At 36.4% G+C, this 144,179-nt stretch overlaps 1 protein-coding gene across 5 annotated transcripts; it reads left to right on the top strand.

Annotated features, from left to right (window-relative positions):
- The first annotated feature begins 78,373 nt into the window (after window positions 1-78,373).
- Window positions 78,374-118,302, top strand: LOC110634683 (pre-mRNA-splicing factor ATP-dependent RNA helicase DEAH1). 5 transcript variants are annotated; one of them, XM_058140983.1, is made up of 28 exons: window positions 78,375-78,584; window positions 79,576-79,677; window positions 79,856-79,986; window positions 80,098-80,325; window positions 80,449-80,520; window positions 80,795-80,881; window positions 81,274-81,307; window positions 81,438-81,492; window positions 81,603-81,662; window positions 82,733-82,804; window positions 88,352-88,415; window positions 90,091-90,170; window positions 90,337-90,404; window positions 90,498-90,555; window positions 90,785-90,842; window positions 90,938-91,006; window positions 99,159-99,227; window positions 99,669-99,758; window positions 100,498-100,584; window positions 101,840-101,955; window positions 102,037-102,103; window positions 103,637-104,677; window positions 104,769-104,831; window positions 116,271-116,394; window positions 116,489-116,589; window positions 117,142-117,204; window positions 117,308-117,380; window positions 118,031-118,302. In XM_058140983.1, the coding sequence occupies exons 2-28, from the start codon at window positions 79,581-79,583 to the stop codon at window positions 118,072-118,074; spliced, it is 3,171 nt and encodes a 1,056-aa protein (XP_057996966.1). In that variant the 5' UTR covers window positions 78,375-78,584; window positions 79,576-79,580; the 3' UTR covers window positions 118,075-118,302. The 5 variants fall into 5 exon arrangements, with proteins under 5 accessions (XP_057996967.1, XP_057996966.1, XP_057996963.1 ...); XM_058140980.1 differs by having other exon boundaries at window positions 78,376-78,584; window positions 81,435-81,492; XM_058140981.1 differs by having other exon boundaries at window positions 78,376-78,588; window positions 81,435-81,492.
- The last annotated feature ends 25,877 nt before the right edge of the window (window positions 118,303-144,179 follow it).

The following is a 144,179-nucleotide window of genomic DNA, read 5'->3' as shown; positions in this document are numbered from 1 at the left end:
AAGGATTGTTGAGTTGATAAAGTGCATTTAACCTCATCAAATGGTATGATTAATAAGTATGGATTTATTGACCTATATTTATGTCATGATGTGTTATAATTATTTTAAAATTTTTAAATACTCTTGTATGAATATTGTCGACACCATATTTCGGCCGACCCCCAGAATCAATAAACTTCGAAACCGATCCCCAGCACCAAGTATCCCTTTGCCAGCTAATTACATTTCCGATCCCTCTTTGCCAGATAACCATATTTTCGATCTCTCCTCACAAGGAATTGAATCAATGCTAAGTCCTCATGTCAGTTAAAGCCTTACCGGTCTCTCAAATCACTCACCGACCTCTCAAACCAATTGTCAAATCTTCTGAACAGTCAATTATGTTTCCGATCTTTCTTCAACCAACATTAGGCCTTCATGCCACCAGTCCTATTGCCGATCTCCCTTTTAGAAGTTTAGGAATAATCAGGTTAAGGTTCCGATCCGGTTTAATGATGATCTCGATCTTAAGTGTTTAAGCCAAATTTCCAATTTTAATCAAGTCCCGTTTAGCGTTGGTTCCCTATCGATCTCATGCTTATTGTGTTTTCCGATCTCTCACACTTAGGCTAATAATCACTTTTAGTTGCTTCAATATGCTTAGACAACCAAGTGCTTAAATAATTTAGAGATTTTCCGATCACAACCATTCACTGAACAAAAAGGCATTTCATTTTATTTCATTTCAGAATTTATACAAGTCATTCGGCTGAAGGATCACCCCCAACCTGATCTACATTTTGCTCACTTCCTCTCTCACCCTCAGCCTCCTCCTCGCTATCCTCACCTTCGTCTTGGGGACCAGATCGGATAAACACATCAGAGATCGGAAAATAATCAATGCAATAATAACAAAATGACAGTTGTCAAAATAAATTTTATTTCCGAAAAGATCTGATTACATCCTTTGGGCGATCTCTAGAGATCGGATTATATTAAAGGTCTCATTACATTATTTGGGCGATCTCTAGAGATCGGATTACATTGAAAGCAAAATTACATCATTTGGGCGATCTCTAGAGACCGGTGGAACATCCCATCTAAAAGGCCTATGTCAAAGCTTAGTCTCGTGGCTGAGTCAAAAGATGTGTTTGACCAGGAGACCGGCTGTTGACATCGGATAGATGTATAGCTCAGATAGGGGGACTATGACTCTCATGAGAATGAGAGAGGTCGTTATCAAAGTTACCGCTTGAAACCGAGCCGCTGTCGGAACACCCAGTGTGGTAAGGAGCCAGATGAACGCCAAGGAGCAGTCACCGGTGTTAAGGGGAATATTAGCAGTCTTCCCGTTCGAAATCAGTTAGCCATTTGTATCGGTCGAATGATTCGAGATCAATGAGATCGAGGTCCTCGATCCAGGTCGGTAAGTTAGTTCGGTTCTCCCATTGTCATCGAATGAGGTTATCATAATTCTCCGATCACCGGGATCATAAATTTTCAATCGGGGAATAAAGAGGTCCATCGGAAAGGGATCAAAAGCCACAATCATGGCCGGAACTACTGCTGGAGTAGCTAGAACAGGAAAGTAAGAAGGAAGAGAGGAAAATTGAATGCGGAAAGTCCCTTCTGTCAGGGTTATATATAGGGGAAAACCGGGCATTTATTGCTAAGCAGAAAACGAAGCGGACGCTTCTGGAATCGAGGGGAATTAATGCTTTGATCGGACCGGGCCTGATTAAGGGAAGGATCGGAATGATAGAGATCGGAAGAGGGGAGACCGGTATGAAAGATCGAAAAAGGAGCGTGTTAAGAAGATCAGAAAAGAGGAGAGATCGGAAGGAAAAGCGAATAAGACAAATCCCAATAACCGTCGTCAGAATTAGAGCCGAGGTAGTTAAAGCGTTGCGGACGAAATCTCCACTGCACGCCTAAGAATCACCCACAAATGCTGACAGGTGCCAGAGTATGTCATGACAGTCCTGTACATCCCAATCTCCACCGTTAAGCCCACTTGTAAGGACGAGCCAGGAGCCCTTGGATCAAAGAGGAAGACGACAAGGCCGGCGCCTTTCATTCCCAGTCCTTGGATCGCCCAGGTCAGCAAAGTTTGGGACCGTCAGATTAGAAGGAGAAAAGGACAAGTATTCTGAGAATGATCTCAGCCGTTCATTTTAATTCTCTTTAATTCTCAAGCATCCGATCATGTCCTTCAAAATCCAGACCCTCCATCTCCCTCAAGGAAAATCCTGACCCTTCATAGGAAGCCCCCGGTTCCTATAAATACCTGCATGAAAAAACTGTTGAGGGGACGGACAAAAAAAAGGTGGTAGTTACTATAGCGGAAGAACTCTGAAATTTAATTTAGTTCGTTACTCTGCTATTTCTTTAAGCTTTCATAAGAAGAACTTTGAAACCAGTTTTCTGAAGTATTTTCTTAAAAAGGATTTTGAACCCTGAAACTCTCCATTTTCAGCTCGTTCATTATCTCGTAGCGCTCACATTTTCAGTTCCTTGTTATCTTTATTTCCACTTCCATCGTCCACGCTCAATCTCATTTAGACTCGGGTATAATTCTGACTCAATTGCATTTTAGTGAAGCACTCTTTGTTTCGAGGCAAACCTTAGTCTTCCGGTTATCAACCTGCAATTTTATTACGTTTTGTGATTCTGTAGTTAGTTCAATAGATTCGACTCCCTACAGGTCAGTGTTCATATTGCCATTTTATTAAGTTTAGTTCTTGTTTTACGTATTTCCTTTGTTCTTTTTATGCATGTTATTTTCTCTAAGTTCATATCACGCTAAAAAAAATACAAAGAAAGTTTATTCTCCAGTTTATTTCCTTGTCGGCCAATCCATACTTTTGTTAATCTTTATTATTTCTGAACGCCAGTCATCTAGTCCCGAGTAATGTATAAGTGGTTGGATAAAATGTAGGTAACGGCGACTTAAGAGTCCCTTTGAAATAATGAAAGGTCTAAATAATAAGCCAGGAAAATGGTGAAGCCGAATCACTAGAATAACTCGATAGATTATTAGGCAAGACGTCATAAGACAGAGTAAAACCAAACCTTGGATAAATAAATGGAATAGATCGGGTATCGAAAAGTGTTGGTGAGGCGACCACATAGGAAGGTCAGAGAATTCGGTTTGGTATCCCCTGCCCAGTCCTAAGGTACCAATAAGTTAAAGAAGTCTTATTCAGACCCTCCGACACCTTTGAATGTCAGAACCCTTAGCCTTAGGTTCTCTCGATAGGTAAGATTTAGAGAGATCAGAAAAGTCCTTATCCGACTACCATTTAGATAAAAGAAAGCGGAAGATAGTCCTTATCCGATCCTCAACCAGAATTTCAGCAAATAATTTAAAGGAGATCAGAGGAGAGTTCTTATCCGATTCTCAAGCTTAAAAATTTTAAAATAATTTAAAAAGAGATCGGAGGAGAGTTCTTATCCGATTCTCAAGCTTAAAAATTTTAAAATAATTTAAAAAGAGATCGGAGGAGAGTTCTTATCCGATTCTCAAGCTTAAAATTTTAAAATAATTTAAAAAGAGGTCAGAGGAGAGTTCTTATCCGATCCTCAAGATAAAAATTTTAATAAATATTAAAAAAGAACGGAGGAGAGTTCTTATCCGGTTCTCAACCAAAATTTTAACAAATATTCAAAAGAGACCGTAGGAGAGTTTTTATCCGGTTCTCAACCAAAATTTTAATAAATACTCAAGAGAGATCGGAGGAGAGTTCTTATCTGGTTCTCAACCAAAATTTTAACAAATATTGAAAAGAGACCGGAGGAGAGTTCTTATCTGGTTCTCGATCTAAAATTAAAAATGTCTAAACGAGACCGGAGGAGAGTTCTTATCTGGTTCTCGATCTAAAATTAAAAAAAAAATGTGTCTAAAAGAGATCGGAGGAGAGTTCTTATCCGGTTCTCAATCTAAAACTCTAATAAATATTTAAAAGAGTTCGGAGGAAAGTCCACATCCAATCCCCAAAATTTAATTTTAACCAAATAGCCCTTCAAACAAAACTAACATACAACAGTAACTCACTAAGGTTGTCTCATTTACTTATGTATCTGGGTAATCCGAATTTAGTGAAAAATCAAATATTCCTTTTGTCAAAAGGATTAACATTTCCATTCAAGCCCTCCTAACTAATTTATAAAGAATGCAAAGTTAAATCTACTTACCCTTATTAAGGGACGAGGTGGGGTGCCTAACACCTTCCCCACCCGTTTACGGACCCCGAACCTAGATTCTCTGTTTTGAAGTGGTTTCATTTCAATTTATCTTCACAAATGGTTTTCTTTAGTTTCCCTCAAAATTAAAGTGGCGACTCCTCATTCTTTCCCACTTCGGTGAGGGTTCGTTCAGGCGACCGCAAAACACCTTGCGACAGCTTGGCGACTCCACTGGGGATAGTCTTAACCCTGGTCTAGAGGTCCAAAGGTAGATTTAATTTTGCAATCAAATCATAGTTAGGTGGGCTCACTCCTCAAAAATTTTTTTAATTAATTATTGTTATTCATGCTAACTGTTTCGCTTATTTTGCTTGTTTTACTTCCCACAGCACTCTTCATTTAAAAGAAAAAAAGGAAAAATAAAAATCCCCCTGAATGGGGAAGAGGTAAAGGTGTCCCTTCACACACTGAACACTCACACGAAGTCCTCACACACTTCAGCCCTATACTCGGGCTTTCTTACCCTTTTAGGAAAGTAGGAGGGAGTCATGTAGCGGTACCCGTGGGTTTTACCCCGTTAGTATCCGTGAAGGCTTCTGCTCAAATTGAAACTCGTTCTATTCACTGTGATACCCATGGAATTTTCCCGACAGTATCATGGGCATAGAATGGGGCTCTACTATTTATAGTAGGGGCAATTTGGGAACCTGTGGCTTTTTAGAAAATTAGACCTTGAGCTAAACTGTCACGATAGCTGAAAGCCGTAGTAAGCTACCTTATAAGATAAAACTATCCAATTAGGTAGCACCCATCCGGTATCAGGAGTCTCCCTATTCTAGGACAAAAGGGGCATGCTTACTCTTACCCTATTCTGCTTCAGTTTTCTTTTGTTCATTTTTTTTTGGGGGTAATCTTGAATTCTACTGAAACACCTACACATTTTCCTACTTTGATAAATGTGTAGGTGTCACCCTGTCAACAGTATAATTCAAAATTACCTGAATTTATCCTGCTAACGAGTTTTTCCCGCAGGCATCACCAAACCAAAGTCTGTAAAAGGATAAGCATCATTTTTAACATGGCATCCTCGAGTCAGTAGGCAGAAGAAGTTCTTAGACCAGAACAGAATGCTAAACCATTGTTGAACCTATGAGGCGGTTTGGGCCATGGTTTAGCAAAATGGTGAATGAATAGTATGACTCCCGTAGGTATCCCCTCGTTAGAGTTATGCGAAAAGTTGAAAGCGCCATATGGATAAATACCATAGAGGCGTGTTCAATCCAGTCATTCACAGCCAGACTATTGAACGATGCCATGATAAAAGTGATGCAATTATCCTTCTGCAGATTTCATTTCTGGCTCTCAGATGCCACCGTATCCTTTGTCCACATTAGGACCCTATTTAATTTTGATCAAGATTCGCTAAAAATTTCCTTTTTATTATCCCTACAGAAAATCAACATTGCTTCAAACAAAGCAAGTCTGACCGGGCACACAGTTCAACTCAAACGAGTGTACTTAACAAGATCTCGAACAAAGAAGATAATGGAAGATCAGGAGCAAGTACAGAACCTACAAGGGCAAGTGTCCGAGCTGAAAGATCAAGTCTTAGAACTTATGAGACTAATGAGGGAGATGTCCCAGAATAAACCTGCTTCAGAACCTAACTTACCACTACCTCCTCCACCTCCTACAACAAATGATCCACACCAAGCTTCAACTTCTTTTACCTTTTCAGTCACCTATTCCGGACCCGACAATCACTGTCAATCCGGCTACCATGAATAATGACCTACCTTACTCTCATTACCCAACCATTTCAAACACCAACCCATACCCTTCAATTCTAATCCCTCCAGTTCACTCCACCCCTCATCTCCCAACTGGGGGAGCATTTCATTCAGTGGGAGGAGAAAATAAGACGAGAGAAAACGAGAAACTATCTGCTCTAGAAGAGAGATTGAGAGCGATCGAAGGACTGAATATGTATGATTCAGTCGATGTGGCATCGCTTAGACTCGTGCCTGATGTAGTGGTGTCGCCTAAGTTTAAAGTCCCGGATTTCGACAAGTATACCGGGAACTCAGATCCCCGCATTCACCTGGCAACCTACATTGCCAAAATGTCTACCCTAACAGAAGATGACAGGCTTCTCATTCACTTCTTTCACGAGAGCCTCTCGGGCGGCTACGAGATGGTGTATCTGATTGGGCGAGAGCAAACTGCGCTCCTGGAAAGATTTGGCAGATGCTTTCCTGAAGTAGTATAAGTTTAACTGCGATGTGGCCCCCACAAGGAGAGACCTCCAAAACCTAGTACAGAGAGACAGGGAGAGCTTCAAGGAATATGCCCAGAGATGGAGAGAGAGGGCGGCAGAAGTATATCCTCCGGTAACTGACAATGAACTATGCTCCCTGTTCATCGAGACATTGAAGGCTCCTTACTTCAATTTGATGATCGGAAATACTTCCAATAGCTTCTCGGATATTATCCAAGCTGGTGAGAGAAGAGAGGCTAATTTAAGGTTGGGACGGCTGCAGCAGTTGACTAAGAATCCTGCGAAGAAAACTGCCAATTTTGGCAAAAAGAAAGAGGGTGATGTGCATTCTCTCACCCGGCAGAATAACTACTCCCCACTACATCAAAATAACTACCGGCCATATCCTCCCCCTCATGGCCAAACAATCGCAAACATTCCACCTCCTTTCCCAAATTATCCACACCCGCGCCCACAATACCCACCACCTACAAATTACCAACCCAGACCACCTCCTGCACCTACCAAAACCAGGCCACCTCAAAATAACCCCAGACCACCAAGGAACCCCGATCCTCCTCTTCCCCTCCCGCTCAGTGAAATATACCGATACCTTGTCGGTATAAACCAGATAGTACCAGTTCCCCTAGACCCAATTCAGCCACCGTACCCTAGGTGGTATGATGCCACTGCCCGTTGTGAATATCATGGAGGGGCACAAGGGCATTCAACTGACAACTGTGGGGCACTCAGAGGGAGAGTGCACGCTTTAATCCGGAACGGGTGGTTGAAGATTGAAGGGAATGGTTCCCTCCCCAATGTCACGTCAAACCCATTGCCCACTCATGGTACAGGCAATGGCGTGAATATGATAGAACCTAAGGATGAAAGCAAAGAATCTCCTCTAGAACCATCCATCGATGTCATCCACTTGGATTCCTTGTATGAGGCTCTGGTCTCGCCAATAGCTGAGGGGCAAGAACTGGGCAACTGGACAGCAGAGGACATCCCTGTACTTAATTTCGAGTAAAGTACTTTTAGTTATCTACACTTGATCATTTTGTCCATGATGGCAAGTGTAATGCTGTAAATGGACCATTTTCTTATGTCAAAAATGTTAATTAATTAATAGCGCATTTTATATCCAACTCTCTTTTTCTTTCCTTTTGAATTCCATCCTTATAATATATTCCATTTTCGTTTATTCAGGACCGTTCATCAATTAACACCTAATAAATCAATAGACTCTGAAATTCCTCTGGTTAATTTTGAAATCCCTATAACTGCCATTACTTCAAGTGATTCTGAGGTAGAGCTCACAGAAAAAAGGGATGAAAGGGATGAACCTTCCCTAGTGCCTTGTGGAGACGAAACGTGCACCATAAACTTAGGCACCGAAGAAGTAAAAAGGGAACTTAAGGTAGTGGAAAGTGAAGAATTGGGAGATATGATCAGTTTGCTTAAACAATTCCTGGACGTATTTTCCTGGAGTTATGACAACATGATTGGTTTGGACCCCCAGATAGTGACACACAAAATTCCCCTAATTCCAGGGACAACCCCGATAAAGCAGAAGCTAAGAAGAATGAATCCTGACACACTGCTCAAAGTTAGGGATGAGGTCAAGAAACAGTATGATGCTGGGTTCTTGGAGGTAGTCAAATACCCCCAATGGACAGCTAACGTGGTCCTCGTAATGAAGAAGGACGGGAGAGTCAGGGTGTGTGTTGACTACAGGGATCTTAATAAAGCAAGCTTAAAAGATGATTTCCCTCTCCCTCACATTGATGTGTTAGTAGACAATGCTACGGGATTGGACAGATGCTCGTGTATCGATGGGGCATCAGGGTATAATCAAATCCCAATGGATGAGGGAGACAAGGAGAAAACTGCTTTTATCACTCAATGGGGGGTGTTTTGTTATCGGGTCATGCCTTTCGGCTTAAAGAATGCTGGAGCCACTTACCAACATGCTATGGTCACATTATTCCACGATATGATGCATAAAGAAGTGGAGGTGTACGTGGATGATATGATCATCAAATGCCGGGGAGAGGAGAGCCATGTGCAGGTGATGAGGAAAGTATTCGAGAGACTCAGGAAATATTAGCTGAAACTGAACCCTGCCAAATGCATATTCGGAGCTAGATCTGGGAAATTGTTGGGATTCATAGTGAGCGAGAAGGGAATAGAAGTTGATCCGGACAAAGTCCGAGCCATTCAAGAGATGCCATCCCCAAAAACAGAAAGGGAGGTGCGCAGTTTCTTGGGGAAGTTGAACTACATATCAAGGTTTATTTCCAATCTCACTGCGAAAGCTGAGCCAATTTTTAGATTGCTCCGAAAGAACAACACCACTCAATGGGATTCAGTCTGTCAAGAGGCTTTCGAGAAAATCAAGCGATGCTGTCTAACCCACGATATTGGTTCCATGGTGGCGGTGGCGGCGATTCTGTATATGGCAGTCCAACAAAGCTCAATGGGATGTGTTTTGGGGCAACACGATGATACCGGCCGAAAAGAGAGGGCTATCTATTACCTAAGCAAGAAATTCAACGATTGTGAGTCAAGGTACTCGTTCCTAGAAAAAACTTGCTGCGCACTAGCCTGGACAGCAAATCGCCTCAAGCACTATATGTTAAATCACAAGACATGGCTCATTTCCAGAATGGATCCTATCAAATATGTATTCGAAAGCCCATTCGTGCCAGGAAGGATAGCCAAGTGGCAGGTCATACTATCCCAGTATGACATTGTCTATATGACCCGGAAAGCGGTGAAAGGTAGCGTGATCGCCGATCTCCTAGCAGAAAACCCTATCCAAGATTATGAAGCTCTGGATTTTGAGTTCCTCGATGAGCATATTAATGAAGTAGACTGCGGAGAAGAAAAGCCAGCGGATGTATGGGAAATGTATTTCGACGGAGCTGTCAATTTGTCTGGTAATGGAGTCGGAGCTGTATTGGTATCCCCGAATGGGAAGCACTTTCCGATAGCTATCAAGTTGAGGTTTGATTGCACCAATAATGTCGCAGAATATGAAGCTTGTGTAATGGGCCTACAAGCTGCTATCGAAATGAGAATCAGGAAGTTGGAGGTATATGGAGATTCAGCCCTGATCATTTATCAAGTCAAAGGAGAATGGCAAACTAAAGATTCGAAGCTAATCCCATATCAGAAGTACTTATTGGAGTTGATTAAGAAATTTGAAGAAATCTCTTTCACTCACCTTAGTCGAGACAAGAATCAATTCGCAGATGCCTTAGCCACCCTGGCTGTTATGGCTCAAATGGAAGAAGGGCAGACAACTCAAGTATTGAGGATTAAGGCAAGAAGTGAACCAGCATACTGCTTCATGATCGAGGAAGAACCCGACGGTAAACCTTGGTACCATGACATCCTGGTCTACATTAGAACCGGAGAATTTCCCTCGGGGGCAAGCAGAAACGAAAGAAGAATGATCCGAAGATTAGCATTGGGATACTTCCCCAGTGGAGAAACCCTATACAAAAGAAGCTCCAACGGCGAATTGTTGAGATGTGTGGATGCAAAAGAGGCGAAGAGAATCCTTTTCGAAACCCATGAGGGAAACTGTGCAACCCATGCCAACGGGCATATGATGGCTAAGCAAATCATGCGACGGGGATATTTTTGGACTACAATGGAAAAGGATTGCATTGAGTATTTTTGAAAGTGCCATAAGTGTCAGATCTATGCAGATCCGATAAATGTGCCGCCTCACAAATTGTTCAACCTCGTCTCACCATGGCCTTTCGCGATGTGGGGCATCGATGTGATTGGTCCCATCAACCTAAAGGCATCCAATGGGCACAGATTTATCCTAGTAGCCATCGACTATTTCTCCAAATGGGTCGAAGCAACGTCATATGCTCACATCACGCAGAACACATTTCTCAAATTCCTCAGAAATAATATCATCTGCCGGCATGGCCTCCCCAATGAAATCGTCACTGATAATGCCAAAAATTTGAATGGTCCGAAGATTCAGAAATTATGTGATCAGTACAAAATTCGACATCTCAATTCTTCCCCATACTGTCCCCAGATGAATGGAGCGGTGGAAGCTGCAAACAAAAATCTCAAGAGGATAATCCGGAAAATGACGGTCACATATAAGGATTGGCATGATATGCTTCCCTACGCTCTTCACGCATACCGGACTTCTGTAAGGACCTCAACTGGTGCAACTCCTTACTCGCTGGTTTATGGGATGGAGGCTGTATTACCTATTGAGGTTGAAATTCCTTCTCTGAGGATTCTGAAGGAATCGGGGATTAATGAGTCAGAATGGATCCAGTTGAGGTTGGATCAGTTAAACTTGCTGGACGAGAAAAGGTTAGCAGCAGCATGTCATGGCCAGTTATACTAGAGGAGAATGGCTAAGGCATTTAACAAAAGCATTCGCCCATGCGAATTCCAACTCGGGGACCTAGTTCTGAAGAAAGTGTTACCAAATCAAAACGATCCCAGGGGCAAATGGTTGCCAACCTACGAGGGACCCTATGTGGTTAAAAAGGCATTTTTCAGAGGAGCCTTGATCTTGACCCACATGGACGGTGAAGAATTTCCAAGACCTGTGAATGCTGACACCTTCAAGAGATATTATGCCTAAAAAAAAAAAAAACAAAAAAAAAACAAAATAGAGGAGTAGGGGTGAAAACCCGAAAGGGCGCCCCTAGCAAAATGTGTGAAAGAAGGTGAAAACCCCGAAGGGGCGCTTTCTGTAAAATGAGTGAGGAATGAAAACCCGAAAGGGCGTCCTGAAAAGCGAGCGAAAAAAAAAAAAAAAATCCTAAGGGTGAAAACCCAAAAAGGGCGCCCCTGGAACCAGAAAATGGAGAAATAAGGAAGAAGCATAAAACCGAGAAAGGAAATAAATCGTCACAACATGAGACTTCAGAGTACTAGAAATAATGGCAGTTAAGGGACTTCAAAGCCAACTACAAGGAATACGTGAGATTTATCCTTGTACTCTCCTTCCTTGAAACTTTGTTTTTGTTTCTTAAAACCGTAATAAAGCCATACTTTATTCATTTTTGCTTTTATCTTTCCCGTCTACTCACTCTTTAATACTATCCTTCTTCAATCTCTTTATCTAATGCGCTATTAATCAGTTAAAATTTTTGCCATAAGATTAGAATTTGAAAATTGATAACCTCACGTACTTTACTATGAGATTTGCAGGGAATGGCCTAAAAAAAAAAAAAAAAAAAAGAAACTAGAGGTGAAAACCTGGAAAGGCGCTTCTAGTCAAATGGACGAGAGGAAGGTGAAAACCCGTGATGGCGCTTTTCGTAAAGATAAGAAGGAAGTCATAAACAGAAAAGGGGGTTATCCAAAGAAAAGGCGGGCAGTAGGTCAAGTCTTGTAACTCGTCCTCCATTACTCATTGGCCTTCGAGATCCTGTTAAGTACACCTCATCGAGGAAGAACTTATCGTGTTGGGATTAGATTTGCTTTGTAAGTTGATTAAATTTCCTGTTATCAACCTCTGGTTCCTTGATCTAAGTTGATTTAAATTTCCCGCAATTTAAATTTCTTGTTATCAACCTCTGGTTCCTTGATTTAAGTTGATTTTAATTTCCTGCAATTTCAATTTCCTGTTATCAACCTCTGGTTCCTTGATCTAAGTTGATTTTAATTTCCCGCAATTTAAATTTCTTGTTATCAACCTCTGGTTTCTTGATCTAAGTTGATTTTAATTTCCTGCAATTTAAATTTCCTGTTATCAACCTCTGGTTCCTTGATCTAAGTTGATTTTAATTTCCCGCAATTTAAATTTCCTGTTATCAACCTCTAGTTCCTTGATCTAAGTTGATTTTAATTTTCAGCAATTTAAATTTCCTGTTATCAACCTCTGGTTCCTTGATCTAAGTTGATTTTAATTTCCCGCAATTTAAATTTCCTGTTATCAACCTCTGGTTCCTTGATCTAAGTTGATTTTAATTTCCCGCAATTTAAATTTCTTATTATCAACCTCTGGTTCCTTGATCTAAGTTGATTTTAATTTCCCGCAATTCAAATTTCCTGTTATCAACCTCTGGTTCCTTGATCTAAGTTGATTTTAATTTCCCGCAATTTAAATTTCCTGTTATCAACCTCTGGTTCCTTGATCTAAGTTGATTTTAATTTCCCGCAATTTAAATTTCCTGTTATCAACCTCTGGTTCCTTGATCTAAGTTGATTTTAATTTTCTAGCATCTCTAGGTCTCTGACTTAAGTAGGCTCTAATCGCCCAAAATATGGGTCTGAATCTTTACATAATTCCTACACAGAAAAATTTTTTTCCTTTAATAGAAATTATGTAAAGAGGGGCAGCTGTCGACACCATATTTCGGCCGACCCCCAGAATCAATAAACTTCTAAACCGATCCCCAGCACCAAGTATCCCTTTGCCAGCTAATTACATTTCCGATCTCTCTTTGTCAGATAACCATATTTCCGATCTCTTCTCACAAGGAATTGAATCAACGCTAAGTCCTCATGTCAGTTAAAGCCTTACCGGTCTCTCAAATCACTCACCGACCTCTCAAACCAATTGTCAAATCTTCTGACCAGTCAATTATGTTTCCGATCTTTCTTCAACCAACATTAGGCCTTCGTGCCACCAATCCTATTGCCGATCTCCCTTTTAGAAGTTTAGGAATAATCAGGTTAAGGTTCCGGTCCGGTTTAATGATGATCCCGATCTTAAGTGTTTAAGCCAATTTTCCAATTTTAATCAAGTCCCGTTTAGCGTTGGTTCCCTATCGATCTCATGCTTATTGTGTTTTCCGATCTCTCACACTTAGGTTAATAATCACTTTTAGTTGTTTCGATATGCTTAGACAACCAAGTGCTTAAATAATTTAGAGATTTTCCGATCACAACCATTCACTGAACAAAAAGGCATTTCATTTCATTTCATTTCAGAATTTATACAAGTCATTTGGCTGAAGGATCACCCCCAACCTGATCTACATTTTGCTCACTTCCTCTCTCACCCTAAGCCTCCTCCTCGCTATCCTCACCTTCGTCTTGGGGAGCCAGATCGGATAAACACATCAGAGATCGGAAAATAATCAATGCAATAATAATAAAATGACAGTTGTCAAAATAAATTTTATTTCCGAAAAGATCTGATTACATCCTTTGGGCGATCTCTAGAGATCGGATTACATCATTAAAGGTCTCATTACATCATTTGGGCGATCTCTAGAGATCGGATTACACTGAAAGCAAAATTACATCATTTGGGCGATCTCTAGAGACCGGTGGATCATCCCATCTAAAAGGCCTATGTCAAAGCCTAGTCTCGTGGCTGAGTCAAAAGATGTGTTTGACCAGGAGACCGGCTGTTGACATTGGATAGATGTACAGCTCAGATAGGGGGACTATGACTCTCATGAGAATGAGATAGGTCGTTATCAAAGTTACCGCTCGAAACCGAGCCGCTGTCGGAACACCCAGTGTGGTAAGGAGCCAGATGAACTCCAAGGAGCAGTCACCGGTGTTAAGGGGAATATTAGCAGTCTTCCCTCTCGAAATCAGTTCGCCATTTGTATCGGTCGAATGATTCAAGATCAATGAGATCGAGGTCCTCGATCCAGGTCGGTAAGTTAGTCCGGTTCTCCCATTGTCATCGAATGAGGTTATCATAATTCTCAGATCACCGGGATCGTAAATTTTCAGTCAGGGAATAAAGAGGTCCATCGGAAAGGGATCAAAAGCCACAATCATGGCCAGAACTACTGCTGGAGCAGCTAGAACAGGAAAGTAAGAAGGAAGAGAGGAAAATCGAATGAGGAAAGTCCCTTTTGTCAGGGGTATATATAGGGGAAAATCGGGCATTTATTGCTAAGCAGAAAACAAAGCGGACGCTTCGGGAATCGAGGGGAATTAATGCTTTGACCGGACCGGGCCTGATTAAGGGAAGGATCGGAATGATAGAGATCGGAAGAGGGGAGACCAGTATGAAAGATCGAAAAAGGAGCGTGTTAAGAAGATCAGAAAAGAGGAGAGATCGGAAGGCAAAGAGAATAAGACAAATCCCAATAACCGTCGTCAGAATCAGAGCCGAAGTAGTTAAAGCGTTGCAGACGAAATCTCCACTGCACGCCTAAGAATCGCCCACAAATGCTGACAGGTGCCAGAGTATGTCATGACAATCCTGTACATCCCAATCTCCACCGTTGAGCCCACTTGTAAGGACGAGCCAGGAGCCCTTGGATCAAAGAGGAAGACGACAAGGCCAGCGCCTTTCATTCCCAGTCCTTGGATCGCCCAGGTCAGCAAAGTTTGGGACCGTCAGATTAGAAGGAGAAAAGGACAAGTATTCTGAGAATGATCTCAGTCGTTCATTTTAATTCTCTTTAATTCTCAAGCATCCGATCATGTCCTTCAAAATCCAGACCCTCCATCTCCCTCAAGGAAAATCCTGACCCTTCATGGGAAGACCCCGGTTCCTATAAATACCTGCATGAAAAAACTGTTGAGGGTACGGACAAAAAAAAGGTGGTAGTTACTATAGCGGAAGAACTCTGAAATTTAATTCAGTTCGTTACTCTGCTATTTTTTTAAGCTTTCATAAGAAGAACTTTGAAACCAGTTTTCTGAAGTGTTTTCTTAAAAAGGATTTTGAACCCTGAAACTCTCCATTTTCAGCTCGTTCATTATCCCGTAGCGCTCACATTTTCAGTTCCTTGTTATCTTTATTTCCACTTCCATCGTCCACGCTCAATCTCATTTAGACTCGGGTATAATTCTGACTCGATTGCATTTTAGTGAAGCACTCTTTGTTTCGAGGAAAACCTTAGTCTTCTGGCTATCAACCTACAATCTTATTACGTTTTGTGATTCTGTAGTTAGTTCAATAGATTCGACTCCCTACAGGTCAGTGTTCATATTGCCATTTTATTAAGTTTAGTTCTTGTTTTACGTATTTCCTTTGTTCTTTTTATGCATGTTATTTTCTCTAAGTTCATATCACGCTAAAAAAAATACAAAGAAAGGTTATTCTCTAGTTTATTTCCTTATCAGCCAATCCATACTTTTGTTAATCTTTATTATTTCTGAACGCCAGTCTTCTAGTCCCGAGTAATGTATAAGTGGTTGGATAAAATGTAGGTAACGGCGACTTAAGAGTCCCTTTGAAATAATGAAAGGTCTAAATAATAAGCCAGGAAAATGGTGAAGCCGAATCACTAGAATAACTCGATAGATTATTAGGCAAGACGTCATAAGACAGAGTAAAACCAAACCTTGGATAAATAAATAGAATAGATCGGGTATCGAAAAGTGTTGGTGAGGCGACCGCATAGGAAGGTCGGAGAATTCAGTTTGGTATCCCCTGCCCAGTCCTAAGGTACCAATAAGTTAAAGAAGTCGACACCTTTGAATGTCAGAACCCTTAGCCTTAGGTTCTCTCGATAGGTAAGATTTAGAGAGATCGGAAAAGTCCTTATCCAACTACCATTTAGATAAAAGAGAGCGGAAGATAGTCCTTATTCGATCCTCAACCAGAATTTCAGCAAATAATTTAAAGGAGATCGGAGGAGAGTTCTTATCCGATTCTCAAGCTTAAAAATTTTAAAATAATTTAAAAAGAGATCGGTGGAGAGTTCTTATCCGATTCTCAAGCTTAAAAATTTTAAAATAATTTAAAAAGAAATCGGAGGAGAGTTCTTATCCGATTCTCAAGCTTAAAATTTTAAAATAATTTAAAAAGAGATCGGAGGAGAGTTCTTATCCGATTCTCAAGCTTAAAAATTTTAAAATAATTTAAGAAGAGGTTGGAGGAGAGTTCTTATCCGATCCTCAAGATAAAAATTTTAATAAATATTAAAAAAGAATGGAGGAGAGTTCTTATCCGGTTCTCAACCAAAATTTTAACAAATATTCAAAAGAGACCGGAGGAGAGTTCTTATCTGGTTCTCGATCTAAAATTAAAAAATGTCTAAACGAGACCGGAGGAGAGTTCTTATCTGGTTCTCGATCTAAAATTAAAAAAAATGTGTCTAAAAGAGATCGGAGGAGAGTTCTTATCCGGTTCTCAATCTAAAACTCTAATAAATATTTAAAAGAGTTCGGAGGAAAGTCCACATCCAATCCCCAAAATTTAATTTTAACCAAATAGCCCTTCAAACAAAACTAACATACAACAGTAACTCACTAAGGTTGTCTCATTTACTTATGTATCTGGGTAACCCGAATTTAGTAAAAACTCAAATATTCCTTTTGTCAAAAGGATTAACATTTCCATTCAAGCCCTCCTAACTAATTTATAAAGAACGCAAAGTTAAATCAACTTACCCTTATTAAGGGACGAGGTGGGGTGCCTAACACCTTCCCTAAGCGTTTACGGACCCTGAACCTAGAATCTCTGTTTTGAAGTGGTTTCATTTCAATTTATCTTCACAAATGGTTTTCTTTAGTTTCCCTCAAAATTAAAGTGGCGACTCCTCATTCTTTCCCACTTCGGTGAGGGTTCGTTCAGGCGACCGCAAAACACCTTGCGACAAATATTATGAGCATATTATGTTTTAATGTGCATAAGGAAAATTATTTCATTTTAAATTAAGAGTGCACCGCTAAGCTATTTAACTTAGTGCAAAATTTATTTCCTCGCGCAGGTATAGTAGATAAAGTGTAGATTTTGACTGACAAGAGGTAGATTGGATCTGCAGAAAAGTCTAGAGTCACCTTGCCTCAGACTTTTGGGTAGATGCATCATCATCATCCTCGTTGTATAGTTTTACTCATATACATGTATACATTTATGTTGTAAAAAATATTATGTAAACTTTATTTTTGGAAATTGTAATCACAATTATATAATTTTAATTTAGCCACATAAGTTGGTTAATAAAATTGTAAATTAAAGATATTTATTGTGAATATGCAACTTGGGTGAAGAATTGATGTTGATGAGTGATCTGATGATTATTATATGATAGCAATGATATTGTAATTTAGGATTTCATAGGTTATGAATAATGTTATAATAGGTGAATTGTTGAAATTTAGGGAAAACTCTTGTAGTTTCTCCATTTAACAAAAACATATTAATTATAGTAAATCAATTTGGAAAAAATTAGGGGATAATAAATAATGACACAGAAATAGGTGCTCAGTGCACCGAATGTGACATCTCCTTACTCAGTTTTACTGTAGTCTGGATTAGGTGGTGTTACATTTAGTGGTATCAGAGCAAGGTTTAGGAGTTCTTAGACCTAAATAACTAGTTATAACATATGTGTGTGAACATGCATTGCATCTATTAAGAATTGAGGTGACTCCTATGTAGATCTACTCTCCTGTCTATTTTAAGTTGGTAGAATGGATTCTGATATTCCTCGGGCTATTGAAGAGAAAGCAGAGAGTCACACCCCAGAGAGTAGTAGTGTTAGAGGCGTGAGAGATTCTGCAACACCAGTAGCTACTAAGCAGCCTGCAGAACCTCAGTAGTAGTTCTTCCAGTAGATGGCTGATTTATTCAGGTAAGTGATGAGAGCTCAAACATAGCCCACATAGAAATTACCTTTAGAGAAGCTCCAAAAGTATGGGGCCGTGGATTTCAGAGGAACAAGTGAGGATGACCCAACTGCTGCAGAGTATTGGCTGGAGAGGAGTGAGAGAGCTCCCCAGTAGCTACACTACACACCAGATCAGAGCTTGGAGTGTGTAGTCTCACTACTGCAGGAGGCTGCTTACCAGCAGTGGGACACAGTGACCAGGGTAGTTCTGCTAGCTGTGGTGACTCGGGATTTCTTTCTTATGGAGTTTAGAAAGAAGTACATTAGCTGTATTCACTTGGAGGATAGGGTAAGAGAGTTTATTGCTCTGAGGCAGAGACAGCTAACAGTGGCTGAATATGAGAGGGAATTTATCTGGCTAAGTAGGTACGCCAGAGAAATCATTCCCACAGAGGCAGAGAGATATAGGAGGTTCGAGGAAGGCCTTAATGATAGTATCAGACTTCATATTATGGTATTACAGCATACAAATTTCACCCAACTTGTAGCGGTAGCTATGAATGTGGAGAGAGTTCGAGCTAGTGAGCAGAGTAGGAGGGGTGAATAGCAAAAGAGAGGCTTTAGCCAGTCTAACTCCACATTCATAGCGAGTAAGAGGCCTAGAGGGCAATCTAGTCAAGCACTGACTCAGAGGCCAGGACAGGGGTCCAAGTCCACATTTATGAGAGGCCAACTGACAGTATCAGTGGCTAGCACACTAGGACCAGCAATGAGAGGTCCCGCCCTAGTAACATGCACACACTGTGGGAAAAGGCATGGGGGAGAATGCTGGGGATTGACTAGAGCTTGTTATAGATGTGGGGCCACTAACCAACTCCAGAGGAACTATCCTAGGAGGACTATCCCCCCCAGCACAGACAGAAAGTTTGGCTCTTACTGCATAGAGGAGTAAGAAGTTCGGGAGATCTGAGGCAGCCAGTGGCACTGTAAGGCCTGCATCTGAGATAGTGGAGAGACTAGATACTAGAGTGCTAGCACGTGCATATGCATTCAAGCCAGAGAGGAGTGGGATGCACCTGATGTCATAGTTGGTACATTTTCTCTCATTGACTCCATGGTGCATGCATTAATAGACCTAGGTTCAACTCATTTTTACATATGCACTACTGTCCCAGTAGAGAGGGGCTTAAGGGTTGAAACCATTGGGCAGGATGTCCTAGTTACTAACCCTTTAGGCCATAGTGTGATGGTGAATAAGGTCTATAGGGGTTTTCCCTAGAGGATTCAGGAGTACGAGTGTTTGGAAAACCTTATTGAGCTAACTTTTCATGAGTTTGATGTGATTTTAGGAATGGATTGGCTGTCATGTCACCAAGCTATGGTGGATTGCCATTTAAAGAGAATCACATTGAGGACTCTTGATAATAAGGAGATCATTGTTGTGGGGGAAAGGACAGATTATCTGTCTAATATTATCTTAGCCACTACTGCAAGGAGGTTGATATGAAAGGGTTGTTAAGCTTACTTGGTACATATGGTTGATACTAGGAAGGCTAATCCTAACCTTCAAGACATACCAATTGTATGTGAATTTCTATATTTTCCTTGAGGAGTTGGCTGGTTTGCCACCAGAGAAGAAAGTGGAATTTGCTATAGAGGTTATGCCTGGTGTAGCACCAGTGTCCATTGCTCCTTATAAGATGGCACCCATAGAATTGAAGGAGTTAAAAATCTAGTTGCAGGAGTTGCTGGATAAAGGGTTTATACACCCTAGTGTGTCGCCCTAAGGAGCACCAGTATTATTTGTAAAGAAGAAGGATGGGACACTTAGACTATGTGTGGATTATAGACAGTTGAATAAGGTAACTGTGAAGAACAGATATCCTTTACCTAGGATTGATGACTTATTTGATCAGCTAAAAGGAGCAAGTGTTTTCTCCGAGATTGACCTTAAATCAAGGTATCATCAGCTGAGGGTAAAGGAGTCTGATGTGCCTAAAATGACATTCAGAATCCGGTATAGACATTATGAGTTTTTGGTTATGCCATTTGGGCTAACCAATGCACCAGCAACATTTATGGACCTGATGAACCATATCTTCCATCCTTATTTAGATCGGTTTATGGTGGTCTTTATTGACGATATACTGGTGCATTCTAGAGACTGGGAAGAGCATGAAGAGCATTTAAGGATTGTACTATAGACCTTGAGGGAGAAGCAGCTATATGCTAAGTTGTCTAAATGTGAGTTTTGGCTGTATTAGATTTCTTTTTTGGGCTACATTGTGTCAGTTGATGGGATTAGGGTGGATCCTAAAAAGATACAAGCTATTGTATATTAAAAACCACTGAAGAATATGACAAAAATTAGAAGTTTCTTGGGGTTAGCTGGCTATTACAGGAGATTTATGAAGGGATTCTCTCTCATAGCATTGCCATTGACTAAATTGTTACACAAGAATGTTAAGTTTGAGTGGGATGATAAATGTCAAGCAAGCTTTGAAAAGCTGAAAGCGATGCTTACAGAGGCACCTATCCTTACACAACCATTGTTGGGGAAAGACTTTGTGATTTATAGTGATGCCTCTTAGAATAGATTAGGGTATGTATTGATACAGGAAGGGAAGGTAGTTACTTATACTTCTAGACAACTTAAGCCACATGAGAAGAACAATCTCACACATGATTTGGAACTAGCAGCGATTGTGTTTGCATTAAAGATATAAAGGTATTACTTATACGGTGAGAAATGTTATATCAACACAGATCACAATAGTCTTAAATACTTACAAACTCAGAAGGAGCTTAATTTGAGACAGAAGAGGTGGATAGAGTTGTTAAAAGACTATGATTGTATTATTGATTACCACCCCGAGAAGGCGAATGTAGTAGCAGATGCTTTAAGGAGGAAATCCCTAATAGCTTTAAAATCTTTAAATGTCTGCTTGAATTTAGCACGAGATGGAGCTATTATAGCTGAGTTACAAGTGAAGCCTAGTTTGCTATAGCAAGTGTAAGAGGCCTAGAAATAGGATGAAAAGCTAGCAACTATCATAAGGCAAATTCAAGAGGGGAAGGAGAATGAATATGATATCAAGGGAGATAGTAATGCCCTCACTTTAAGTAGTCTGTACATTTTACTATTCCGATGACTACCATTTGTTCGGACAGTCAGAATGCCTAGAACTACAGTTAAACTAGGGTGAGGAGTCATAAAATGATGGAATAAAGGCTAAGAAAAATTAAAGAAAAATATAAGAAATGAAATGTTAATGAGTTAAAGGAGCTGGAGTTAATGAGTTAATGGGTGACCATACCGAGAAGTGACTGTGAAGACATTTGCTGACCCCAGACCCATGACGAGCCCCATGAAATAAATTTTTAGGACTAAATTAAAGGTTTACTGAGATATAAATAACATTAAAAATGTCAAAGAAAATTAAAAAAAAAAATTATTAATCGGTACAGACAAAATAACTCAACAAGCTTAACGAAGGGTATTTTGGTCATTTTAACCCCAGAGTTAGATTTTGACCTAAATGTCAAATAGAATGAGAGAGATTAGAACACATAAAATAAATTAAATTGTAAAATTATGTATGAAAATGAAAAAAGAAAAGAAAAGAAAAAGGAAATGAATTATGATGTAAGCATGATTTCATGCTCACCTCATGCTAACCTAAGCACGATGTACATATTACATTATAAAAATTTAATACATTAATCATAGGATATATATAACATAAGAAGACAAACTTCAATTAATTAAAAGAATTTTCTCCTTCATCTTCTTCCTCTTTGCCGTCCACCATAACCAAAGAACTCCCTTCCATTTTCAAGCTTTTGAGCTTGATTTCTTCCCCTTTCTCACCATATTTTTCATAAATCCCTTCATTAAAAATCAACCCTACACCTTGGAGAAGCTAGTAGTAGTAACAAGAAGGGAAGGAATTGAAGTTTAGTAACTTGAAGAAGTGTCCATTAAAGGTTAGTGCCTAATTCCTCTCCTTTCTTTTATTAAACATTGAATTGGTGTTGAGATGAGTAGAAATTGCAAGGAAACAAAAAAAATTGTAACACCCCCATTTGTATAGCCTGGTATATTTCACTATTTTGGTGACCGGAGTCGGTCCGGACAATTAAGGAGATTAGAACCAAACTTAAGACAACTAGAGAAGCCATAAACACAAATAATTAGTAATTGCCAATTAGTTAAGTATAAACAAGAAAAATGGAACCTAAGAAGTTAAACGAGCCGAGAGTCACAGCGATGGGTGACCTTCTCGGGAACGACTGCGAATTCGATTTAAACTAAAATTTCGAACCGTAAAATGTGACGCCGCGGTCCTTAGGACCATTATGAACACAGTGGAAAAGAGAAAATCACGAAAAAGAACTGTTAAGCCAGTCAAATAATTAGGTCAGGGAGCCGAAAGAAATACTGAATTATTTGTAAACCGGGATGAACCGGCGAGGGGCAATTTGGTCAATTGACCCCGAGAGCTGACTCCTGACCTAACTGTCAAATAAAATTGGAGAAAAGAAAATTTCGGAATCGAGAATTAAATTAAAGAATTAATAGAAAAATAAATAGAAAAAAAAAGAGAAAATGGAAAAGTCAAAAGGTGATGACATTATGCATGACATCATGCATGATGCCATAAAAATAATACTTAATATATTTATTTTATTGGAATTTATGGTCTTCCATAAGATAAAAAGAAAAGAAAAGAAAAAAAATCAACTAAAAGTCTTCTTCCTTTCTCCCATTGTCGCCTCACTCTTTCTCTCTCCCTCACCATAGTTAAACCTCCATTAAAGCTTGCTTCAAGCTTTGAAATCACCATTAAACCTCAAATCCTCCCATAATTGCTTCACAAAAACTTGTTCTAGTCACTTGAGAGGAAGATTGGTCATCAAAGAATTGAAGAAAATTGAGAGAAAGTAAAGATCAAAGACTTCACCTAAGGTTAGTAATGCAAACTTCAAATTTTTAGTTTAATTAGTGTGTGTATAGCATTAAGAACATAGAAATAAACTTAAAATGAAATGAAACAAATTATTGAGAGACTAAATTGAAATTTCGGCCAGCATGAGGGGGAGGGTGATTTGCATGATTTGAATGGTTTGAATGGGTTTAGGAACTTTAGTTAGTTGAATGGTTAGGATTAAAAGCTTTGAAGGTAGCTAAATGCATGAGGTTGGTGAATTAGGGTTTGGACATTAGGGTTTAGAGACCAAAAATGTGAAAAACTTGTAAATGGTTTCTTTGACCTAATATGAAGTGAGAAATGGGTATTTGTGACCTAAAGTGATGTGTTTGAAGTGTTTGAATCGAAGGCCAATTCGGATTGGATATGCAGCATGACCAAATCTCCTTTAAGGGATCAAAAATGAAATTTTACAAGTCTAATTGGTATGAGACCAATTGGGAATGAAAATAGGCACTAAATGACACAATTTTCATTTAGGAAGCATACCCAAAAAGTGACTAAAACCTAGTGAACAAATTGACCAAAGTTGGAAAATTGCAGGCTGCCCTGCACAAACTGATCAAATGAATATTGTTTGTTCATTTGGTCATAACTCAAGCTAGGAAGGTCAAAATGACCTGAAATTTTACCAGTGGTTAGGTGGGATATAGACCTAAAACTTTTATGAAGAACACCAACCCAAATTATGCCATTAAGCCAATCAAATTACTAAGCAAAGTTGAATCACTGAATCTGCAGAACTGCAGCTTTACCATATGAACAGTAAAGTTTCAATGGCTATAACTCTCTCTACAAAACTCCGATTTAGGTGATTCTTGAACCGATGGAAATCTAAAGCATAGTAGAACATTTCATATGAAGAAATTAAGACCAAATTATGGACTTAACTTAATCAAATTGCTGAACGAAGTTGGATCAATAATCTGCCAGAACTAAAATCTGCAGCATGAACAGTAACTGTAATTTGGATATAACTTGAGCTACAAAACTCCAATTAGAGTGATTAAAAAAGGAGAATAAACTTAAGACAATAGGAAACATTTTCTATGAAGGAAGTTTTGCCAAATTCCATCAGAAAAGTGACCAATGGAACAGTGCAACCTTAGACACCAAAACTGAAAATTTGGCAATTTTGCCTAAAAGACCTAAGTTTTGAGAAAATAACCAAAACCAACAAGTTTAGTGACCAAAATGTAGTATGTGGGTGAAGTTGGAGTTCCCATACCTATTAAGCCTTAGAAAGTCAACAAATTGACTTGAATAGTGTAGTAAATAGTAACCCAAACAAAAAAATTTCAAGAACATCGAGTTTAGCACATTAGAGCTAGATAAAAGTGAAGTTAAATTTATTTTTAGGTTTATACTAAGTTATGGTACTAAAACACTGTGAAACTGTGTGTTTCAGCTGAAAAAGACATGGAAGCTCTGAGAGACTGAGTTAAGGCCTAGAGGCGACTCACGTTAGATTTGTGCACAATAAACCTTATTTGAGCCTTTTGTCATTGAAAAATTGATTTAGTGTGATTTATGAAAATTTTAAGTTAATTATGAATTGTGTTGCCATCTTGTAAATGAAATTATGAATTTGGAAATTTATTGGATTTCTCACGAATCATTTGAATAAAATGTTTGAAATTGATTTTTTATTCACACTTAGCATGACAGTATCTTATTATTCCTCCTCCATTTATAGGGTGAGATCGGTTATCTTTCCTCCCTCTCTGGTTTACCAGTTAAGGTTGTAGATCGGATGAGTACTCATTAGCTAGCTAGCCACCTCCCTCATTGATTTCGATTACTAGGGTTGTAGATTGCTTTGTCGTGGTGTACAACGCAGCATTGATCGAAAATTTTTTGTCATGGCTTAAGTTGTGTATGAATTGGCAACACTGTGTTCTTAAATTATTTGACTAAATTGTGTTATTATGAGCTTTGATAATTTGTGAAATGTGATTGAGAAATATGTAAATTGTGTTTTGGCAATGAATGATTTATGTATTGTATTTCAAATTTTTATTGTGCACCACTGAGTATTTTTATACTCAGCGATAGCTTGTTTTGCTGTCGCAAATAAGAGCAAGGAGAAAGCAGCAGAGTGAGTTGCCATCGATATTGAAGATTTCATTGACTTTTTCTGTACAGGTATTGTTTTATATCCTTGTAGTTATTTTGATATAAATACTGTAATGTCATAAGTATCAATGTAAAATGAGCAGTTGTATAATAAGTTATAATAATATTATTTTTGGAACTTCTTTTTGTAAATTAATATTTGTAGTTTATGAATTTCATACTTTATGCACTGTGAATGAAGTTATTAAATATTTTGAGATGATAAACTTTGATTGGATTGTGGAATTATTTTTGAAGTGGATCAAATTGAGTTGACTTGAAATTATTTGGTGGTTAGGAGTTGTGAAAATTTTTTGGAAGTGTTTTTTTCAGGTATTTGAAGAACTGTTTTCTCCAAATACAAACGAAACTCTATCAAAATTTTTATAAAATTTGTGGTAAAATTAAAATGGACAAAATTTTTTACTAGTTTATAAGCTTTGAATAAATGAATTTAATTCCTACCAACATGCTCACCACTTTCAAAATGCAAGAAAATAGTTTTAAAATCCCTTGTAGTGTACTTAATGAATCATCGGTAGGTGAAGTTCGGTAGCTCATTAGGTATTCTACGGGATCATGTTATGCCTTACAGAGGGGTAAGGTGTGACATGTTTTAGTGCTATCAGAGCATGGTTGTGCAATGAATTTTGACTATTTAGGTGAACATTTCTTTGATAAGTACAACTACTCAAGTGTCTTTAATTGATACATATGACATATTTACATCATGAATATGCACTAACGGAGGTCAACCTCCTTGTGCTAATAAAACAGAGGAGCCATTGTCCAGGTTTCCAGTAAAGTAAATTGTGATATAAAAAAAAATTCCACACATGGATAACCTGAATAAATGAACTTTAAAATTTACAATGGACATGACAAGATAACATAGGGTGCTCCAGCACCGAATGTGGCACGTTTTTCTCAGCTATACTGTAGACGGACAAGGGGCGTCACATTTAGTGGTATCAGAGCAGAGGTTTAGGCAGTCTTAGACCTAGATAGATAGTGTGCATAACATGCATGAGCCTTTAATAAAGAGTCGAGGTGACACTAATACAGATCTATTCTTTGTCTATTTTATAGTATCGATGGCATCTGATCCTTCAGAGCACGAGTCCCCTAGACCGGTAGAGGAGGAGGTACCAGTAAAGGGGGAGGTAGAGTCTCATGCACCCACACCTACTCCTAGTGGAGAGCGAAGTAGTAGAGCGAAGTAGTAGAGCCGAGTCATCCCGTGGTGCTGTGGATATAGCACAGCAGGCCTTCCTGGAACAGATGACTCAGCTGCTTCGTCAGGTCACCGGAGCCATACCTCAGCCACAGCCACCTCCACCTCTACAGCCACAGCCACCGCCACCATCACCTGTACAGCCACAGCCACCAACACCACCACCTCCACAGCCACAGTCAGTGCAGAGGTCCCCATTAGAGAGACAGCAGAAATATGGGGCAGTTGATTTTAAGGGCAAGAAGGAGGATGATCCAGCTGCCACAGAGTTTTGGCTGGAGAGGACAGAGAGGGTATTGCAGCAGCTACAGTGCACCCCAGAGCAGCAGTTGGAGTGTGCTTTATCACTACTTCAGGAGGATGCATATCAGTGGTGAGTGACAGTGTCGAGAGAGGTACAGCATGCACAGATCACCTGGGATTTCTTTTTGATGGAGTTTAGGAAGAAATATATTAGCCATGTATACATAAAGGCCAGAAGGAGAGAATTCCTGGCACTGAGACAGAGGCAACTTACAGTCTCCGAATATGAGTAGGAATTCGTAAGACTTAGTGGATATGTATTAGAGATAATGCCCACAGAGGTTGATAAATGCCGAAGGTTTGAGGATGGACTGAATGACATCTCACCACTTCACCGACTTCTCTTTGTTAGTAGCATCAGCTCTTGATGTGGAGAGAGTCAAAGATGAGGAGCAGTCCAGGAGGGACAGACAGCTTGAGAGGGGTTCTGGATCTGGCCAGTCCGGTTTAGCAACCACTGGTAGTAAGAAGCCCAAGGAGTCTCAAGGTCAGATTAAGGGTCAAGGTAAGAGGCAGAGATCTCGGTTTCCTCCGAGGAGAGGAGGAAAGTCTGGTGCATCAGTGGGTAGTTCTTCAAGTGCAGCTGCACGGGGATCAGCCCCGATACCAACTTATACACACTATGGGATGAGCCACCAAAGAGAGTGTAGACTATTGACTAGGGGATGCTTTAGATGTGGGTCTACGGATCACTTCTTGAAGGATTGTCCACAGAGGAGTACTAGTGCTCCCACTGCTCCACCCCAAACAGAGAGGTCTACCACGGCAGCACAGAGTGGTAGAAGACCTGTGAGGTCTGATACAGCTGATCCATCATAGAGGCCTACTATAGAGACTACTGAGAGGCAGGAGGTCAGGGTAACACCTCGTGCTTATGCTATGAGAGCTCGAGAGGAGCCAGAGCCAGCTGATGTCATAAGCGATACCTTCTTACTTTATGATTTATCTGTGTGTGCTTTAATTGATCTTGGTTCCGCGCACTCTTATATGTGTATAACTCCACCAGTTAGTAGAAATGTACAGATAGAGGAGTTAAAGGAGGACATATTGGTTACTAACCCTTTAGGCCATAGTGTCATAGTGAAGAAGTTCTAAAAGTGTTGTCCTCTGAGGATACAGGGTCATGAGTTTCTAGCTGATTTGATTGAGCTACCATTCCATGAGTTTGTTGTGATACTGGGAATGGATTGGTTATCACGTCATCAAGCGATGGTAGATTTTCGGCTGAAAAGGATTTCATTACAGACAAGAGATGGGGATGAAATTACAGTTGTGGGTGAAGGAACGGGTTGTCTATCTACTATCATATCAGCCACAACAGCCAGAAGATTGATGAGGAAGGGCTGTGAGGCTTTCTTAGCACATGTGGTTAATAATAGGAATACTAGACCGAGCTTACCAGATATCCCCACTGTATGTGATTTTCTAGATGTATTTTCGAAAGAGTTGCAGGGTTTGCCACCAGAGAGAGAGGTGGAGTTTGCTATAGAGGTTATATCGGGTACTACACTAATTTCCATTGCTCCATATAGGATGGCACCCACTGAACTGAGGGAGTTAAAAGTTCAGTTACAGGAGCTACTGGATAAGGGTTTCATACCCCGTAGTGTGTCACCATGGAGAGCACCGGTGCTGTTTGTGAAGAAGAAAGACGGTACACTATGGCTTTGTATAGACTACCGGCAGCTGAATAAGGTGACTATGAAAAACAAATATCCTTTACCACGGATAGATGAACTATTTGATCAACTAATGGGAGTCGGTGTATTCTCCAAGATAGATCTTAGATTAGGCTATCACCAGCTGAGAGTAAAGGAGATAGATGTGCCTAAAACTGCTTTCAAGACCCGGTATAAACATTATGAGTTTCTAGTGATGCCATTTGGGCTGGCGAATGCACCAGTGGCGTTTATGGACCTAATAAATCGTATCTTTCATCCCTACTTGGATCAGTTCATAGTGGTCTTCATAGATGATATTCTGGTGTATTCTAAGAATCAGGAGGAGCATGATGAGCACCTGAGAGTAATATTACTGATACTGTGGGAAAAGCAGTTATATGCCAAGCTGTCCAAGTGTGACTTCTGGTTAGATGAGATATCTTTCCTTGGGCACATTGTATTAGCAGATGGGATCAGAGTAGATCCAAAGAAGATTGAAGCAATAATTGAATGGAAGCCTTTAAAAATTGCAACAAAGGTCAGAAGCTTTTTGGGTTAGCTGGTTACTACAAAAGATTTGTGAAGGAATTCTCTCTTATAGCTGCTCCAATGACCAAGTTACTGCACAAAAATGGTAAGTTTAACTGGAATGACAAATGTCAATCTAATTTTAAGAAGCTAAACGCTATGCTTATAGAGGCTCCAGTGTTGACACAGCCAGAGTCAGGAAAAGACTATGTGATCTACAGTGATGCCTCTCATAATGGGCTTGGGTGTGTTCTGATGCAAGAAGGTAAAGTGGTTGCTTATGCTCCTAGACAACTAAGGCCACATGAAAAGAACTACCCAACTTATGATCAGGAATTCACGGCAATAATATTTGCATTGAAGATATAGAGGCATTACCTATATGGTGAGAAGTGCTACATATATACGGATCACAAGAGTTTGAAATATTTACCAACCAAGAAGGAACTCAATCTGAGACAGAATAGAAGGATTAAATTTCTTAAAAATTATGATTATGTAATTGACTATCATCCTTGGAAGGCAAATGTAATGGCTGATGCACTGAGCGGGAAGTCTATAATGGTTTTGAGAGCATTGAATGCTCACTTGTCCTTTGCTCCAGATGGGACTATTTTGGCTGAGTTGCGTGTAAAGCCAAGCTTACTACAGCAAATACAGGAAACACAGATAAGAGGTGAAAAGTTGATGATAATTATGGGTAGAGTTAAAGAGGGGAAAGAGACTGATTATGAGCTGAAAGGAGATGGGTGCCTACATTACAAAGGCAGAATTTGTGTACCAGGAGATGAACAACTAAAGAAGAATATCCTGACAGAGGCACATAGTAGCTTCCATGCAATGCACACAGGAAGTACCAAGATGTATCATGACCTGAAGACACATTATTGGTGGCCTGGAATGAAGAAAGAGATTAGTGATTTTGTAACCAGATGTTTGACATGCCAGCAGGTTAAAGCTGAGCATTAGGTTCCATCAGGGTTGTTGCAACCCATATCTATACCGGAATGGAAATGGGACCGCATCACCATGGATTTTGTCATTGGGCTACCATTGACACAAAAAAAAACATGATACTATATGGGTGATTGTGGATAGATTGATCAAGTCATCTCACTTCCTACCATTTAGAGCCGACTACTCACTGGAGAGGCTAGCAGAAATCTACATGGCTGAGATAGTCCAGCTACATAGAGTGCCGACATCGATCATATTTGACCGAGACCCGAGATTTACTTTGAGGTTTTGGAAGAAGCTACAGGAGTCGTTGTGCTCTCAACTACATTTCAGTACGGCTTTTTATCCTCAGATGGATGGACAGTCTGAAAGGGTGATTCAGGTAACCCTTAGAACTTAGTAAATTGCTATAATTGTTAAAGGAATGATAATAATGACATGACATGAATGATATGATAGGTGTTAGAGGATATGCTTTAGAGCTGCATTATGGATTTTGAAGGAAGTTGGGAAAAGTACCTTCCTTTGGTAGAGTTTGCATATAATAATAGCTACCAAGCCAGCATAAAAATGGCTCCATACGAAGCATTGTATGAGAGGAAATGTAGGACTCCCTTATGTTGGACAGAATTGGGTGAGGAGAAAGTAGTGGGCCCAGACTTAGTGAGACAGACTGAGGAAAAAGTGAAGCTCATCAGAGACAACCTGAAAGCTGCCTCAGATAGACAAAAGTCATATGTTGATCTGAAGAGGAAAGGCATAGAGTATGAGATTGGCGATAAGGTGTTTCTCAAGGAGTCGCCTTAGAAAAAAGTGCCAAGGTTCAGCAAGAAGGATAAGTTAAGCCCTAGGTTTATTGGTCCATATGAGATCATTGAACGTGTGGGTCTAGTAGCCTACAGGCTAGCCTTACCACCTCAGCTGGACAAGATTTATAATGTGTTTCATGTGTCGATGCTCAAGAGATATAGGTCAGATCCTTCACATGTCATTTTAACAGAAGAGATAATTTTGAAACCTGATTTGACATATGAAGAAGAGCCAATTAGAATCTTGGCACGGGAAGTAAAAGAGCTCAGAAATAAGAGAATTTCATAATTACTCAGTTCTTCACATCAGGTAAATTTTGAGGACAAAATTTTATTTAGAGGGAAAAAATTATAACACCCTCACTTTAGGTAGTCCATATATTCTATTGTTTCGATGACTAACGTCTGTTCAGACAGCCAGAATGTCTGAAACTAAAGTTAAACCATAGTGAGGAGACATAAAATGATAGAATAAAGGCTAAGAAAAATTAAAGAAAAATGTAAGAAATGAAATGTTAATGAGTTAAAGGAGCCGGAGTCACGACGATGGGTGACCGTATCGGGAAGCGACCGTGAAGACAGTTGACGACCCCAGACCCGCAAGGAATCTTATGAAATAAATTTTTAGGACTAAATTAAAGGTTTACTAAGGTCTAAATGACATTAAAAATTTCAAAGAAAATTCAAAAAAAAATTTATTAATCAATACAGATAAAATAACCCGACAAGCTTAACGAATGGTATTTTGGTCATTTCAACCCCAGAGTTGGATTTTGACCTAAATGTCAAATAGAATGAGAGAGATTAAAATGCATAAAATAAATTAGATTATGAAATTATGTATAGAAATGGGAAAAGAAAAGAAAAGAAAAAGGAAATGAATTATGATGTAAGCATGATTTCATGCTCACCTCATGCTAACCTAAGCATGATGTAAATATTACATCATAAAAATTTAATACATTAATCATAGGATATATATAACATAAGATGAAAAACTTTAATTAATTAAAAGCATTTTCTCCTTCATATTCTTCCTCCTTACCGTCCACCATAACTAAAGAACTCCCTTCCATTTTCAAACTTTTGAGCTTGATTTCTTCCCCTTTCTCACCATATTTTCCATAAATCCCTTCATTAAAAATCATCCCCACACATTGGAGAAGCTAGTAGTAGTAGTAACAAGAAGGGAAGGAATTGAAGTTTTGGTAACTTGAAGAAGTGTCCATTAAAGGTTAGTGCCTAATTCCTCTCCTTTCTTTTATTAAACATTGAATTGGTGTTGAGATGAGTGGAAATTGCAAGGAAACAAAAGAAATTGTAACACCCCCATTTGTATAGCTTGGTATATTTCACTGTTTCGGTGACCGGAGTCGGTCCGAACAATTAAGGAGATTAGAACCACGCTTAAGACAAGTAGAGAAGTCATAAACACAAATAATTAGTAATTGCCGATTAGTTAAGCATAAACAAGAAAAATGGAACCTAAGAAGTTAAACGAGCCGAGAGTCACAGCGATGGGTGACCTTCTCGGGAACGACTTCGAATTCGATTTAAACTCAAATTTCGAATCGTAAAATGTGACGCCGTGGTCCTTAGAACCATTACGAACACAGTGAAAAAGAGAAAATAACGAAAAATAACTGTTAAGCCAGTCAAATAATTAGGTCAGGGAGCCGAAAGAAATACTGAATTATTTGTAAACCGGGATGAACCGGCGAGGGGCAATTTGGTCAATTGACCCCGAGAGCTGACTCCTGACCTATCTGTCAAATAAAATTGGAGAAAAGAAAATTTCGGAATCGAGGATTAAATTAAAGAATTAATCGAAAAATAAATAGAAAAAAAAGAGAAAATGGAAAAGTCAAAAGGTGATGACATCATGCATGACATCATGCATGATGCCATAAAAATAATACTTAATATATTTATTTAATTGGAATTTATGGTCTTCCATAAGATAAAAAGAAAAGAAAAGAAAAGAAAAAAAAATCAACTAAAAGTCTTCTTCCTTTCTCCCATTGTCGCCTCACTCTTTCTCTCTCCCTCACCATAGTTAAACCTCCATTAAAGCTTGCTTCAAGCTTTGAAATCACCATTAAACCTCAAATCCTCCCATAATTGCTTCACAAAAACTTGTTCTAGTCACTTGAGAGGAAGATTGGTCATCAAAGAATTGAAGAAAATTGAGAGAAAGTAAAGATCAAAGACTTCACCTAAGGTTAGTAATGCAAACTTCAAATTTTTAGTTTAATTAGTGTGTGTATAGCATTAAGAACATAGAAATAAACTTAAAATGAAATGAAACAAATTGTTGAGGGACTAAATTAAAATTTTGGCCAGCATGAGGGGGAGGGTGATTTGCATGATTTGAATGGTTTGAATGGGTTTAGGAACTTTAGTTAGTTGAATGGTTAGGATTAAAAGCTTTGAAGGTAGCTAAATGCATGAGGTTGGTGAATTAGGTTTTGGACATTAGGGTTTAGAGACCAAAAATGTGAAAAACTTGTAAATGGTGTCTTTGACCTAATGTAATGTGAGAAATGGTCATTTGTGACCTAAAGTGATGTGTTTGAAGTGTTTGAATCAAAGGCCAATTCGGATTGGATATGGTCATGCTGCTAGTAGCATGACCAAATCTCCTTTGAGGGATCAAAAATGAAATTTTACAAGTCTAATTGGTATGAGACCAATTGGGAATGAAAATAGGCACTAAATGACACAATTTTCATTTAAGAAGCATGCCCAAAAAGTGACTAAAACCTAGTGAACAAATTGACCAAAGTTGGAAAATTGCAGGCTACCCTGCACAAACTGACCAAATGAATAGTGTTTATTCATTTGATCATAACTCGAGCTAGGTAGGTCAAAATGACCTGAAATTTTACCAGTGGTTAGATGGGATATAGACCTAAAACTTTTATGAAGAACACCAACCCAAATTATGCCATTAAGCTAATCAAATTACTGAGCAAATTTGAATCACTGAATCTGCAGAACTGCAGATTTACCATATGAACAGTAAAGTTTCAATGGCCATAACTCTCTCTAGAAAACTCCGATTTAGGTGATTCTTGAATCGATGGTAACCTAAAGCATAGTAGAACATTTCATATGAAGAAAATTAGACCAAATTATGGACTTAACTTGATTAAATTGCTGAACGAAATTGGATCAATAATCTGCCAGAACTAAAATCTGTAGCATGAACAGTAACCGTAATTTGGATATAACTTGAGCTAAAAAACTCTAATTGGAGTGATTCAAAAAGGAGAATAAACTTAAGACAATAGGGAACATTTTCTATGAAGGAAGTTTTGCCAAATTCCAACACAAAAGTGACCATTGGAACAGTGCAACCTTAGACACCAAAACTGAAAATTTGGCAATTTTGCCTAAAAGACCTAAGTTTTGAGAAAATGACCAAAACCAACAAGTTTAGTGACCAAAATGTGGTATGTGGGTGAAGTTGGAGTTCCCATACCTATTAAGCCTTAGAAAGTCAACAAATTGACTTGAATAGTGTAGTGAATAGTAACCCGAAACATAAAAATTTCAAGAACATCGAGTTTAGCACATTAGAGCTAGATAAAAGTGAAGTTAAATTTATTTTTAGGTTTATGCTAAGTTATGATACTGAAACACTGTGAAACTGTGTGTTTCAGCTGAAAAAGACATGGAAGCTCTAAGAGACTGAGTTAAGGCCTAGAGGCGACTCACGTTAGATTTGTACACAATAAACCTTATTTGAGCCTTTTGTCATTGAAAAATTGATTTAGTGTGATTTATGAAAATTTTAAGTTAATTATGAATTGTGTTGCCATCTTGTGAATGAAATTATGACTTTGGAAATTTATTGGATTTCTCACGAATCATTTGAATAAAATGTTTGAAATTGATTTTTTACACTTAGCATGACAGTATCTTATTATTCCTCCTCCATTTATGGGGTGAGATCGGTTATCTTTCCTCCCTCTCTGGTTTACCAGTTGAGGTTGTAGATCGGATGAGTACTCATTAGCTAGATAGCCACCTCCTTCATTGATTTCGATTAGTGGGGTTGTAGATTGCTTTGTCGTGGTGTACAATGCGGCATTGATCGGAAATTTTGTGTCATGGCTTAAGTTGCGTATGAATTGGCAACACTGTGTTCTTAAATTATTTGACTAAATTGTGTTATTATGAGCTTTGATAATTTGTGAAATGTGATTGAGAAATATTTAAATAGTGTTTTGGCAATGAATGATTTATGTATTGTATTTCAAATTTTTATTGTGCACCACTGAGTATTTTTATACTCAGCGATAGCTTGTTTTGCTGTCGCAGATAAGAGCAAGGAGAAAGCAGCAGAGTGAGCTGCTATCGATATTGAAGATTTCATTGACTTTTTCTGTACGGGTATTATTTTATATCCTTGTAGTTATTTTGATGTAAATACTATAATGTCATAAGTATCAATGTAAAATGAGCAGTTGTATAATAAGTTATCATAATATTATTTTTGAAACTTCTTTTTGTAAATTAATATTTGTAGTTTGTGAATTTCATACTTTATGCACTGTGAATGAAGTTATTAAATATTTTGAGATGATAAACTTTGATTGGATTGTGGAATTATTTTTGAAGTGGATTAAATTGAGTTGACTTGAAATTATTTGGTGGTTAGGAGTTGTGAAAAAATTTTGGAAGTATTTTTTTCAGGTATTTGAAGAACTACTTTCTCCAAATACAAACGAAACTCTGTCAAAATTTTTATAAAATTTGTGGTAAAATTAAAATGGACAAAAATTTTTACTAGTTTATAAGCTTTGAATAAATGATTTTAATTCCTACCAAAATGCTCACCACTTTCAAAATGCAAGAAAATAGTTTTAAAATCCCTTGTAGTGTATTTAATGAATTATCGGTAGGTGAAGTTCGGTAGTTCATTAAGTATTCTACGGGATCATGTTATGCCTTACAGAGGGGTAAGGTATGACATGTTTTAGTGGTATAAGAGCATGGTTTTGCAATGAATTTTGACTATTTAGGTGAACATTTCTTTGATAAGTACAACTGCTCAAGTGTCTTTAATTGATACATATGACATATTTACATCATGAATATGCACTAACGGAGGTCAACCTCCTTGTGTTTGATCTCAGGAAGTAGAAAATTTGGGAAAACGGAATGGAAGAATGAGATCATTCCGTAGAACAATCTGCTGAGGCTGAGGTTCAAGGGGAAGCCCTAGCACTCCAGAACGTGAGTGGGTCAGCTACTCCAGCTCCTACTCCAAAGACCAGCCTCGGTTTATGCACAGATGGTCGTGTTTTTCCAGCAAATGGCGGGAAATGTGCCACCCCAAGCTCAGATGTAAGTACCTATAGCACAACCACAGGCCTCAGCTCGGCATATGAAAAATTGATGAAATTTGGGGCCACCGAGTTTAAAGGCACTGTGGATCCACTAGAGGCAAAACAGTGGTTGGAAAGAATGGAATGGGTTTTCAGGAAGCTGTAGTGTACTGAAGAATTAAAATTTGAATATTCAGTATCTCTTCTCCAAGGGGATGCATATGAATGGTGGAAGACCATCCCCCACAGCCTAGTAGAACCTCCAGTCCTTACTTGGTCAGACTTTTTGAGGGAGTTTCGACAAAAGTGGATCCCCGATGCATATGTGGATATGAAGTTACAAGAATTCCTGAGTTTGAAATAAGGGGACAGAACCATAGCAGAATATGAGAGGGACTTCTCTCAACTGAGCCACTACGCTGGAAGCTTAGTCTCCACCCCCAGAGATAGATGTAAGAGGTTTGAGTCCGGGTTAAGGGCGAATCTAAGAATGCAAGTTGTGGGTTTTCGACATCAGAATTTCACTGAGTTGATCTCACAGGCCCTGGAACTGGAAAGGATAGAATCAGAAGGGGCGGTGAAGAAGGGTACACAAGAGAAAGAGAAGACTGAAAAGACTACTGGACAAGCACCTGAGAGTGGTTCTGGGAAGAGGAAACAGTTTGGGGGATCCAGCTCCCGTAGATCCGCAGAGGCGCATTCTCCGCCAAAGACCACCCCTGGTCGTCACAGACCAAAGAAGCACCCCGAGGAGCTCTATCAGTACGGCAGTGTGAAACTTGTGGTAGAACTCACGGTGGGGTTTGTTTCAAGGCTTGTTTTAATTGTGGAGAGAGCGGACATTTTGCTAAGGATTGTACTAGTCTGCGCCGGTCTGGACCTTCTGCTACATCTGAGGGATCAGCCCAAAACTCTGCACCTAGAGGATCACAGCCAGCTAGTAGAGGTAGAGGCAGAGGCAGGGGTCCTGGTAACACTCCTGGGAGTCAAAGCACTGTTAACCAGCCAGTATCCAGTGGCGCACCAGTCAGAGTGTATACCATGCGTCAGAGGGAGGAAGCTGAAACATCAGACGTAGTAGCTGGTATTTTCTCCATCCTTGACCAAGATGTACATGTGTTATTTGATCCTGGCTCCACACATTCGTATTTTAGTGCTAATGTGATGTGTTATACTGCTATTCAGTGTGTACCAATGGACTATGATGTGCTAGTAACAAGTCCATTAGGCCAGGAGGTCAGGGTAAATAGACTATATAAGGACTGTCCTTTGGTGATCCAAGGACACACTTTTCTGTCTGATTTGATTGAAATGCCCTTCAGAGATTATGATATTATCTTGGGCATGGATTGGTTAGCCAGGCATCATGTGATGATTAACTGTAGACTGAAGACAGTCACTTTTGGTCTCCCTCTGTACGGTGATGTGGTAATACATGGGGAGAGGCATTTATTGCCTTCAAACATCATTTTAGCTGCACTGGCCAGAAAAATGATTAGGAAAGGGTGTGAGGCATACTTGGCACATGTGATAGACACCCAAGTGGATAGTCCAGCACTGAGGGACATTCCTATTGTATGTGACTTTCCGGATGTATTTCCTGATGAATTTCCAGGATTACCTCCAGAAAGAGAGGTGCAATTTGAGATTGATGTTATGCCTGGTGTGGTCCCAATCTCCATAACGCCATACAGAATGGCACCTGCAGAATTGAAGGAGTTGAAAGTGCAGTTGCAAGAGCTGCGTGACAAGGGCTTTATCAGCCCTAGTGTGTCACCTTGGGGAGCGCCAGTGTTGTTTATAAAGAAGAAAGATGGCACTCTCCGGTTATGCATTGACTATCGGAAGTTGAATAAGGTGACAATAAATAACAGATACCCATTGCCCCGCATTGATGACTTATTTGATCAGTTGAAGGGTGCAGCTGTATTCTCCAAAATTGACCTGAGATCAGGTTATTATCAGCTGAAAGTACAAGAGCAGAGTATTTCTAAAACTACCTTCAGAACCAGCTATGGCCATTATGAGTTCTTGGTCATGCCATTCGGGTTAACTAATGCCGGCTGCTTTTATGGATCTGATGAACACCATCTTCAGACCATTCCTCGACCAGTTTGTTGTGGTATTTATTGATGATATATTGGTCTATTCGAGGAATGCAGAAGAGCATGATAGACATCTACAGATTGTACTACAGACTTTGAGGAAGAAACAATTATATGCCAAATTGTCGAAGTGTGAATTTTGGCTGAAAGAAATATCTTTCTTGGGGTATGTAGTATCTGAAAAGGGCATCAAGGTAGATCCTAGCAAGATAGAAGCTGTCCTTAATTGGAAGCCACCCAGAAATATCATAGAGATTCGCAGTTTTCTGGGGTTAGCTGAATACTACCGTCGATTTGTGAAGGGATTCTCCATGTTGGCATCTCCATTGACCAAGCTGCTTAGAAAGGATGTGAAATTTCAATGGACGAACAAATGCCAGAAGAGTTTTGATGAATTGAAGAGATGTTTGACTGAGGCTCCAGTCCTGACTTTACCTACGCCGAGTAAAGAATATACAGTTTACAGCGATGCTTCTCACAATGGGTTAGGTTGTGTGTTGATGCAAGATCGGAATGTCATTGCCTATGCATCACGCCAGCTAAAACCGCATGAGAGGAATTATCCGACACATGACTTGGAGCTTGCAACCATTGTGTTTGCTTTTAAGATCTAGAGGCAGCCTTTATAATCTGTTACAAGTTACTTGGGCACTGATATGAATTTAATTAGACAAAAATCTAGAGGAATAAATATAAAAAAAATCCTGACAAATTTAATTGTTTCCAAAGATCAATAAATATGTAAAAGTTTCAAATTTTATGAAATCATACATAGACTAAATATTTTAGAATATTTTGTTTTATTTTAGTTTAACCACCACTAAGCAATTCGATTAGCGCGTTGGTTTTCCATCACGTAGGTACTGGAGACCAGTCACAGCCGCAGCAGTAGTGCTCTGACAGCGTTTGACCAAACCTGCCATTATCTGCTAGTCACCTCAACAGTTTGTGTTTTGTTGGTAGGGCCCAAGTATTAGATTTTGTATTTTTGGATAATTGTACATAAATAGAATGTAATTATATTTTGGATTGTAAATAAAATTGTAAATTATTGTGTATGACTTTTTATATGAATGAAATATATATCATTTTCTTGAGATTATATGAATAATTGTGGATAACAAGATACATAAGAAAGTGAATGGAATATGAATTATGTTAACAGATGAATAGTGAAACCCGTAAGATGCTAATAAAACAGAGGAGCCATTGTCCAGGTTTCCAGTAAAGTAAATTGTGATATAAAAAAAAAATTCCACACATGGATAACCTAAATAAATGAACTTTAAAATTTACAATGGACATGACAAGATAACGTAGGGTGCTCCGGCACCGAATGTGGCACATTTTTCTCAGCTATACTGTAGACGAACAAGGGTCGTCACATTTAGTGGTGTCAGAGCAGAGGTTTAGGCAGTCTTAGACCTAGATAGATAGTGTGCATAACATGCATGAGCCTTTAATAAAGAGTCGAGGTGACACTAATACAGATCTATTCTTTATCTGTTTTATAGTATCGATGGCATTTGATCCTTCAGAGCACGAGTCCCCTAGACTGGTAGGGGAGGAGGTACCAGTAGAGGGGGAGGTAGAGTCTCATGCACCCACAACTACTCCTAGTCGAAAGCGAAGTAGTAGAGCAGAGTCATCCCATGGTGCTGTGGATATAGCACAGCAGGCCTTCCTGGAACAGATGACTCAGCTGCTCCGTCAGGTCACCGAAGCCATACCTCAGCCACAGCCACCTCCACCTCTATAGCCACAGCCACCGCCACCATCACCTATACAGCCACAGCCACCACCACCACCTCCACAGCCATAGTTAGTGCAGAGGTCCCCATTAGAGAGACTGCAGAAATATGGGGCAGTTGATTTTAAGGGCAAGAAGGAGGATGATCCAACTGCCGCAGAGTTTTGGCTGCAAAGGACAGAGAGGGTATTGCAACAGCTATAGTGCACCCCAGAGCAGCAGTTGGAGTGTGCTTTGTCACTACATCAGGAGGATGCATATCGGTGGTGGCTGACAGTGTCGAGAGTGGTACAGCATGCACAGATCACCTGGGATTTCTTTTTGATGGAGTTTAGGAAGAAATATATTAGCCATGTATACATAGAGGCCAGAAGGAGAGAATTCCTGGCACTGAGACAGAGGCAACTTACAGTCTCCGAATATGAGCAAAAATTCGTAAGACTTAGTGGATATGTATTAGAGATAATGCCCACAGAGGTTGATAAATGCGGAAGGTTTGAGGACGGACTGAATGATAGCATCAGACCGATAGTTACATCTCACCACTTCACTGACTTCTCTTTGTTAGTAGCATCAGCTCTTGATGTGGAGAGAGTCAGAGATGAGGAGCAGTCCAGGAGGGACAGACAGCGTGAGAGGGGTTCTGGATCTGGCCAGTCCGGTTCAGTAGCCACTGGTAGTAAGAAGCTCAAGAAGTCTCAATGTCAGATTAAGGGTCGAGGTAAGAGGTAGAGATCTCGGTTTACTCCGAGGAGAGGAGGAAAGTCTGGTGCATCAGTGGGTTGTTCTTCAAGTGTAGCTGCACGGGGATCAGCCCTGATACCAACTTTTACACACTGCGGGATGAGCCACCGAAGAGAGTGTAGACTATTGACTAGGGGATGCTTCAGATGTGGGTCTACGGATCACTTCTTGAAGGATTGTCCACAGAGGAGTACTAGTGCTCCCACTGCTCCACCCCAAACAGAGAGGTCTACCACGGCAGCACAGAGTGGTAGAAGACCTACGAGGTCTGATATAGCTGATCCATCATAGAGGCCTACTATAGAGACTACTAAGAGGTAGGAGGTCAGGGTAATACCTCATGCTTATGCTATGAGAGCTCGAGAGGAGCCAGAGCCAGCTGATGTCATAAGGGGTACCTTCTTACTTTATGATTTATCTGTGTGTGCTTTAATTGATCTTGGTTCCACGCACTCTTATATGTGTATAACACCACCGGTTAGTAGAAATGTATAGATAGAGGAGTTAAATGAGGACATATTGGTTACTAACCCTTTAGGCCATAGTGTCATAGTGAAGAAGTTCTAGAAGGGTTGTCCTCTGAGGATATAGGGTCATGAGTTTCTAGCTGATTTAATTGAGCTACCATTCCATGAGTTTGTTGTGATACTGGGAATGGATTGGTTATCACGTCATCAGGCGATGGTAGATTTTCGGCTGAAGAGGATTTCATTATAGACAAGAGATGGGGATGAAATTACAGTTGTGGGTGAAGGAACGGGTTGTCTTTCTACTATCATATCAGCCACAACAGCCAGAAGATTGATGAGGAAGGGCTGTGAGGCTTTCTTAGCACATGTGGTTAATAATAGGAATACTAGCCCGAGCTTACCAGACATCCCCACTGTATGTGATTTTCAAGATGTATTTTCAAAAGAGTTGCAGGGTTTGCCACCAGAGAGAGAGGTGGAGTTTGCTATAGAGGTTATATCGGGTACTACACTAATTTCCATTGCTCCATATAGGATGGCACCCACTGAACTGAGGGAGTTAAAAGTTCAGTTACAGGAGCTACTGGATAAGGGTTTCATACCCCCTAGTGTGTCACCATGGAGAGCATCGGTGCTGTTTGTGAAGAAGAAAGACGGTACACTATGGCTTTGTATAGACTACCGGCAGCTGAATAAGGTGACTATGAAAAATAAATATCCTTTACCACGGATAGATGATCTGTTTGATCAACTAATGGGAGCCGGTGTATTCTCCAAGATAGATCTTAGATTAGGCTATCACTAGCTGAGACTAAAGGAGATAGATGTGCCTCAAACTGCTTTCAGGACCCGGTATAGACATTATGAGTTTCTAGTGATGCCATTTGGGCTGACGAATGCACCAGTGGCGTTTATGGACCTACTTGGATCAGTTCATAGTGGTCTTCATAGATGATATTCTGGTGTATTCTAAGAACTAGGAGGAGCATGATGAACAACTGAGAGTAATATTACTAATACTGCGGCAAAAGCAGTTATATGCCAAGCTGTCCAAGTGTGACTTCTGGTTAGATGAGATATCTTTCCTTGGGCGCATTGTATTAGCAGATGAGATCAAAGTAGATCCAAAGAAGATTGAAGCAATAGTTGAATGGAAGCCTCTAAAAATTGCAACAAAGGTCAGAAGCTTTTTGGGTTAGCTGGTTATTACAGAAGATTTGTGAAGGAATTCTCTCTTATAGCTACTCCACTGACCAAGTTACTGCACAAAACTGCTAAGTTTAACTGGAATGACAAATGTCAAGCCAATTTTAAGAAGCTAAAGGCTATGCTTATAGAGGCTCCAGTGTTGACACAGCCAGAGTCAGGAAAAGACTATGTGATCTACAGTGATGCCTCTCACAATGGGCTTGGGTGTGTTCTGATGCATGAAGGTAAAGTGGTTGCTTATGCTTCTAGACAACTAAGGCCACATGAAAAGAACTACCCAACTTATGATATGGAATTGACGGCAATAATATTTGCATTGAAGATATAGAGGCATTACCTATATGGTGAGAAGTGCTACATATATACGGATCACAAGAGTTTGAAATATTTGCCAACCAAGAAGGAACTCAATCTGAGACAGAACAGATGGATTAAATTTCTTAAAAATTATGATTATGTAATCGACTATCATCCTTGGAAGGCAAATGTAGTGGCTGATGCACTGAGCAGGAAGTCTATAATGGTTTTGAGAGCATTGAATGCTCACTTGTCCTTAGCTCTAGATGGGACTATTTTGGCTGAGTTGCGTGTAAAGCCAAGCTTGCTACAGCAAATACAGGAAACACAGATAAGGGGTGAAAAGTTGATGATAATTATGGGTAGAGTTAAAGAGGGGAAAGAGACTGATTATGAGCTGAAAAGAGATGGGTGCCTACATTACAAAGGCAAAATTTGTGTACCAGGAGATGAACAACTGAAGAAGAATATCCTGACAGAGGCACATAGTAGCTTCCATGCAATGCACCCAGGAAGTACCAAGATGTATCATTACCTGAAGACACATTATTGGTGGCCTGGAATGAAGAAAGAGATTAGTGATTTTGTAACCAGATGTTTGACATGCCAGCAGGTTAAGGCTGAGCATTAGGTTCCATCAGGGTTATTGCAACCTATATCCATACCAGAATGGAAATGGGACCGCATCACCATGGATTTTTTCATTGGGCTACCATTGACACAAAAAAAACATGATACTATATGGGTGATTGTGGATAGATTGATCAAGTCATCTCACTTCCTACCATTTAGAGTGTAACACCCCTCACCCGCCTACAGTATAACCAAGCAAGGCGTGCTACAATCGGTGCCGGAGCACCCTAACTTATCTTAATTTTTTTTTTAATAATTTTGAATTCATTTAATTTAATATCAATTATTTTTCGACGGAGAAACCAGCGGAGTTTCTCCTATTTTATTATCGTTTGGTGTATTTCAATATTTACCTGTTTGAAATTCAACAATATCTTCAAAATAAAATCTTATCCATGCTAATCATAATTATCTCATCTCATTCTCATAATTTTCTTATATTTAAAATCTCATCTTTACATTTCAATTTCATAATCATTTCCATACATTCCCATTCATACTAAATTCATATGTAAACATTCTCAAATTACATAAGCAACATTTTCAAATTTCCTTAATTTACATAGTTTACAAAATAATTACAAAATTTCATAATTTACATAATATATAAATTAATTACTTATGAAAAAGCTAATTAATTAATTTACATCGCATTCCTATTAATTACCTGTTCATAATCTACATTATAATACAATATCTATCATTTTATACAAAATACAAAATATGATCTATATGGGCCCTATCTACATGCATTGCTGAGGAGGTGACAAACTTTGACACTCTGCAGATCAAAACTCCCAAAATTCCCAGTCAAACGTCCTTTGGGTTCTAGCTTCAGTACCTGCACGAAGGAAACAATTCCATCGCGCTAAGCATTGCTGCTTAGTGGTGCAATAATATAAAAAGAAAATAATATACAAATAAAGATAGAAATAAAACATAATTTAAATAATTAAGATTTATTTATACTTCACATGCGGTTTCTAAAATTTAATATGTTTTATCCTAATTTAATCTTCTTTGAAAGTGTTTATTTCGCCAATATACAGTAATAATGTACAAAGAAAAATGATCTAAAAATAATAAATTTATGCTTATATTATTATGTAAGTCACATTTGCAATATTTATGTATGTTATAAGTTTCTTTGCTAATCTTTTAGCAATTTATCAATACTTTCTAGGTTGTCTCAGATTATTTCATAATAAGTAAATTTTAATATCGGTCCAGTTCATTTCGATTCTTTCTAATAAATAACTATTCTAATTTATTTTAGGTCATCTTACTCATTTATTTAATTTCTAATATTTTTTTATCACTAATATTCTTAACTTATTTCAATAAATTTCACTGCCCAAGTAACCTATGGCAGGCTGACTAAACTGGATAACGGGTCGTTGGCACTGGACATCGCAGTGCCTCTGGCCGTCATACCATGGGACACAGAACGTCAACCACGTATGCAGTCAGTATGGCTAAAAAGCCATGATAACACATAATCGGGTATAAAAGCCATGAATGTTGGCATAAAGCCATGAATGCGGGCATAAAGCCATGAATACGGGCACAAAGCCATGAATACAGGCATAAAGCCTTTCATAGTACTGCTAAAACAATACCCTATTGGCATGCCAAACTATCCAATCTGACACAAATGTCTAGGCAATACAAGGGCACATAATATCATTAAATATTAATATATTGTGTTTTATGACTTTATTATTTCATGATAAATTTCATAATTTATACATTCATCATAATATTCATACATTCCTTACATCATTCATATTAATCACAATTCACAACAATGGTGTTCATATACTATTGTACTCAAAATATTTTTCCTTTCTCTTATAAAGAAAACTAATGTTCCATTCATATTTTCATGTGATTCATTTATTCATTACAATATTTATATGAATTCATAACTCATACAAGGTGTTATTATCTTATTTGTAATGGAAACATAAATCCTAATGTGAACCTCATCCCATTTATACTCAACAATCGATCTAGGTTAATGTCATTTCATATTCAAGTGGTATTACTTATGTTTTATTAGACCTACTAGTAATGGGAATAACTCTTAACTATATACTCACATAACTTAAATGTTCATTAAGTCATTTAGGTGAATTACTATTTCTATTTCAAGTAATCCATGAATGTTTCATGGATTCCAAATTTCATACCATAATTTCCTCTACCAATTTAGTTATTATACTTTATGTCTTTGTATTACTATTCACTCAAATTGTTGACTTTTTAATGCATAATAAATTTATTGAACCTAAGTTCTCAAAGATACCACATTTTGCATTCAAAATTTGTTGGTATTGGTTGCCAATACCATTTCCAAGCTTAATGTTAATTGGGCAGAATTTTCAGTTTTCATGCCTTGTGTTCACTGTTCTATTGGTCAATTTTGCAGTGGGAATTTGGCAAAATGATCAACATGAAAGTTGTTCCTTATTTTGTCTAGTTAAATTTCTTTTTTTGAATCACTCCATTTGGAGTTTTGTAGCTCAAGTTATGGTCATTTGACCATAACTGGCCGGATTGAAATTTTTCTGGACTGACCATATCTACAATGCAGTGAACAGTAACTTCAACTCACTTGTTGGATAGGTTCTGGTCATAATTTGGGTTAGGTTTCTTCATGAAAGTTGTTGATCTATATCTCAGTTTGTTGTGGGTAAAATTTCAGGTCAATTGGACCATTCTACACTGAGTTATGGCCAAATGACCAAACACTATTCATTTAGTCATTCTGCAGAAACAGACTGCAGGTCACCCGGATTGGGGCAAGCTTTTGGTCCACTTGGTTTGGTCTTATGGGCATGGTTTCTTCACCAAAGTTGTGCTATTATGTGTCTAGTTTCATTTCCAATTGGCCAAACACCAATTGAACCTCTACAATTCAAGTTATGGCTGCCCAAACCTGCTGGACTCATGTCCAATTCTGCAGGTCACCTAAGGTAGCCACACTAAACCTAAATCCCATCACTAAACACACTTCACTTCTTGTTTACCAATAACCAAATGGTCACTAATTGACCATTAAAACTCAATTTCATCATTACATGATCAAAGTCTCAATTTCATGCTCAAACCCTAACTCAAATTTCCAATTCATGGCATACACACACCAAACTCATACCAAATCACTTTATCCATCATCTATACTCATCAATAATATAATTAAGCCACTTAATTTCATCAAAAACCAACAATCCTTAAACTTTCTCATGGCTGCCAAATTTAGAGATTTCATTTACTCAAGTTTTCCTTTTAATTTCACACAATTTCTACTTGATTTAGCATGCTTACAAGATTAAAGAAAGAAAAGAAATTGTTTAGGGCACTAACCTCTTGTAGCTCAAATCCAAGCCAACCAAGACTTTAATTTTTCTTTACTTTCTTACTCTTTCTTGGCTGCCAAATACTTCTCCTTGGTGTGGGTATAATTTTTAGTGAAGGGAGGATAAGGTTTTAAGGTGAATTGAAGTGGGAAATGAAGCTTAAGGGAGCTTTAATGGTGGAACCTCTTCTCTCTCTCTCTCTCTCAACGTTTTTGGCTGCCCAAAGGTTGAAGATGCAGATTGGTTTTTCAATTTTTTTTTTGTCTCTTTTATCTCTTTTAATGAGTTTAACAAATTGTGATTGGTGGAGGAAATTTAAATGACATCATATGATGTCATAATTAGCATTTTCTTTCATTTTCTTTTCTTCTCTTCTCTACTCATTTTCAATATAATTTTTAGCAATATTTATTCATTTTTTAGATCATAATAATTATTTTCTTAACTGTACAAGTCGGCCAAAAATCATCTCTGAAGACGAAATGACCAAAATGCCCTCCGTTTGGCTTAACGGGCCAAAATTGTCTGTACCGATTGAAAATTTTTTCTAAACCTTTTCTTGGCATTCTAATGCCATAGAACCCTCAATGACTCTTCTCTGGAGTCTCAAAAATTATTTTATGAATTTTCTCCCGGGTCTAGGGCTCCTAGTTGCGAGAACTGCAACTTCCCACAGGGTTACCCATTGCTAGGGCACCGGCTTATTTAACTTGGTTGTATTTTATTTCTAAAATTTTTCCTAAATTTTTCTTATTAATATTTGAGTTATTTATGACCCCTCACTCTAGTCTAATTATTTTTCCAGACATTCTATCTGTCCGAACCGACACCGGTCATCGGAACAGTAGAATGTGCGGAATTATTACAGTGAGAGTGTTATATAGAGCCGACTACTCACTGGAGAGGTTAGCAGAAATCTACATAGCTGAGATAGTCTAGCTACCTAGAGTGCCGACATCGATCATATTTGACCGAGACCCGAGATTTACTTTGAGGTTTTGGAAGAAGCTACAGAAGTCGTTGGGCTCTCAACTGCACTTCAGTACGGCTTTTCATCCTCAGACGAATGGACAGTCTGAAAGGGTGATTCAGGTAACCCTTAGAACTTAGTAAATTGCTATAATTGTTAAAGGAATGATAATAATGACATGACATGAATGATATGATAGGTGTTAGAGGATATGCTTCAGAGCTGCATTATGGATTTTGAAGGAAGTTGGGAAAAGTACCTTCCTTTGGTAGAGTTTGCATATAATAATAGCTACCAAGCCAGCATAAAAATGGCTCCATACGAAGCATTGTATGAGAGGAAATGTAGGACTCCCTTATGTTGGACAGAATTGGGTGAGGAGAAAGTAGTGGGCCCAGACTTAGTGAGACAGACTGAGGAAAAAGTGAAGCTCATCAGAGACAACCTGAAAGCTGCCTCAGATAGACAAAAGTCATATGCTGATCTGAAGAGGAAAGACATAGAGTATGAGATTGGCGATAAGGTGTTTCTCAAGGAGTCGCCTTAGAAAAAAGTGCCAAGGTTCAGCAAGAAGTGTAAGTTAAGCCCTAGGTTTATTGGTCCATATGAGATCATTGAACGTGTGGGTCTAATAGCCTACAGGCTAGCCTTACCACCTCAGCTGGACAAGATTTATAATGTGTTTCATGTGTCGATGCTCAAGAGATATAGGTCAGATCCTTCACATGTCATTTTAACAGAAGAGATAATTTTGAAACCTGATTTGACATATGAAGAAGAGCCAATTAGAATCTTGGCACGGGAAGTAAATGAGCTCAGAAATAAGAGAATTTCATTGGTGAAAGTCTTATGGAGACACCACAACACGGAAGAGGTGACATGGGAGAGCGAGGAGACAATGAGGTAGCAGTTCCCTCAGTTCTTCACATCAGGTAAATTTTGAGGACAAAATTTTATTTAGAGGGAAAAAATTATAACGCCCTCACTTTAGGCAGTCCATATATTCTATTGTTTCGATGACTAACGTCTGTTCAGACAGCCAGAATGTCTGAAACTAAAGTTAAACCAGAGTGAGGAGACATAAAATGATGGAATAAAGGCTAAGAAAAATTAAAGAAAAATGTAAGAAATGAAATGTTAATGAGTTAAAGGAGCCGGAGTCACGACGATGGGTGACCGTATCAGGAAGCGACCGTGAAAACAGTTGACGACCCCAGACCCGTAAGGAATCTTATGGAAAAAATTTTTTGGACTAAATTAAAGGTTTACTAAGGTATAAATGACATTAAAAATTTCAAAGAAAATTCAAAAAAAAATTTATTAATCGGTACAGATAAAATAACCCGACAAGCTTAACGAATGGTATTTCGGTCATTTCAACCCCAGAGTTAGATTTTGACCTAAATGTCAAATAGAATGAGAGAGATTAAAATGCATAAAATAAATTAGATTATGAAATTATGTATAGAAATGGGAAAAGAAAAGAAAAGAAAAAGGAAATGAATTATGATGTAAGCATGATTTCATGCTCACCTCATGCTAACCTAAGCATGATGTAAATATTACATCATATTAATCATAGGATATATATAACATAAGATGAAAAACTTTAATTAATTAAAAGCATTTTCTCCTTCATATTCTTCCTCCTTACCATCCACCATAACTAAAGAACTCCTTTCCATTTTCAAGCTTTTGAGCTTGATTTCTTCCCCTTTCTCACCATATTTTCCATAAATCCCTTCATTAAAAATCATCCCCACACCTTGGAGAAGCTAGTAGTAGTAACAAGAAGGGAAGGAATTGAAGTTTTGGTAACTTGAAGATGTGTCCATTAAAGGTTAGTGCCTAATTCCTCTCCTTTCTTTTATTAAACATTGAATTGGTGTTGAGATGAGTAGAAATTGCAAGGAAACAAAAGAAATTGTAACACCCCCATTTGTATAGCTTGGTATATTTCACTATTTCGGTGACCGGAGTCAATCTGGACAATTAAGGAGATTAGAACCACACTTAAGACAACTAGAGAAGCCATAAACACAAATAATTAGTAATTGCCAATTAGTTAAGTATAAACAAGAAAAATGGAATCTAAGAAGTTAAACGAGCCGAGAGTCATAGTGATGGGTGACCTTCTCGGGAACGACTTCGAATTAGATTTAAACTCAAATTTCAAACCGTAAAATGTGACACCGCGGTCCTTAGGACCATTACAAACATAGTGAAAAAGAGAAAATCACGAAAAAGAACTGTTAAGCCAGTCAAATAATTAGGTCAATGAGCCGAAAGAAATACTAAATTATTTGTAAACCGAGATGAACCGACGAGGGGCAATTTGGTCAATTGACCCAGTGAGCTTACTCCTGACCTAACTGTCAAATAAAATTGGAGAAAAGAAAATTTCGGAATCGAGAATTAAATTAAAAAATTAATCGAAAAATAAATAGAAAAAAAAAAGAGAAAATGGAAAAGTCAAAAGGTGATAACATCATGCATGACATCATGCATGATGCCATAAAAATAATACTTAATATATTTATTTAATTGGAATTTATGGTCTTCCATAAGATAAAAAGAAAAGAAAAGAAAAGAAAAGAAAATCAACTAAAAGTCTTCTTCCTTTCTCCTATTGTCGCCTCACTCTTTCTCTCTCCCTCACCATAGTTAAACCTCCATTAAAGCTTGCTTCAAGCTTTGAAATCACCATTAAACCTCAAATCCTCCCATAATTGCTTCACAAAAACTTGTTCTAGTCACTTGAGAGGAAGATTGGTCATCAAAGAATTGAAGAAAATTGAGAGAAAGTAAAGATCAAAGACTTCACCTAAGGTTAGTAATGCAAACTTCAAATTTTTAGTTTAATTAGTGTGTGTATAGCATTAAGAACATAGAAATAAACTTAAAATGAAATGAAACAAATTGTTGAGGGACTGAATTGAAATTTTGGCCAGCATGAGGGGGAGGGTGATTTGCATGATTTCAATGGTTTGAATGGGTTTAGGAACTTTAGTTAGTTGAATGGTTATGATTAAAAGCTTTGAAGGTAGCTAAATGCATGAGGTTGGTGAATTAGGTTTTGGACATTAGGGTTTAGAGACCAAAAAGGTGAAAAACTTGTAAATGGCGTCTTTGACCTAATGTGAAGTGAGAAATGGTCATTTGTGACCTAAAGTGATGTGTTTGAAGTGTTTGAATCAAAGGCCAATTCGGATTGGATCCAGCAGCATGACCAAATCTCCTTTGAGGGATCAAAAATGAAATTTTACAAGTCTAATTGGTATGAGACCAATTGGGAATGAAAATAGGCACTAAATGACACAATTTTCATTTAAGAAGCATGCCCAAAAAGTGACTAAAACCTAGTGAACAAATTGACCAAAGATGGAAAATTGCAGGCTACTCTACACAAACTGACCAAATGAACAGTGTTTGTTCATTTGGTCATAACTCGTGCTAGGCAGGTCAAAATGACCTGAAATTTTACCAGTGGTTAGGTGGGATATAGACCTAAAACTTTTATGAAGAACAGCAACCCAAATTATGCCATTAAGCTAATCAAATTACTGAGCAAAGTTGAATCACTGAATCTGCAGAACTGCAGATTTACCATATGAACAGTAAAGTTTCAATGGCCATAACTCTCTCTAGAAAACTCCGATTTAGGTGATTCTTGAACCGATGGAAACCTAAAGCTTAGTAGAACATTTCATATGAAGAAAATTAGACCAAATTATGGACTTAACTTGATCAAATTGCTGAACGAAATTGGATCAATAATCTACCAGAACTAAAATCTGCAGCATGAACAGTAACTGTAATTTGAATATAACTTGAGCTACAAAACTCTAATTGGAGTGATTTAAAAAGAAGAATAAACTTAAGACAATAGGGAACATTTTCTATGAATGAACTTTTGCCAAATTCCAACAGAAAAGTGACCAATGCAACAGTGCAACCTTAGACACCAAAACTGAAAATTTGGCAATTTTGCCTAAAAGACCTAAGTTTTGAGAAAATGACCAAAACTAACAAGTTTGGTGACCAAAATGTGGTATGTGGGTGAAGTTGGAGTTCCTATACCTATTAAGCCTTAGAAAGTCAACAAATTGACTTGAATAGTGTAGTGAATAGTAACCCGAAACATAAAAATTTCAAGAACATCGAGTTTAGCACATTAGAGCTAGATAAATGTGAAGTTAAATTTATTTTTAGGTTTATGCTAAGTTATGGTACTGAAACACTGTGAAACTGTGTGTTTCAGCTGAAAAAGACATGGAAGCTCTGAGAGACTGAGTTAAGGCCTAGAGGCGACTCACGTCAGATTTGTGCACAATAAACCTTATTTGAGCCTTTTGTCATTGAAAATTTGATTTAGTGTGATTTATGAAAATTTTAAGTTAATTATGAATTGTGTTGCCATATTGTGAATGAAATTATGACTTTGGAAATTTATTGGATTTCTCACGAATTATTTGAATAAAATGTTTGAAATTGATTTTTGATTCACACTTAGCATGACATTATCTTATTATTCCTCCTCCATTTATGGGGTGAGATCGGTTATCTTTCCTCCCTCTCTGGTTTACCAGTTGAGGTTGTAGATCGGATGAGTACTCATTAGCTAACTAGCCACCTCCTTCATTGATTTCGATTAGTGGGGTTGTAGATTGCTTTGTCGTGGTGTACAACGCGGCATTGATCGAAAATTTTGTGTCATGGCTTAAGTTGTGTATGAATTGGCAACACTGTGTTCTTAAATTATTTGACTAAATTGTGTTATTATGAGCTTTGATAATTTGTGAAATGTGATTGAGAAATATTTAAATTGTGTTTTGGCAATGAATTATTTATGTATTGTATTTCAAATTTTTATTGTGCACCACTGAGTATTTTTATACTCAGCGATAGCTTGTTTTGCTATCGCAGATAAGAGCAAGGAGAAAGCAGCAGAGTGAGCTGCTATCGATATTGAAGATTTCATTGACCTTTTCTGTACGGGTATTGTTTTATACCCTTGTAGTTATTTTGATGTAAATATTGTAATGTCATAAGTATCAATGTAAAATGAGCAGTTGTATAATAAGTTGTAATAATATTATTTTTGGAACTTCTTTTTGTAAATTAATATTTGTAGTTTGTGAATTTCATACTTTATGCACTGTGAATGAAGTTATTAAATATTTTGAGATGATAAACTTTGATTGGATTGTGGAATTATTTTTGAAGTGGATTAAATTGAGTTGACTTGAAATTATTTAGTGGTTAGGAGTTGTGAAAAATTTTTGGAAGTGTTTTTTTCAGGTATTTGAAGAACTGTTTTCTCCAAATACAAAAGAAACTCTGTCAAAATTTTTATAAAATTTGTGGTAAAATTAAAATGGACAAAAATTTTTACTAGTTTATAAGCTTTGAATAAATGGTTTTAATTCCTACCAAAATGCTCACCACTTTCAACATGCAAGAAAATAGTTTTAAAATCCCTTGTAGTGTACTTAATGAATTATCGGTAGGTGAAGTTTGGTAGTTCATTAGGTATTCTACGGGATCATGTTATGCCTTACAGAGGGGTAAAGTGTGACATGTTTTAGTGGTATCAGAGCATGGTTTTGCAATGAATTTTGACTATTTAGGTGAACGTTTCTTTGATAAGTACAACTGCTCAAGTGTCTTTAATTGATACATATGACATATTTATATCATGAATATGCACTAACGGAGGTCAACCTCCTTGTGTTTGATCTCAGGAAGTAGAAAATTTGGGAAAACGGAATGGAAGAAGGAGATCATTCCGTAGAACAATCACGAGGTGAGGTTCAAGGAAGCCCGACACTCGAGCGTGAGTGGGTCAGCTACTCCAGCTCGTACTCCAGCACCGCAGTTCCCCGCTCAGTTTGTACAGCAGATGGCTGCGTTTTTCCAGCAAATGGCGGGAAATGTGTCACCCCAAGCTCAGATGTAAGTACCTATAGCACAACCACAGCCTTCAGCTCGGCAATATAAAAAATTGATGAAATTTGGGGCCACCGAGTTTAAAGGCACTGTGGATCCACTGGAGGCAAAACTGTGGTTGGAAAGAATGGAACAGGTTTTCAGGAAGCTGTAGTGTATTCAAGAATTAAAATTTGAATATTCAGTATCTCTTCTCCAAGGGGATGCATATGAATGGTGGAAGATCATCCCTCACAGCCTGGTAGAACCTCCAGTCCTTACTTAGTCAGACTTTTTGAGGGAGTTTCGACAGAAGTGGATCCCCGATGCATATGTGGATATGAAGTTACAAGAATTCCTGAGTTTGAAACAAGGGGACTGAACCATAGCAGAATATGAGAGGGACTTCTCTCGACTGAGCCACTATGCTGGAAGCTTTGTCTCCACCCCCAGAGATAGATGTAAGAGGTTTGAGTCCGGGTTAAGGCCGAATCTGAGAATGCAAGTTGTGGGTTTCCGACATCAGAATTTCGCTGAGTTGATCTCACAGGCCCTGGAACTGGAAAGGATAGAATCAGAAGGGGCGGTGAAGAAGGGTACACAAGAGAAAGAGAAGACTAAAAAGACTACTGGACAAGCACCTGAGAGTGGTTCTGGGAAGAGGAAACAGTTTGGGGGATCCAGCTCCCGTAGATCTGGCAGAGGCAGATTCTCTGGCCAAAGACCACCCCGGTTTGGTCAGCAGACCCAGCAAGCACCCCGAAGAGCTCTATCAGTAAGGCAGTGTGAAACTTATGGTAGAACTCACGGTGGGGTTTGTTTCAAGGCCACCGGTGCATGTTTTAATCATGGAGGGAGCGGACATTTCGCTAAGGATTGTACTAGTCCGCGCCGGTCTGGACCTTCTGCTACATCTGAGGGATCAGCCCAAAACTCTGCACCTAGAGGATCACAGCCAGCTGGTAGAGGTAGAGGCAGAGGTAAGGGTCCTGGTAACACTCCTGGGAGTCAAAGCACTGTTAACGGCCCGATTATCGATGGCGCACGATCGAGTGTATACCATGCGTCAGAGGGAGGAAGCTGAAACGTCAGACTAGTAGCTGGTATTTTCTCCATCCTTGACCAAGATGTACATGTGTTATTTGATCCTGGCTCTACACATTCGTATGTTAGTGCTAATATGATGTGTTCTACTGCTATTCGGTGTGTACCAATGGACTATGATGTGCTAGTAACAAGTCCATTAGGCCAGGAGGTCAGGGTAAATAGACTATATAAGGACTGTCCTTTGGTGATCCAAGGACACACTTTTCTATCTGATTTGATTGAAATGCCCTTCAGAGATTATGATATTATCTTGGGCATAGATTGGTTACCCAGGCATCATGTGATGATTGACTATAGACTGAAGACAGTTACTTTTGGTCTCCCTCTGTACGGTGATGTGGTAATACATGGGGAGAGGCATTTATTGCCTTCAAACATCATTTTAGCTGCACTGGCCAGAAAAATGATTAGGAAAGGGTGTGAGGCGTACTTGGCACATGTGATAGACACCCAAGTGGATAATCCAGCACTGAGGGACATTCCTACTGTATGTGACTTTCCGGATGTATTTTCTGATGAATTGCCAGGATTACCTCCAGAAAGAGAGGTGCAGTTTGAGATTGATGTTATGCTTGGTGTGGACCCAATCTCCATAACGCCATACAGAATGGCACCTGCAGAATTGAAGGAGTTGAAAGTGCAGTTGCAAGAGCTGCTTGACAAGGGCTTTATCAGCCCTAGTGTGTCACCTTAGGGAGCGCCAGTGTTGTTTATAAAGAAGAAAGATGGCACTCTCCGGTTATGCATTGACTATCGGAAGTTGAATAAGGTGACAATAAAGAACAGATACCCATTGCCCTGCATTGATGACTTGTTTGATCAGTTGAAGAGTGCAGCTGTGTTCTCCAAAATTAACCTAAGATCAGGTTATTATTAGCTAAAAGTACAAGAGCAGAGTATTTCTAAAACTGACTTCAGAACCTGCTATGGCCATTATGAGTTCTTGGTCATGCCATTCGGGTTAACTAATGCTCCGGTTGCTTTTATGGATCTGATGAACACTATCTTCAGACCATACCTTGACCAGTTTGTTGTGGTATTTATTGATGATATATTGGTCTATTCGAGGAATGCAGAAGAGCATGATAGACATCTACAGATTGTACTACAGACTTTAAGGGAGAAACAGGTATATGCCAAATTGTCGAAGTATGAATTTTAGCTGAAAGAAATATCTTTCTAGGGGTATGTAGTATCTAAAGAGGGCATCAAGGTAGATCCTAGCAAGATAGAAGCTGTCCTTAATTGGAAGCCACCCAGAAATATCAGAGAGATTCGCAGTTTTCTGGGGTTAGCTGGATACTACCGTCGATTTGTGAAGGGATTCTCCATGTTGGCATCTCCATTGATCAAGCTGCTTAGAAAGGATGTAAAATTTTAGTGGACGGACAAATGCTAGCAGAGTTTTGATGAATTGAAGAGATGTTTGACTGAGGCTCCAGTCCTGACTTTACCTACGCCGGGTAAAGAATATACAGTTTACAGCGATGCTTCTCACAATGGGTTAGGTTGTGTGTTGATGCAAGATCGGAATGTCATTGCCTATGCATCACGCCAGCTAAAACCGCATGAGAGGAATTATCCGACACATGACTTGGAGCTTGCAGCCATTGTGTTTGCTCTTAAGATCTAGAGGCAGCCTTTATAATCTGTTACAAGTTACTTGGGCACAGATATGAATTTAATTAGACAGAAATCTAGAGGAATAAATATAAAAAAAATCCTGACAAATTTAATTGTTTCCAAAGATCAATAAATATGTAAAAGACTCAAATTTTATGAAATCATACATAGACTAAATATTTTAGAATATTTTTTTTTATTTTAGTTTAACCACCACTAAGCAATTCACTTAGCGCGTTGGTTTTCCATCACGTAGGTACTGGAGACCAGTCACAACCGCAGCAGTAGTGCTCTGACAGTGTTTGACCAGACCTGCCATTATCTGCTAGTCACCTCAACAATTTGTGTTTTGTGGGTAGGGCCCAAGTATTAGCTTTTGTATTTTTGGATAATTGTACATAAATAGAATGTAATTATATTTTGGATTGTAAATAAAATTGTAAATTATTGTGTATGAATTTTTATATGATTGAAATATATATCATTTTCTTAAGATTATATGAATAATTGTGGATAACAAGATACATAAGAAAGTGAATGGAATATGAATTATGTTAACAGATGAATAGTGAAACCCGTAAGATGCTAATAAAACAGAGGAGCCATTGTCCAGGTTTCCAGTAAAGTAAATTGTGATATAAAAAAAAATTCCACACATGGATAACCTGAATAAATGAACTTTAAAATTTACAATAGACATGACAAGATAACATAGGGTGCTCCGGCACCGAATGTGGCACGTTTTTCTCAGCTATACTGTAGACGGACAAGGGGCATCACATTTAGTGGTATCAGAGCAGAGGTTTAGGCAGTCTTAGACCTAGATAGATGGTGTGCATAACATGCATGGGCCTTTAATAAAGAGTCGACATGACACTAATACAGATCTATTCTTTGTCTATTTTATAGTATCGATGGCATCTAATCCTTCAGAGCACGAGTCCCCTAGACCGGTAGAGGAGGAGGTACCAGTAGAGGGGGAGGTAGAGTCTCATGCACCCATACCTACTCCGAGTCGAGAGCGAAGTAGTAGAGTAAAGTCATCCCGTGGTGCTGTGGATATAGCACAGCAGGCCTTCCTGGAACAAATGACTCAGCTGCTTCGCCAGGTCACCGAAGCCATACCTCAGCCACAGCCACCTCCACCTCTATAGCCACAGCCACCGCCACCATCACCTGTACAGCCACAGCCACCACCACTACCTCCACAGCCATAGTCAGTGCAGAGGTCCCCATTAGAGAGACAGCAAAAATATGGGGCAGTTGATTTTAAGGGCAAGAAGGAGGATGATCCAGCTGCCGTAGAGTTTTGGCTGGAGAGGACAGAGAGGGTATTGCAGCAGCTACAGTGCACCCCAGAGCAGCAGTTGGAGTGTGCTTTATCACTACTTCAGGAGGATACATATCGGTGGCAGGTGAGAGTGTCAAGAGTGGTACAGCATGCACAATTTCTTTTTCAGGGAGTTTAGGAAGAAATATATTAGCCATGTATACATAGAGGCCAGAAGGAGAGAATTCCTAGCACTGAGACAGAGGCAACTTACAGTCTTCGAATATGAGCAGGAATTCGTAAGACTTAGTGGATATGTATTAGAGATAATGCCCACAGAGGTTGATAAATGTCGAAGGTTTGAGGACGGGCTGAATGACAGCATCAGACCGATAGTTACATCTCACCACTTCACCGATTTCTCTTTGTTAGTAGCATCAGCTCTTGATGTGGAGAGAGTCAGAGATGAGGAGCAGTCCATGAGGGACAGACAGCGTGAGAGGGGTTCTGGATCTGGCCAGTCCGGTTCAGCAGCCACTGGTAGTAAGAAGCCCAAGAAGTCTCAAGGTCAGATTAAGGGTCGAGGTAAGAGGCAGAGATCTCGGTTTACTCCGACGAGAGGAGGAAAGTCTGGTGCATCAGTGGGTAGTTCTTCAAGTGCAGCTGCACGGGGATCAGCCCCGATACCAACTTATACACACTGCGGGATGAGCCACCAAAGAGAGTGTAGACTATTGACTAGGGGATGCTTCAGATGTGGGTCTACGGATCACTTCTTGAAGGATTGTCCATAGAGGAGTACTAGTGCTCCCACTGCTCCACCCCAAACAGAGAGGTCTACCACGGCAGCACAGAGTGGTAGAAGACCTGCGAGGTCTGATACAGCTGATCCATCATAGAGGCCTACTATAGAGACTACTGAGAGGCTGGAGGTTAGGGTAACACCTCGTGCTTGTGCTATGAGAGCTCGAGAGGAGCCAGAGCCAGCTGATGTCATAAGGGGTACCTTCTTACTTTATGATTTATCTGTGTGTGCTTTAATAGATCCTGGTTCCACGCACTCTTATATGTGTATAACACCACCGGTTAGTAGAAATGTACAGATAGAGGAGTTAAAGGAGGACATATTGGTTACTAACCCTTTAGGCCATAGTGTCATAGTGAAGAAGTTCTAGAAGGGTTGTCCTCTGAGGATATAGGGTCATGAGTTTCTAGCTGATTTGATTGAGCTACCATTCCATGAGTTTGTTGTGATATTGGGAATGGATTGGTTATCACGCCATCAGGCGATGGTAGATTTTCGGCTGAAGAGGATTTCATTACAGACAAGAGATGGGGATGAAATTACAGTTGTGGGTGAAGGAACGAGTTGTCTTTTTACTATCATATCAGCCACAACAGCCAGAAGATTGATGAGGAAGGGCTGTGAGGCTTTCTTAGCACATGTGGTTAATAATAGGAATACTAGCCCGAGCTTACCAGACATCCCCACTGTATGTGATTTTCAAGATGTATTTTCGAAAGAGTTGCAGGGTTTGCCACCAGAGAGAGAGGTGGAGTTTGCTATAGAGGTTATATCGGGTACTACACTAATTTCCATTGCTCCATATAGGATGGCACCCACTGAACTGAGGGAGTTAAAAGTTCAGTTACAGGAGCTACTGGATAAGGGTTTCATACCCCCTAGTGTGTCACCATGGAGAGCACCGATGCTGTTTGTGAAGAAGAAAGACGGTACACTATGGCTTTGTATAGACTACCGGCAGCTGAATAAGGTGACTATGAAAAACAAATATCCTTTACCACGGATAGATGATCTGTTTGATCAACTAATGGGAGCCGGTGTATTCTCCAAGATAGATCTTAGATTAGGCTATCACCAGCTGAGAGTGAAGGAGATAGATGTGCCTAAAACTGCTTTCAGGACCCGGTATAGACATTATGAGTTTCTAGTGATGCCATTTGGGCTGACGAATGCACCAGTGGCGTTTATGGACCTAATAAATCGTATCTTTCATCCCTACTTGGATCAGTTCATAGTGGTCTTCACAGATGATATTCTGGTGTATTCTAAGAATCAGGAGGAGCATGATGAACACCTGAGAGTAATATTACAGATACTGCTGGAAAAGCAGTTATATGCCAAGCTGTCCAAGTGTGACTTCTGGTTAGATGAGATATCTTTCCTTGGGCACATTGTATTAGCAGATGGGATCAGAGTAGATCCAAAGAAGATTGAAGCAATAGTTGAATGGAAGCCTTTAAAAATTGCAACAAAGGTCAGAAGCTTTTTGGATTAGCTGGTTACTACAGAAGATTTGTGAAGGAATTCTCTCTTATAGCTGCTCCACTGACCAAGTTACTGCACAAAAATGCTAAGTTTAACTGGAATGACAAATGTCAAGCCAATTTTAAGAAGCTAAAGGCAATGCTTATAGAGGCGCCAGTGTTGACACAGCCAGAGTCAGGAAAAGACTATGTGATCTACAGTGATGCCTCTCACAATGGGCTTGGGTGTGTTCTGATGCAAGAAGGTAAAGTGGTTGCTTATGCTTCTAGACAACTAAGGCCACATGAAAAGAACTACCCAACTTATGATCTGGAATTGACGGCAATAATATTTGCATTGAAGATATAGAAGCATTACCTATATAGTGAGAAGTGCTACATATATACGGATCACAAGAGTTTGAAATATTTGCCAACCAAGAAGGAACTCAATCTGAGACAGAACAGATGGATTAAATTTCTTAAAGATTATGATTATGTAATCGACTATCATCCTTGGAAGGCAAATATAGTGGCTGATGCACTGAGCAGGAAGTCTATAATGGTTTTGAGAGCATTGAATGCTCACTTGTCCTTAGCTCCAGATGGGACTATTTTGGCGGAGTTGCGTGTAAAGCCAAGCTTGCTACAGCAAATACAGGAAACACAGATAAGGGATGAAAAGTTGATGATAATTATGGGTAGAGTTAAAGAGGGGAAAGAGACTGATTATGAGCAGAAAGGAGATGGGTGCCTACATTACAAAGGCAGAATTTGTGTACGAGGAGATGAACAACTGAAGAAGAATATCCTGACAGAGGCACATAGTAGCTTCCATGAAATGCACCTAGGAAGTACCAAGATGTATCATGACCTGAAGACACATTATTGGTGGCCTGGAATGAAGAAAGAGATTAGTGATTTTGTAACCAGATGTTTGACATGCCAGCAGGTTAAGGCTGAGCATTAGGTTCCATCAGGGTTGTTGCAACCCATATCTATACCAAAATGGAAATGGGACCGCATCACCATGGATTTTGTCATTGGGCTACCATTGACACAAAAAAAACATGATACTATATGGGTGATTGTGGATAGATTGATCAAGTTATCTCACTTCCTACCATTTAGAGCCGACTACTCACTGGAGAGGTTAGCAGAAATCTATATAGCTGAGATAGTCCAGCTACATAGAGTGCCGACATCGATCATATTTGACCGAGACCCGAGATTTACTTTGAGGTTTTGGAAGAAGCTACAGGAGTCGTTGGGCTCTCAACTGCACTTTAGTACGGCTTTTCATCCGCAGACGGATGGACAGTCTGAAAGGGTGATTCAGGTAACCCTTAGAACTTAGTAAATTGCTATAATTGTTAAAGGAATGATAATAATGACATGACATGAATGATATGATAGGTGCTAGAGGATATGCTTCAGAGCTGCATTATGGATTTTGAAGGAAGTTGGGAAAAGTACCTTCCTTTGGTAGAGTTTGCATATAATAATAGCTACCAAGCCAGCATAAAAATGGCTCCATACGAAGCATTGTATGAAAGGAAATGTAGGACTCCCTTATGTTGGACAGAATTGGGTGAGGAGAAAGTAGTGGGCCCAGACTTAGTGAGACAGACTGAGGAAAAAGTGAAGCTCATCAGAGACAACCTGAAAGCTGCCTCAGATAGACAAAAGTCATATGCTGATCTGAAGAGGAAAGACATAGAGTATGAGATTGGCGATAAGGTGTTTCTCAAGGAGTCGCCTTAGAAAAAAGTGCCAAGGTTCAGCAAGAAGGGTAAGTTAAGCCCTAGGTTTATTGGTCCATATGAGATCATTGAACGTGTGGGTCTAGTAGCCTACAGGCTAGCCTTACCACCTCAGCTGGACAAGATTTATAATGTGTTTCATGTGTCAATGCTCAAGAGATATAGGTCAGATCCTTCACATGTCATTTTAACAGAAGAGATAATTTTGAAACCTGATTTGACATATGAAGAAGAGCCAATTAGAATCTTGGCACGGGAAGTAAAAGAGCTCAGAAATAAGAGAATTTCATTGGTGAAAGTCTTATGGAGACACCACAACACGGAAGAGGTGACATGGGAGAGTGAGGAGAAAATGAGGTAGCAGTTCCCTCAGTTCTTCACATCAGGTAAATTTTGAGGACAAAATTTTATTTAGAGGGAAAAAATTATAACGCCCTCACTTTAGGTAGTCCATATATTCTACTGTTTCGATGACTAACGTCTGTTCAGACAGCCAGAATGTCTGAAACTAAAGTTAAACCAGAGTGAGGAGACATAAAATGATGGAATAAAGGCTAAGAAAAATTAAAGAAAAATGTAAGAAATGAAATGTTAATGAGTTAAAGGAGCCGGAGTCACGACGATGGGTGACCGTATCGGGAAGCGACCGTGAAGACAGTTGACGACCCCAGACCCACAAGGAATCTTATGAAATAAATTTTTAGGACTAAATTAAAGGTTTACTAAGGTATAAATGACATTAAAAATTTCAAAGAAAATTCAAAAAAAAATTATTAATCGGTACAGATAAAATAACCCGACAAGCTTAACGAATGGTATTTTGGTCATTTCAACCCCAGAGTTGGATTTTGACCTAAATGTCAAATAGAATGAGAGAGATTAAAATGCATAAAATAAATTAGATTATGAAATTATGTATAGAAATGGGAAAAGAAAAGAAAAGAAAAAGGAAATGAATTATGATGTAAGCATGATTTCATGCTCACCTCATGCTAACCTAAGCATGATGTAAATATTACATCATAAAAATTTAATACATTAATCATAGGATATATATAACATAAGATGAAAAACTTTAATTAATTAAAAGCATTTTCTCCTTCATATTCTTCCTCCTTACCGTCCACCATAACTAAAGAACTCCCTTCTATTTTCAAGCTTTTGAGCTTGATTTCTTCCCCTTTCTCACCATATTTTCCATAAATCCCTTCATTAAAAATCATCCCCACACCTTGGAGAAACTAGTAGTAGTAACAAGAAGGGAAGGAATTGTAGTTTTGGTAACTTGAAGAAGTGTCCATTAAAGGTTAGTGCCTAATTCCTCTCCTTTCTTTTATTAAACATTGAATTGGTATTGAGATGAGTGGAAATTGCAAGGAAACAAAAGAAATTAATAAGTTTATGAAGAAGTAAATTTTGGCAGCCTTAATGAGAATGGGGACTTTGATGACTTTAATTGATATAAATTGAGTTAGTGATGTTGAGTGATGAAGTTAAATGTATTAGAAATTGAAGTGCATTGAGTATGTTTGAGATTGAAACTTTGAGTTAGGTTTTTGACCTAATTATTGGGGCTTTTGTGATATTGCTTGAGATTGACCTTGTTGGGATTAATTGTTGCTTATTAGAAGTGCTATGAATGCTATGTGTAGTTTGGGAGATTGGAGGAAATTGAATTGGGAGTGTACTCTTCATGCAGGTTGTGGGACTTTTTGAGTCTAGTGTTGTTTTTGACTTATAACTTGATTTGTGTTGCTTCAATTGGAGATGAAACTAGGGCCAAAATGCTTTATTTTTTATGAAGAAACTATGCCCAAATTCTATTTATAAATTGACCTAATTACTACTTGAATCCGACTTACCAAATCCTGAACCAAAAAAAATGACTAAATGAACAGCAGCTGTTCATTGAGCCATAACTCTCTCTAGAAAGGTAAGATGACCTGATTTTTACACCATTGGAAATGTTAGACATAGGAGCACAATTTTCATGAAGAACACAGAACCCAGAATTGCCTCTAACCAAACCAATTTGCTAGCACAATTTAGGTCACAAAACTGTCCAGAACCAAATTGCCTAGAACTTTTTGGACATAGGCTTATCCGACCAGTTTTGGCTAAAAGGCCATAACTTAGTCTAAAAAAAATCCAAATGCAGTGAAAATAATGAAAAAATATTTATAAGACATAGATCTACAATATTGATGTTTTGACCAAAACCCAGAAACCAAGGAAACTAGGTTAATTGATTAGGTAAAATTAGCATGTAAATTCTGGAAATTGCCTAAGTGACCTCTTGACCTCAGAACAGTTTTTAGAGCATATCTCCCACTAGGAAACTTCAATTGGAATGAGCCAAATTATTCTAAAAACCTTAGAAATAGGGCTCCAACTTTGATTCATAAACTTTCTTAGATTATGAGTGTAAGGACCCTAAAATTAGAGTTAAAGCTACTGACTTGAACCTGAACCCTAATGGTATAGGGTACATGAGTCTAGGCCAGTAAATTGGCCATATCTCAGTCTATACAACTCGAAAAATTGTAATTAAAAAATTTGAGTAATCATAAGACATAGGGTAACAACTCTTATGAAGAACATTAGGCCTAAAAGTGGCTGTAACATGTCTAATTAATTAGACAAAAATGAACTCCAGAATCTGCCTGAATTTGGACCTAGAAAAAGACTATGAACTAGTTATGGTTATTTGATCATAACTTGAGTTCTAAAACTCCAAATGACATGATTCAAAAATGAAAAAAAAGACAATACATAGAGGGACAACTTCCATGAAGGAAGTGTGGTCAAATAGTGGCCACATCTTGACCAATTTGCTAGGTATAAATAATACACCAAATTTGGACCTAAAGAAAGGTTCAAGAAATTGTTTAATACCTAATATGTAAATTACCTACTTGAATTACTAAATGCTTAAATTACATGGAAATATATGTGGGACCTACTTGCCACTACAAATGGACATAAATTTTATGTAAAGTAATTAATAATATTAATTTGCCCAAAGTATACCTAGACTCGTATATATAGCTTGGATACCACTTAGGGACTACCGATTGCAATACTGCTCACATGAATGATCATTGATAGGCAACAAATGTCTGAGATGGTTGTTCTACTGGCTTTATGCCTACCTGCTGGCCTTGTGCAAAACATGACTTATGTATACTTGATAGATATATGGATGTTTAACTAGTATATTCCCTGGTATCCAGCCTTTATAATATGTTATAGGTTACTTGGGCACTGATATGAATTTAATTAGACAAAAATCAAAAGGAATAAATATAAAAAAATCCTGATAAATTTAAATGTTTCCAAAGATCAATAAATATGTAAAAGAATCAAATTTTATGAAATCATACATTGACTAAATATTTTAGAATATTTTGTTACTTTTATTTTAATTTATGCACCACTAAGCAATTCGCTTAGCGCGTTAGTTTTCCATCGCGTAGGTATTGGAGAATTTGACCAGACCTGCCATTGTCTGGTAGTCACCTCAGTAGTTTGTATTTTATTGGTAGGACCCATGTATTAGATTCTGTATTTTTGGATTATTGTACATAAACAGAATATAATTATATTTTAGATTGTAAATAAAATTGTAAATTATTGTGTATGACTTTTTATATGAATGAAACATATATCATTTTCTTGAGATTATATGTGTTAGACCTAGGTGTCTTAACCCATATTTTGATGATAATAAATAATTAGTGTGCTGCTAATATACTTTGGAAGTATTTGTGTTGAGCTTGTAGGCCATAGACTTAAAATTGCCAAATTGCTTCAAATCAAAGTTAAGGAAGTGCAACATAAGGAAGCAAACATTTATGGGAACCTACAATGTAACTTTTATTTATTTTATATCTTGTAAATCTCATTTTATTAATTATGTTGGCTCAATTCCAGGTGGTACTAAGAATATATTGTTCAACTTAGTTTTTACCTAATTTTTTATTAAGGGAAAATTAAATAAATTTTTCAAATATGCAAAATTAATTTTGAGAAGTATTTTAGTTGCAAAATACATTGAATTAGCTTTCCAATGGTTCAAACGGATCAAAAATCCAAGTTCGGATAAAAAAGTTACGAGTTTTTTAAACTGTTAATTTCCTAGTGTCTTTACTTGTAATTTTTTCTTGACCAAGGGGGACTAAAATAAAATCTTCACATTTGAAAAATGCAAATTTGCTTTTGAAAGTGTTTTCATTGAAAAGTTTCTCAAATTAGTTTTCCAACGGCTCAAACGGATCGAAAATCCGAGTTTCGGTCAAAAAGTTATGCATTTCCGAAGCCTAAGTACCCTTTTGACACTTTTTGTCTGAAGAGCACTTCAGCAGCCGAAGTTCACTCTTTAAATCATAGTTTTTAAGCGTTAAAAGTCATTTTATCCAGAGAACACTCCGACAGTCGAAAGTGAGAACTTCAGCAGCCGAAAGTGACTTTTCAAAAGCAATTTTTTGGCACTTCAACCTTCGACAGCCGAAGTAAATAACTATGGCAGCCGAAACTGGGTTTCTGCAACTCCAATGAGCTTTGGGTGGTTGAATGGCTAGTTTTGCATTTAATGCGGCCCCAATGACTTTTTTTTTTTTGCAAAAACTATAAATAGACACCATTTATAACTGGAAACAAGTTAAGACAACAACAATCTTTTGGAAATTTATTGGGTTCAAAAGATTTTGTTCATTCTCTCTCTCTAGAACTTGAGCTACCATAGTTAATGTTGAGAACTTGATATTTGAGTTGTAAATGAAGGAGCGGAAGCATGAAAAACACAAGTTTAGATCATTGAATTCAAAAATTTTTCATCTAGGGTCACATGCATCATGCAAGATTCATTTTTATCTATTTGATTTCAATGATAAACAGCATATTAAAACTCTTTTAATATATTTTTGGATCTACATTTGCTATTTAAGATTTTAGAATTAACATATTAATTCATTAGAACCCTAAATTAGATCAAGAATAGGTGCACTAATCTTTTGATGCACTGTAGTATGTTTTGCACCTTTGGGATGCGCCTAGGACACCAGATGTTGTCCCTCTAGCTTGTCCACACTAAGATCACCAATGGCAGTCCCTTAAACAGCTTCTAAAGCTTTTCTAATCAATTAAAAAATCAGGTTTTACCTTTTGAGAGATTACAGATGTAAACAGACCACTAGAAACATTTTCTAGTATTTTTAATTCAAGAGATTGTTGGTAAATCTCTTTGAATTAATGAGAGATGAAGAAGATGAGATGAAGAAGATGAGAAGAAGAACACTCCAAGGGTGGCGACACCAAGAGAATACAGCAGCTTGTGTTTTTAGATTTTCATAACAATACATTATATTGCTAGGTCACCACTTTAAACCCTTGCCACATGTCACCTTCTAATTGGCTCTAGGTTTAATTGACCTAATCACATTGTGCCAAGTGTCAAATCTATATTTAATCTTGACTTTAATCATCTTACATGATTAAATGACATGTGGTAAGCTTATTTGTAGTGCCATGTGTCACCATCTCATGGTGCCACATGTCACTCTGTAAAATGACCAAAATACTCATGTGTCTTAATTTTGAGTTCTCAACCCAAAATAATTATTTCTCTTCTTCTAATCAATTTATATCAAATATAAATTAATTAATTAATTAATCTCTATTAATTAATTTCTCATTAATTAAATTCATATTTAAACACTTTAAATATAAATTTAACTTATATTATAAATCCAATAACCTAGATTTGGTTTCAAGTCACGCTAGAGACTTTGCAATTTAATTGCAAACCAAACCTATTTAATTAATCAATTAAACTCTTTAATTAATTAATTAAATCATATTTAATTTGGTGATTACTTGTGTATGTGTGTGACTTATTAGGCTTATCACTAATTGGCAATGAGACATGATATCAACTCTTAATATCATCAGAACTCTTTCTTACCATAAATGATTTCTCTAAATCATTTTATGCACCTCATAGACTATGGTTAACACCTAGCATAGCATGCCATGGCCACCCAATCAGTAATAAGGTTTACCTTAAATGAACCTATAATCATATGTTACCATGCACTAGAATCTTTCTGTTACAAAATCCCAATTCGAGCTGGAGTCATGGTTTATGTCAAACCCCATTTGCTATGAATATTATGTTCTCTTTTAATTCCAGTTCTTGATTAAAAAGATTTTCTCATCAGAAACTCTTTTCTGAATAAATCTATTTGTCTTGACCAGGAACTTAAAATATCAAGAACAATTAAATGAACATAGGATTTTATCCCTATTTACTTAGGGTAACAGATTCCATCTTGATCAACACCTACCTCCATATATAACTAGTAAGAGCCAACACATGCCCATATACCCATACACAGTACAAGTATGAAAGCAGTATCAAACTCAAACCACCTATATACAAGATAACTGTGTTATCTCAGGTCTAAAGATTATATGCACTAATATGATTTATGACAATACATTGACAAGAGTAAACTTCATGTGCTTATCATAAATGTCACTGGTTCGGCCTACTTATCATGTATAAGTGCCTATCATGTTTGTTATATGGCATGAGACTCACCATTCCATCTTATTTACATCTCATATAAATAACTTGGGAACAAACATGATTACAATCTTTCTGGATAAGTCATGTCCTTATTATGAAGTATCATCGATTGTGAACCAATTTATGATACTTTGTGCTAGAAATACTGTCACTCATATTCTTAACAACTTAAGAATAGAATTTCTAACAAAATATCAAAGGACCTTTTCTATTACACATAAATTTATTATGTAAATGGAAAAGTGAAAATGCCTTTTATTAATAAAACATGTATAAGATACATACAAAATGATATGCTCTAGGGCATACTACTAATAATCTCCCACTAGCACTAGAGCCACTCATTACAATATCTTAGACCCATCTTCTCAAGATGTCAGTCTAGCTGAGTTTGTGACATAGGCTCAGTGATTGGATCAGCTGGATTTTCAGCTGATGCTATTTTCTACATGGCTACATCGCTTCGCCCAACTATTTCTCTGATAATGTGGTAGCGCCTTTCTATGTGTTTGGATTTCTGGTGAGATCGGGGTTCCTTAGCCTATATGACTGCTCCATTGTTGTCACAGTGAAGTGGAACTACTGACTCAATGGAAGGAACTACTGCAAGTTCTGTCACGAACTTCTTTATCTAAATAACTTCCTTTGCAGCATCTGATACAACAATATACTCAACCTCGGTGGTGGAATCTGCAGTCGTACTCTGTTTGGAACTCTTCCAACTGAATGCACCTCCATTACAAATGAACACATACCCAAAGGTAAACTTTCTATCATCAATATCTGATTGGAAATCAAAATCAGTATAACCATCCAATTGCAAGTCACCACCTCCATATATCAAGAATAAATCCTTAGTTCTTCTCAAGTACTTAAGGATATTCTTGACAGCTATCCAGTGTTTTAAACCTGGATTGGATTAATACCTGCTAGTCAAACTAACAGCATATGCGATATCTAGCCTAGTATACAACATTGCATACATCAAACTTTCAATAGCCAAAGCATATGGAATCCTGGCCATTTTATCTCTTTTTTCAGGTGTCTTTGGAGACATCTCTTTAGAAAGGTGCATATCATGTCTCATTGGTAACAATCCTCTCTTGGAATCAAGCATGTTAAACCTCTTTAACACCTTTTCCAAGTATAGACTTTGGGATAAACCAATTAATCTTTTTGCTTTATCTCTATAGATGCGAATCCTAAGAATATAGGTTGCCTCCCCTAAGTCTTTCATGGAGAATGTATTTGACAACCATACCTTTACAGTTGTCAACATACCTGTGTCATTACCCATCAACAGAATATCATCTACATATAAGACAAGGAAAGTGACAGCACTATCACTAACCTTCTTATATACACATGGCTCATCCTTATTTTTGATAAAACCAAATGATGTAATGGCTTCATCAAAACGGATGTTCCAACTCCTCGAAGCTTGTTTCAACCCATAAATGGATCGCTTTAGCTTGCATACTTTGGAACCATCTTGGGATTCAAAACCCCTAGGTTGTTCCATGAAAATATTTTCTTCAATGTATCCATTGAGAAAAGCTATTTTGACATCCATCTGCCAAATCTCATAATCATAGTATGCAGCTATTGCTAATAGAATCCTAATTGATTTAAGCATGGCAACAGGTGAAAAAGTCTCCTCATAGTCGAGTCCTTGCCTTTGGCGAAACCCTTCCGCTACCAGCCTTACTTTATAGGCCTCTACCTTTCTATCAGAACCAATTTTCTTATACATGGAATCAATCTTGGATTTCATAGTATCAATCCATTTTGAAGAGTCTATATCTGATATAGCTTCTTCATAGATAAGTGGATCATCTCCATGATCTACTTCTTCATGAGTGGACAACTCTTATTCTTCTTCATGAAGGAAACCATATCTCACTGGTAGGTGAGATACCCTGGTTGTTCTATGAGGAACAGCTGTAGATGTTTCATCAATAGGTGTAGGTTGACTAGATGGATCTATATCTATCTGATCTATTGGTTGGTCAGAATTCTCCAATTCCAACTCTATTTGCCTTCCTTTTCCTCCTTCTTGAACAAACTGTTGTTCAAAAAATGTGGCATCTCTACTTATCACAACCTTTTGTGATGTAGGCAAATAAAATAATATCCAAAACTATCTTTTGGATATCCAACAAATCGACCCTTTTCTAATCTGATTTTCAGTTTATCTGTGTTCAGCTTTTTGATATAAACTGGACAATCCCAAATCTTAACATACTTAAGACTTAGTTTTCTTCCATGCCATATCTCATAAGGTGTGGAAGATACTTATTTTGATGGAATCCTATTCAGAATATCCAAAGTTGATTCTAATCAAATCCCCAAAAGGAGATTGGCATATCAGTATAGCTCATCATAGTAAATACCATATCCAATAGGGTATGATTTCTCCTTTCAGATACACCATTCAGCTGTGGTGTTCCTAAAGGAGTCAGTTGGGAAACAATGCCATACTCTCTCAAGTATTCATCAAATTTAGTACTTAAGTATTCACCTCCACGATCTGATCAAAGAGCTTTAATACTTTTTCTTGTTTGATTTTCTAATTTAGATTTAAATTCTTTGAACTTTTCAAAGGATTCATGTTTGAATTTCATCAAATACAAATACCCAAACCTTAATTTATCATCAGTAAAGGTAATAAAATAATAAAAACCACCTCTAGCCATTTCTTTAAATGGACCACATGCATCACTATGTATTAGCTCCAAAATATTTTCAACTCTGAGCCCTTGTCCAACAAAGGGTGATCTAGTCATTTTACCCTGAAGGTAGGATTCACAGGTTGGAGTAGGTTAAGAACCCAATGAGGATAGATCCCCATTTTCTCCAGTTTTGTAATCTTATATTCTGCAACATGACCTAACCTTAAGTGCCAAATATATTTTGAACTTGAGTTGATTTTCACTATGGCATTGCATTAGTCATTTTGCCCTGAAGGCAGGATTCACAGGTTGAAGTAGGTTAAGAACCCAATGAGGATAGAATCCCCATTTTCTCCAGTTTTATAATCCTATCTTCTGCAACATGACCTAACCTTAAGTGCCAAATATATTTTGAACTTGAGTCGATTTTCACTATGGCATTGCATTCATTTAGATTACTTGCATTCAATTTGTGTTTTTCATTATTATCCAAATAATAAAGACCATCATTCATATAACCCGAACCAATATATTTATTTCCAAAATAAATATTGCAAACATCATCGGTGAACTGAAATTCATAGCCATTTCTAGTCAAACTAGATATAGAAATTATGTTCTTAAAAGCATCAGGTACTTATAAAATATTATCCAAACACAAAACATGTCCAGACATGTAAAAAGATTTAGATCCTATGGCTAAAGCTTTAACAGTTGAGCCATCGCCAATTCGCAGTCTAACATCTCGAGAATGCAAGCTGCTACTATTTGCTAGTTCCTGCATATCATAAGAAATGTGAGAACTGGCACCAGTATCTAAAACCCAAGCTGTAGATGAACTATGAGTATCATCAGAATCTAAATAACAAGATATGGACATACCTTCTGAAAGTGTATCCTTCTTATCCTTCAGAGAAGCAAGATACTCTGGGCAGTTCCTTTTCCAGTGCCCATCCTTCTGGCAGTGGAAACACTTTCCTTTGGCTCCATCAGCTTTAGTCTTCCCTTTCTGTTTAGCTATTTTCTTGAAAGGAGCAGGAATCTGAAGTTTCTTTTTCTTATTGCCCTTCTTCTTGTTGGACTTTCCAGCAGTAGAAGATGCAATCAAAGCTACCTCTTTTCCTTTATTGCCCGACATATTTTTTTGGGCAATAACCAGCATGTTGAGTAAACTAGCCAAGGTGCATTCCTGATTAGTCATATGAAAATGTGTCACAAAATTCCCCAATGACTCAGGAAGGGACTGAAAGATCAAATCCGTCTGCAGTTGGAAATCCATGTTAAAGTCAAGATGTTCCAGTTGCTCAATCAGCCAAATCATCTTGTGGATATAATCCCTAACATTTTGTCCCTCAGACATCCTCATGCGGAACAGCTGCCTAGATATCTCACACCTAGCATTCCTGTTGTGCTGACCATAAAACTCTTGTAGGTGAATGAGGATCTCACTCGCACTCTGCATGTTCTCATACTACTTCTGTAACTCATTACTCATAGAAGCAAGCATGTAACACTTGGCTTTCATATCATGCTCCTTCAACTTGTTCAAAGTTTCATGTTCCTCTTGAGTGGCCTCTGGAGGTAAGGGACCAGGAACATTTGAGTTTAGAACATATCCTATATATTCAAGGTTTAGGACAAGTTTAAAATTTCTTAGCCAATCAGATAGATTAGGTCCTGTCAACCTATTTCGATCAAGTATGCTTGCAAGGATATTGGATGGTGGTGGTTGTTATGTGCTCATTATTATCAGAAAATTAACTTCAGAAAATTAACTCCAAAAAAAACCAAATTAATTAGTAAATATATCATGTATTTAACCAAATGATTATGGTCTTTTAATCAAATTGGTCCTCCCACAAACTTAGCGAATCCTACACTTCCAAAGTAGAAAATGGAAATCCCAGTTAGATGGATTTCTAGTGGGTGATTGAGTGCTTATAATTCTATTGATCATCCTCAGGTACATCTATTATTGAAATTACAATAAACTATAAGTGAGCAACTTCTTGCCCATCAAATCTCATGTGAGGTGCAATCCTTTACCTAGCCCCTAATGCTCAAAATCTCAAGTACATCCATTATTGACTTATCTTGCATTAGTTAAGTTGATCCCATTGAGCCAATAATTATGCAAATAATTTTAATGTCCTCAGGTACATCCAAAAATTGGCCACCAAACCATTTACATATTTACAACATCTCATGCTTAATAATTATTCTTAAGAAAATCTCTTAAATTAATTGCATCATATGCAACTATTTAAAATTTCTTAAAATAATTATCCCAATAGAGGGCCCATGTTATAATTACTTTAATTATACCATTTCCAACTTAATCATTTGTTTGGAAGATTTTGTGGTCGTCCTAATTACTATTAAGGTATCACTTTGCACATTATTCAATTAGCATGCATATATCATATACTTGCATACATTCTCACACATCTCATGCATTCATGGATAATAAATATGGTATGATCATAAACTTTCTAAGGGATTCAATTCTGAGCCACCAAGAATTGAATCAGGGCATTCCTAGGTGCATTTCATTCATTCATATTACAAGAGTTGCTGAAGGAGTACATAATCAACACTTGATCTTGAATTCCTCACACTTGTCCCACCAATGCTCTTGACCTCCTTGATCTTCTTACAATCCAATTATATAGTAATCCTTGGCATACCAAGGCGAATTTATAAGAACTAAATAAATGAAATTACAACCAAAAAATATTACAACCTTTATAATACATGCCCAAAATAAATTAAAATAAATTAATTAATTTACAACCCAAAGAAACATAAAAGAAATAAATCCAATCACATTGGTCTTTTATAGTCTATGACCATCCATCATGCGTATCACTATTTAACATTAAATAAAACATACATACTTAAATTAAATTGAATATCCCATATTCAACTTAAAAATCCAGATTTGAATATGATTCAAAAACATTTAAAAATTTAGATTTGAATCACATTCAAACAACTTTAAAAATTCAGATTTGAATCACATTCAAATAACTTTCAAAATTCAGATTTGAATAACATTCAAACAACTTTAAAAATTCAGATTTGAATCACATTCAAACAACTTTTAAAATTCAGATTTGAATCAAAATTTAATTATGTGATTAAAACAACTAATTAAACATTTTAATTAGTCATAAGATGAACCTTAGAACATGTAATAATTGCAGATTCCAAGGCCAAACCATGCGCACCACTTTGGAGACTGTTGATGTGCACCATTGATGCTGATCAACCTCATGCCGCAACCTTTGCTTTTGCAACTAGCAATGAATAATCATCTCATGATCAAATCACACAATTAAATCATATATTAAACAATCTAAATGGCAAACATAGTGGCTCTGATACTAATTAAAGGAGCGGAAGCATGAAAAATACAAGTTTAGATCATTGAATTCAAAAATTTTTCATTTAGGGTCACATGCATCATGAAAGATTCATTTTTATCTATTTGATTTCAATGATAAACAGCATATTAAAACTCTTTTAATATATTTTTGGATCTACATTTGCCATTTAAGATTTTAGAATTGATAGATTAATTCATTAGAACCCTAGATTAGATCTTGACAGGTGCACTAACCTTTTGATGCACTGCAGTGTGTTTGGCACCTTTGGAATGCGCCTAGGACACCAGATGTTACTCCTCTAGCTTGTCCACACCAAGATCACTAATGGCAGCCCCTTGAATAGCTTCTAAAACTTTTACAATCAATTAGAAAATTAGATTTTTCCTTTTGAGAGATTACATATGTAAACAAGACACTAGAAACAATTTCTAGTATTTTTAATTCAAGAGATTGTTGGAAAATCTTTTTGAATTGATGAGAGATGAAGAAGATGAGAAGAAGAACACTCCAAGGGTGGCGGCACCAAGAGAATACAGCAGCTTGTGTTTTTAGTTTTTCATAACAACACATTATATAGCTAGGTCACCACTTAAAACTCTTGCCACATGTCACCTTCTGATTGGCTCTAGGTTTAATTGACCCAATCACATTGTGCCAAGTGTCAAACCTATATTTAATCTTGATTTTAATCATCTTACATGATTAAAAGACATATGGAAAGCTTGTGTGTAGTGTCATGTGTCACTATCTCATGGTGCCACATGTCACCCTGTGAAATGATCAAAATACCCCTGTATCTTAATTTTGAGTTTTCAATCCAAAATAATTATTTCTCTTCTTCTAATCAATTTATATCAAATATAAATTAATTAATTAATTAATCTCTATTAATTAATTTCTCATTAATTAAATTCATATTTAAACACTTTAAATATAAATTTAACTTATATTATAAATCCAATAACCTAGATTTGGTTTCAAGTCACGCTAGAGACTTTGCAATTTAATTGCAAACCAAACCTATTTAATTAATCAATTAAACTCTTTAATTAATTAATTAAATCATATTTAATTTGGTGATTACTTGTGTATGTGTGTGACTTATTAGGCTTATCACTAATTGGCAATGAGACATGATATCAACTCTTAATATCATCAGAACTCTTTCTTACCATAAATGATTTCTCTAAATTATTTTATGCACCTCATAGACCATGGTTAACACCTAGCATAGCATGCCATGGCCACCCAATCAGTAATAAGGTTTACCTTAAATGAACCTATAATCATATGTTACCATGCACTAGAATCTCTCTGTTACAAAATCCCAATTCGAGCTGGAGTCATGGTTTATGTCAAACTCCATTTGCTATGAATATTATATTCTCTTTTAATTTCAGTTCTTGATTAAAAAGATTTTCTTATCAGAAACTCTTTTCTGAATAAATCTATCTGTACTGGCCAGGAACTTGAAATATCAAGAACAATTAAATGAACATAGGATTTTATCCCTATTTACTTAGGGTAACAGATTCCATCTTGATCAACACCTACTTACATATATAACTAGTAGGAGCCAACACATGCCCATATACCCATACACAGTACAAGTATGAAAGCAGTATCAAACTCAAACCACCTATATACAAGATAACTATGTTATCTCAGATCTAAAGATTATATGCACTAATATGATTTATGACAATACATTGACAAGAGTAAACTCCATGTGCTTGTTATAAATGTCACTGGTTCGGCCTACTTATCATGTATAAGTGCCTATCATGTTTGTTATATGGCATGAGACTCACCATTCCATCTTATTTACATCTCATATAAATAACTTGGGAACAAATATGATTATAATCTTTCTAGATAAGTTATGTCCTTATTGTGAAGTATCCTCGATAAATTCATTGTTCTGAGAGTTCCTTCAAAGTTGTTGTGAGCACCGATTGTAATTTTGAGTGTAATAAAGCTTTAAATAGCTCTTGAGTGTAAAGGGATTTGTAAAAGAGTAAGGGTTTGCTCTTGTGGTGATTGTAAGGGGTTTATTCTTCACCCAAAGAAGAATTTTAGTGGTGTTAACTCTCAAGGAGGGCCTTGAGGAGAGGACGCAGGCTTGGGATAGCCGAACCTCTATAAATCACTTGTGTTATCATTCTTCCTTTTCTCTTCTTTGTGTTTAAATTTCTTTTAATCTTTACTTTTGCAATTAGAACCCAATTCACCCCCCCTCTTGGGTTGCTACAAGGGACAACAATATGAATAATTATGGATAGCATGATACATAAGAAAGTGAATGGAATATGAATTATGTTAATAGGTGAATAGTGAAACTCGCCAGATGCTAATAAAACAAAGGAGACACTGTCCGGATTTCCAGTAAAATAAATTGTGATATAAAAAAAAAATTTTCCACACATGGATAACCTGAATAAATGAACTTTAAAATTTATAATGGACATGACAAGATAAGATAAGTTGCTCCGGCATCGAATGTGGCACTTTTTACTCGGCTATACTATAGACGGGCAAAGAGCGTCACAGAGATAGTTATTTGTATTATAAAGGAAGAATATATGTACCTGATGATGAGGGAATTAAGAAGAGCATTCTCAAGGAAGCACATAGCAGTATTTTTGCCATGCATCTAGGGAGCACAAAGACGTATCAAGAATTGAAAACTCATTATTAGTGGCCTGGTATAAAGGGGATATTGTAGATTATGTGACTAAATGCCTGATATGTTAGCAAGTTAAGGCAGAGCATCAAGTTCCATCAGGATTGCTGCAACCAATATCGATACCAGAGTGGAATGAGATTGCATCACCATGGATTTTGTTATTGGTCTCCTTATGACCTTCTAACACAGAAGAAGCATGATACTGTATGGGTGATAGTTGACAAGTTAACCAAGTCTGCTCATTTTCCACCTGTTAAGACCAACTACTTATTGGAGAGATTAGCTGAGTTATACATTAATGAGATAGTCCGGTTACATGGAGTGCCTGCATCGATCATTTCTGACAGAGATCCGAGGTTTATATCACGATTATGGAAGAAGTTGTAAGAAGCTTTAGGCACTCAGTTGCATTTTAGTACTGTTTTCCACCCTCAAACTGATGGTCAGTCAGAAAGAGTGATCTAGATACTTGAAGATATGCTTAGAAGTTGCATTATTGATTTTGAAGGAAGTTCGGATAGATATCTTTCATTGATGAAATTTGCCTACAATAATAGTTATCAATTCAGCATAAAAATGGCACCATATGAGGCCTTGTAAGGAAGAAAATGCAGAACACCTCTGTAATCAAAATTCTTAAAATGTAAAATCGAATCAAACCAAACCAAACCAAACTAAATTATCTTAAAAATCAAACTAAATTACCAACTTAATGCAGTTCAGTTTATCAGTTCAAACTGAATAATACTCATCTTTAGTATTGCACGTTTTTCTAATGCAACTTATGTTTCGTTCTTACTATTAGTCAACTATAATTTCAATAAGACATTTTCCTTGCTTAATTAAAAGTAATATAAATTAAAGTATTATTAAAGTTCAAAGTAATTAAGGAAAATAAATAATTAAATAATTAATTTATTGACACAATAAAAGTTAAATACCTTATACAATAGTAAATTAGACTCTGTTTGGTTCAATTTTATGGTAAAATTTATTTCATTTGCAAATGAATTCTATGATAGAATCCATTTACAAATGAATTTCTTTATTTGGTATATTTTATATTAAATATAAAATTTATTTCAAATAAAATAAATTGTATTTAGAATAAATAAAATAAAATAATATAAAATAAGAAGATAATTTTATCACTTGAAATATATGATTTTAAATTTGAAATTCATTTGTAAATTTTGATATAATTTGACTTAGTTATAATAAATTTTATGGAATTAATTATTAAGAATTCTCAATTTTCATTTGAATCAAATGCTAAAATTTTAGATTTATAAATTAATTTATCAAAATTTTATGAAATTCATTTATATCAAACACTAATGTCAACATTCACTTCTTTACTTTTTCTTTTTTATTGTAATGCAATATTATTTTAATGTACATCCTTTCTACTTAATAAAAGTATTTAATTTATTATGAAATAAAAAAAATACAACAACTTTATTATGAGAATTTCTATTAAATAATTTATAAATTTATTTTTAATAAAAATTCATGCGTAGCATGAAAAATCGACTAGTATTTTTACGAAGCGAATTGCATGAGAGATTCAGGATTGAAAAACACTTTTTCCGTCTATGTCCACGAAATGAAAATTAAAATGGGCTAAAAATAGGTATCAGGTGCGGAGTGGGCCGGGTTCCGAACAATTGCCATTGCTGTTTAAAGTTTTAGCCCATGTTTAGAACCATCGTTAAGCTAAAAAATTCTCCCAGCAGCCGTACTTTTTGCGTCGCTTTCTGCGCTGTTATCGTTCTCCCTTACATCGCTGTCGTTCACCATTGCCGTTCTTACGTAACTCTCGTCGTCGCTGTTTTTCACAACTTCGACGCCATCGCGGAGCGGTTTAGTTGAAGTGAAGGAGGCCTGACTGCCTTGTCCACATCACGGTCGCTGTACAGTGTAGGTGAATTGGCTTCTGTTTTTAGTGTATCAATGGCTTCAGAATTTAGTAACCAATCGGCTGGACAATGAGTTTGGTGCTGCCGTTATTAATATTTTGATGGTTTTTAGTCTTATATTCCCCTTCTATCTAATTTAGATAATTTATATAAATCATTTTGACCGTTCAAAATTTTAGGGAAGGGAAATGAGAATTGGGAACTGTATAAAGATTGTTGCAATTGCAAGAATGTTAAGTTGCCAAATGCACTTTTTTTTATTGAAAAGAAAAGGGTTCCCATTTTTTTTTCTGTGTTTTTTTAGTTAAATGAACTAGTAACTAGTTTAAGCGAGGAGAAAATACTGAGTTTGAGTGAGAACAGGTGTGTCATATTATGATAAATTAGGGTTGTAGGCTAGTTCTCAATGCCATGCATGTCATTGAAATTTAATTATTTGTTTTAAGTGAAGGAACAAATGGAAGATCAGTGGAATTAAATTTTCTGTGAATGGTGCAGATATAAAAGTGCTCTGAATGATTTGAGCTCAAGTTTGGCTCATTTGCTATGCAGTGCCAGTCAGTCCATTTCAGCAACTTTGGTGAATCTATGATGATTTTGTTTGTAGCTTTAATGCATTTAGTAATAGCTAAAATGACATTCTTTCTTCTTCCGGTACCTTTTGAAGCTTAAGGCATAGAAGATTCACTCTGCTTTACTTGCTCAAAATGAACATGAAGTTGGGTGGTCCACTTTAATATTATACTTTATAGATATTGGATATGTTGATTCTGATAAACAAGGGTGGTGGTGCAAGACTAAGGTTGATTTATTCTGATGTGGAAATTGTGACTTCAAACTGTGGATTCTTGTGACACAATCTGGCTGCATTAGCCCTAGCATAAAGCCTGCAATGGATGAAGCCTTGTTTACTGGGATGCTGCATTTAATATTTTAATGAAGCTTTTAACTGATTGTTGATTTTGATTGGTCTGTTACATCATCTTATGCAGATAAAATGGGTGATAGTGATTTGAGGACATGGGTGTCTGATAAGCTAATGTCATTGCTAGGGTATTCACAGGCCACGGTTGTTCAGTACATAATTGGCCTATGTGAGTTACTTCTGCACTCTTTATTTTGCTTGTTATATACGTGAGTGTGTGTGAGAGTGCATGTGACATTTTTCGGGTTCATAACTTATCTGAGAACTGAAAATAATGAAAATAGTGGAAGTATAATTTTCATGTGTAATAGATATAATGTATTGAGTTAGAAGTCACTTCTATGCAGCTAAGCAAGCAAATTCCCCAGCTGATGTGCTGGCCAAGATGGCAGAATTTGGATTTTCATCATCAACTGAAACCCGTTCTTTTGCTGAAGAACTTTTTTCTAGAGTACCCCGCAAACAATCTGGTTTAAGTGTGAGTTCTTATTTGATGAAATGGAGTTGCAAATTTGGCTAGCGTCTTAGGCTTTGTTGCTATAACATTTCTCTTTCCCTTATTACACATATATTTACCTTGTTTTCCCAGCTTTATCAAAAACAAGAAAGGGAAGCAGCTATTTTAGCAAGAAAGCAGAAGACATATACAATTTTAGATGCAGATGATGACGATGATGACAATGGTGGTGGTGGTGGTGGTGGTACTGTTTTTGATGACAAGTCTTCAATTGCATCTGCCTCTGAGCCCAGAAGAGCTGATACACATAAGAAGCGATTTAGGAAGAAGATTGATAGTGAGGAGGATGATGACCATGAGGCAAATTATTTATATTCTTACTGATAGAATTTGCTTTTATTAACAAGCTGGCTTATGTCACTTCTAACAACATGCCTCTTTTTCTTTCTTTCTTTATCATTTTGGCCCAATGCAATGCTGCAGTTGCTCAGAGAAGTGGAAGAAGACAGGCAAGTTAGACAGCGGACTTCTCAATATGAAGAGGATGGTTCTGAGGTATCTCCAGTTCTTGAGATGCAGGCCCTTTTTTAAATGGTCATATTCCTTGTTCCATTCATTAAAATTTTTTATAAAGAAAGCTGTTGCATAATTTTTTTATAGTAAGATTCTCATAATGAGTTATGACGTTATTGATCACAAATACTTGAATGAGTTCACAAAGTTTATTTATTTATTTATTTATTTTTTTTGTGACTGATATATATTTAGATTTTTTATTTATTATTTCCTGTAAAATTTAAATATGGCATTTATGTCTTCTGGCTTGCAGTCTGAGGAGGAAAGACTGCGTGATCAAAGAGAAAGGGAGCAATTAGAACAAAATATCAGAGAACGTGATGCTGCTGGCACTAGGAAGGTACATATTTGCGCATAATGATCTAGATTGGTATTTTAGTTGCAATTTTGCTGTTATTACTGGGATCTGATTGGACTTTCTATGTTTTGCTAGTTTATTCTCTCTCTCTCTCTCTCTCTCTCTCTCTCTCTCTCTCTTTTATGTGAATTTGTTGAAAACGTTGCATCTTAAATGCAACCTTTGAATATTCTTCCTCATCTCACATCTATCTGCAAATCCATTTATAATTACTGGCTTCATAGCTGGCCCACTTGACATGGAAAAGACTTGGCTAGGATAACCTGGATTGTGGAATGTTTTCATGTCTTGCCAACAAATATTACTTGCTAACATGTTTAATGTTGTAGCTTGATGTCACTGATATTGCTTATTTATTTATTTATTTTTTACAGCTAACAGAGCCAAAGTTGACAAAAAAGGAGGCAGGTATAATATCTTAAACAGTTTTGTGCAAACAAACACACAATTAAGAAGGCCTTTTACACATTATAGTTCATTTGAATTGCGTTATCTCATCTTCCCTCCTTAAGCTTTTTTCCTTCTTCTGGTGCAGCAGAAGAGGCATTTCGAAGATCACTGGCTTTGGAGGAAGATGGCATTGACACTTTGAGGTTTGTCATTTGTGCTTTAGTATCTGTTGCATTTTTTTGAAGTTGTATATATATATATATAAAAAATATAATTGAGCTGTTCTAATCCTCTTTTCTTGGCTTTGATGCAGAAAAGTGTCAAGACAAGAGTACCTAAAGAAAAGGGAGCAAAAGAAATTGGAAGAACTCAGGTATCATAGAATACATATAGCAGTTAACCATATTGCATGTTGCTGTTGCCTTGGTTTAGTCTTTCTGGTTATAGACTAGACTACTTTAGCCAAAATGTGAAAAAAAGAAAAGAAAAGAGAACATATGGTTGATTAGTTGCAAAAATTTTAAACTTCTACCTGCAAATCATAGCCATCAAACGGGCATGAGGGGTGCTTGGGGGCCTTTTCACAATGTTTTGAGGGATATGAGGTACTCATTTATTAAAATATGTGGAAAACACTTGCACCATGTTTTGAAATTGCAAGTTGTAGTACTTGAATACAAAAAATCCAGACATTCATATTAAAGCATCACCAGTATTAACAAGAAGATGCACTAATAGAGATCATTTGTGCTTGATTGTCAGCATTAAGTATTGTGCACAGAACAATGCAGACAAAAATAAGTTACATTTTGTGTTCACATTATCAGTCATGAAAGAAATACAATGATAAAGATCATTTGTGCTGAGAGAGCATCAGAAATAAAAGAACTGAAAGATGAAAAAGAAAGATGACTGGGACATTAGAGCTCTGGTGCAGATAAGATATAAAAAATGGACGTGTAGTGACATAGAAAAAACAAAAAGAAAACTGAAGAAGAAGATAGAAGGATGGATTAGAAAAAGTGATGGTAGCATCCAATCATGCAGAGCAAAGGCATAAAGTAGTAGAAGCAGGAGCAGCAGGTGGGGGAGGAGGCCATGAATGTGGAACCAAATTGCAAAAGCATGAACTAATAAATTACTAAAACAAATAAAAAATAAAATAAAGAAATAACAATCCCTTAAGCCCCTTAGGCATGGCATTTCTAGGTTTGTTAACTATGCTGCAAATTTGGACTGGAAAATAAAATGAAATTTCTCTAGCCTTTCAGGCACCCGGCTGGACACCTAGACATGTGCCAGAGTGTTACTGGCACCTCTAGGCATTGGGTGCCTCAGTGTGCCTTATCAACTATGCTGCAAATTTCAGTTAACTGGTGCATATGATTTTGTATTTCTCTGTTTCTACGTCTTATCATTTTCATTTATGCATGTGTGTTTCAGGGATGACATAGAAGATGAACAATATCTATTTGATGGCGTGCAACTTACTGAGGCAGAATATCGTGAACTAAGGTAATATTTTTGATTTATTTCCCATGTTAATATTTACTTTTTCAATAGAACTTCCTTCTACATGTAAACAGTATACCGTCTCCCCTTTTTCTTTTCATTTACAAACTGAAACTAGATGGCTGCAAAATTAAAAAAAAAAAAATTATGAGTTGTTGATAGGTGTATGATAACAATCATCCTAGAGAGTTTGTGATGAAACTTGAAACTTTATTGGGTGATGTGATTTTAACTGGTGCATGCAAATGGGCAATGGCTTCACTCTTTCCTACTCTCCCTTTCTCCCCTCGCTTAAATCCATGTGATATCGAAACCTAGGTTCTCAATTTAAATATCATAATTCAACTTAGAACTCAATAACCTTTAGAGGCCTTCTAAATATTGTCTAGATCATAATGGAAAACAAGGGAACCAATTTGATATTCCCAGATTCGTTATTATTATTCTATAATTACTGCTGTAATTGCCGTAACTACCAATATGGACAATACAGTTTGATATAGACAATACAGTTTGATATTGTGGTTTGGATCTCCAGATTTTTTTTTTTGCTTCTCTCTTTCTCTCTCTCTCTCTCTCTCTCTCTCTCACACACACACACACACACACACTCACACTTTAAATCTTAAAAAGAAGAGGAAGTAGGAATGAAGGAGGGAGGGAGGCGTGCACTCTGGGCTGTGCTATAAGTAAAGAGAAATGTATTGTTTCACAATTTCTTTTCTTTGCCTTATTGTTCTTTTAAAGCCTTAAAATTCATAGAGCATAGTGCTTGTGCTTTTACTTTCATTCATCTTATATGTAACATAGGTTGAATCTTTGTTGTTATTAAACTAATATTAAAGAGAAAATAATATTGCAAGATATATTGTTAAGTATTTTTGAACAAAATTTATTATGTAAATGGCTAAAATGATTTTTTTGTGGAAAGTGATATTAGATGTTGAGTATACGTATATTTGATATTTGATCAGAAATTTGAGCCATTTTGCTATTATATAGGAAAAATACTATAGTGTTGTCAGTTGTTACTGTTACACCTTGATTGTGACATCCGGAAATGGACATGATGAAATTGTCGATGTGTTTGTGATTATGTCTGCAATTCCAAGCCTTGATATTAGGGGCTATAAACTTATTTAAAAAAAAAAAATTGTTGAGTGACTCTACTAAGGCATAAAATTATGATCAAGTTTCCTACTAATAGAATCACCAAGGAAGAATAATAGTTGGGAATAGGTTATTCTCTCAAGACAGGCTTGGATTACGATTAGAGCTTGGGGTACGTCCATGGGGAGAAATATGTACTCTGCAGTGCTGTTCTTCCCCTCCTTTGATGAAAGTTTGACCATTAACAATCAACATAGAGGATGGTAGAGATCAAATTCCGTTGCCTTTCTTATGTCATTATACTTTGAATGGTTAATAGAATAACAATTTCCTAATCATTACTATTACGTACTGTGTTAGTTTTCTGTTAGACCACATTAACATTTTATTCCTTAAGAACCTTTTCTTTGCTATTGTAATGCTCTAGGCCCTTGAACTTTTTATATTGGGAGTTTCCAGTTGATGCAAAAGTTTGTTGACATGCCATCTTCTTTTAATCTTCTATATACCTGTAGGGGTAATGATGAAAGCCTAGCCGAATTGCTAAGGAAGGGCATTTTAGGTTCAGCTAAGCATGAAGGATCTATTTTACCAACCAAGATTAACTCCAGCAACTCAAACACACTTAAACATTACCAAACACACTTAAACATTACCAAACAAACCACAACACTAATTTGGAGAAGAGAAGCCATGAATATATTAATTAACAAAAATAGATTACAAAGAGTCAAAACACTTGAAACAAAATGGCAACTTGTGCCAAGTAATTTCAAGTATATGCCTAAGACAATACAAGTGACAAACTTGTATTGAATCTAAGTTCTAGGTGGAACTTAGCAAAGAACATAACCTCACTTAAGAGTATTTGAGTTTAAGCTCTTGCAAACTCTCTCTAATGGAGTTCTAAAAACATAAAACCTTATCTGAAAATTGACAAAAGGAAGATGAAGGAGTTTATATGGTTGTTTGGCCAAGCATGGCAAATGCCTAATGGTCTATGATTGGCTGATTATTACACAATACCTTTCCTTAAATGTTTGAATAACTTAACTACAAAAGAAAGGCCTCCAAAGTCAGATTTCTTCCCCCAAAGTCTGCTATTGTCTTGTAACCAGATTTGAAACTTTAGCTTTTACTAAAAATGCAAAAAGGTTGGATAATGACATTTCTCACTCATCACTTATACAATGGATAATGATTGAACCAAAGTGGTAGGTGAGCATGCCAACACATCGTTCACATGTGCTGCCACCTAATCCAAGCTGCCATGTCACCATCCACATGGCATGCCAAGTCAGCAAGCCTCCAAATAGCTTCCTCCCAATTCGGACAAGCTAGGATCACCTTGAATATGTAGTTGCAATATTGTAAAGCACTCCAATTGACTCTCCTTAGTGTTGGCCGAATGTGTTAGGGTTCTTGCTCCATGATTGGTGCTTGCAAAGTTTTGGCTCTTGACCTTGTTATGGCTCCTTTGAATTGTGGTGCTTCAAGGTCCACCATGATGTCGTCATTAGTTGAGCAAAATTCGGTTTGAACCGAAATAACAGACCTAAGTAAACTGAACCGAAATTAAAATTTGGTTTGGTTTAATATGTAATTTAGTTTAGTTCGGTTTTATTGTAATCAATGGGTTTGTGGCTTTTCTTCTATCAATGCTCTGTTAATTCCTAATTTATTCTTGTTAGAGATCTGAGAAGCCTAAAACGCTTGGGGGAGAATCTTTCTTGATGGGCCTTGTAAAAGAACACACTTATGGACTTGACATCACATCTAACCTAAAACTTTAAGGCAATGGGTCTATGGGTCCTTCTCACTTATTTATCTCTTTCTCATTTTGTTCTGATGTGGGAATTCCACACTTGCATATTCTTAACAATCTTCTCCTTAAGTGTATCTTTTTTACATTGGGCTTACTAAGCCTGCTTCTCTTTGAACAGAATTGAACAGAAGCCTTTCTTAACACGAGTATTATGGTGTCACCAAGAGTCCAATTACTCCACCAAACCCATCCGAGCATGCACCTTTAAGAGCCATGCTGAAGTCATTATGTGTACTGAGAGTCTCCACTTCATCGGTCTACTCTTCTCCAAAAGAGTGTCTTCCTACTTCATTAGGTCTACTAGGAGTCTCTGACTCTTCCATTCACGTATCAAAGTACTATGGGAATCATTTACTATCGTCTCCATACTTGTTTCTGCCGAACTATCAGCTCTGATACCACTTATTAGAGATTCGGGGAGCCTAAAGTGCCTAGAGGAGAATCCTTATTGATGGGCCTTGTGAAAGAATACATTCATTGGCTTGACACTACATTTAGCTCAAAACCTTAAAACAATGAGTGTATGAGTTCTTTTCACTTATATGTCTCTTATTTATTCCATCTCTTTTCGATGTGGGAATTCCGCACATGCATATTCCCAATAATGGATTTGTGGCTTTTCTTCATATCTCATTTTATTTTTTAGTATTAGTTTTTTTTAAGGTCAAATTTTAATATAGTATTATTTTTGTTGATTGATTTGCAATTAATATTTGATTTCAATTTCTGAGAGATTAAGATTTGTGACTTGAGATTTGAGAGAAAAGGGAGAAACTTAGCAACCTGAAATCGATCTCTCTGCCCTCCTATTCTCAAAACTGAAGTTTTAAACCGAACCAAACTGAATTAATTTGGTTCGAATATTTAGTAAATCAGTTTTGGTTTGGTTTTATTTTTTAAGCGTTTCAGTCTATTCGATTACTTCGGTTTTAAATTGAACCGACATAATGCTCACCCCTATTAATACCTGTTTCTTTTTTCATCTTTTTGTGCATAAGCTGTAACATAATTACCAGAATCACTACAACCCGTTGAGTTTCGTGATCTGATTCGTGCGTCCCAAGTTGTCGGATGTTTGCGTTCCAATTTCGTTAGGGAACGCAATCTGAGTTGCTAAAATGAGCGAACCATAAATTAACAAGAATGAGCGAAACATAAATTAACAAGGAAAGATGGCGTGGATTTAAGGAGGATGAGAATAACAAGAAGAAGAAGGAGGTGGAGCCGAGAAGAAGATGAAGCAACAGCAAATCATGAAAAACTTACGGTTAAAAATGGCAACATCCAGGTAGGAGGAGAAGCCAGAAGAAGAACAGAGCAGCTGAAGAAGCATAAAGAGAGAAATGAACTGGCCTTTCAATTGCCTATTTTAATTATTAAACTACACCTGGCACATTCTATCAAAAAAGACTATAGCTGGCACATATAAAACAATAATTACAGTCATAATTAATTATAATGCCAATTTAATATTTATAATTAATAAGGATATATACTTCTACCAATTCTTTTATCACCGTTGAATGCTATTTTTTTTTAATTTTTATTTTCCTTTTTTAAAATTGATCTGTTTTTTCATTTTAATTCTTATAAGAATGAAATTATTATTAAATTTTTTTTTGTCTATTTTAATTATTAAACTAACCTATTTAGCTATTGAGCTTTTAAAATTATTAAAATTAAATAAAAATATACAAAATAAGATATTAGAAGTAATAAGAATTAAAAAGAAAATTAAAAAATTATTAATTTTCACTCAACAAACCCAAGATATTATTTAAACGTTTGGCATCTCCAAAGAGCGAACCGATTAAACCTACCCCCAAAGTACCCAATATATTGCTAAGAAGTGTATCGTGTTCCTGTCCCCGTGCCGCAACCTGCTGCGTACTAACTATGAGCTGTAACTTGATTCATGAAAGAGAACTCTTTATCATTTGGACATTGGTTATTGTGATGCTAATATTTTTATTTTTTCATGATTATTTATTCTTAAGTATTTTAGCAATTATTTTTTTTTTGAGTCTAAGAAGTCAAAGGTGCATGCTTGTACCTTGTCCTAGGCTCAAGGACACTTGTGTTTTACTGTGACTTGCACCTTTAGTAAGTATGCTCTATGCAATATCTGACTCAATTAGTTGCTTCTTAGTGCCAGTTTAGATTCTTTGTTTTTTATATGTTCATATATATCATATTTGTGGCTTGTGAGGCATTCCCAAACAATGACTTCATGTGATTGTAGCATTAATCACCTGAGCTAACATCTGTTTCTGGTTAATTATGTTTACTATATTGGGTTGTAAATTTGTAATGTGAATGCAATGCAACAGTGATGTCATACATCAACTTCAGAAAGTTCCTGGTTTTGATACAAGTATGTGACTCAATAAGAAACCATGAACTATCTTTTACCATTTATGCCTTGTTTTTGAGTTTCTATGACATATAATTTTTGATCATTGACCACTTTTATTTCTGAGCTACTGAGCAAGTGCATGGATTTAATTTCCACATGTCGTAAATAGTCCTAAACATTGTCATCATCTGTAATTCTGGTGAGTTCAGTTGCCATAACATACAGTGTAGTAAGCATAATCTATTTCTTCTTTTGGCAGATACAAGAAGGAAATATATGAGCTTGTGAAGAAGAGATCTGAAGAGGCTGATGACATAAATGACGTAATTAACTGCTTATTAATTTTACGGTGGTGGTTGTTCGGTATAATTTTTGTTACATTGTTCATTTATTTGTCACAGTAATACATGTTTTTTAGTGATTTAAATGACGATTCTTAGCAGAGTCCTATGCAATAATTTTTTGCATTAAACACGTCAAATGGGTATTAGAATAAGTATTTTTCTTGCAAAAGGTTGAGAGATGATCATTTTACAAAATTTGCTATCTAGTTCTGTAGATCATCACATCTGTACGATCCTAAGCATTTTCTTTTCTCACCTTTGTATAATTGTAGATTTATACAAGGTCTAATCACCCATAAACCCACTGCAATTTGTGTATACTTGTCATTATGTAGTTGTGGAAAGTCATCCTGAGTCACAAACAAGAAATTTTCATAGGAAAGCTATGAGGTTGAGTAAAATGTGAATTGATGTAGCTGTGGTTGAAAAAGTTGGAGAGTTTAAACTATTTAGGCCTTTTTTAGTTTTAGAGAATGTTTTCTGTTCCCATTTCCAGTCTTCTTTTTCCATTTCTCAGTTTTCCAATTTTCCAAGCTGAAAATTGAAGAATTAGAACATTTTTATTCGTCTAATTTTTCCTATGCTTCATTTTTTGTTTTCCATTATAAGATTTTATTTAGACTTTGTTAAACAAGTACTAATTCATTATAAATATTGATTATTTAGATGCAAATATATAAATAATTTTGTAATTTAATCACAATTATAAATTTTGTTAATTTGAAAATATAATTCGGGCCTAAAATTATCATGACAATTGAATTATTTTAAAAAATTCAAAATTAATATATATATATATATATATATATATATATATATATATATATATATATATATATATATATATAAATGAGCAAGTTCTCTGAAAGGCAAAGACAAAAAAACACTATAGAAGAGTAGTTTTTAATTAATTTTGATACTGCCTCTTCTTTATGGAAAAAACCCAGTGTAAAATTTTAATTTGAAAAATTGTTAATATGTATATATTCTTAATTTAAAAAAGAAAAGAAAAGGTGCTGCTGGGTTTCAAACCTTGCAGCAACGTACAAAAGCTAAAAATTTAAGCCAACTGATCATCAATCTAAATTTAGCTGACATTTATTTATATATTACACATAAATGAAAGGAAACTAGAAAAAAAGGAAAAAATGTTGCTTCTGGGATTTGAACTCAAAAAGGTGCCAAAGAATGGAAAATGCTTTGTTTTCCAATTTTGACAAGCAACTCTTTGGAAATGAGCAAAACAAACAGTTTAACTTAGTTTTCTTGTAGTCTAAATTTGTAAAACTTCAAAAATTGTATTATAAATTTTCATTTGTAAATTTTTTCACAGCTAAATACCAAATCCTGTTTTCCATAGACCATTTTCTAGTTCTCTTTGAATAATTTTTTGGAAAACAAGGGTTTTTTTCCCCACAAATACACTGTGTTGGAAGTAAGATGTAACTTCTCCCTATTCTTTTCCTGCTTCTTTGTTATAATCTTTCTTCCTTTCTCGTAACTTTTACATGGTTGGTGGAGTTGAAAAAAACCTTCATGGTTCTATATGATGCATTCACCTATTTTCCATTCATGTATTTTTTGTGTGGTCATTTTACATCAATGTTGTTAACTTATTGCATACTGCTGTTCCACATTCTTTCTGAAAGGGCAGTACAGAATGCCAGATGCATATGATCAGGAAGGAGATGTCAATCAGGAGAAGAGATTTGCTGTGGCTTTGCAGCGCTATAGGTCAGTTTAAAAAAAATACTGCTCTTGATCGAGACCACTGAAATAATTTGACACATTACATAAATTTTATTTTATTTTTATTTTTTAGTAAATTTCAGTGGTAGTGGCTAGTGCAATACTTTCAATATTTGACTGGTTGGTTTGTCTTTTTGGCTATCTTGTATAGGGACCCTAGTGCTGGCGAAAAAATGAATCCATTTGCAGAACAGGATGCTTGGGAAGATTATCAAATTGGTAAACTCGTGACGGTTTTATCATTTTTTTTAGCATTTCTTTCTACTGCTACACAGTTTTGGGACTAATTATGAACTCATCATTATCCTCCAGGGAAAGCAACATTGAAATTTGGTTCAAAGGATAAAAAGCAAAGATCTGATGATTATCAGTAAGTTTGGATATCCCTCGACTGTCACATCATTGATGAAAGTTTTGACTTAGCATTTCTTCTTATTTTGTGTTGTTTTACGTTCTTATTTCATTTTTCAATACCTTATTTTTCATCTTTGTTTTTCTCTTATTTTTCATTTTTGTTTTTCTCTTTCTGAATTTAAATGGTCTTACATGTTCTTTTTCTCTCATGTGAATAACATAATTAGCACTATGAATTTGTTTAGGTTTGTCTTTGAGGACCAGATTGAGTTTATCAAGGAATCCGTGATCGATGGTGACAAGGTAGATCCATTAATCTCTAAGTTACAGAGAGATGTGTGTCATTGTCAAGTTTTCCTTTGAAATTCACAAATAATTGCCTTAATTCTCGCATGCAGTTTGATAATGAAGTGCCTGGTGAGTCCTTGGATTCCTCTAGGGCAAAATCAGCTTTGGAGAAGCTTCAGGTGTGTTTTTTTTTACTACATATGTTTTGCCTTCTTTTCCTAATGGGATTTTCAACCTCTTTTAATTTCCCCTGTACCTTACTGGAAGTTAGTGCTGCCACTGGAAACAATCTGGCATGCATTAGTTTTAGCCAAATAAGGATGTTGAATACTTGAATTTTGGTCCTCAATTTTTGCTCAAATAAGGATTTTGAATTTTGATCTTCAATTTTTGCTTTCTCGCCTATGTAGGGCTTTCCTTTACACTCTGTTTGGGAAATTTTTTAGTGGGAAAGGAAAATAAAGAGTGGAAAATAAAGAATATTTTCCTTTTGTTATTTTCTTTGCTCTTGTTTGGATAGAAAGGGAGGAAAATAAAGAGAGGAAAGAAAAGTATGATAAATTTACAATTTTATCCTATGTATTTTTCAAAAAAAAAAAAACTTTAGAAAAGGGTAATTTTGTAATTTTAATGTATAAGTATACTTTTCTCCCATACTTTTATTATTTTCTCTCAAATTTGGAGAGAAAATAACTAGAGGAAAATAAGATTTATTTTCCTCTCCTCCCTAATTTTCCCCTATTTATTTTCCTTCCTCCCCCTTTTCTACCCATCCAAACATAGTGTTAGTTTTATATTTAATCTTATAGTTTTATATTTAATCTTATTTTCCTTGTGCCATTGGGAAAGGGCAGTGTTTTTTTAAAAAATTTTTTTTTTCTTTCTGAGAGAGGCAAGTTGTTCATGTTAGTTATCAGTGGAAAGGCAAGTTAATAACTAGCCAAGTTATCAACTCTTGATACAGAATTACCCTGAATCTGCACTGTTGTATCCTCCAGAGCTAGTTAATCCAGTTCCCATGTGGAATCGCCCACACCATAACCCCACCAGATCAAATTTTGAGGTTGATAAATTTTCCCTTTTTGTTTTTCTTCTATTTGGTTTGAACTCGATTTCTTTCTTATTAACTCTTAAACCATCTCTCCTAAGCAGCATTCTCCTTTCCCTTTCTGCATCTCCAATCCTTTTTTCTAAACTTCCTATCTATCTAAATGGCTAATGCCCTTTAATAAAGACAGTTGATTTTCACATCACTAAAACTCTTAATTCCTTCTTTTTTTCCCCTGTTTAGTTTTAATTAATTTTAGTTTTGCAGCAACAACAAAACTGGCAGAACCTTCAATGACGTGCTCATGCCACCACCCTCTAACTAGTGGACCCTTGTATATAGCTTGCACTTTAAGGAGAATAGATTAATGATCAGGCCTTGGGATGAGCTTTTGAAAGATATTTTTCTTCCTAATCTGCTGTTAACAATAAATGGTCAATGCGGGATTTGGAAGGATTCTCCCTAGAATTAAGAGTGTTAGATCAAATAAATCGTTACATTTATATATAGCATAGATTGCATAAGAGATGTCCTCTATTATCCTTACCATTGTCTTTTGTTGATGAGTTGTACCCCCATGGTGCTCTTTATTTATTTTTTAAATAGGAAACTCATAATAGTACTTGGTATTCTGTTGATTGATTAGACAAAACAAAATTGCATTTGATAGAGATTAGGAACAGAAAGTTAATAAAATAAATGGAAGAGGGCTACTTTTGTATTACTTAGCAAAATAACGTATTACAACTCAAAAACTCTTACAATCCACTCCAGAAATGGCTTAACAAAGCAACTCTAAGGAATTCCCTAAGAATTCTCTTAGCCAAGCAATAGCCAAAAAGTAAAATAACAGAATTATGCATGCCCCCATTACTTTCTTCCTTTTTCTTTAAATAGATCTCTCATGTACTGGATTGTTGTTATTCCTGCCTGCCACTTGGCCCCTATATTCTTGCCGCAGTAACCCTCATGTCCCTCCATAAGCAACCTTGAGGCTTCTAGAATCCCTTTGCTGTTGGTGCCTTTAAATTTCTTCCTTGAATATACCCTCAATTGCTTTGGCCCATCTAGTACTTGGCCCAATTGATGCGTCCCACATCGGTTCTGCAGGGAGGCCTTGGGTGTTATATATATGGGTTTGCAAACCTTCCTTTGTGAGCTAGCTTTGCAGGTGGAGTTAGGCAGATTCATATCATTTGATATTAGAGCCTTACTCTGTATGGGTTGACGTTCTTCGGGAGAGGTCGGGGTGAATGAGTCATGACTCTGGTTGTTTCACGAGGACGTTAAGTCTAAAGGGGTCGAGAATGATGCGTCCCTCATCGGTTTTGGATACAAGTCTTGGGTGTTATATATATGGGTTTGCAAACCTCCTATTGTGAGCTAACTTTTGAGGTGGAGTTAGACAGGTTCATATCATCAATTGATGATTATCCCTATCATTGCTGCCCTCATTAACAACAGCCTTGTCCTCAAGGCTGAAATTTGGAAACTCGTTTCTGAAATCTTCCAATGCAAATTAGGTAGCTTCTTCATTGGAAAGACCTTTCCAACGGATCAACACTTGCTGAGGGGGATTAGAGGCTCCTCCCACATTACGATAGTGTAAAACTTCTACAGGTTCAAAATGGATATCATCATGCATCATATCTTGAGGCGTTGAGCTGTAATTGAATGGTTTCCCACTACTTTCTTAAGCTGCGAAACATAGAACATAGGATGAACTCTGGCCTCCATTGGTAATTTTAGCTTATAGGCTACTTGCCCAATGTTAGCAACTACTTGGAAAGGCCCATAGTAATGAGCAACAAGCTTCGGAACTACTCTAGCATGCACAGAAGTTTGGCGATGAGGTCGATATTTAAGGAATACAAAGTCCCCAACATTAAATTGAACATCCCGACGATGAAGATTTGTAGCTTTAACCATCCTTTGTTGAGCTCTAGTAAGATTATATTGCAACTGTTGAAGTAGCTCATCCCTAGCACTTAACTCCTGCGCTACTGCTTCCACCTTAACCTCACTCGGTAAATACTTTACGAGAGAAGGGAGTGGACGACCATATACAACTTCAAAGGGAGTCAATCCAGTAGCCATATGAAAATTTGTATTAAACCAATATTTTGCCCAATGTAAATACTTACTCCAATGTCGTGGCTGTTCTGATGAAAAGCATCTTAAATAAGTCTCTAAGCAACGATTTAGTACTTCTGTTTGCCCATCAATTTCGAGGTGATAAGTACTCATTTTCAATTGAGTCCCTTGCAGCCTATAGAGTTCTTACCAAAAATTGCTAAGAAAAAGTGGATCACGGTCACTAACAATGGATTGGGGAATTCCATTAAGTTTCACAATTTCTTTATTAAATATTTCAGCGACCCCTTTTGCGGAGAAAGGATGCTTCAATCCAATGAAAGTGATAGTATTTTGAAAGTCTGTCAGTAACAACAAAAATATAATCTATTCCATGTGACTTAGGAAGCCCAGATATAAAATCCATTGATATGTCTTCCTATATTGTTGAAGGGATGGGAAGGGGCTGCAATTATCTAGCTGGATTAGTAGCTTCATACTTGTTCCTTTGACACACATCACATTCGTCAACAAATTGTTGAACCTCTTCAACATACCTTTCCAATACACATTCCCTGCCAACCTTCTATAAGTTTTGTATGCCCCTGAATGTCCTCCCATCACTGTAGAATGAAATTCTTTCAATAGAATAGGAATTAAGAAAGAATTAGCAGGTCGTACCAATCTACCATGATAAAACAGCCTTTGTTGAATCAACTGGTAATAAGGATGAGAAGTTGGCTCTTTAATAAGTTCAAAAATTATTTTTTGTAGATCTGAATCTTGTTTGACTTTAGAATCCAACTTATCCAAATCCAACCACACCGGCATAGAAATAACTCGACACTGCATGTCTTCCGCACAGCGTGATACGGCATCTATTGCCTTGTTAATTACTCCTGGCTCATAGACAATTACAAATTCATGCCCCAAAAGCTTTGCCAACCAATTTTGCTGCGCTGGAGTGGTAATTGGTTGTTCCAATAGATGGCGAAGACTGTGGATCCGTATGAGTTGTGAATTTCCGGCCCACAAGGTAAGGATGCCAGTGGCTTATAGCTAAAACAAGAGCCATCATCTCCTTCTCATACATAGATTTAGTTAAGGATTGTTCCGAAAGGGCTTTGCTACAATAAGCAATTGGTCTTTTGTCTTGCATTAACATAGCATCGAGCCCCCTACTAGAAGCATCACACTCCACTACAAAGGGTTTCTTGAAATTTGGCAGGGGCAACACAGGAGAAGTGATAATGGCAGTTTTCAATTCCTCAAACGCTTTTTGAGCTTGCGGAGGCCAAGAAAACTGAGTCATAGGTTGTTTCTTGAGTAACTGAGTTAAGGGTTGAGCCATTTTCCCATGGTCCCTTATAAATCTTCTATAATAGTCTATTAGGTCCAAGAATCCCCTTACACCCTTAATGGATTTTGGATTAGGCCATTGCAACACACTAGCTTTCTTTACCGGATCCATTGCCACACCCTTAGATGATATTATATGTCCTAGATATTCTACCTGGAGCCGTCCCAAAAATGACTTCATGTTAGCAACAAACTGAATCCTTTCAAGAATTTGCAACACTTGCCGTAGGTGCTGTAAATGCTCTGGCTAGCTTCTGCTATACATCATCAAAAAATACTGGCACAAAATGGCGAAGGCACAGTCTAAAGTTGTCGTTCATAGTAGATTGAAAGGTGGCTGGTGCAACCCAAATGGCATTACCAAAAATTCGTAATGGCCAGTATGGGTGCGAAAAGCAATTTTAGGCACATCAGCTTCCTTAACTCTGATCTGATGATATCTCGAACGCAAATCAATTTTGGAGAAAAATTTAGCTCCATGTAACTCATCCAACATCTTCTGAATCACAGGAATAGGGTGTTTATCTGGCACTGTCACCCGATTGAGGGCTCTGTAATCCACACAAAATCTCCAACTTCCATTCTTCTTTTTCACTAACAGGACTGGACTGGAGAAGGGACTTGAACTGGGATGAATTATTCCTGCAGCCAACATTTATGCCACCATTCTTTCAATTTCATTCTTTTGCCAATGACTATAATGGTAAGGTTGTACGCTAACTGTTGCTGTAACTGGCTGCAACGGTATAGCATGATCAGTTTGTCTTTCTGGTGGAAGACCTGAAGGTTCATTGAATACTCCGTCAAACTGCTCAATCAAAGACTGCATTTATTCTCTCTGATCTAAACTTAACTCAGTATCCATGCCATGAATTGGTTCAAGCCCATTCGTTTCCCAAAGGACAGCATAATAATCCACATCCACCATTTTTTCTAGAGCCGAAACTGATACCATTGTTCTTGTGAAGGATGGCTCTCCTTGCAACATGACTTTAGCTCCACAATGAAGGAATTCCATCATCATTTTAGCCCAATTAACCTGCACATCGCCAAGTTTCTCTAGCTAAGCAATGCCCAATATCACATCTATTCCAGCCAAAGGAAAAAATAACAATTAGTTTGAATGACCATTGCATCCAAAGAAATCATTAAATTAGGACATAGACCTGATGACTCTGTTTGGTGACCATCGCCCAATCTGACTCCGAAAGAAGTTGGAACCACATGAAGATTCAACTATGATACGACACGATCGGCCACAAAATTATGGCTAGTGTAATCATGATAATAATTGAGTGTCCTTGTAATTTCCCATGGATCTTTATGGTGCGAGGACTGGAAATTCCCTCGACAGGATAAAATGGAAGCTCGAGTTGAGCAAGTTGGCTTTCCTTCATCCGTGCTTTCTCTGATTTCTTTTCTTTTTCTCCCTCACTTGGCTTCTCTTCATCTTCTCCAACAATCAGCGCCCTCAGCGTCTTATTTGGACACTCGCGCATAGTGTGGTAAGGCTGCTTACATCGGTAGCACAACCCTTTAGCTCTTAAGTCTAGGAATTGCTGGTGGGAATAATGCCTAGTTCCCTTGTTTCGAATTACCCCCACTGTTGTGCTCTTATCCTGGTTTGGTGGAGCTGGTAATCTTAATGGGCCTGTATTGTTTTTATCTGGAGATCTAGAGTCTTTTTGATATCCCAAGATTGATGGGTCTTAGTTGAAGTGATTTCCGGAGGTCTGGATGGTGTAAATCTAATTGAATGACCCAACCCATGAGTCCTTCCTCCTCTTCCCTTGTATTCTCCCTGATTACCCTTATCTCCTTTCCTCCAGAAAAACGAATAAGTACCCTCTCGATCTCCCTGGCTATCTTCATGGTGCGAAATAAATCTGTGGTTTCATAAGAATGAATTTGGACACGAATATCCGATTTCAATCCATTCAAGAAATACACCAAATAGTGCTGGTCCATTATACCTGAAACTTGAGAAGCACACTCAATGAATTCCTCAATATAAGCTTCCACTGATCCCTCTTGTTGTACTGCAGCCAATCTTTCAAATGGGCTAGCATATTCATCACCTCCATACCGTTGTAAAAGTTCCAATGACAACCTTTCCCACGACATGGCTGGAGTACGTTGCTTAACCCATCTCATCCAGTGAAGTGCTGGAACATCCATGCAAACCGGAGCCAGAGTGACTTTTTTCCTCGTCAGGAATATTGTGAACAGAAAAATATTGATCAGCCCTTGTGAGCCAACCAACAGGATCGGTTCCATCAAAGTTTGGAAGTTCTACCTTCTTAGCTATAAGCTGGGATTCATCTATTGGCATCTGGGCTATTGGAATCACATTTGACGATGACGCCCCTTGAGTGGTAAGACCTCCCAGAGATCCTAGGTTATTAGGACTATGCCCATTTGTTTCTTTCCCTTTGATTAAGGTAGCTAAATTAGCTAACATTGTTTCAATCCCATCCAACTTGTCCAACTTTTGTCTATGTTGTAATAATTCATCCCTCATTCCATTAAACTTCTTGTCTTGTTGTTCTCTTTCTAAACTAAACCTTCGAAAATTTTCTTCCAATGCTGTTACGTTCCTCTCTATTGCTACAACTCGTGAATCCATTCGTGTGTTTGGCATTCGGCAGGTTGGACCAATTTGATGGAGATTAGGAACAGAAAAGAAATAAAATAAATAGAAGAAGAGGGCTACTTTTGTATTACTTAGCAAATGGCGTATTACAACTCAAAAACTCTTACAATCCAGAAATGGCTTAACAAAACAACTCTAAGGAATTCCCCAGGAATTCTCTTAGCCCAAGCAATAGCCGAAAAGTAAAATAACAGAACTACGCATGCCCCCATTACTTTCTTCCTTTTTCTTTAAATAGATCTCTCATGTACTGGATTGTTGTTATTCCTGCCTGCCGCCTGGCCCCAAAATTCCTACAGCAGTAACGTCCTCATGTCCTTCCATCAGCAACCTTCAAGCTTCTAGAATCCCTTTGCTCTTGGTGCCCTTAAATTTCTTCCTTGAATATAGCCTCAACTGCTTTGGCCTATCTGGTACTTGGCCCAATTGATGATTATCCCTATCAGCATTTGAGTATATGGAAGTTGAGTATTACATTTTCTTGTAATGGAATTTGAAAAATATAGAAAGAAAATTGTCTTAACATATTTAGGAATTTTGTTATAAGGCATTTCAAATTATCACGTTAATAAAAGTAAGAAATGTAGCATTTTCTTAAAGAAATGTAGCATTTTCTTAGTGACGGTCAGGTATTTAAGAGTCATGTATTTAAGTGATCCCTTTCAATAGATTATATTAAAAGGTCTTGGTGCTTGATATTTACTTGTCTTAACGTTATAGCCTTTTGGGGTCAATGGTTATTGACATGGCATTAGAACCTGGTTTCTGGTTTTGATTTGGATTTGTGAGTTTAGCTGTTGTTTAAGGTTCATCTGCTAGTGGACCTAGGTTGTGATTTGATGTCATTTGATTTTTGAGTCATAAATGTAAATATAGCAAAATATACCTGATTGACATTTGCGAAATGTGGGGATAAGCATGTTTATGTATCATCTAGAGACTGAAAGCTTCAGTATTGATGGCTAGGTAGCAACGATCATTTGCACAGTATTAAGTATCAGTTCTTGACGTGGTAATTGGAAGCTTGTTATTTTCTTATTAGAACATGTATGGTAATTCGAGATCTTATTTGTAACAATGAATGCCCAGTGGGAGTGATGGGTGCAATACTATGTCTTGTAGTGTGCCAGTTGCCATATCATATCATCTGATTGAGAATGTTATTAGAATTTCTGAGATTTAACTGTTATTAATGCAGGAGGAGAGAAAAACTTTACCTATATATGAATATCGAGAACAACTTCTTGAGGCTATTGAGAGGTTTCAGGTTTTCTACTCTCCTGGTTACATTTTGACTTTTTTTTCACCAAAATCCAATGTCTTCACACACAGCATACACATCAACCGCTTGTTTTGGAGTCTATGCAGCATGCTATTTAACACAAAAAAGAGTACCATGTGGTTTCTCACTTCATCACTCAAGGGAGAAAGCTTGTTTTTCATCAAATAGGTACCCTTTGGTTTATCGCTGTTACTTTGTCCCTCGTCCTGTTAATGATGTGCTGATTTGCATCCACTATTAGATGGGGCAAGGACAAAGTAACGTCATGAAACCATCGGGTACTGTTGATGAAAAACAAACTTTTGCCCCTTAAATTGATAAATTGTAAAACCAAATGGTGCACTATCCCTAATAATTATGTACTATGCATGCATGTGTGGATGTCTTTATTCAAGTTGTAGTTATTTTGATTAAGTTCTGGTGCAGGTTCTTGTTATTGTCGGAGAAACTGGTTCTGGAAAGACCACTCAAATTCCGCAGTACCTTCATGAAGCTGGATACACCAAGCGCGGAAAGGTCTGTTCTTTACTGTGTGTTTGATGGTAGATTTTACTGGAAATTCTTTCTTGTTATGATTCTGTTGAACTTTCAGTCACTTCTGAAAGCGTATCAATAGCCATTTAATGGTCACAATTCTTTCACGCATACTGATGCAGGATAGATTTGGGTATCTTCCTGCTGGTGTTTAAATGATGGGCAGTTTCAGTAATTGGTGGATTTTAGAGATCAGATATAAAGAAGGGGAATGCTAAACTAAATGAAACCTACCACATGAGAGAGTGCATGAATTTTTTATGCACCCTCCATGTGAAGTGTTTCATGCTGAATAGTATGATCCTATAGAAAACTAGTTGAAAATTCGAACTTCAGAATTTTTTTTTTGTTCTTTTTAAGTGAACAACTGCTACAGTTTTATTTATTTTTTTATAATTTATTTGTTTATCCTTAAACTATTTTTTATGAATTATATTATAAAGCATTACATTATTTTAACAATACATTTAAATAGAAAAATTGAGTGCGGGAGTTATAAAAATTAATATAGTAATACATTTGTAACAAACCATTATTTAGGTAATGGATGTATTAAAATTATTAAGGATAGTAAATTTAGAAAAATTTTGATATAAATGTGTGCTTTCAATTATTTTAGGAGCATTTTTGTAATTTTATAATTCACATTGATTCATGTTTGGCAATTTTGAAAAAAATTTGAAGACCATGGTGGGCCTATAAATCTGTTTGTGTCTCACAGGTTGGTTGTACACAGCCAAGGCGGGTTGCTGCTATGAGTGTAGCTGCTAGGGTTTCTCAAGAAATGGGCGTCAAGCTTGGTCATGAGGTATGCAGCCTGCTTTCAAGTCTTGTGCTTTTGTTGGTCATGAGTTTATGCCTGTTTCATCTCATGCACCAAATTGTGCTATATGCATTATCTGATCTAGACTTGTCAATTTCATTCTAGTACCATACCTAGAACTCCTTGCTTTAAAATGTTACAATGTCAATTGTACCATTAGTTTGGATTTTAACACGCATCTTCTCCTGTTATTATTGTTTTTTTCTGAAATTTCTCGTAACCCTTTTTCTGTCCATTGAATAAACTTTAAGAGATGATTTATTCAAAATTGTTAAAATATTGTGTGAAAAGATCTTGGAGAAGTTTTAGATATAAGGTCGAGCCTTTTAAACTATAATTGATAGATTAAGCTCACAATTTTTTCACTTGACAAGGGTTGTCTTTGAAGCCGCATATTCATAATTTCTTAGAAGAAATTTGAGAAGAAATTTAGTGAGGTCTTCAATTTCAGTGACTTATAAAGTTTGGGATTGACATTGTGATGTTTCAATGTATGAAATTCAATTTGTAGTAATCCCCAAAGTTATGGCGATGCAGCAGCTCCATCATGTCTCTAGAAATTTTTTGCTCTTTAAAAACCTAAGGAAAATAATTTGGTCTTAGAATGAGTATCTTTTAACTAAGCCTATTTGGTGGGGACTATATGATTCCTGTTCAGTATATGTTACTCTATATGTAGTATTGTTTTATGAGTTTTCCAAGTTTGGGATTTCTACTCCTAGTAGGATTAGTTATCAAGTCTATAGATACCTATAACCTATGTAACCAGTTATTTTTTAGGTCTTTTGGAATTATAATGCTTGATTTGAAAGTCTTGCTGCCCCTCTCTTTGTTCTTTCTTTTCTCATCTCCTTTTTCTTCTTAATTATTCTGCTACAGTATGATGGGCACAGCTACCTTTCAACTCACCTTATTTTTTTTTCCTAGACCTAATTTCAACTCCAAAGCAGTATTTGATTCTGCATCCTTACAACTCTAAATTCACAAATCCTTCTCCATCCTAAGATAATTCAATTGCTTGAATTTGCCGACCATAAACCATTAGTAGGCTGGTTGTCAACCTGTCTTAGCTTGGTGTTATTATCCCAATAATATGTTTCTATACCCTGGTGGTTTCATTGGTGTGAAAAAAATTGAGAGAACATGTTTATGGCTGGGGGTTTATTGCATTTGGGTAGTTGTATAAATTAATTTTTTGCTGATGAATGGGCAACAGTAATCTTTCCCATGTTATCTTTAGGTTGGCTACTCCATTCGTTTTGAAGACTGCACATCTGAGAAGACCCTTCTGAAATATATGACAGATGGAATGCTCCTACGTGAATTCCTTGGTGAGCCAGATTTGGCAAGCTACAGGTGGTTGTGCTTCACTGGCTCCTTAATGGTTTCATTCTTTGGGTTTTGCTGGTTTACTTACATTGTCTAGTAATTTATTAGTGTCGTGATGGTGGATGAGGCACATGAAAGAACTTTGTCGACTGATATACTATTCGGCCTAGTAAAGGCAAGTACATTGCTCCAATGTTATGATCATATCACAACCACAAAAAAGACATTTGTACATTTGTTTTTGGCCTTCTGCATTAGTTTTTAAGAGTCTATTGCACCCCTGATGTTTTATTTTGATCTATTATTCCTTGACCTTTTATTTTTTACCTATTGCACCATTAATTTTTATTCTTATAATCAATAAGCACAAGTTGCTCTACTTGTTTATGAATAATTGAATAAATCATCAATTTCATGTTTATGATGGCTGGACAATTATCAATATCATATTTAATCCATTATTCACCAATTAATTGGGAAAATTATGTCTATTGGTTAAAGAAAAATTGATGGTGTAATAGGTCAGAGGGTGTGAAACACTTTCTTAATTAGTTTAGGGGTAAGTTTATTTATTAAGCCTTCTAGGCTGCATTTGGTTGCAAGGACTGGACTGGACAGGACAAATCCTCTGGACCGGACTGGTTGCGTTTTGTTGTGCACTGAGACAGGACAAGATTGTCCCAATAGTGATTTTGAGTTCTCCTAGAAATAGATGGACAAACTTGTCCTTGTTTTGGGACAAGCGTATTCATGAAAAATGCCCTTATGTATAAAAATGTAGTTTAATTAGTATATATTTTATTAAAATTTTCTAAATAATTTATTAAATTAAAACAATAATATTAAATTCAAATAAAATTATTAAAATATAATAAAATTTTAAAATTAAATATAAAAATATTATTTTAGAAAAAATTAAAATAAGATGAAAATTAATGTTTTATTTTATTTATAGACGTAAAATTTTGAAATAAACTAATAATTTATAAATATTATTTGTTTGTTGTTATTTAATATTATTTTATCAGAGTTTGTCAAAAATTTATAGAATGTGAGTTTATATGAGTTTGATAGTTGAACCAAGTGTTTGTGTCACACGTAGAAGGACTAGGTTGGGAAATAAGTGAGAATAGGTCAAACGAATATGGGTCAAGAGTCATGGAAGTCAACTAAGAAAATTGGAGGGAAAAGTTCTTAGAAATAGAAGTTAGTTGTAGAAAACAGTTACTGAGAATTGCGTCTGGAGTATTGGCGAGAATCAGTGTATAAAAGAGCTGAGAAAACTATCTATTTTGAATTCTATCAATAAAATTACTGTTCTCTGTCTAATTCTCTGTTTCCACTATAATTTCTCTTTTGTTCTATCCTTTTCTTCCATTCTTTCTCCTTGATTCTTCTCTAGTTCCTGCTGTAACTGAATAGTTAGTGTTTCAATCCAAACAGTTAGACAATCAAATAATTTGACAGAATTAGAGGAATTAATGTCATTTTGGACAGTGTAAACTGTCCTGTCTCAAACGCAAGACAATACAAATATTTTTCTTTTCTTGTACTGTCCAGTCCCACATTGTCCTGTCTAGCCAACCAAATGCAGCCCTAGGGTAGTCAGATATACGGAAAGCTCATTATCACCTTGGCGTTCTGGAAGCATAGAGTTTTTATTATCTTTTCCATTTAATATCTGAAATCTGATGCTTGTGCATGACAGGATATAACCCGTTTCCGACCTGACTTGAAGTTGCTTATTTCAAGTGCAACACTTGATGCTGCAAAATTTAGTGATTACTTTGATTCAGCTCCAATTTTTAAAATTCCTGGAAGGAGGTTTCCTGTTGAGATACACTATACAAAAGCACCAGAAGCTGATTACCTTGATGCTGCAATTGTAACTGTTCTTCAAATCCATGTGACACAACCCCCAGGAGATATTTTAGTCTTCTTCACAGGCCAGGAGGAAATAGAGACGGCAGAGGAAATTTTGAAGCATAGGACCAGAGGTTTAGGGACAAAAATTGCAGAGCTTATTATCTGCCCTATATATGCAAATTTGCCAACCGAGCTTCAAGCCAAAATATTTGAACCTACTCCGGAAGGGGCCCGGAAGGTCGTCCTTGCAACAAATATTGCTGAAACATCTTTAACAATTGATGGGATCAAGTATGTCATTGATCCTGGCTTTTGCAAGATGAAATCATATAACCCTAGGACAGGGATGGAGTCATTGCTTGTAACACCTATTTCAAAAGCTTCAGCCATGCAGCGTGCTGGTCGTTCTGGACGAACAGGTCCAGGAAAGTGTTTCCGGTTGTACACGGCCTATAACTACAATCATGACTTGGATGATAATACTGTACCAGAAATACAAAGGACAAATCTTGCTAATGTTGTGCTCTCTTTGAAGAGTCTTGGAATTCATGACTTACTAAATTTTGATTTTATGGACCCTCCACCTTCTGAGGCATTACTAAAAGCCCTGGAACTCCTGTTTGCACTGAGTGCACTAAATAAACATGGTGAGCTGACTAAAGTTGGTCGAAGGATGGCTGAGTTCCCACTTGATCCTATGCTATCCAAAATGATCGTTGCTTCTGATAAGTATAAGTGTTCAGACGAGATAATCTCTATTGCTGCTATGCTTTCTGTTGGAAATTCAATATTCTATCGTCCAAAGGACAAACAAGTTCATGCGGACAATGCCAGAATGAATTTCCACACAGGAAATGTGGGAGACCATATATCTCTTCTCAAGGTTTGTACATATGTGGTAGATAATTTTAATTTTAAGAGCATTGGTGGTATTATCTTATGGTTTATGTCCTTTGTATTGTTGTCGTTTTTAGGTGTATAATTCTTGGAAGGAAACTAATTATTCTACACAATGGTGTTATGAAAATTATATTCAGGTATGGCCTAATATTTTCAGATTCATTATGATAGTTACTGTTATCTCATCCACTTACATTTTGTACTTATAGAAAGAGATGATTCTCCTTAATTTCAATTAATCTGTACATGGGTATATATATACAATTGATTCCTATAATTGTGTTCTACTAATTAGGAAGAAATCCTAAATAGGAATACAGAATACAGAATATACAGAGAAATAATGTAATGATTGACTTTCCATAATACTCCCCCTCAAGTTGGAGCATAGATGTTAATCATGCCCAACTTGTTACAAATGTAGTCAATTCTAGCTCCATTCAGAGCTTTTGTGAAAATATCTCTTAACTGCTATCCAGTTTTGATGTGTCATGTTGAGATGATCTGTTGTTGAATCTTTTCACGAACAAAGTGACAATCAATCTCAACATGTTTGGTCCGCTCATGAAACACTGGATTAGAAGTAATATGGAGAGCAGCTTGATTATTACACCACAATTTTGCAGGCAGAGAGGTCTTAAAACTTGTCTCATCTAGTAAATGAAGTATCTACATTACCTCATGTAGAAAGAGATAATTCTCATTGATTTCAATTAATCTGTACATGGGTATATATATACAATTGATTCCTATAATTGTGTTCTACTAATTAGGAAGAAATCCTAAATAAGAAATCCTAAATAGGAATACAGAATACAGAATATACAGAGAAATAATATAGTGATTGATTTTCCATAATATAGTGATTGACTTTCCATAACACTCCCCCTCAAGTTGGAGCATAGATGTTAATCATGCCCAACTTGTTACAAATGTAGTCAATCTTAGCTCCATTCAGAGCTTTTGTGAAAATATCTCATAACTGCTCTCCAGTTTTGATGTGTCCTGTTGAGATGATCTGTTGTTGAATCTTTTCACGAATAAAGTGACAATCAATCTCAATATGTTTGGTCCGCTCATAAAACACCGGATTAGAAGCAATATGAAGAGCAGCTTGATTATCACACCACAATTTCGCAGGCAGGGGGGTTTTAAAACCTGTCTCATCTAGTAATTGAAGTATCCACATTACCTCACATACAGATTGTGCCATGGCTCTGTATTCGGATTCAGCACTAGATCGAGAAACTACACTCTGCTTCTTGCTTCTCTAAGACACGAAATTTCCTCCAATAAAAATGCAATATCCAGTAGTTGACCTCCTGTCAACCTTAGATCCAGCCCAGTCGGCATATGAAAAACATTCAACATTCAAATGCCCATGATTACCATATAGCAAACCTCTTCCTGGAGCGCCCTTGAGATAACACAAGATTTGTTCCAAAGCTTCCCAATGAGCAATAGTTGGGGAAGACATAAACTGACTTACCACACTAACGGCATAAGCAATGTCAGGACGAGTGACTGTAAGGTAATTCAATTTTCCTACCAATCTCCTGTATCTCTCTGGATCTTCAAATAACTCACTATTCCCTGCTAATAGTTGTAAAGTTGGAGTCATTGGTGCGCTACAAGGCTTAGCACCTAATTTTCCTGTCTCTGTCAATAGATCGAGGACATATTTTCTTTGAGACAAGAAAATACCCTTCTTACTTCTCATAACTTCGATACCCAAGAAATACTTTAACAATTCCAAGTCTTTGGTCTGAAACTGAGTTTGGAGGAAGGTTTTAAGAGATGAAATACCTGCAGAGTCACTGCCAGTGATGACAATGTCATCCACATAGACTACCAAGAGAATTAGACCAGCCTCAGATTGCCTATAAAATACTGAGTGATCACACTTACTCTTTTGCATACCAAATTCATGTACTGCTTCACTGAATCTCCCAAACCATGCCCTAGGACTTTGTTTCAAGCCATAAAGAGACTTCCGAAGCCTACAAACTTTACCCAACTCCCCCTGAGCAACAAACCCAGGTGGTTGCTCCATATACACCTCCTCCTGAAGATCACCATGAAGGAAAGCATTCTTGATATCCAATTGATGCAGGGGTCAATCATATGTAGCTGCTAAAGAGATAAACAAGCGAATAGAAGTAAGTTTAGCTACAGGAGAAAAAGTATCAGAGTAATCAACCCCATATGTCTGAGCATATCCCTTTGCTACAAGGCGTACTTTTAACCTAGCCACAGAACCATCAGGATTTACCTTTACTGTAAATATCCATTTACAACCAATAGCTTTCTTACCAGTAGGCAAAGGCAATAGTTCCCATGTACCATTAGCATCTAAAGCCTCCATTTCCTCTTTCATAGCATCACACCAGCCAGGATGAGACAGTGCCTCATCAACAGTATTAGGGATAGGAACAGAGTCTAAAGAAGTAACAAAACACCGAGAACAAGAAGACAATTGATTATAAGAAACAAAAGAAGAGATAGGGTAAGTACATGAACGTTTACCTTTACGAAGAGCAATGGGTAAGTCTAGATCAGAATCATGATCAGTATGAGGTACAGGATCTCCCAACGAAGTAGCTGGTGGAGGATCTGAGTCAGGAATCTCTAATCTCCTGGAGTAAACATGAACAACGGGAGGTCGAGTAGGTCTAGAGACAGAAGGAACAGGCTGTGAGAGAGGACTAGAAATTGGTTGGACAGTATATATTAAGAGATCATCCTCCTCCCCCTGACTCTCATACACAGATGATGGAGGAAAAAATGGAGTGGACTCAAAAAATGTGACATCTGCAGAAACAAGATAACGAGTAAGAGTAGGAGAGAAACAACGGTACTCTTTTTGGAGCCGGGAGTATCCAAGGAAGACACATTTGAGAGATTTTGGATCTAATTTAGTAACCTGTGGACGAACATGACGCACAAAACAGGTACAACAAAAAATATGGGGTTCAATAGGGAACAAAGATTTTGTAGGAAACAAAGTAGTATAAGGAATATCCCCATTAAGGACAGAAGACAGCATATTATTGATAAAAAAACATGCCGTAGAAACTGCATCCGCCCAAAAATGTTTAGGTACTTTCATCTGAAAAAGAAGAGCACGAGTTACCTCAAGAAGATGACGATTTTTTCTTTCGGCTACGCCATTTTGGGATGGGGTATCCACACAGGAAGACTGATGAAGAATGCCATTTTGTGTCATATAAGGCTGAAATTGTGCTGAAAAGTATTCTTTGGCATTGTCACTTCTTAATATGCGCACATAAATATTAAATTGAGTTTTGATTTCATTACAAAAGGCACAAAAGATAGAAAACAATTCAGAACGATTCTTCATTAAATATAACCAGGTAACACGAGAGTAATCATCAACAAAAGTAACAAAATAACGAAATCCAGTTTTAGATGTAACAGAACAAGGACCCCAAACATCAGAATGAACTAACTCAAAAGGGGATGAAGCCCGTTTATTGACTCTAGACACAGAAGGCAAACGATGATGTTTTGCAAACTGATATGACTCACATTCTAGTACTGATAAAGACTGAAACTGAGGACATAGCTTCTTCATGGTAAACAAAGAAGGATGGCCCAATCTACAATGAGCTTCAAGAGGTGTTAAGGTACTGGAGCAAACAAGCGACCGTGGTACATGATTTTTCAGAATGTAAAGACCACCTGACTTACGTCCTCTACCAATAATCTGCTTCGTCGTAAGATCCTGAAACAAACACTGGTCAGGAAAAAAGGAAACAGAACAATTTAAGGTACGAGTAAGTTTACTAACAGAAAGTAGATTAAAAGAGAATTTTGGTAGACACAAAACAGAAGACAAAGAAATTGACGAAGTCGGGTTCGCAGTTTCAGAACCCATGACACAAGAAGTAGAATCATCAGCTAAAGTAACAGTAGAGGAAGTGAGATTAGACTGAAAAGTAGATAGAAGACTAGAATTACCTGTCATATGATCTGTCGCACCAGAATCAATAACCCATTTGGATGAAGAAGACACAAGGCATGTAGTGGATTTACCTGACTCAGTGATCGCAGTGACAGGGGAACTGGTAGGCCTTAGAGATGCCTGATACTAGGAAAATTGTGCAAAATCCTCTGCAGATACCAAAATAGTTTTCTCAGAGGAAGATACTGTAGAATTCTCTGCTGCCATATTTGCCATTTGTGATCGCTGATTTTTCCTCTGAAGTTGCGGACAATTATATTTTGTATGGCGAGGCTCATGGCAATAATAACAAATGACTCCTCTTGAGTCCTGATTAGAACTAGCCTCTCCATTACGCTGATTACTTCTGTTGCCTGTAATTCCTCTACTTCCTCTTCTATTACCCTGTTGTCCATTTGGATTACGGCTAATAAGAGCACTACTGGCAGGCTGTGAAGATTGAGTACTCTCTGTACGAAGGACCCGTGTGAACGTTTCATGCAAGGAGTAAATTTCAGAATTGGAGAGAATCTGAGATTTAGCAGTCTCATACTTTGAAGGAAGGCCTGCAAGAAAACTCATAACAGCCAGTTGCTCCCGTTGGGCCTGCTGAACTTTCACATCAGGACTAAAAGGCAACAATACATTAAGTTCCTCATATACCCGTTTAAAATCCATAAAATAAGCCGTGAGAGGCTTATTCTCTTTCTCAGCACGGTAGAATGCCTTACAAACATCATAAATACGGGAGATATTCCCTTTATCAGAATACAGAAAATCTAAATAATCCATCAATTCCTTAACAAATTCACAGTGATTAATTAAACTAATTACCTCACTATGAATCGAGTTCCGAAGCTGCAAAAATAACCGAACATCCTCCCTTAGCCAAGTTTGTCGTGTATCATCAGTGGGTGGATCTTTAGTAAGGTGATCATCCTTATCAATGCTACGCAAATAGACCCTAACAGTCTTACTTCACTCCAGGTAATTCGAACCATTAAGTTTGTGTTCCGTGATCTTAGTCATCACCGGAATCACATCAGAAATAACATTCTTATTGTCTGCCATTTGTTGAGACAAAGAAAACTAACCGAGACGCTAATCCAAAGTGCTTATAGCAGCAAAATAACCCAAAATCACAAATCAAGCAAATACCGAAATAGGATCTTAGAGCCAAACCTTAGAAGTTCTTTAATGGCATACTGGATCAGGCAACAGCACACAGTGGTGGAATGAGGGGGTTGAGGCGACGCCGGCGATGTTGATCGGGGTTGAAACGGCCCTGAGCTGGGTAGTGAGAACAAATAGTCACCCTCGATTGATGACCTGCTCTGATACCATGTAGAAAGAGATAATTCTCATTGATTTCAATTAATCTGTACATGGGTATATATATACAATTGATTCCTATAATTGTGTTCTACTAATTAGGAAGAAATCCTAAATAAGAAATCCTAAATAGGAATACAGAATACAGAATATACAGAGAAATAATATAGTGATTGATTTTCCATAACATAGTGATTGACTTTCCATAACACCTCACATACTGATTGTGCCATGGCTCTGTATTTCGATTCAGCACTAGATCGAGAAACTACACTTTGCTTCTTGCTTCTCCAAGACACCAAATTTCCTCCCACAAAAACGCAATATCCAGTAGTTGACCTCCTGTCAACCTTAGATCCAGCCTAGTCGGCATTTGAAAAATATTCAACATTCAAATGCTCATGATTATCATATAACAAACCTCTTCCTGGAGCGCCCTTCAGATAACACAAGATTTGTCCCAAGGCTTCCCAATGAGCAACAGTTGGGGAAGACATAAACTGACTTACCACACTAACGGCATAAGCAATGTCAGGACGAGTGATTGTAAGGTAGTTCAATTTTTCTACCAATCTCCTGTATCTCTCTGGATCTTCAAACAACTTGCTATCCCCTGCTAACAGTTGTAAATTTGGAGTCATTGGTGCACTGCAAGGATTAGCACCTAATTTTTTTGTCTCTGTAAATAGATCGAGGACATATTTTCTTTGAGACAAGAAAATACTCTTCTTACTTCTCATAACTTCAATACCCAAGAAATATTTCAACAATCCCAAGTCTTTGGTCTGAAACTGGGTTTGGAGGAAGGTTTTAAGAGATGAAATACCTGCAGAGTCACTCTCAGTGATGATAATGTCATCCACATAGACTACCAGGGGAATTAGACTAGCCTTAGATTGCCTATAAAATACTGAGTGATCACACTTACCCTTTTGTATACCAAATTCCTGTACTGCTTCACTGAATCTCCCAAACTAGGCCCTAGGACTTTGTTTCAAGCCATAAAGAGACTTTTGAAGCCTACAAAGTTTACCCAACTCTCCCTGAGCAACAAACCCAGGTGGTTGCTCCATATACAACTCCTCTTGAAGATCACCATGAAGGAAAGCATTCTTGATATCTAATTGGTGCAGATGCCAATCATATGTAGCTGCTAAAGAGATAAACGAGCGAACAGAAGTAAGTTTAGATACAGGAGAAAAAGTGTCAGAGTAATCAACCCCATATGTCTGAGCATATCTATTTGCTATAAGGTGTGCTTTTAACCTAGCCATAGAACCATCAGGATTTACTTTTACTGTAAATACCCATTTGCAACCAATAGCTTTCTTACCAGTGGGCAAAGGCAACAGTTCCCATGTACCATTAGCATCTAAAGCCTTCATTTCCTCTTTCATAGCAGCACACCAATCAGGATGAGACAGTGCCTTACCAACAGTATAAGGGATAGGAACAGAGTCTAAAGAAATAACAAAACACCGAGAACAAGAAGACAATTGATTATAAGAAACAAAAGAAGAGATACGGTAAGTGCACGAACGCTTACCTTTACGAAGAGCAATGGGCAAGTCTAGGTCAGAATCATGATCAGTATGAGGTACAAGATCTCCCAACGAAGTAGCTGGTGGAGGATCTGAGTCAGGAATCTCTAATCTCCTGGAATAAACATGATCAATGGGAGGTCGAGTAGGTCTAGAGACAGAAGGAACAGGCAGTGGGAGAGGATTAGACATTGGTTGGACAGTATATATTAAGAGATCATCCTCCTCCCCCTGACTCTCATACATAGATAATTGTGGAAAGAATAGAGTGGATTCAAAAAATGTGACATCTGCAGAAACAAGATAACGATTAAGAGTAGGAGAGAAGCAACGATACCCTTTTTGGAGCCGGGAGTACCCAAGGAAGACACATTTGAGAGACTTTGAATCTAATTTAGTAACCTGTGGACGAACATCACGCACAAAACAGGTACAACAAAAAATACGGGGTTCAACAGGGAACAAAGATTTTATAGGAAACAAAGCAGTATAAGGAATATCCCCATTAAGAACAGAAGATGGCATACGATTGATAAAAAAATATGCCATAGAAACTGCATCCGCCCAAAAGTGTTTAGGAACTTTCATATGAAAAAGAAGAGCATGAGTTACCTAAAGAAGATGTCAATTTTTTCTTTCGGCCACGCCATTTTGGGATGGAGTATTAACACAGAAAGACTGATGAAGAATGTCATTTTGTGTCTTATAAGACTGAAATTGTGTTGAAAAATATTTTTTTGCATTGTCACTTCTTAATATGCGCACAGAAATATTAAATTGAGTTTTGATTTCATTACAAAAGGTACAAAAGATAGAAAACAACTTAGAACGATTCTTCATTAAATATAACTAGGTAACACGAGAGTAATCATCAACAAAAGTAACAAAATAACGAAATCCAGTTTTAGAAGTAACAGAACAAGAGCCCCAAACATCAGAATGAACTAACTCAAAAGGGGATGAAGCCCGTTTATTGACTTTAGACACAGAAGGCAAACGATGATGTTTTGCAAACTGATATGACTCACATTCTAGTACTGATAAATACTGAAACTGAGGACATAGCTTCTTCATGGTAGACAAAGAAGGATGGCCCAATCTACAATGAGCTTCAAGAGGTGTTAAGGTACTGGAGCAAACAAGCGACCGTGGTACATGATTTTTCAGAATGTAAAGACCACCTGACTTACGTCCTCTACCAATAATCTGCTTCGTCGTAAGATCCTAAAATAAACACTGGTCAGGAAAAAAGAAAACAGAACAATTTAAGGTACGAGTAAGTTTACTAACAGAAAGTAGATTAAAAGAGAATTTTGGTAGACACAAAACAGATGACAAAGAAATTGACGAAATTGGGTTCGCAGTTTCAGGACCCTTGACACGAGAAGTAGAACCGTAAGTTAAAGTAACAGTAGAGGAAGTGTGATTAGACTGAAAAGCAGATAGAAGACTAGAATTACCTGTCATGTGATCTGTCGCACCAGAATCAAGAACCTATTTGGATGAGGAAGACACAAGGCATATAGTGGATTTACCTGACTCAACGATCGCAGTGACAGGGGAACTGGTAGGCTTTAGAGATGCCTGATACTGGGAAAACTGTGCAAAATTCTCTGCAGATACCAAAACAGTTTTATCAGAGGAAGACACTCTAGAATCCTCTGCTGCCGTATTTGCCATCTGTGATCGCTGATTTTTCCTCTGAAGTTGCGGACAATTATATTTTGCATGGCTAGGCTCATGGCAATAATAACAAATGACTCCTCTTGAGTCCTGATTAGAACTAGTCTCCCCATTACTCTGATTACCTCTGTTGCGTGTAATTCCTTCTCTACTTCCTCTTCTATTACCCCATTGTCCATTTGAATTACGGTTAATAAGAGCACTACTGGCAGGCTGTGAAGATTGAGTACTCTCTGTACGAAGGATCCATGTGAACGTTTCATACAAAGAGGAAATCTCAGAACTGGAGAGAATCTGAGATTTAGCAGTCTTATACTCTGAAGAAAGGCCTGCAAGAAAACTGATAACAGCCAGTTGCTCCCGTTGGGCTTGCTGAACTTTCACATCAAAACTAAAAGGCAACAATACATTAAGTTCCTCATATACTCGTTTAAAATCTATAAAATAAGCCGTGAGAGACTTATCCTCTTTCTAAGCACGGTAGAATGCCTTACAAACATCATAAATACGGGAGATATTCCCTTTATCGGAATACAGAAAATCTAAATAATCCATCAATTCCTTAACAAATTCACAGTGATTAATTAAACTAGTTACCTCACTGTGAATCGAGTTCCGAAGATGCAAAAACAACCGAGCATCCTCCCTGAGCCAAGTTTGTCATGTATTATCAGTAGGTGGGTCTTTAATAAGGTGATCATCCTTATCAATGCTACGCAAATAGACTCTAAGTCTTACTCCACTCCTGGTAATTCAAACCATTAAGTTTGTGTTCCGTGATCTTAGTCATCACCGGAATCACATCAGAAATAACATTCTTATTGTTTGCCATTTGTTGAGACAAAGAAAACTAACCGAAACACTAATCCAAAGTGCTTACAGCCGCAAAATAACCCAAAATCACAAATTAAGCAAATATCGAAATATGATATGAGAGCCAAACCTTAGCAGTCCTTTAATGGTGTACTGGATCAGGCAACAGCACACAATGGTGGAATGAGGGGGTTGAAGCGACGTCGGCGATGCTGATTGGAGTCGAAACGGTCGGTGAACGCACCTCCACGTGCCGGCGAGTGAAGAAACGGCGAGAACCTGAGTTGGGCATGTGAGCCTCACTCGCTTGGATTCCGGTGACCAGATCAGAGGGGACGGCCAGTCGGCAGCCAAGGTCTCTCCTGAGCTGGGTGGTGAGAACAAATAGTCACCCTAGATAGATGACCTGCTCTAGTACCATGTAGAAAGAGAAATAATATATATACAATTGATTCCTGTAATTGTGTTATACTAATTAGGAAGAAATCCTAAATAAGAAATCCTAAATAGGAATACAGAATACATAATATACAGAGAAATAATATAGTGCTTGACTTTCCATAACAGTACTATGTTGCAAGTCTTTGTTTGGGCACCCTGTAAAGATGAGTCCTAAGGCTTGATGCATCATACTTCCAATTTTGGATTGTGTGAATGAAGCCCATAATCAGATGTAGGTATAGGGCTCTAGTGTTTCCTTTTTCTATTCCTCGTTGTGGAAGAGAATTAGAGTAGCAAGGTAGGGAGGAGAAAATAAATAAGAGAACTAAGTTGGAATAGAAGAATGGTGATTATGAGAAAATCATGTAATTGATTGGCAAAATCAATGGCTTGATTAAAGCTTATATAGGTTTATTGATATAGGATGTCATATAATCTTTGTATCTTCCATTATGAATATGGGGTCTCATGTATTATATTAAAACAGAAGTGAATGAAATGTAGCCCTTTTCAGGTTTTGTATTCGTGGACATATACTCTCAATAGCGGAACCACGTAGAACTTTCACTTATTATTTTGTCCAATCTTTTCTATAATTCTAAATTTCAACATGTTATCAGAGCTTAGGGTTTAAGTCCCAAAGCTATTTTTCTCCCATATTCTCCTTTTTCATTTTAGCCTAGGATTTGAGTCCCAAAGCTATTTTTCTCCCAAATTCTCGTTCTTCTTCATTTTAGCACTAGGGTTGAGTCCCAAAGCAATTATTCTTCTAAATTCTCTTTCATGGATTTAGAGCTTTGGTATTGAATCCCTTCTCTGAAATTCTCTTTCATATTTTTCTTCTATTTTTCTCCTATGTTTCTTGAAAAGAAACAGATCTAGAAGTACACATATTCAGAACACCGCTGCAGGACATCATTCAAGTCTCATTGGCCACCTAAACAGGACCACAAGTTGTCGGCGAGGGCACCTATAATCTCTAGAAGCTCGTTGCCGGATAAAAGCAAGCTTGATTATGGATCAATAACTTCAACAAAAATCTCACCAAAGGGAAGTGTTGGAATTTATGAGATTTTTCCTTAATTGATGGGATATGTCTCATATTGAAGAATCTTATGAATATTGAACTGATTAGTAAAATCAATGTCATGATTACAGCTGATATAAAGGAGTGAATATGGTTTATTGAGAGGATGCCATATACCATTATAAATATGGAGTCTTATATATAGCAGACGGTTCTGCATCACACACACATGCACAGAATCTCCTTCCCATATCTCTCATTCACAAATTTCATCAATTTGAACTTGTGAAGATTGTAGTCTGAATGAATGAAAGTCGGTTTTCAATCAAGAACTTAGGAATTCAATTAAAGAAAAAAAAATTTAATGACAAAAAAATATTGTTGAACTGATGTTATTTTTTCAATCTTCAAATATCTTCTTGGGGTTGGAAAGTGAGGTCTGAAATTTAAGATGACCATTGAACTCATCTACTGTTGTTTAAAGGCATTTAGTTGCATAGATACTTTTAGATTGCGTTTTAAAATGTAACTCTGTTGTTGATGCTAAGGGTATAAAGATTATCTTGATTGTGTTCAATGGTTTTCTTGCTGATTTATGGTCTCATAATGGAGTAGGGCTGTCTTTTAAATGTTAAGGAGGTAAATCTTATGAATCTATGTGCATATTTTAATATTTTAAACTAGGACAGCACTATTATTTTTCATCTTGGATTTCGAATAGGCTTCACATATCTATATCTGATCCTTTATACTCTTGTAATCCTTACTCTTTAAGGTCAGGAGTATGAAACGAGCTAGAGATATACGAGACCAGTTGGAGGGCCTTTTGGAAAGGGTTGAAATTGACCTATCATCCAATCTCAATGATTTAGATGCCATAAAGAAATCCATAACATCTGGTAAAATTTATTGTTGCCATCCATTCCCTGTAACCTGGAACCTTCTTTGTTTTGATGTTACAGTATTGTAGTTGATTTTGGCTCTTCTTTTCAGGTTTTTTCCCTCATTCTGCAAGGCTGCAGAAGAACGGATCGTACAGAACAGTGAAACATCCTCAGACAGTTCACATACACCCCAGCTCAGGGTTGGCACAGGTAAAGATTTGTCCGTTAATTAATTTTATGGTGAGCTAAGGTGGGTTTACTCAAGTTAATTGCTTCAAAACCTTTCTGAAAGTTAAAACGTTTTGCTTATATCTGTAATATCCTTAACAGTGGATTGGACCCTGAATGCCTTTTCATTTCTTGCTTATGTTATTTTGCTTTGCTGATGTGAAAATATCACTATTAACACCTTTTCTTTTCTCTTTTCTTTTTCGGGGTTGACTCAGTAGAGGAAAGAGGGAGGGAGGGAGGAGGGGTGGGGGGTGGGGGGGGGGTTGGTTGGTGGGTGGTAAAGGGGTTTGGGGAAGGCCTCGTAGGGTGTAAACTGCATATAAAAAAAAGAAATTGCTTTATTTGAAAACTTCACTTGTTAGTTAGGCATATAGGTTGATAATGCATGGATTGATGGCTATACATGTTGGAATTGGGCTAATATCCTGAAAACATCCAATGTTATTAAATGATTTGAGTGTTGTGTTAGAAATGCACCTTGTGAGAATTACAAAATTGGGTTCATTTCTCGTTCTATTTTTTAACTTTCAGGTGCTCCCAAGATGGGTCATATACCATGAGTTGGTTCTTACAACCAAGGAGTACATGAGGCAGGCAAGTGCTACAACATATAATTTCAGATGTTTTCCACTTCTTTAGCAGCTTCTTTTGGCATATCATTGATGTGATAGCTAAATTTAGGATGATGAATTTGCAGGTAACTGAGCTGAAGCCAGAGTGGCTGGTAGAAATTGCTCCCCACTATTACCAGCTGAAGGATGTTGAAGATCGTAATCTCTCTCTCTCTCTGTGTGTGTGTGTGTTTGTGTGTGTGCACGCGTGTATGGTCTTTTCTCTCTCTCTTAATAGCCCTTTGCGATCTATATCGGTTTTGAAGACCTTTTCAAGAGCCGAGTTATCAACCACTCAAGTCATCTCTCCTTTTCTTGATGAAGGATTTCATACTTTCCAAATACTCCCCAACTCTAGAAAATAATTTCAAACTGATTTTACAGTTCGTCAGTTCCAATAATGTCTTTTGGTTATGACTGCCCAGCATCATAGTAAATGGCTTGTCTAGTTGGAATAACTGAGCTAGAGATATTTGGAAGCATTTGGAAGATACATGCAAGTGCATTTTTTTTGTCATATTATTGAGAAGCTTTTAATTATGTAGCTTGGATGATGGTTTTAGAGATCAAATATACTGTTGAAAGACGGTGACGCCTTAAGAGTTCCTGGTAATCAAATTTTGGTAGACGCTGCAGGAATTTACCTTCCATTGGATGTGAAATTCTGTTTCAGTTAGCATTTTTTATCTTCTTCAGTTTGCATGTGTTATCTTCGTTCTTATGGTGGTTTACTGCATTGAGCAATCATATTTAGAAAATGCAAAAATGGGATGGCATTCTAATCTAATTTTGTTGTATGAATGTAACAGCGGGGTCAAAGAAAATGCCAAGAGGCGAAGGACGTGCATCATAGCTGGGTTGTACAGACAATGATGGGGGCGTGGTCAGTCTTGCGGGATGAGAAGTCTAAATACAAATTTTGTAAATTTTGGTAGCAAGTAGGTATTAACAATTTCACTCTCCATACTTGTTTGTATATTTATAATCTGGCTTGTTGAGGAAGTTGTTTGTAACTAAACTTTAAAAGAAGCAATATATTATTTAAATAGTAATTTTCAATCCAACAGCGTATTTCTTTTTATTTGCGTTGGTCTGAGAGTTAATTTGAAATCCTCTTGAGATGATCTGTATTTGCTTGCTTATTCTGGCCACCTGGTTTTCTCCCACCGGCTCCAACGCCCTTCGTTTTTGGATAAGAAGAGGGATTGATTCGCCATTTCAGCTCTCTTGATGAATAATTGGGAAAATCAGTCATTTGACTCATTTGTTATATAAAATTAAAAAGTGTTATTTTATTTTTTTGTTATATTTTAACTTTGTATGTACTTATTAATTTTACACAATTATTTAATTAGATAAAATTAATTATTATTTGAGAAAATTAATTGGTTTAGTTTAAAATTGAAAATTATTGCTCAAAGGATGCAATACGGCTAATAATTTTTATTTGATATATATATATATATATATATATATATATATATATATATATATATATATATATATATATATATATATTAATTATTATTAATTTCACAGTTTCATTGTGATAGTCTTTTATTAATCAATTATAAAGACATTCCATAAAAAAGGAAAAAAATATAACATTAATTAATTAAAGATATACCTATAAATTAATAATTATTATTGACAATAAAAATATAAATAAAAAAATAAAAAAAAAATAGTTACATATGCATATTCACCCATCCCTCTCGTCCCTCTATATACGCTAAAAGTTTACTTCACTATATGTTAAAACTGGTATAATGAGATAATTTATAATTTTTATTTTTTAATTTAATTTTTAATTATATTTTAAATAAAATAAATTATTATTATTAAATTAATTTTTAATTAAAATCTCTTTTATTTAATTAAATTAAAAATTTTTTTACCTGTTATAATAATAAATTTTTATTAATTTATAGTATAATTAATTAAAATGTCTATTTAATTTTTTTTTGTACATATATTAATAGTAGCTTTTATGATTACTTCGATTAAAGTATAATAAAATTATTTTATTTAAAAAATAATTTAAATTTTATAAAATTTTTATATTTTATCTCATAATTTATATATCTACGCATTATAGTAAATATATTATATTAATAAAAAAATAATGATATTAAAAAATATATAAATATAATTTTTATTATTAATATAATAAAAAATGAATTGAATTATTTAATTTTAATAATAATGAAAATATATAACATTATTATTAATTAAAAATAACAAAAGTATTATATCTTTAAATTTTTATAAAGTGATTTTTTTTATTAATCTGATATACTTTTTATAAAATAATTATTATTTTACATAAATTTATGATATACGATAAATATATTTTATAAAAATTAAAATTTTAAAATATTATTATTTTTTATTAATAAAATAAATATTAAAAATATATATTATTTTTTAAAAGATAAATTTCATAATTTTGATATTATAATTTTTCTTTTAATCATCTTTACAAGTAGTTAAATTTTCAATATAATCATATTGGCATTCTACTTTGAAATTCTACTTTTATATAAAAATATAGTTGAGAGATAATTTATGTATAAAAATTTAGATATTTAATAAACATTTGAAAATATTTATGTTAAAAATTAATGATAATAAAATGTAACTCAACTCAACTCAACTCAACTAAGCCTTTATCCCAAAAATTTGGGGTCGGCTATATGGATTCGCTTTTTCCACTCTGAACAATTTTGGGTTAAATCCTCAGAAATGTGTAATGCTTCTAAGTCATGCTGTACTACTCTCCTCCAAGTCAATTTAGGTCTACCCCTTTTTTTCTTTCTATCCTCTAGCCTAATGTGCTCTACTTGTCTAACTGGAGCCTCCGTATGTCTACGCTTCACATGACCAAACCACCTCAATCTCCCTTCTCTCAACTTATCTTCAATTGGCACCACTCCTACCTTTTCTCTAATACTTTCATTACGGACTTTATCTAGTCTAGTATGGCCACTCATCCACCTTAACATTCTCATCTCTGCAACTCTTATCTTAGATGCATACGACTCTTTCAGTGCCCAACACTCACTACCATATAGCATAGCCGGTCGTATGGTCAGACGGTAAAATTTTCCTTTTAATTTATTGGGAATCTTACGATCACATAAAACTCCCGTGGCACGTCTCCACTTCAACCATCCGGCTTTAATCCTATGACTAACATCCTCCTCACATCCCCATCTACTTGAAGGATCGAGCCTAGATATTTAAAGTGATTACTTTGGGACAGTGCCACTCCATTCAAACTAACTCCTTCCCTATCACCAGTTTGGCCTTCACTGAACTTGCAATGCATGTATTCTGTCTTCGTTCTACTTAACTTAAAACCCTTTGACTCTAGAGTACTTCTCCAAAGTTCTAGCTTTCTATTGACTCCTTCTCATGTCTCATCTATCAGAACAATATCATCCGCAAACATCATGCACCAAGGAATATTCTCTTGTATATGTTTCGTCAGTTCATCTAAAACTAATGTAAAAAGGTAAGGGCTTATGGCTGATCCTTGGTGTAATCCAATTGAGATCGGAAAATCTCTTGTGTCCCCTCCCACTGTGCGCACAATAGTAGTTGCTCCTTCATACATATTTTTCAATACTTGTATATACCTAATAGATACCCTCTTTTGTTCTAACGCATTCCATAAGACCTCTCTTGGAACACTATCATAAGCCTTCTCCAAATCAATAAAAACCATGTGTAGATCTTTCTTCCCATCTCTATATTTCTCAATCAAGCTTCTAATGAGAAAGATCGCTTCCATAGTTGAACGACCAGGCATGAAACCAAATTGATTGAGAGAGATAGAAGTATCATGACGTATTCGATGCTCCACAACTCTCTCCCACAACTTCATAGTATGGCTCATGAGTTTAATTCCCCTATAGTTTGAGCAACTCTATATGTCTCCCTTATTTTTAAAAATAGGTACTAAAATACTCTTCCTCCATTCATCAGGCATTTTCTTTGAGTTTAGAATCTTATTAAATAATTTAGTTAACCATGCCACTCCCATATCTCCCAAATACTTCCACACTTCAATTGGTATTTCATCTGTCCACAGCTTTACCTACTTTCATTCTCTTAAGTGCTTCCTTTACTTCTAAAGATCTAATCCTTCTAGTATAATTTACATTCTTTTCTATTGTTCTATAATCTATATTCACGCTTATTTCCATTTTGACTATTATTAAAGAGATAATTATAATAATTTCTCCATCTTTCTATTATGTCCTCATCTTTCACCAACCCTTTTCCTTCTTTATCCTTCCTGAAACTATCTTGATTTAGATATTGACATTTCATTTCTATACTCCTTTCTAATCTATAAATATCTTTCTCCCCTTCTTTAGTTCCAAGTTTCTCATATAACTTTTCAAAGGCACGTGCTCTTGCTTGGCTAATGCCTTTTTGCCTCTTTCTTTGCTATCTTGTACTGTTCATATGCCTCATTATTATCACATTTAGGTAATTTCTTATACCATTCCCTTTTTCTCTTCAACGCTTTTGTACTTCCTCATTCCACCACCATCTCTCTTTTGAGGGTGGTCCATGTCCTTTAGACTCCCCAAGTACTTTTCTAGCTACTTCTCTAATCTTTGATGCCATCTGTATCCATATATCATTGGCCTCCATATCTAGCTTCCATACTTCGGACTCAAGAAGCTCATTTTTGAACTTCACTTGCTTTACTCCTTTGAACTCCCACCACTTTGTTCGAGCTACACTATTTCTTCTGACCTTACTTGAATTGTTCCTAAACTTAACATCCAAGACCACCAACCTATGTTGACTTGTTAAAGCCTCTCCTGGAATGACCTTGCAATCCTTGCATATAGCTCTATTTGTCTTCCTGGTTAAGAGGAAGTCGATTTGGCTTCTATGTTGCCCACTTTTGAAAGTCACTAAATGTGACTCTCTTTTTATAAAGTAGGTATTTGCTAGTATTAGGTCGTATGCCATAGCAAAATCCAGGATGCTTTTTCCCTCCTCATTTCGACTGCCAAAACCAAAACCTCCATGAACATTCTCATAACCTTGCCTATCACTTCCTACATGTCCATTCAAATCTCCACCAATGAAAATATTCTCTTCATTCGGTATGCTTTGCATTAAATCATCCATATCTTCCCAAAACCTTTGTTTACTCTCCTTTGTCTAGTCCTATTTGTGGGGCATAAGAACTAAATATATTAATTGTTTCTCCATCTAGTACTAGCTTTCCTACAATAATTCTATCACCTACTCTTTACACAGCTACTACTGCGACTTACAAAGTCCTGACTAAGATTATCCCCACTCAGTTCATGTTTCTATCCTTTCCATTAAAACACAATTTTTACCGTGAATTACCCACTTCCTTACTTTTCTCTCCTACCCATTTAGTCTCCTGAATGCAAGCAATATTCACCCTTCTCCTTTCCAAGGTATCCACTAGCTCCATTAATTTTCCTGTAAGTGATCCAACATTCCAAGTACCAACCCTGATCCTCCTCCTATCCTGCTCCTTCCTAATTGGTCTCCTTCTATGATATCTTCTATTATTTTCTATGTCTATCTTGTGTTCTGTTCCACTATTTGTTCTATTATCTGTCTTATGGACTAACTTCTTTACCCACACCCGTCCATGATGTGGGAACCCTTGCTCACTTAACACGACACCCGGGCGCCGGCATGGCGCGTCGCTTTCGATGAACGCCCTACACCCTTGCATATTTATCACTACACCCGGGCTCCGATGTAGCGCGTCGTTAGTAGAGGACGCCCCAACGTTTATATCATTTGAATCCATATCATAGGGTGTGACGAAATTTTTACGCTGGTTGTCACCTACCGCAACCCTCCTCCTTTATCCGGGCTTGGGACCGGCTAAGCGCAAACTACTTAGGCGGAGTTGATAATAAAATGTAAATAATCAAAATATTAGTTATAATTGCATTCGATATATAATAATAATGAAATAAAATATTAAAAAGTTTAAGAAATATTAAATAAAAAATTTATAAAAAAATGTAATTAAATAAATATTAAGTAAATATATTTAAATAAATAAAATTTGAAAATGATAATAATAACTTTTGAAAAAAAAAAATAAAAGGAAAGTAAATTAAAAAAAGAGAATTGAGAGCACGTAGATGAAATGAAAACATTTGATGAGAGGAGACTGATTAATATGTATTAAATGTTTCATATGACGTATTATATATGGACAAATAAATATAAATTATTTAAATAAAAGTTTAATTTTATAATTAAATATTATTTAATTAAAAAAGGTAATAAAAGTATTTAAATTCAATTTTTATAATAGTAAAATATTTCTCATTTATTTAATCGTTTCAATTCAATGACCATAAGGTAGCTATAATAATAATAATAATAATAATAATAATAATAATAATAATAATAATAATAATAATAATAGGAAAGTGAAATAAAAAATATTAAATTATTAACATAAAAATTAATACATACTAATTATAAATAAGCTAAATCTTTAAATTTTATTTTTATAACTTTTATGTAGGCTATATTTTTTATCTCTCAAATTTTTTAACAAAGATTTTATAATAAAAATAATAAAAAATATAATAATATAATAAAATATTAATTAAATATATGAATTAATTTAAGGTTGATTAATTTATATGACAGTTGATTATGAGATCACAAATTACTGATCAATTTTCTTAAAGTTAGTGGCCATCACAACCTTTTATTATTATTATTATTATTATTATTATTATTATTATTATTATTATGGAAGATGACATGTGGTAAATAATATTTTTGCATAAATAAATTTATAAAAATAATAATATAAATAATTTTTAAATATTTTATACAATAAGAAAATAATTTTTAAAAATAAAAGTTTAAAGAAAATAATAATTTAAATAATAAATGTTAAGGTAGAATTATTTTTTTTAAAATATCAAGTGATATTTTGAGAATATCACATCATTATATATATATATATATATATATATATATATTTTAAGCATCCTACTTGCCTAAGTATATAAGCTGAAGTGCGCTCTTAGTGCTCTTAGTGTACTTTAATATCTTTTTGTAAAAAAAAAAAAAAAAACTTTAATATCTTAAGAACGGACATGGAGCAGTCTCTATTCTCCTCGCCATACTATTTTGTTACTGAATGGGTTAGTTTGCATATACCATAAAAATAAATTTAATGAAACTAAGAATTCTTTTTTCATTTTTTAAACACTAAAAATCAAAAGTAAGTATATTTTATTTATATAAATTTATTTAATAATCGGGCAGCAATAATAATAATAATAAATCAAAAGCGTTTCTAGTTGTAGCTTTATTAATGTTGTGCAGCACTAGCTGGTTGAATGTGTTGAATTTGAATAGACTTAGAATTTTTCAATTTTTTCTATTAAGACTGTTTATTTCATAGAAAATATTTTCTTGAAAAAATATATTTTACAATTTTAGTGTTTGGGACATTTAGAAAAATAAAATAATAAAAAATATTTTTCTAATCAAAAGAAAAATTAAGTTATTTTTAAGCAAAATGACTTTTTTTTTAAAATAAAATTATTTTTTAAACTTTAATAATCTTATTAAAATATGAATGTTTATATATTTATGATATAAATACATACTATTAATTTAATATTAAAACTAAGCAATAGAAAATAAATTTCCAGGCAAAATATTTTCCACTCTTCAAATCTTTTTGAAACACTCTTCTGCTGTTAGATAAATCCTAGGTTTTTTTTTTTTTTTTGAAAAATAAGGAACCAGGAAATCATTAATGAAAAACTAACTGGAATAAGGATCTACTTGCAATCTCCTCGGAAGGTTACTTCCATAATTAAGATTATTACTCGTAGCCAGAACTTCCATGGCTTGAAGATTTATGATATCCCTAAAATCATAAAAAGATAGCATCTTGTTTATATCTTTATAAAGAGATACCGGAAATTCAAAAGAAAAAAACTAAAAACTGTTAAGAGGCAACTTATTTTATCAATGTTTCCTTCCTTCCATGTGATAATAGTTTCCTTTTCCACCCTTGAAAATGCCTTGCTACTTTCTCCTTGATTTCTTTGAAGGTGGTTGTTTTTGATTTGTTTACCAATGTTGGCTTAGGTATTTGTCTTGTCCTTGTAACACCCTCACCGCTGGTAGTCCATACGTTCTACTGTTTCGATAACTAATATTTGTCCGGACACTTAGGATGTCACACCTTACCCCTCCGTAAGGCATAACATGATCCCGTAGAATACTTAATGAACTACCAAACTTCACCTACCGATAACTTATTAAGTACCCTACAAGGGATTTTAAAACAATTTTCTTACATTTTGGAAGTGGTGAGCATTTTGGTAGGAATTAGAAACCATTTATTCAAAGTTTAAATACTAGTAAAAATTTTTGTCCATTTTAATTTTGCCGCAAATTTTATAAAAATTTTGACAGAGTTCCCTCTGTATTTTGAGAAACCAGTTCTTCAAGGACCTGTAAAACGCACTTCCAAAAATATTTCACAACTCCCAACCTTCAATAACTCAATCATCTCAATTCAATGCACTTCAAAATAATTTCACAATACAAATCAAGTTTTCTCATCTCAAAATATTTAATATTTTCATTCACCAAGCATAAAGCAGAAAATCCATATATACAAATATTAAATTTACAGAAGAGAATCCAAAATAATATTATTACAATTTATTTACAACTGCTCAACTACATTGATACATACAACATTTTTATATTTACATCAAGATTATCTACAAGGGTATAAAATAATACCCGTACAAAATGATCAGAGTAGTCCTCGATTTAACAGCAGCTCACTCTGCTGCTTTCTCCTTGCTCTTATCTGCGACAGCAAAATAAGCTATCGCTGAGTATAAAAATACTCAATGGTGCACAATAAAAATTAAAAATACAATAAATAAATTATTCATTGTCAAACACAATTTAAATATTTCTCAGTCACATTTTGCAAATATCAAAGTCCATAATGACACCATTTTGTCAAATAATCCATTAAACACAGTTTAGTCAAACAATTTCATAATCACAGTGTTGCCAAAGTCATACACAACTTAAGTCATGACACAAAATTTCCGATCAATGCCGTGTTGTAGACCACGACAAAGCAATCTACAACCCCATTAATCGAAATCAATGAGGGAGGTGGCTAGTTAGCTAATGAGTACTCATCCGATCTACAACCTCAATTGGCAAGCCAGAGAGGAAGGGAAATAAACGATCTCAACCCCATAAATGGAGGAGGAAATGTGATATTGTCATGCTAAGTGTGAATCCAAAATCAATTTAAAATAATTATTTTCAATCATTTATGAGAGATCCCAAACAATTTTCAAAGTCATTTTTGTAGTCAGAAAGTGGCAACACAATTCATAAATAACACAGCGACTTCATAAAGTATAGCAATTCAAATTTTCAATTGGAAAACAATTATATAAATTTATTGTGCACAAACCTGACTGGAGTCGCCTCTAGGCCTTAACTCAGTCTTTCAGGGCTTCCAAGTCTTTTTCAGCTGAAACACACAATTTCACAGTGTTTCAGTACCATAACTTAGCATAAATCCAAAAATAAATTTCACTTCATTTTAACTAGCTCTATTGCGTTAAATTCGACGTTCTCGAAGTTTTTGTGTTTTGGGTTACTATTCACTACACTATTCAAGTCAAATTGTTGACTTTTTAAGGCTTAATAGGTATGGGAACTCCAACTTCACCCACATACCACATTTTGGTCATTAAACTTGTTGGTTTTGGTCATTTTCTCAAAGCTTAGGTCATTTTGGCAAAATTGCCAATTTTCGGTTTTGGTGCTCCGAAGTTGCACTGTTCCATTGGTCAATCTACTGTTGGAATTTGGCAAAACTTCCTTCATAGAAAATGTTCCTTATTGTCTTAAGTGTATTCTCATTTTTGGATCACCCCAATCGGAGTTTTGTAGCTCAAGTTATAGCCAAAATACAGTTACTGTTCACGTGCACTGTTCATACTGCAACTATGGTTCTGGCAGGTTTTTGATCCAACTTTGTTCAGTAATTTGATCAAGTTAAGTTCATAATTTGGTCTAACTTTCTTCATATGAAATGTTCTACTATGTCTTAGGTTTCCATCGGTTTAAGAATCACCTAAATCAGAGTTTTCTAGAGAGAGTTATAGCCATTCAAACATTACTGCTCAAATGGCAATCCTGCAGTTTTGCAGGTACAGTAACTCAACTTTGCTCAATAATTTGAATGGGTTAATGGCATAATTTGGGTTTGTGTTATTCATGAAAGTTTTAGGTCTATATCTCATCTAATCACTGTTAAAATTTCAGGTCAATTTGACCTGTCTAGCTAGAGTTATGACCAAATGAACAATTACTGTTCATTTGGTCAGTTTGTGCAGTGGCAGCCTGCTCTCATTTCACTTTGGTCAATTGGTTCACTAAGTTTTGGTCAGTTTTTGGTCATGGTTCCTTAATGAAAATTGTGCTATTTTATGTCTATTTTCATCCCCAATTGGTGGCATATCAATTGGACTTGTAAAATTTCCGTTTTGGTCCTTCAAAGTTGGTTTGGTCATGCTGCCAGCAGCATGACCATTTACCTCCGAATTTAACTTAATTTCCTATCATTCCCACACAACTTATTTGGTCATAATTGACCATTATTTCACTTCACAATAGGTCAAACATGCCATTTATGCATTTCTCCAAATTTTGGTTCAGAAACCCTAACATTCAAACCCTAACTCATCCATCTCATGCATTTAATCACAAGTAGTGCACTTAGTCTTAACCATTCAACTAATGAAAGCTTTTAAACTCATTCTAATGCATCAAACCATTCAATTTCATACTCTCCTCAACCAAGCCGAATTTCAGTTTGGTCCTTCTCCCATGTTTTTATTTCATTTCATAAATTCTAAGTTCATGTCAACCATTGCATATGCATTTAAAGAAGTAAAATAATAAGTTAGCACACTAACCTTTTTTAAATCTTCAAAACCCTAACTTTTGCTCTTCTTTCTTCTTGTAATCTCCTTCTTAAGTAGTAATAACAAACTTTAGTAGAGTTTTTAGGGGAGTTATGTTGATTAAGTGGAGAAAATCAAGCTTAATTGTAAGCTTAAATGGAAGGATTTCATGGAGGGTTTTGGGAAGAAAGTGGGGCGGCACTTTGGGAGAAGAAGAAGACTTTTTTGTTTCTTTTTTTCTTTTGTTTTCTTTATTTACTTTAGTTATGGAAGACCACCAAAATTCCTAATTAATTAATTTATTAATTATACCTTTTATGACATCATGCATAATGTCATCACCTTTGACTTTTCCATCTTCTTTTTTTTTTCTATTTATTTTTTTCTATTAGTTCTTTAATTTAATTCTCGATTCTGAAATTTTCTTTTCTCCGATTTTATTTGACAGTTAGGTCAGGAGTCAGCTCTCGGGGTCAATTGACCAAATTGCCCCTTGCCGGTTCATCCCGGTTTGCAAATAATTCAATATTTCTTCCGGCTCCCTGACCTAATTATTTGGCTGACTTAACAGTTCTTTTTCGTGATTTTCTCTTTTCCACTGTGTTCATAAGGGTCCTAAGGACCGCAGCGTCACTTTTTACGGTACAAAATTTGAGTTTAAAACGACTTCGCAGTCGTTCCCGAGGAGGTCACCCATCGCTGTGACTCTCGGCTCGTTTAACTCCTTATGTTCTGTTTTTCTTATTTATACTTAACTAATTGAACATTACTAATTATTTGTGTTTATGGATTCTCTAGTTGTCTTAAGTGTGGCCCTAATCCCATTAATTGTCCGGACCGACACCGGTCACCGGAACAGAAAAATATACCAGGCTATACCAATAGGGGTGTTACAATTCTCCCCCCCCCCCCTTAAATAAATTTCGTCTCGAAATTTTACCTGGTATCAATCTCTGAACAGCTGTGGATGTTGTCTCCTCATGTCCTCCTCTCGTTCCCAAGTAGCCTCCTGGCCCGAATGATGGTTCCACAGCACTTTTACCAACGGTATCTGCTTGTTCCGTAGCTGCTTCACCTCATAAGCCAGAATCTTTATGGGTTCTTCTTCATATGTGAGGTTTGGATTCACTTCTATTTCTTCTACTGGTAGTACATGAGATGGGTTTGATCGATACCTCCTCAACATAGACACATGGAAGACATTATGTATCTTCTCCAACTCTGGAGGTAGTGCCAACCAATATGCCAAAGGACCCACTCTTTCCAATACCTCATATGACCCGATAAAACGAGGACTTAGTTTCCCCTTTCTGCCGAATCTCATAATTCTCTTCCAAGGAGAAACCTTGAGGAAAACTTTCTCACCCACTGCATACTCAATATCCCTTCTTTTCAAATCAACATAGGACTTCTGACGGTCTGATGCAGCTTTAATTCGACCTTTGATCACCCGGATTTTCTCTTCAGTTTGTTGAACAATTTCGGGTCCAATCATTTTTCTTTCACCCACGTCATCCCAACACAACGGGGTTCTACATTTCCTGCCATACAAAGCTTTATATGGAGGCATCCCAATGCTTGATTGGTAGCTGTTATTGTAAGCAAACTCAATCAAAGGCAAGTGTGTATCCCAACTACCCTCAAACTCAATCACACAAGCCCGTAGCATGTCCTCTAAGATCTGAATTACCCTCTCAGACTGGCCATCTGTCTGTGGGTGGAATGCAGTACTGAAGTTCAATCTAGTTCCTAGGGCTCTCTGAAGACTACCCTAGAATCTAGAAGTGAACTTAGGATCTCTGTCTGATACAATAGATACTGGCACTCCATGCAGTCTCACAATCTCATCGATGTACAATCTGTCTAAATTGTAGTCCATTCAGACTGGCAGAAAATGAGCAGACTTAGTTAGTCTGTCAACAATGACCCATACTGCATCATGACTCTTCTGTGTCCTCGGAAGTCCCATTACAAAATCCATCGTTATTCTCTCCCATTTCCATTCTGGCACTGGTAGTGGGTGTAACAATCCAGTGGGTACTTGATGCTCTGCCTTTACTTGCTGACAAGTTAGGCATTTGGACACAAATTTTGCCACGTCTCTCTTCATACCCATCCACCAGTAATGCTCCTTTAGCCCTCTATACATTTTTGTACCACCATGGTGCATAGCAAAAGGAGACTCATGTGCTTCCTTCAAAATGATCTGCCTCAAATCAACATCATTAGGAACACACATTCTGCCCTGGTGTAGTAGTAAACCATCATCTCTGATTGAGAACTCTGGTTTCTTGCCCTGTCTGACTTCTTTCAACAGCTTCTGATACTTTTTATCATTCTAAGCAGCCATTCTTGCATCGGGAAGTTGCGGCGAGGACCGTTGACTAGCCCTGGACCATGGGGAACCATAAGAAATATTTTTGGGACCTAATTAAAGGTCTACTGAGGTATAATTGACATTGAAAATGTAAAAAAAAATTAGTAAGTCAGTATAAACGAAAAACGAAAATTAAAGAAATCGACGGGTCAAGGATTAAATCGGTGTTACCAAAAAATTTGAAATACAACCCGAAAAGGGGCATTTGGTCAATTGACACCTAGAGTGGACTTTTAACCTAAATTTCCATTAAAAATAAGTGGTATTAAATTTTGAAAATCACATAAAAAATGAAATTATATATGAAGTGTAATTAAGGGAAGTAAAGGGGGTATAATTAGAAATATTAAAACTTGATTATAATACTAATATTTCATTCATTAGTGGGGGTATAAATACACATAATGGGATAGATTTCTCCACTAAACCATTTCATTTTCTTCAAATCCTCTCCCATGGCCGAAATTGAACTCTCAAAGCTCCCATGGCCGCCCCACATGCAACCCTGAACAAATATGAGGGACTTATGTAATTGTCTAAAAATTGGTAGCCATGAGGATATGGGATTTGTCAATTTCATGAATTTGAATGGTGATTTGTGTTGTTGATGAATAAGTAAATGTAGGCCATGTATAGATTGATGGAAATAATTGTGCCAAAATTTGATGGAATGTGTATTATGTTGACATTGACCAATTGATTTAAGGTATTGTATTGACTATTGAGGATTTGTGTATACTGCTGGAAAGTGACCAAATTGAGATTTATTTGATGACAATTAGAAGTGCTTGTATGTAATTGGATGTTTGGAAGTTGGAGGAATTTTGTTGGGAGTGAAATTGTTTGTGCAATTGAGAATTGGTTGAGGGCAGTGTGCATTTTGAGCCCTAACCTAATTTATGTGTCACACCTTATCCCTTGTAAGGCACGACATGTTCCCGTAGCATACCTAATGAATTACAGAACTCCACCTACCGATAACCCATTAGTTATGCTACAAAGGATTTTAAAACAAACCATAGCTTTTGATCTTATCAATTCTTTTGCGGAAAACTGCAAGAGAATAGTTAAAATTCCATGTAAACATTCATTGGAAATAATGATAGACTAAATATTGCAAAAGTTACATTTTCATAAGTCTCAAAGTAAAATACAAAATAGTTACAAACTCAAAATGTGATAGCAATGCAATGCTTTTAAATACAAACTGCTCAATGTCCGTACATCCATACATATAAGTACAAAACACATCCAAAGGAATCACAAGGGTATACCTAACGTAAATACCCATAAGCAATACCAAAATGCTACTTTCAAGTCTCTCACTCGGCAGCCTTCTCCTTTCCCTTACCTGCGACAGCATAAAGAAGCTATCGCTGAATATATCACTCAGTGGTGCACAACTAATAACTTTAAAACTTAAGGTAAAACACAATTTGTCAAAGTATAATAAATCACATTTTTCTTAAGTATGAAAACTTCACAATAGTTCTAAGTCCATAAAGGCCATTTATTGGAATAACATTTCAAATGAGAAATCACACTTCATAAATCACAATTCACAAAGCATTAGTGTTGCCAACATCAACACACAGTTTAGGCCATGACACAAAATTTCACGATCAATGCCATGTTGTACACCACGACAAAGCAATCTCAACCTCACTAACTGTTATTAATGAGGGAAGGGCTAGCTAGCTAAAGAGTACTCATGTAGTCTTACCCCACTAACCGTTATTAATGGGAGACATAATCAATATCAATTATCAACTCCAAGTAGCTGTTACTATTGGGGAGTTCCGAAAGGGACTGTCATGCTAACTGTGGTTTCAAAACAGTTTCCAAAAATTTCTCACTCAACAATCACATTTATAAACCAATAAACACATTTAAATTCATCATAATATCCATATAAAGGTGGCAACACCCAAATTTCTTAAATGCAAGAGAAAAATCATATTTCAGTCAAAGCAAACTTGTTCAAAGCAAACTCGTTCAAAGCAAACTCATTCAATTTAACACATTCCAAGCAATTTACAAGTTTAAAAACGAAGAAAAGGTTAGTTGTGCACAAACCTTCAATAATTCTCCTTCCTTGTTACCTACTTCTCCTTGTCCGTTCCAACTTCTTTTTCTACTGAAAATACACAAATATAATACCTCAATACCAATCTCAATTGCTGCCAATAACTCATTACATGCATGTCTAATGCATCCCAAGTTAGCTTTGAAAATTTTAGAATATTTTGGTTTTGGGACAGCTTGGTGCCCCAATCTTTGAACCTAATTTTTACCTAGTTTCGATCATAATTTGGTGAGATGTTCTTCATGAAAATTGTTCATTTAGGTATTAACTTTATTTTCCTTTTTGAATCGCCTAATTCGGAGCTGTGTAGCTCAAGTTATGACCAAAACAGGGTTACTGTTCACATCACTATTCATCCTGCAGATTCAGTTCTGGCAGATTTATTGATCCAACTTCGTTCAGCAATTTGATCAAGTTAAGTCCATAATTTGGTCTAATGTTCTTCACACGAAATGTTCTACTATGTCTTAGGTTTCCATCAGTTCAAGAATTGCCTAAATAGGAGTTTTCTAGAGAGAGTTATGGCCATGCAAATTTTACTGTTCATATGGTAAATCTGCAGATTTTCAGATTTCTGCAGATTCGATGATTCAACTTTGCTCAGCAATTTGATTGGGTTAAGTCCATAATTTGGCCTCAAGTTGTCCATATGAAATATTCTACTATGTCTTAGGTTTCTATTGGTTCAAGAATTGCCTAAATTGGAGTTTTCTAGAGAGAGTTATGGCCATGCAAAATTTACTGTTTATATGGTCAAATTCTGCAGGTTCCAGATTTCTGTCTCCAAGTTCAAGCCAAGTTTTAGGCAAGTTCTGGGTAGTTTCTGTTAGTAGTATGCCCTAGAGCATATCATTTAGTATGTATCTTGTATATATTTTATTAATAAAAGGCATTTCCACTTTTCCGTTTACATAATATATTTATGTGTAATAGAAAAGGTCCATTGATATTTTGTTAGAAATATTATTCTTAAGTTGTTAAGAATATGAGTGACAATATTTCTAGCACAAAGTATCATAAATAGGTTCACAATCAAGGATACTTCATAATAAGGACATGACTTATCCAGAAAGATTGTATTCATGTTTGTTCCCAAGTTATTTATATGAGATATAAATAAGATGGAATGGTGAGTCTCATGCCATATAACAAACATGATAGGCACTTATAAATGATAAGTAGGCCGAACCAGTGACACTTATGACAAGCACATGGAGTTTACTCTTGTCAATGTTTTGTCATAAATCATATCAGTGCATATAATCTTTAGACATGAGATAGCGCCGATATCTTTTATATAGGTAGTTTGCGTTTGATCTCGCTTTCATACTTGTACTGTATGGGTATATGGGCATCTGTTGGCTCCTACTAGTTATATATGGAGGTAGGTGTTGATCAAGATGGAATCTGTTCCTCTAAGTAAATAGAGATAAAATCCTATGTTCATTTAATTGTTCTTGATGTTTCAAGTTCCTGGCCAGGACATATAGATTTATTCAGAAAAGAGTTTCTGATGAGAAAATCTTTTTAATCAAGAACTGGAATTAAAAGAGAACATAATATTCATAGCAAATGGAGTTTGACATAAACCATGACTCCAGCTTGAGTTGGGATTTTGTAACAGAGATTCTAGTGCATGGTAACATATGATTATAGGTTCATTTAAGGTAAACCTTATTACTAATTGGGTGGCCATGGCATGCTATGCTAGGTGTTAACCATGGTCTATGAGGTTCATAAAATGATTTAGAGAAATCATTTATGGTAAGAAAGAGTTCTGATGATATTAAGAGTTGATATCATATCTCATTGCCAATTAGTGATGAGCCTAGTAAGTCACACACATACACAAGTTATCACCTAATTAAATATGATTTAATTAATTAATTAAAGAGTTTAATTGATTAATTAAATAGGTTTGGTTTGCAATTAGATTGCAAAGTCCCTAGCATGACTTGAAACCAAATCTAGATTATTGGATGTATAATATAAGTTAAATTTATATTTAAAGTGTTTAAATATGAATTTAATTAATGAGAAATTAATTAATAGAGATTAATTAATTAATTTATATTTGATATAAATTAATTAGAAGAAGAAAATAATTATTTTGGGTTAAGAACTCAAAATTAAGACACAGGGGCATTTTGGTCATTTCACAATGTGACACGTGGCACCATGAGATGGTGACACATGGCATAACACATAAGCTTGCCAAATGTTTTTTAATCATGTAAGATGATTAAAATCAAGATTAAATATAGGTTTGACACTTGACACAATGTGATTGGGTCACTTAAACCTAGAGCTAATCAAAAGGTGACATGTGGCTAGGGTTTAATGTGTTAACCTAGCTATTTAAGTGTGGTTATGAAAAGAAAACATAACCAGCAGCCTCTCCTCTCAATTGTCACGCCACTTTGAGCCTCTCCAGCCATTCTTCTTCATCTCTCATCAATTCAAAGAGATTAGCCATCAATCTCTTGAATTAAGAACACTAGAAATTGTTTCTAGTGTCCTGTTTACATCTCTAATCTCTTAAAAGGCAGAACTTGAATTTCTAATTAATAGAAAAGGCTTTAGAAGCTGTTCAAGGGCTGCCATAGGTGTTCTTGGTGTGGACAAGCTAGAGGGACAACATCTGGTGTCCTGAAGACGAATCTCAAAGGCATGCACACGCTGCAAAGACATCAAGAGGTTAGTGTAATCGTTCTTGATTTAATCTAGTTTTCTAAAATTAATCTGATTAATTTTAAAATCTTAAATGGCAAATACAGATCCAAAAACATATTAAAAGAGTTTTAATATGTTGTTTATCATTGAAATCAAATAGATAAAAATAAATCTTGCATGGTGCATGTGACCCTAGGTGAAAATTTTTGAATTCAATGGTATAATCTTGTGTTTTTCACGCTTCCGTTCCTACAATTGGTATCAGAGCCACTATATTTGCCATTTAGATTGTTGATTATATAATTTAATTGTGTGTTTGATCATGAGATCAAGAGATTCATTGCTGGTTGGATCATGAGATGTGGCGTCACACATGGAGAAGCCACCATTGGTGGCGGCAACAATGGTTCCATGGGTGATTCAAGGTTTGGCTTTTAATTCTGCAATTGTTGTATGATCTAAGGCCTATTCTTTGACTAATTAAAGTGTTTAATTAGTTGTTTTAATCACACAATTAAATTATGATTCAAATCAGAATTTTAAAAAATGTTTGAATGTGATTCAAATATGAATTTTAAAAGTTGTTTGAATGAGATTCAAATCTGAATTTTTAAAGTTGTTTGAATCATATTTAAATCTGATTTTTTAAAATTGATTCAATAAAATTCAGATCTGATTTTTAAAAAAATATTTGAATGTGATTCAAATCTGATTTTTTAAAAAATGTTTGAATGTGATTCAAATCTGAATTTTTGAAGTTGTTTGAATGTGATTCAAATCTGAATTTTTAAATTTGTTTGAATGAGATTCAAATCTGAATTTTTAAATTTATTTGAATCATATTCAAATCTGTATTTTTAAGTTGAATATGAGATATTCAATTTAATTTAAGTATGTATGTTTTATTTAATTGTTAAATAGTGATATGCATGATGGATGATCATGGACTATAAAAGACCAATGTGATTGGATTTATTTCTTTTATGTTTCTTTGGGCTTGTAAATTAATTAATTTATTTTAATTTATTTTGGGCATGTATTATTAAGTTTGTAATAATTTTTGGGTTGTAATTTCATTTATTTAAGTTCTTGTAAATTCGCCTTGGTATGCCAAGGATTACTATGTAATATTGGATTGCAAGAAGTTCAAGGAGGTCAAGAGCATTGGTGGGACCAGTGGGAGGAATTCAATATCAAGTGTTGATTATGTACTCCTTCAGCAACTCTTGTAAAATGAATGAATGAAATGCACCTAGGAATGCCCTGATTCAATTCTTGGTGGCTCAGAATTGAATCCCTTAGAAAGTCCATGATCATACCATATTTACTGCTTATCCATGAATGCATGAGATGTATGGGAATGTATGCAATTATATGATATATGCATGCTAAATGGATAATGTGCAAAGTGAGACCTTAATAGTAATTAGGATGACCATAAAATCTTCCAAACAAATGATTAAGTTGGAAATGCTATAATTAAAGTAATTATAACATAGGCCCTCCATTGGGGCAATTATTTTAAGAAATTTTAAATACTTGCATAAGATGCAATTAATTTAAGAGATTTTCTTAAGAATAATTGTTAAGCATGAGATGTTGTAAATATGTAAATGGTTTAGTGGCTAATATTGGATGTACCTGAGGACATTAAAATTATTTGCATAATTACTGGATCAATGGGATCAACTTAACTAATGCAAGATAAGTCAATAATGGATGTACCTGAGATTTTGAGCATTAGGGGCTAGGTAAAGGATTGAACCTCACATGAGATGTGATGGGCAAAGAGTTGCTCACTTATAGTTTATTGTAATTCCAATAATGGATGTACCTGAGGATGATCAATAGAATTATAAGAATTCAATCACCCACTAGAAATCCATCCAACTAGGATTTCCGTTTTCTACTTTGGAAGTGTAGGATTCGCTAAGTTAGTGGGAGGACCAATTTGATTAAAAGACCATAATCATTTTGGTTAATTACATGCTACATTTACTAATTAATCAGTTATTTTCTCAGCTAATTTTACGATAAAAATGAGCACAAAACAACCACCACCATCCAATATCCTTGCAAGCATACTTGATCACAACAGGTTGACAGGACCTAATCTGTCTGATTGGCTAAGAAATTTGAAACTTGTCCTGAACCTTGAACATATAGGATATGTTCTAGATTCAAATGTTCCTGGTCCGTTACCTCCAGAGGCCACACAAGAGGAACATGAAACTTTGGACAAGTGGAAGGAGCATAATATGAGAGCTAAGTGTTACATGCTTGCTTCTATGAGTAATGAGTTACAGAAGCAACATGAGAACATGCAGAGTGCGAGTGAGATCCTCCTTCATCTACAAGAGTTGTATGGTGAGCACAGCACGAATGCTAGGTATGAGATATCTAGACAGCTATTCCGTATGAGGATGTCTGAGGGACAGAATGTTGGGGATCATGTCCACAAGATGATTCGGCTGATTGAGCAGTTGGAACATCTTGACTTCAACATGGATTTCCAACTACAAACGGATTTGATCCTTCAGTCCCTTCCTGAGTCTTTTGGGAATTTTGTGACAAATTTCCATATGACTAAACAAGAATGCACCTTAGCTGGTTTACTCAACATGCTGGTTATTGCACAAAAGAATATGCCAGGCAATAAAGGAAAAGAGTTAGCTTTGGTTGCATCTTCTTCTGCTGGAAAGTCCAATAAGAAGAAGGGCAATATGAAAAAGAAACTTCAGATTCCTGGTCCTTCCAAGAAAATAGCTAAACAGAAAGGGAAGACCAAAGCTGACAAAGGCAAAGGAAAGTGTTTCCACTGCCAACAGGAAAGTGTTTCCATTGCTAACAGGAAAGTGTTTCCATTGCCAGTAAGAAAGTGTTTCCATTGGCCAGAGTATAGTGATCTAAAAGAATACAATGCCATGGTAAAAACCAACTCAAGTTCAAAATATATTTGGCACTTAAGGTTATGTCATGTTGCAGAAGATAGGATTGCAAAATTGGAGAAAATGGGGATTCTATCCTCATTGGGCTCTGAGCCTACTCCAACTTGTGAATCTTGCCTTCAGGGCAAAATGACTACATCACCCTTTGTTGGACAAGGGCTAAGAGCTGAAAATATTTTGGAGCTAATACATAGTGATGTATGTAGTCCATTTAAAGAAATGGCTAGAGGGGGTTTTCATTATTTTATTACCTTTACTGATGATAAATCAAGGTTTGGGTATTTGTATTTGATGAAATACAAACATGAATCTTTTGAAAAGTTCAAAGAATTTAAATCTGAAGCAGAAAATCAAACAGGAAAGAATATTAAAGTTCTTCGATCAGATCGTGGAGGTGAATATTTGAGTACTAAATTTGATGAATACTTTAGAGAGCATAGCATTGTTTCTCAGCTGACTCCTCCAGGAACGCCACAGCTGAATGGTGTATCTGAAAGGAGAAATCGTACCCTATTGGATATGGTACGTAGTATGATGAGCTATACTGATATGCCAATCTTCTTTTGGGGATTTGCATTAGAATCAGCTTTGTATATTCTGAATAGGATTCCATCAAAATTAGTTTCTTCCACACCTTATGAGATATGGCATGAAAGAAAACCAAGTCTTAAGCATGTTAAGATTTGAGGTTGTCCAGCTTATATCAAAAAGCTGAACACTGATAAATTGGAGACCAAATCAGAAAAAGGTCGATTTGTTGGATATCCAAAAGATAGTTTTGGATATTATTTTTATTTGCCTACTTCACAAAAGGTTGTGATAAGTAGAGATGCCACATTTCTTGAACAACAGTTTGTTCAAGAAGGAGGCAAAGGAAGGCAAATAGAGTTAGAATTGGAGAATTCTGACTAACCAACAGATCAGATGGATATTGATCCATCTAGTCAACCTATACCCATTAATGAAACATCTACAACTGTTCCTCGTAGAACAACCAGGGTATCTCACCCACCAGTGAGATATGGTTTTCTTCATGAAGAAGAACAAGAGTTGTCTACTCATGAAGAAGTAGATCATGGAGATGATCCACTTACCTATGAAGAAGCTATATCAGATATAGATTCTTCAAAATGGATTGATGCTATGAAATCCGAGATTGATTACATGTATAAGAATCAAGTTTGGGATCTTGTTGACCCACCTGAAGGTATTGTACCTATAGGGAACAAATGGGTTTTCAAGAAGAAAATTAGTTTTGATGGAAAGGTAGAGACCTATAAGGCAAGGCTAGTAGCGAAAGGGTTTCGCCAAAGGCAAGGAATAGACTATGAGGAGACTTTCTCGCCTGTTGCCATGCTTAAATCAATTCGGATTTTATTAGCAATAGCTGCATACTATGATTATGAGATTTGGCAGATGGATGTCAAAACAGCTTTTCTCAATGGATACATTGAAGAAAACATTTTCATGGAACAACCTAGGGGATTTGAATCCCAAGATGGTTCCAAGGTATGCAAGCTAAAGTGATCCATTTATGGGTTGAAACAAGCTTCGAGGAGTTGGAACATCCGTTTTGATGAAGCCATTAAATCTTTTGGTTTTATCAAAAATGAGGATGAGCCATGTGTATATAAGAAGGTTAGTGACTGTGCTATCACTTTCCTTGTCTTATATGTGGATGACATACTGTTGATAGGTAATGATACAGGTATGTTGATGACTATAAAGGTATGGTTGTCAAATACATTCTCCATGAAAGACTTAGGGGAGGCAACCTATATTCTTGGGATTCGCATCTATAGAGATAGAGCGAAAAGAATAATTGGTTTATCCCAAAGTCTATACTTGGAAAAGGTGTTAAAGAGGTTTAACATGCTTGATTCTAAGAGAGGATTGTTACCAGTGAGACATGGTATCCATCTTTCTAAAGAGATGTCTCCAAAGACACTTGAAGAAAGAGATAAGATGGCCAGGATTCCATATGCTTCGGCTATTGGAAGTTTAATGTATGCAATGTTATGTACTAGGCCGAATATCGCATATCTTTATTAGTTTGACTAGCAGGTATCAATCCAATCCAGGTTTGGAACACTGGATAGCTGTCAAGAATATTCTTAAGTACTTGAGAAGAACTAAGGATTTATTCTTGATTTATGGAGGTGGAGACTTGCAATTGGATGGTTATACTGATTCTAATTTCCAATCAGATATCGATGATAGAAAGTCTACCTCTGGATATGTGTTCATTTGTAATGGAGGTGCGATCGGTTGGAAGAGTTCCAAGCGAGCACGATTGCAGATTCCACTCGAGGTCGAGTATATTCTCGCATCGAGATCTGCAAAGGAAGTCGTTTGGATAAAGAAGTTCGTGATGGAACTTACAGTAGTTCCTTCCATTGAGTCGCAGTTCCACTACTCGTGACAATAATGGAGCGATCATCTGAGTTAAGGAACTAAGGTCTCACCAAAATCCAAACACATAGAAAGGCACTACCACATTATCGGACATATAGTTGGGCGAGGCGATATAGCCATGCAGAAAAATAACATCAGCTGAAAAATTCAGCTGATCCATTCACTAAGCCTTTGTCACAAGCTCAGTTAGACTGACATCTTGAGAAGATGGGTCTAAGGTATTGTAATGAATGGCTCTAGTGCTAGTGGGAGATTGTTAGTAGTATGCCCTAGAGCATATCATTTAGTATGTATCTTGTATATATTTTATTAATAAAAGGCATTTCCACTTTTCCGTTTACATAATATATTTATGTGTAATAGAAAAGGTCCATTGATATTTTGTTAGAAATATTATTCTTAAGTTGTTAAGAATATGAGTGACAATATTTCTAGCACAAAGTATCATAAATAGGTTCACAATCAAGGATACTTCATAATAAGGACATGACTTATCCAGAAAGATTGTATTCATGTTTGTTCCCAAGTTATTTATATGAGATATAAATAAGATGGAATGGTGAGTCTCATGCCATATAACAAACATGATAGGCACTTATAAATGATAAGTAGGCGAACCGGTGACACTTATGACAAGCACATGGATTTTACTCTAGTATATGTTTTGTCATAAATCATATCAGTGCATATAAACTTTAGACCAGAGATATCACAGTTATCTTGTATATAGGTAGTTTGAGTTTGATCTCGCTTTCATACTTGTCTGTGTATGGGTATATGGGCATCTGTTGGCTCCTACTAGTTATATATGGAGGTAGGTGTTGATCAAGATGGAATCTGTTCCTCTAAGTAAATAGAGATAAAATCCTATGTTCATTTAATTGTTCTTGATGTTTCAAGTTCTGGCCAGACATATAGATTTATTGAGAAAGAGTTTACGATGAGAAAATCTTTTAATCAAGAACTGGAATTAAAAGAGAACATAATATTCATAGCAAATGGAGTTTGACATAAACCATGACTCGGCTTGAGTTGGGATTTTGTAATGAGAGATTCTAGTGCATGGTAACATATGATTATAGGTTCATTTAAGGTAAACCTTATTACTAATTGGGTGGCCATGGCATGCTATGCTAGGTGTTAACCATGGTCTATGAGGTTCATAAAATGATTTAGAGAAATCATTTATGGTAAGAAAGAGTTCTGATGATATTAAGAGTTGATATCATATCTCATTGCCAATTAGTGATGAGCCTAGTAAGTCACACACATACACAAGTTATCACCTAATTAAATATGATTTAATTAATTAATTAAAGAGTTTAATTGATTAATTAAATAGGTTTGGTTTGCAATTAGATTGCAAAGTCCCTAGCATGACTTGAAACCAAATCTAGATTATTGGATGTATAATATAAGTTAAATTTATATTTAAAGTGTTTAAATATGAATTTAATTAATGAGAAATTAATTAATAGAGATTAATTAATTAATTTATATTTGATATAAATTAATTAGAAGAAGAAAATAATTATTTTGGGTTAAGAACTCAAAATTAAGACACGAGGGCATTTTGGTCATTTCACGATTGTGACACGTGGCACCATGAGATGGTGACACATGGCATAACACATAAGCTTGCCAAATGTTTTTTAATCATGTAAGATGATTAAAATCAAGATTAAATATAGGTTTGACACTTGACACAATGTGATTGGGTCACTTAAACCTAGAGCTAATCAAAAGGTGACATGTGGCTAGGGTTTAATGTGTTAACCTAGCTATTTAAGTGTGGTTATGAAAGAAAAACATAACCAGCAGCCTCTCCTCTCAATTGTCACGCCACTTTGAGCCTCTCCAGCCATTCTTCTTCATCTCTCATCAATTCAAAGAGATTAGCCATCAATCTCTTGAATTAAGAACACTAGAAATTGTTTCTAGTGTCACATTTATCTCTAATCTCTTAAAAGGCAGAACTTGAATTTCTAATTAATAGAAAAGGCTTTAGAAGCTGTTCAAGGGCTGCCATAGGTGTTCTTGGTGTGGACAAGCTAGAGGGACAACATCGGTGTCTCAAGACGAATCTCAAAGGCACAGACATATGACAGACATCAAGAGGTTAGTGTAATCGTTCTTGATTTAATCTAGGGTTCTAAAATTAATCTGATTAATTTTAAAATCTTAAATGGCAAATACAGATCCAAAAACATATTAAAAGAGTTTTAATATGTTGTTTATCATTGAAATCAAATAGATAAAAATAAATCTTGCATGGTGCATGTGACCCTAGGTGAAAATTTTTGAATTCAATGGTATAATCTTGTGTTTTTCACGCTTCCGTTCCTACAGTTTCTAGGTTGGGTCTCTTCATGAAAATTCTAGGCCTATGTCTTAAGTTTCATTCCCAATTGGTTTCACACCAATTGGAGTTATGTAGCTCAATTTATGGGCTGTCAAACACACTGAACTCAATGTGCAAATTCTGCCCTAGGTTCAATTTTTCATTTCTTCAATTATTTCCACTAACCAACCTCAATTCACATTTAATTCACCCAAAATGACTATAATTTAGCATTGACACATCAATGGCACTTTCTAGCACAAACCCCACAATTTTCAAACACCAAAATTTGTAATTTTCCCTAATCCTACCATTTTATTATCTCCATTCATCAACCCAATGTCAATTCAAACCAAATAAACCTCAAATGATCATAATTTAACACTACACACTCTAATTTCACTCTCTAGCACCAAAGCTCCAATTTTCTCATGAACCCTAATCTCCCATAATTAAATTTATACACATTTCATGCAATCCCATGAAATCTTACTACTCCCAATCATGCATACTACCTCAATTTAACTTAGATTTATCATCAATTTAACTAAAATACATCAAAACTCTAAATTTCTCTAAGTTGGCCAAAACACTAGTTTAGATTTCCATACATGTTTCCTTTCAATTTCTCATGTTATTTCATCACACCCAAACTTGATTTAAAGCATACTTGGTAAATCAAGCATGAAAGAGAGAGCTTACCTCACTTGATGATTTTTCCCACTTCCAATCTCTTCCAAATCTTGTTCCTCTTCTAGTCTCTTGTTTCCCCTTGCTTTTAATCTCTAAATCAAAGATTAATTTGATGTTCTCTACCAATTAGATGGAAAACCCATGGAGGAAAAGCAAGGAATTGAGTTTTGAGAATGGGTGTCAATGGAGAAAGAAGGAAGAAGAAGAAAGAAAGAAAGAAAGAAAGAAAGAAGGAGAGAGAGTGGGTGGTAACTAAATGGGAAAGAAAGGGAAGAAATGGCTTTTTAATTTATCTTATCTTTTATATATATTTATTCCCAAAATTAGTTTATTTCAATTAAAAATTTTAATTGTGTCAAAAATGTCATAAAACTTACAATTTTATTTCCTTTCTTTTCTTTTTA

Source organism: Hevea brasiliensis, chromosome 18 (genome assembly GCF_030052815.1).
Source record: "Hevea brasiliensis isolate MT/VB/25A 57/8 chromosome 18, ASM3005281v1, whole genome shotgun sequence".
In the NCBI taxonomy this organism is placed as follows: Eukaryota; Viridiplantae; Streptophyta; class Magnoliopsida; order Malpighiales; family Euphorbiaceae; genus Hevea; species Hevea brasiliensis.
The sequence above is the reverse complement of the archived record's forward strand: the minus strand, read 5'-3'. Positions and strand labels throughout refer to the sequence as shown.

Bases quoted from the DNA above. Each gene is read 5' to 3' on its own strand.
- LOC110634683 (XM_058140980.1), top strand. From the start codon at position 79,581: ATGGGTGATAGTGATTTGAGGACATGGGTGTCTGATAAGCTAATGTCA. The intron at 79,987-80,097 runs GTGAGTTCTTAT...TTGTTTTCCCAG, and splicing joins GCAAACAATCTGGTTTAAGT to CTTTATCAAAAACAAGAAAG. The intron at 116,590-117,141 runs GTAAAGATTTGT...TTTAACTTTCAG, and splicing joins CCAGCTCAGGGTTGGCACAG to GTGCTCCCAAGATGGGTCAT.